This window comes from Dromaius novaehollandiae, chromosome 2 (assembly GCF_036370855.1).
Source record: "Dromaius novaehollandiae isolate bDroNov1 chromosome 2, bDroNov1.hap1, whole genome shotgun sequence".
NCBI lineage: Eukaryota > Metazoa > Chordata > Aves > Casuariiformes > Dromaiidae > Dromaius > Dromaius novaehollandiae.
Genome location: NC_088099.1, coordinates 55,033,429 through 55,177,607, shown reverse-complemented (window position 1 = coordinate 55,177,607; position 144,179 = coordinate 55,033,429). Strand labels below are relative to the sequence as shown.

The following is a 144,179-nucleotide window of genomic DNA, read 5'->3' as shown; positions in this document are numbered from 1 at the left end:
CTTTGATCACATCACAGTTTGGGGACAGAGATACTGGTTCCTGGCATCATTTTTGGAAATAGAGATTCCAAAACTTGAGGAAACTGAGGGAAAAGAAGTAAACTCCCACATTCCTTTGATGCTTTCCGAGTATGAAAAATGCATGCAGTGTTTGTTAGAGGCTGCAGTCAAATTAGCATTTAATTACATCAACATTTAACACTTAAAATGTCAAGAAAGGACTGCAAATCAGAACTCAGAAGTGAGACAGATCAGAACCAAACAACTTTAAATGTCTGATTTGGATTTCCAATGAAGAACTTTCTCTATTTTTCTCACCTTATGCCACACAGTAAACACAAATTCAGTGTGTTATATCTGAAATGCCCCAGCCACCAGCTTTCTAAAAAAGTTAAAGCTAATCAAATTCAACCACTAATTCCAATTAATTTTTTTCTCTGTAATGTTATTTGGTAATCAAAATTGCAACAGGAGTAAAACAGACCATGCTCTTCTGAGGTCTCAGGACTGTCTGACATGCTCCATTTACCCGTGGTACTTGTCTGAAGAGGAGCTTTCATCTTTTGAGGGGAGTAGATGCTCTCAGGGCTTGTATAGCAATTAATGCTGGGTCTGCGTTACAAGAAGGGACTCTAGAGAGAAGCTGTGTCTGTTCAGCACCTTGTTTCTTGAGCCACATAGCTCAAAACTTAATCTTCAGGAGACCCATGGTCTGTCAGATTGGGAAGAGACTAGACATGATCAGTGCTTCCAGCTGAGAGAATAAAGCTGTCTCTGTCTGCTCGTATACCTTTACAGTCCCTGCTAATGGAAGAAGTCCTAAGCCATCATTGTTTAATGGTGTGATTTCTCCAACCAGTCGCTATATAGAAAAACTCCACTCCTGACTGTGTCCTACATAAAAAAAGGCCAGATGGAGTCTTTTACAAGACTCCTTGTGTGGAAATTTCTTATTATCCCCTCAAATCTGAGTGGAGATCCTTACAAAGTACAGGCTGTACGGAGCACAGTCCACAAGACACCAGAAATCAATGCAGTCCCTAGAAGAGCCAGTAAAAGCCAGTATCTTCATGTTGCCTGGTGGATGCTACTCCAGGGGCATCATATTGCTGAGAACCTGGGATTTCACAGCAAAGTGAAATTGCACATAGAACAATTTTGCAAATTCATAAAAGCATTCATTTTTAATGATGTCTCTTAATTGCCTTTTGTGCAATTAAGGGGACACTAAACACTCAGGGCTTTTTCTCTTTACTTCTGTGCCCAGCCTACAGCCTCTGTAATGGGTCCCCAGGCTTTGAAAGAACTGTACTGGCACAGTACAGAGATGCTTCAGTGTCTCTCTGCTGGGGAGATTTCAGGTTTTCAGTCTCTTCATTTAAGGAATTATTTGACAATAATAGATATTAAGGAAACTGAAGTAGCTGGAAGATTTGAGCATAACTATTTTTCTGAGTAAGGCTGAGGACTGTACAGCCTTTATGAATCCTCTCGGTGTTCAGAAAGCCCTGAGGAGGACTTCCCGCAGGACGCAGCGAGCAGGAGAGCGGCTAGGGAGCTGAGCAAAATGAAGGGGGACCAATGGTCATTCTGCAAACGGCGAGAGAGGTTACTACAGCGTCACACACAGAGTGTCATCTCCTCTTCTTTCTCCTGGCAGCAAGATTTGCACCTACTACATCTCCTGTACTTCCAGAATAGGACATAGAGGGAGCAAACCCTTTGGGAAAATACCAGCGAAGGTATTTCTCTACAAAACTTCTGATGATGTTAGGTCATGCTCAGAGTTACTTACTTTGTTAAAAGGAGCTGGTCTAAGAAACAAAAGCAAACAACGTGGGATTGCAACTCATCTGTTGTGCTTTTTTCCTCCCAGTCTTCATATGTTGTCTCACTGTCGAAGCACCTCAGAAACACCACAGACATTTTTCCTCACAGCATGTTTGTTGCAGATGGAAGCGCCATTAACCCCTTTTTACAAATGAAGAACTAGAGGATAAAATGAAATGCCTGAAGTCATGGAGTCTGAAATGTCCCAGGCCTTCCCCTCACCCCTGGAACTACTCAATCACATACGCCACACACAGACCATCAAGTCAAGCCAGACAAGAGAGAATACGTGGAGATCCATTTGTTTTGAGAAACATCATCCAGACCCTGCATTTATTCTGCATCGGTCAAGCAAATATTTTCCTCCTTCCCCACCCTCTCCTGCCAGCTCCCCAATTTTACAAAGCAATATCCATAAATTGGAGTTTCTGTATGGACACGTTCATTACTTTGATTCATTACTGTAATGTAATGGCTTTTGGCATGGGCATGTATTGCATTTGAATCATGGCTCATGATGTTTTATTTCTGAACTGTGAAATCTTGGCCACCTGGCTCTTAGATTAATATATTAACAAGATAAAACTATATACTGTTAAGCTTTTTATCTACCCTTTTCATCCTTCACTATGTCAGAGTAACATCTAAGTCTTCAGCTAAAACCCCTACTCAATACTTAAACTCCAAAATAGAATAAATATTATCTTATCTGTTAAGAATTAATTTTAGATGAGGTGACATGTAACAGAATGGAGCCCAGGCCTTGAATAATAGTCTCCTGCTGTGTGATAAATGACAGAGTACAACTGAGTAACGCAGAGGCAATTAAAAAAAGGAATGCATCTCTGGAAGTTGGCACCCTATAACCCCATGACTAAGTAGCCAAGCAACCAAGTGAATGCCAACATCTTCAGCTATATTCATGTAATATGCTGTCTGCACATAACCACACTGCAGAGCATGGTAGTGAATAGTCCAAACAAGCAAAACTTTGATCTAGTTCTATGGCAGTGATTAGTTTTTGCACAACACATGGGGTCCTCCCAGCCTCCCCATGCCCCTATCCATGAAATCATTCAAGATCATGTGGTGCAGCTGAATAAATTTGAAGACTCAATCTTGAATCAAGCATCACTTTCCACACAGTAAAGTTTTCAAGCAGCTCTTTTTCTTACAGCATGTGCATAGTCCCATCAGCTTTGCTGACTTAGTGGTCCTACATGTGCACTTATTTTTTTTTTTTTGCTGAAAGTCATCCTTTCTGGAAATTTCTATGTGCCTGGCTTTAAGAGGCTGTGTGATGGGAATGTGACCTGCTGAGTTACAGGAGCTGGAACTTTCACCATTGCATTTTATGCCAAGCAAGGCATGTAAGAGTTAGTGGCATTGTCTTCTTGGAGAGATGGTCCGTGCCATGCTGCAGCCACAAAAGGCAGTGAAGTATCAGGGGACATATGGTTTAAGAGCCATGATGATAGAGCAGGAAAAATGTTACATATCCTCCTAACTTAGCCTGCAGGGTAGGAAAGACAGGAGGAACTCATGGGGAAAATCCATTTCAGAAACACATATGGATGAAGAGCTAAGATAGCCCTGACTCCTAGTTTCACATCTTAGCCAAGGTGTCATATAGTCTAGATTGTGATAGCATTTAAGTCTTCTCACCAAGGCCTTCCAATTAGTCATAACACAGAGAGTTCTAATTCATACTTCAAAGCTATTTTTGTTCACTTGGAGCTGTTTCCCCCCCCCCCTTTTTTTTTTTAAACAGGCTGCTATAATTGAACAGGTATGACAAGCCTTTATTATGATGTTATCTTCAGAGAGCTAGAGACTTTGTTTAGAGAGATGAAAGACAGGGTTTTACCAAGAAACAAGGCATGCAAAAAAATCTACCAAACCTAGGGAAGTCATGAGGCTACATTCTTCTTTCTCTGAAGCTCATATTAATCCCATCAAAGTCACTTCATTGTAAAATCAACACAGAGTAAAAGACAAGAAGTATAGTGATGCTACATGCTGGCAATTTCCCAGAATTCTGTTCTCGCCAGAAGGCATGGACAACACACAGAGAAAAAAGTGTTTCTGATCTAAATATTCACCCTTTGGCATGTTCCTGCCCTAGGCAACTGGCTTCTGCATCCACGTTCCCCCTTCACACTCTCACCTGCCCACCTGGCCATGCACAACCACACACCTTTAGAGATGTGGGATATCAGAGAAGGATGAGATGTAGTCATCCCTTTATCCTGCCGCCAAAGGAGAACATATAGAATAACCCATATAGCCATCTGTACCAAGCCAAGCAATTTCCAAAAAAGAACAAGGAATGGCCTGCATTTCATCATTTGCAGAATGCTCTAACAGTAACTTTTTCTTAGCACTTCCCACCTTGCAGACAGACTGACTGCTTGTGTTGCCCTCATGATGTAAAGCAACACTGCTCAGTCCCATTTTACCGAATGGGCAGCTCTAGCAGAGAGACTGAGAGCTCTGTGGTCATACAAGATTATAAGGTTACGAGCCCTGCTGCTCAGGGCACTGCTTAGGGCACTAGATTGTGTCTCAGCACAGTAGCACCTATGTAGACACAAGACACTCAAAACAAAGTATTTACCTCCTACTGACTTCAGTCTCATCTGCACTAAAAAGCCTTTGGAAACTTCCCAGCTTTGCTCCCAGAGGTTCTGCTCAAAAGCAGCCAACAGCTGAGCCTTAAGGACCACACTGATTAGCAATGGCCTGTACTGAGTTAGAAAACCTGGTGCTTAAAAAGCCAGCAAGGAGCTTGCATCTCATGTCATTAGGAGATGTTTTCTTAATGAGCTGGCACAGCTTTGGTTTTCAGTGGGAGTTCCTCATCTTGCTAAGATTGCTTGGTGAGCTTTTTTGAGCACAGACTACTTCTTTGTCACCATTGCTACTGTGTTTAGCCCTGACTTGGAATAGCAGAGGCTACTATAATATGAATAAGAAATAATCCCACTGTGTTGCTGACACGAGCAGAGCTCATTGCCCTGTGGTAAACAAGGTGATAATAATTCTCTCAGCCCTAATGGGGATCACTGAAATGTCACGGTTGGTAGCTGCCCTTTCCCTTCTGATGTGATAGTTAGCCCCTGGAAAGGAAATATATTGCTGAGGTGTTCTCTTTTGACAGCCATTTACCACCTCATTAGGAGTCAAAACTGTATATTCAGCATTTCCAAGTATGTTTTAAGGTAGTTTCGGTATTTAACAGTAAGCCATGAAGTCAACTCTGGTAGCATAAAACATCAGTTACTTAAGGGAAGCTTCTGCTTTCAGTGGCTGGAAATCTCAGGCAAATAATTGTTTTGTTCTCCATGCTTAGCTGTATTATTTTGGGTTATATGGTCTGTCTGTACTTATAAATAGACCCACTTTGTTTACCAATTATTCTAAGTATTTTCAGGAAAGGGAAGGAAGAAAACTCTGGAAATATTGGAACTGCCTGTCTGCCTTCATTAGCCCACTAATTATTTCACTGTAATTCAATTGTTTCCCTTCTCAGTTCAACATAAGAAGATTGCAGCAGCAATAATAGCTTAAGGAGTTCCTCTTCTCTTTCTCTTCTTTTTGCTCCTTTCTCCAAGGCTATTCATCCCTGCCTCTGCACCACTCCACCTCCTATTTATGATATACTCCTTTGAGGGAGGTGCTTGCTGTGCATTGAATCAGAGTTAAAAATACTTACTCTCCCCTTCTTTTTCATATTGTTTTTTTACCCAGGTCAGCTGACATTTTGCATGATGAGTGCATTGCGAAAGCTAAATCAGATTTATCTTATCTGATTCAAGTTAATAAAATCTGCAAACGTGGTGTGACCTATTGCTGAAAACTAAGATATTTTAATACCCAAATCTGTGAATACTCAAGACTGCATCCAAGTAAATGCCTTGAAATATGCACCAGCTTTGATGATCTTTACTATAACAATAGAAGTAGGAGGCAGCCATGTAGATCCCATGTGTACAAGTATTCCTATCAGAGGCTGAATGGCACAAAGTATCTATTCATGTAAGTCTGGAGTTTCTGAAAGAGATCAGTTTCCTTTATCTTGGGGTTTGTTACAAAATCTGTGTTCACTGGGCAAGATGAGTAGACAATCTGGGCTATTAAGCCAAAAGTAACCTGCCATCTTTGTGGCTTCACGGTGGCGAGAAGTGCAAGCAGAGTGACACCTCCAAGGAGGAAGGTGCAGATCTCCTGTTAGCATTTGGATTTACTGTGATAGTTCAGACTTCCTCCTAGCATGCACCATTAGGCCCTTCAGGCTGTGAAGATGGTCTCAGGAATACCTGCTGCTAGCTACTATGAACTTACTTGAGACAGCTCAGTGAGACAAATGCACCTTGGTGAATTGAAAACCCTTGGACTGAAGCTGTGGTTTTGCATTCATGGGCACCATTGCTGAAATGGGCTGGACCTGGCACTGTGGTGCCGATTTTAGATGCAGTGGCCGTGGCAGGATAGGACTTTCATGAGCATGCATGTACCAACAGTCACCCGTTGAACATCTGATCGAACTGGAGAACCTCTCTGGCTGTTGGCTGGAGAGTTTGCATCCTTACTGTGCAGGATCTCTGGTAAATCCATGCTAAAGCTGTATTTCCTTGGCTACCCACTGCAGCAGTTTCACTCTGGAGTTTTGCCAGAGAGAATCCATTCTGAAATGCAAGTCTCTGGATATCTTTTGAATCACTAAGTAGGAAAACCGTCATTCTTGACAGGGAGTCTTGTCCCAAACTGAGTGCAACAGGCTATTCTGCATCTCTGCAGAGCACCTGAGCGTCACTCTACACTAAAATACCAAGGCTATGTGTGTCGTGAAACTAGCCCTGGAAAAGGCAAACAAGATGAAAAGCTTTGCCAGATCCACATCCTTCAAGCCCTTCCCTGCTTCATTTTGCTGAAGAGAAATGTCACTTCCCAAAGGAAGCTCATCCCTCAGCATGGCACCATCTCTGAGATCTACAGCCTGCTGAGATGAGGCACCCTCTAACTGCAAGTCCCATCTCCAAGATGGTAAGATACCTTTTAAAACGGGTAGAGGGGATGGTTTCTACACACGTCTCCTAGGCAAAGTCTCCAATAATTCCAAGGCTTCAGCTCGGTTATGAAAACTTGATTCTTATCCATGAACCAGTATTTTTCTATCTCCCACAGTGTTGCCTTGGAAGAGAGGTGTCAGGGGGAGAGAATTTCTTTTCACTTGCTCTCACTTCAGCTTTGCTGGCAAATTGGATAATTGCCACAGGTGTCTTTCAGTGTCACCTAGTTCATCTGGTAAGGCAGATTTCTTTCACTGACAGATCCAAGAGCAGGCTTTGGTTGACAAAATGGGACTTCCTTCCACTACTAGATTTACTTGGGTAATAGTCCAGGCATGAAGGAAGCAGGGGGTCTAAATACAGCTCCACTTTTTAAAAAAAACCTGTCCCAGCTTATACAGGGTTAAAGATGCAGTTTCCTCAGCCAGGATATGTTGGACCAAACTGCATGAGAATTATATTTTAGCTTAATTTTAAAGCTAAAATGATCAGTCATTTTAAAGCTAAAGTGACCACTCCCTTCCACTGTTTGACTCAGAGCTGCATTTCAGAGCTTAAGGAGGGTCCTTACACATGGCAGAGTTGTATCTTCCCCCAGCTGCCGCCTGCTGGAGCTTATACTCCCACGTATGCCTCGTTGTGAGAACAGTGCAGACCTGCCATGCCCAAATCCCACTTTTTCAGCCAAGTGGCAGCCACACTCCTTGCTCTGCACTGAAGGCTCGTGATCAATATTCAAGCCTGTATCACCGAACAAGTTATCATTTGTAACTTAACTTCAGTAACCTTCTCTGTGCACAGCAGAGCCCAAAGCAACGGCAAGGTACTGAGATTTAACATACAAGGAATGACACGCTGTCAGCACGAGCAGACAGAAAAGCAGGATCAGTGGATTAGCTCCAAAATGGAGAAAAATCCTTCATCAAGACTAATTGCATGTAAGGAACTGCAAATTTTGCTCAAGCTGCTCAAAACTTCCACGCTTTTATCTTGTTTGTCAGTGCGGCCTTTCTCAGAGAATGGGGATGTCTTCAGACCTGTGCAAGAAGATGAAGCTTTCTGTCTGGTTTCACTAATGTATTGGGGTGTGGAATAATATGCATTTTGGTGACTGTTCTAGGTTTTCTGATTTACAAACAGCAATTTGCCTTCACTCCTATAAACACTCCAAGTCCAAAGAAGCGGAGGAAGAAGAGGAAGGAAAAGATGAGGAAAAAGTGAAAAAAGATCTCTCCAGCAGTCACAGAGTGAGTAAGTCATAGCATACTGTAATCAGTTTCAGTGCCAAATTTTTACATTACCCTCCCTCTCCCCTGAGGTTTTTTGGAGGTCTTTTAGGTTTTTGAGGTTTCTTAACTCATTTCAGTGTTACGAACTGGTAACACATGTCCTCACGAGCAATATTGCCAGCCCTACGGTGAGGATGTGGGTGAAGTGGGAAGAGTGACTGAGTGTGCAAGGCATGAGGGATGACGAATCCTGCTGAGGCTGGCTTAAGTGGGCTGGGCCACCAAGAGCAACATCCAAAAGATGATGGAAATGCCTTTTTAAGAGAGCGTTTAGAAACTACCAGGGCCATCTGAGACAGCCTCAGCCTGAACTCTGCGCAGCCTGCAGCACATTGGTGTCCAGCTCTTTCAGCCAGCATACACATCTGATTGCTGCACTGCTTCTGGCGCAGTGAAGCTCTCCTCATGGCTACGTATTTTCTTAAGGGAAGCACTAGACCTTGCTGACATACTGCAACTCCCTTTGACAACAAGTTTCCAGAAGGCGTTAATATCTAGTGTCAGAAATGGGTATGGATTATCTTGCAAAGGAAGAAGACAGGGTAAATCCTTGCTGCTGTCCTTGACTGGGTGGAGTCAGCGCTGTTCAGCGCGTTGAATTGAGTCTTGGCAGTGCTGAAGGAAATTACTCTTCATGTTCTGAGACCATGAAAGTCGACTTAGTTTGCAGATTTCTTGTCACGCTTGGTGACAAGCCCCAAGGACCTGTGAGAAGAGGAGACACTCACTGCAATGGCAGAGCCTGTGCCTTTGAAACAAGAGGAGCTGCTTGTTCCCAGCTGTCACCGGTGACTTTCTGAATGACCCTGGTGTGCAGGGGTGTGACAACCACTAGGACCTGGCTGGCCAGTTTGCTATAGTGATGTCATTTCCAGCTTTACTGCGAGGAAAGCAGAGAGGTCCAAAATGGTGCCTTTCCAAAAGAGTGACTAACATGGCCCCCCGCAACAGCTACCATCACTATTGCTGCTAATTTTCCTATGCTTTGACTGCATCCATTTAATACATCCTCAGTTCTCTTCTCAGATCTACAAATATGCATCCTCTCCAACAGTAGCCTGTAGCATTTGCAGGATATCCAGCAGGGATGTATAGCAGCAGGATTATCCTGTAGCAATGGGTGAACTTGTCTGACCTAATCTCAAATCCCCTCTGATAACTATGCACTGGAAAGTTCAGCTCAGATTCATACATTTCTTTGTGCAGAGTAAAAAAAATGTGCAGGGAAGAAAGAACACAGTGGAAAATGGTTCTCAGGGTTTGAAGTAAACAATATAAAAATGATTAGGAAATTAGAATTCAAGAGGGGAAAGAGAAACATTCTGATAAAACCATAATAATCTGTGCCTCATGAAAAACTTACATTGGCTCTCAGAAGGGAAGGGGAAGGTTATTTTACCCCGTATCATAATTTGCCCTCTAGCTAGAGAATACACTCATTCTAGATTGACGGACCACTGTAGAAACCATGAAATACAACATTTTGAAAGCTAAGCCAGTTTTTAAGCCTCTTCAGGAGGTATTTCCAGCAGTTTGCGGAGCTCTGTGTTCCTAAATATCACATTCGGTACTGGTATTTGGGGAGACTACAGCAGATGAAACCATGCTATCACTGGAGAATGCTTGCTCCTTTCTTCTATTCTTTTTTTCAGTCAATATTCCTGAGACTATCTTACCATCAACACTTGCAGTTGTAGGCCAGCCTGCTCCTCCAAGATGTCCTGGTTTATGACAGTTACAGTTGCTTACCTGCTCTGAAGTCACATTTAACTTTCATGTAGTTTTTCATTCCCATTGAGGAATGCAAAAGTCTGTGAAGTAAGTTTTGCAAGGGGAAAACTGAGTTATGGCTAGATTAAACATCTTGCCTAAAGCCACACAGCTGGTCAGTGAGAAAACTGGAAATAAAATCCAAGGCTTTTCATGTCCGGATCAGTGCTTTTTAATCTTAAATGAAAATTGTTTCAGGGAAGCTAGCCACACATATTCCTCTCCTTGAGACACTATCCAAAAATTTCCCTATATTTTATTATAAATGTGATTCTGTCCCTAGCGATGAAAGTACATGCTTGTTTTCTGCAGTATCGGTACTTTGCTGTCACTGTGTGAATGTGGATCATCTTCATTCTTCGATATAATTACAGAAAAGGTTAAAGCAATATTAAATAATTCAGAATGTTCAAATTCTAGATACCTTTAAGCGTTTTGGTATAACAGCTTCCCATTATTTGGGATCCAAGGATACCGAAAGAGAATATTAGGAGCTCAAAATTGCAAATATGTCAGGCTGCTTTAAAGGCAATATTTGTTATGTTGCACTGACTACACTAACCAGCATAGATTTCCATGTGATATACTGTTTTTCTCTTCATTTTGTTCAGAGGGCAGAATGAAATTCAACATCAGTGCAGCTGTCCAGAGAAGCAAAAACAAAAATAGGCTGTCCTACATGCAAGAGCTCTGAGGCAAAATTTTCTTTCATGTTTGAGGCTAGCAAAACCAGTTTTGGTCACTGAGGCTGAGAGACGCTTGTATTAAAATTTAGGGTTTAGACATATTACTGAGCAGAAGTAAATGGCCAGAATTAAAGTGCTAGATTTGAGGTCTGGAAGTCACATGCGGAACAAGAATAAAATCAAGTCCCAGGTAGCTTCATCCAGAGCCCAGAGCTCAGCTAACACATGGTGGTTTCAGGACTCTGCTACTCACCGGCTCCTGCCTGTGTCTGCAACAGAGGCCTGCATCTGAGAAGAAAAATTTTTGAATATTTTTACTACTGGTAGCTTCATCCTTTCACGATATCCTCCCACTAGCCCAACATATGTTTTGGAGCAACCTTCTTGCTCCATCCGGGGCTTAGCTGTCTACTCTCCCCTTCCTCAAAGCTCTTAGGAAGGAGTTAATTTGCTCTCAGCACAGTTTCCTTGTGGTTCTCCTCTCTGCTCCAGGCCAAGCTAGTTCATGTCTCTGCTTCAGTTTCCCTGTCTATAAAATGGGACTAGCAGAATTTGCTTGCTTATCTTAAGAGTTGTTGTTTGACTCGGAGGTTGCTTATAACGAACTTTGAATATTTTATCAGTTTTGGGGAAGGGCGAGATGCTGAACTTTATTTGATTTTTGAAACAGTGTCGAGCACTTTCAAGGCCAACTCCCCTTGCAGAAACGCAGTATTACGTGACAACAATTTAAGAGAGAAATAAAATTATCCTATGAGGATATAGTGTAATTGAGATATCTCTCTCAATTTTTATCGTGATTTATGGTAAGTAAGTTGATGAGATGACTTTATTAAACTCTTCATTCCTCGAACAGCTGGTGTCTTATGGTCTGGTTTACAATTATACATTTTATTGATGTAGCAATGTCAAAAGTACTATATTTTCCGTATTAGCAGTAACAATAAAGTATCGAGGAAAATGTAGCCAAAGTCCTTTTGCTAATATATGTTGTACATTTTGGGGAATGGATGTAACCTATAGACTGTAGGCCAGTAAGAACTGTACATATTAGATTGAAATTAGCTCAAACACTCATAAACCCCCAGAATATACATCACTTTACTTAAATGCTCTTTTGAAAGAAATCTGAGGTCAAAAACGAACCCTCTTGACCCTCTCTTCCCTTTGCTAGGAAAGAAACACTCGGTGAAGCAAAGACGGTTGAACAGATTTGGGGTTTCACCACTTATAATTCCTCTCTCTCACTTGACATTCCTGCATTTTACCTTCTGCCTTGCCAGGGGAGCAGCACTGCTTTCTGATTTCTAATGTTCTAATGTTTTTGGCAAATTCTGTCTCCATTTCTAATCCAATTTGAAGACAATAAAGATGATCTAGACTTGGACTCAGAGGCAGTAGGGCTTTGAAAGCCTCTTCCTCTTGCTAAGTTAAATCCTACTGCAACCCTCACTTTTATGGTTCTTCTACAATTCATATAATTTTGCAAAGTTTCCCGGACTAGTCCATGCAATCTGCCCCAGATAATTAGGTTCTTTTTAGGGGAAAGTGTGTATTTTATAGATCTCCATACCTCTATACATCTCCAGCCATTTACAGCCAGATGCAGCTATTGCTTAGGGGTAACACTAAGATGTGTTGCTCCCATCGTAGCCTCAGGAGGCATATGGTTCAGAGGTTTTTGTGTCGTAATTCCTCCATGTCCTCCTGGCCTCTGCACTTTGCTGCTCACCTCTCTGAGCAGCAAACACAAATGCCTGACACTCCGGCTGGGGAGCATCACCGAATGAGCCTGGCTCCATTTTCTTCCCAAAATGTTTCTTTGCAGTGAGGGCTAAGCAGGAGCACGGCTCCTCCCATCTGATGTGAACCCAAAGCCCAGGCAGTCTGCACAGGGATGAAAAGGGACTTCTGACCTGTTTCTCTCTCCTGAAGCCACGATTTTGCCTCAAATGGTATGGTGGTATAAAGACAATCTCATCCCCAGCACTACAATGGCAAATGCTATTTTACCCTCCTGGATAAAGTCCCCGGGTGCATACGGCACCAGCTAAGTGATGCGCAGTAGCAAGGGCCATCCTGCAGCTACTGGGCTGAGCCTGCTCTGCTCCCTGTGGGATAATGCTCAGCCCCTCTAGGCTCAGTCCCAGGGTTGGAGGAGCATCCAAGCCCAGAAGCACGACTGGAAAAAAATTGTGCTACTGTTACCATCTCTAGGACGATGCGAGGAGATTCAGCTTGGGGAAGGTGAATTTGGAAACTTGTATTTAAGGGAACCTTTAAGGCTGAACGTGGCCACACTGATGGCAGCAGCTCGGCATTTTGGCAAGGCGCCCCATGGGCACCATGCAGTGCTGGCTTCTCCATGGAGCCCTAAACAGAGGCAAGCAGCTCATTTCACTTAAAGTGCTTGAAGGCTGTTATGTCACCTGCTGCTTAGGACCCTGTTGAATTGTCCTGGCTCTCCTCTAGGCTTAGCAGCAGACAAAGCATCTTAGCAGTTCTCTGAAGCTTCTCCTCTGAGGCCTGAAGATGAAGAGAATAAAACTGCCTGTTCTGTTTAAAGATGTCCATTAAATTCCCATTTAAGAATTTCTTTGGAGGTAATTCAGCATTATCTGTAAACGTGGATTACTGACTTTGTGAATATTTTATGATTTCTATTAGTCATTTATATTTTTAGAAATGTAGGCCATGAAAAATTTAAGTCATTTTGCTTCAGTTCTGCCATGGTGCCAGAGATCTTTTTCTTTAAATTATATTTCATTAGAGCCTTGTGCAGCTGATGAAAGAAATTGGAATGAAGTTAAATAGGAGACCTGTCTGGTCTATAATGCTTCTCTGAAATATGGGTCTACCTGGGTGTGTAGCAGTGTGCATGGTTTCATTAGCCAAGTAGAAAATTCTCCACTTCGGATCTCCTCTCAGCACCGATTGTCCTAAATACCTCCCTTTTCACCCAATTAGTTTCCCCAAAGCTTATCCTTTTCCTAGATAAAACCATACCTTTTAATTTTAAACCATACGTTTGTGCTCCGGTATATTTAAAGTTATGTACTAGCTTTTCTAATGCATGTTTATTCCTACGCCAAATATTTCAGCTGCCTGGGCCACATTTCAGTGGGAGGAAAATGCACGTGTTGTTTAGGAGCCTGGAGAGCAGTGGCATTGGCATGGCAGGTGGTGCAGTACCCCAGGAGCTCAGTGCTGTCTGCAGGGCACATCCAGCTGGCCGCTGCCCTTCCCTGGGAGAAAAAGGGAGGTTTTTGGGGGCGACCCACCTTGCTCTGACAGCTGAACATATTTTCCTGCACCAGCCCATAGCCTGGTTCGTAGCCCTTAGGCTACTAGCGCTGCTTCCAGCGCCGACAGGCAATTTAGCACGGCTACGGGCTATGGCCCTATCCAAACCCAGGGCATGAGCTAAGTCTGAGCAGGGCCACGCAGCTTGGTTTAATATCCCCAGCACCAGAAACTCTCACTTCACACTAAATAAAACCCCTGCATTACACGTGGCTGGCAGCCAGTCCAGACCGACACTGCCCTCCGCTCGCTGCGTGTGTGGGGAGGAAGGAGAGCGTGGAGGCAAGAGGTAAGAGCGTCACTGCGATTAACCTGCATGTTTGCTTCCAGCCTTTGGGCAGACTGGACAGGTTCTTTTCATCATACAGACCTGACTCAAATACAATCTATCAGGTTTTAAAAGATTTTTTGTGGGGAGCTATAAAATGCAGTGCTAACTCTTTTGCAGGTGGTAATCTGCTAGGTGTGATTTTTTTTTTTTTTTCAAGAGCCATTCCTTCATAACTAGAGTTTGGCTCCTCAGAGGTTTTGGGCTCCTCATGTTGTTTGGCAACCTGACTTGCAGTGATCTCAGGTGTGGTAGGTGTCAAAAGATGAGCAGGGACCTGGCCACATCAACCTGACAGACTGACGCTCCCCCAAAATACACATCACTTCGTTTCTTGCTAGTGTTCTGTCTCCTGAGCATTTAAGGTACGGTCAGCTCAGTGGGAGCTGATAACTTGCTTTCCAAAAAGAAAAATGAAAAACAAGAACACTAAAGATGTCCTGAAATTCATTAATTGCAGGATTTGAGAATGAACTCAGCACAGAAGTGTGAAAGCTGCCAATGCTGGCAATGACGCCATTCCCCAGGCACATGGAGAACCTCCTTCTGCAGGGTGCCTAATGGATACCATTAGCGGCAAGTGGCAGTACATTGTCGATACCCGGGAATTTCCAGCTGACCCGTGGGTTACAAACAAAATTTAGGAGCTGCTGCTGAGCCCCTGCTCTTCCAAAGTGTGCTGCAGTCACAGGCAGGCTAGAACCTATTAGGTAGTTTTTTCCTTCAGAAATATTATTGTTCACAGCTGCTGAAAGCGCATATACTCTGACTTCCAAATATAGAAAGCATACGTTCTCCATATAGTTTCCACCGCGCTCCTGTTTTTCCAGTGTCCTATATATCTTCCAGACCTGCATTCTTCTTTGAGCTTTACATCAGTTTCTAAAACAGACTCAAAGACTCAGGAGGCCTATGACGGAAAGTCATCACTTTTTAAAGCCAGCATGTATAAGGTGAAGGAATATTTAAGCCACTACTGGTTGTTTCGCTGAAGTGCTCCTATCCCATTTAGGATAGGAGTCCAGTGGAAGTGGCTGGTAGGAAAAATGTTTAATACAGGAACAAAGGGAAATTAAAAAAATCATTGGATTATAAATTTTTGCTTGTTTTGCCAGATCTGGCAGAATCTCTCCTTTTTAAAACTCTTTGCAGCTTATACAGTTTTAAAGGGAACATATTCAACAAACCATGGAATTGCAGCTAATTTTAAGATTGATGTTCAGCCTATAGACCTTAACCTTATGGTGCAACATAAAGAGAACAAAAACATCACAGAGAGAGAGAGGTTGGTGAGGACTTCCATCCAACGTTTCTCCCCATGCAGAATCCGACATGTCCAAGGATCACATTCAGAGAGAGAAGCCAAAAGGTGAAAATCCTTATGCCATTGCTGTCTTTACAGTCATTTCTCTATGAAGTCACAAAAAGTAACCTCCAAAGGCAGATATTAGTCTCGTTGTCCTACGACAGCTGGACAAGAAGGGCGAAAAATAATTCCAGTCATTCGATGTCAACACTATGGATCCAACACGGTGGGGTCATCTCCATGGTCCTGGATGGGTTTTCAGTTCTGTCCCTGCTCTTCTTTGCACTTTGTCATAGGTCATAGTTACAAGAGCTACAGGATAGGAAAGCTTCTCCGAGCTTTTTTGTTTTTAATCTCCTGGGTAGTGCTTCATGTATCCACAAACTAGATTTTACAAATTCCCCTATAGCTGAAAGAAACTACACAAAAATATTCCTGCACTTAATGAGACATCTGAATGCCTCTTTCCTGTTAAGGACCTGAAAAGTATCTGCTAGTTCCCAAGTTTTCTCCCATAATTTGTGCCAAAAGCCTAGTTTCAAGCCATTGAGGTTAGCTGGTCAAAAACACAGAGTCCGTCCCTCCAGCCTCTGTCCTCGATCACTCAGTCTCTGCCAGGAAAGGTGAGTCTGATAACAAGGTTTCTTCATGTTCTTTTTTCATCATAGTTTCACTGGTGGCCTAAAACATTCATGTGTCTTCTTTGAATTAAAAAAAACAAGTGAGGAGCACTGGCAGGTCTAGCAGCCCCTTCCCTTCCCCTCCCCTGCCAAAAGCACCCCAAAGGCTCATCTGTTTGGGAAAGTTTTGCCACTTATATGTAAATAGATGAAAGGAATGCTAGACTGACTGTCTGTGGAAGCATGCTTATTCTATGTGTTTTAGAGCAGCCTGATTGTGGTTTATTTGAAACCCCTTCCAAAACAACACAAACTGGAAAAAGGCCTTCTCAATTATATATCAGACTAAGCCTATGTAAGTATACATTTAAGTACATGCATAGTTTCCCTAAGAAATGTACTAAATAACATCTAGGAAGAAATCGAAAAGCTTATGGAATATGAGTAGATGAAAAGGTTTGGATAATAAAGGGCTTGGGACAGAAGGACACAATAAATATGCATCTCAAGCCCAATTCTTTCCATATGTAAGCTGGCAAAGCTCCCCAGGAGCTGAAGCAGCAGCAGCCGTGCACACTAGAAATTTGATCCAACAAGTTGGCTGTGTATATTTTAACAATTTTTTTTTTAGGTGAAAAAAACAAGTGGTATTTCATGATTCAGCTGGCAACAGTGCATCAAGATCAACCATGTGCAGTGGAGCCTCTTCCTCCCTCCAGGGCTCAAGAGCAAAGACTTGCGTTTACGCAGAGGTCTGGTCCATCACTGCACAAGAGTGACAGGGGACAGTAGTGACCTTTCAGGTCCTCTTGGCAGAAGCATGATCCCTCACACTCTTCTGTCCCTTCGCTTGAAAGAAGAGCCAAAGACCTTTCTCATTTTCTGTATATCCAATGTTTATTAATTTTTTGACTACTGACTTAACATTCCCTGCTGGGCTTTTGGGTTAGGACTATTTTTAACTCTTCAAGGATTTTGTAAAAAGAATGCCTGTTTTCTGGTTTTACTTTTAATTAAACCGTGTAATAGCTCTATTATCACACTAGCAAACCTGAAACCTTCCCCTCAGCCATAATGTAGGAGAGTTGTCAGAGATGGCCCACCCTTGGCCAACGTAGTGCTCCTTGTCCCTGAATTGGGGAGCAAACAGATCTCACCAGAAACTTGTGTGTGACCTCCTTGAAGCAGAGACCTTTCTAAACACCTGGAGAGCAAGTTCAAGGATCAAGCTTATCATGTAGCAAACTATTGCTGTTACTAGGCCAAAATTTCCAAGCTCTTTCACGCAGAATCTGTTCATTAAAGTATTTTGGTGTATGCTGGATACTTCCTGTGCCAAAAGCCCCCGTGCACCATGGGAGAACCCCATGTCCTGCCTGGCCTACGGGTCAGGCAGGGTCAGTAAGCCGCTCAACATTTGGCTCAAGATTATATTTTCCCAAGGTAAACATGGTAACCCAGCTTTAGAGGATAAAATATCAAAAACCACCTTCTGGTCCTGATTCCCACATCTGCTCAGTGACCATAGCAAAGGCATTTCACCTTTTACTGCCTCTATGTCCAAATCTACGAAGAAAAATGGTGAAGCAGTGTATGGCATATGAATGCAGAATGCTGTATGAGACTTAAATACTGCATCAGGGAGGCACTGATAATATTCATTAGCAAATGAGGGCTGAACAGTAGATGACTGCCTCTAAAGAACAGTTAGGTTTTGCAATGCTGCTAAGCTATTTTTCTCGCCTTCCTCCTGCATCCTTTCTCCAAACTGGTTGTGTTTCTAGTGGGGAAGTTTGCAGCCCTCCCCTCCACCCAGCACCCTCTCCCTGCTTGAGTGCAAGATAAATTATAGTTCTCTGGTAGCTGCACAGAGCTGAAACATGCAAGATGCTCATATTTCGCACTGTGTGTGACCTTTAAAAATATATCCTGTCAGTGATGGGAAATAGGTAAAGGAGAAATGTTCAGCTTGAATCGCAGGTTTTCATAGCAATACAGGCTGTGCATGACATTCAGCAAAAGAGTCCTTGGGGCTGCTGCAATATGTTCATGAGTACAAACGCTCTTCTGGCAGACGTTGTGATGCCTGCGATTAACTAAACATCCAGGGGCTACTTCAGCTGGCAGCACAAGCCTTGGGAACAACCATACTGCACTCCCAAAGCTAGAGAAATACCCCTGCTCACACCCTGAAGGGACAGCTCACAAATGCCCACATCACCTTTCCTAGCACATATGTCACAGGTCAAATCTGACTTGATTTACAGCCCAGTACAAAAAAAAAGGATCAGCAAGGGTTGGAGTGGCATTAGTCAGAAATTACAGAGGACTGAATACGGAGCATTCAATCACACACTCTAAGCAGGGCTGCCCTGGAGACTTGGGTTTACAGCTAATAATATTGCCTTCTGTTAATCTCCCAGCTCTTCAGAAAAGGATTTAGCAACAGAGAAATCCACCACGTGGAGGGACTTTCAGCTGATGGCTTCTCTGCTGCCTACAACAGCAGGAGATAAAAATAAGAAGAAAGTGTGAGAGACATAATTAGCATGTTAACTGTTGCTACAATCAGTCAATTAGGATGAGCAATGATGGCTTAATTCATTTAAACAACATCTTTTAGGAAAGAGACTTAACTCGAAGCCTGAATAAGAATCAAAACCAGGAGGATAACTAGACCATAATGCTTCTGATGTATTCTAAGCCACAGACATGGAATTGCGATAAACAGCAAAGTGGTCCAGTGCGGTGCCTTGCCATGGTTACAAGGACCAGGGTTGGCCTGTGGGACTTACTCTCTTCATGGTGTGTTAAATCTGGGTGACAGGGGTGGCAAGATGGAAGAAGGAAGGGAAGACAAAACGTTGTGGCTTGTTTGCTCAAGCACTTTGGAAACTACTGGTCTTATTTGCATTAACCTTGGCATGGGCAGACGGGGAGCCCACTGCTAGTCCTAGCTCAGTGGCTTCCTACAACTCGCTATTTGCACTGCATTTTCAGAGACAGCTGGGTCAGCTGAAAAAGCACATTGGCAACTACTAAGAGCTGAAAAGCTGCTGAATTTCCCAGGGAAATCATTTCTCTCAGTATGAGTTGCATGGTTTAAGAATCCCAGCAGCCACTTTTTTGCAAGGGAGAGATCCTCAAGCCTTAAAAAAGTTGTTCTTTGACCACATGCTCTTGGTTTTTGCTTTTCACCATTGGGCGCTGCAAGAATTAATTTGGGGAAGTATCTGTCTGGCCAGTGCTCCAGCTGCAATGAATAGACACCAACACTCTATATAATTGCAATGCAGCAGGAGCAGAAGGACATTATGGAATTGATTCTATTTTGCTATGGCTCAGTACCTGCCCATTTAACCAGAAATGCCGGAGACATTTTAATCCAATGTGAATAACATTTTCAATTTACCAAAAGATCCAATTTTATACTACATGAAAAATTTTGCAAGAAACCCTAAGATGCCTTTAGTGTTTTTGCAAATTGTCTTGGGTTTTTTGATTTTGAAAGAAGCTGTTTTTAAGAAACAAGACAAGATGCTGAGTAAAAAATTCTATTCAGCCATAATTATTGAATCCAGCAACAGGATTGATAAAAAACCTTGCCAAGAGCTTGCCAAGTACGTGTATCCTAATGTATTTTCAGTTTATTGCTAGCACATTTTAGAAACGGAAAGTAAACGATTGCTACAGTTGTATTTGACAGTACTTGTGAGATGTAAGTGTAAAAAGACTGTTTGAGATCTGTGTCCTTTCTGTGCCATTTTATAATGCAATGGAATAGTTGCTTGTACAGCATTTGTAATAAAATATTAAGACGTGCCGAATGGAAAATCGACATGTCTCGTCGTTTGTTTAGACATTAGTAGGACAAGCTAATTTTCCTGGCAAATACTGCTATACTGTAGAAGTGGTCGGTAGAGGGGTCTGAAGGTTCCCCACGCAGAGGCAATTCCTGACTCGTGCGATCCATGCACCAGCTCTGCGCTGCGGTCCAGGGAGGTGAGATTCGGCCTCTCCGTTCGCATCAGCAGGCTCCAGCTCCTCACGGCGTACAGCAGAGACATAGACCTCCGCACGGACCTGTGTGGGAGCCATCCCTGCACGGCGGCGCCAAGCCGAGGGGGCTGCTGAAACATGCCAGTGGGCAAAGGATCTCATCAGCATCCCTGGGGATTTAAATGAAGCCGTAACGCCGCTGTGTCCCGTGAGCGAGAGCAGCATGCCGGGACCGGGAGCCCGACGCCTGCACATCTCCCCAGGAGATGGGTCGGCACACAGGACGCTGCTGCCCGAAATGGGGCAGGGCTCGGTCCCGTCATCAGCTGCTTTTGTTTTATTTCTCTGAAGAGATGACAAGATAGCAGAGACCTGGCCCGTCCAACACATGCAGCAAAGCCTAAATGGTTAAATAGATGCAAAAACCGCATGTAGATCGGCGTCGTTAGGAGAAGACCTGCCAAGCAGCTGCAGCTCCAGCTCCAGTGGCTGTTTGGGCCTGAGTGATGCTGACCGAAAAGTCATTTGATTGAGTTTTGCCTAGGTGGCCTTATTACCTGGCTGCATCCCAGCTTTTGACATCTTATCAGCCTTTCCTGAGCCAGAGAGGAAATGCTGACCCAGAGCCAAAAAGCAGAACATGGGGGACACGTTGTTTTGGACAAGCATTAAAAAATACATAGCTATATACCAAAAAAGAAAGCCTTAAGATGTTGACTTAAAGAGACCACAGGGCTTTCATATTTAATTGATGTGCTCCCATATTATCTCAGTGACAGCAGCAGGCTGACACTGGGTCAGGATTACCCCGTGATTTCCAGTCTAATTTCAGTGCCTCACTGCTACCTTCAGCTGATAAAGAGATTAAGGCCTCAGGTGGGTGCGTGCATGGGTGCCAGCCAGGAGCTGGGATCCTGAAGAAGTGGGTATGGGATCAGAGCCCAGGTTTGTAATAAAAAAAAGTCCTTACAACAGGGTCTTCATGAATAAAGAAAAAGATAAAACTACTGCATCGCCAGTACATGCAGTCTGTTATTGCCTGCCATTGAGGGGAAGGAGACACAAAGGCCATACAGCCACGCCATGCGCAGAGTCGTTATGCCAAGAAAAATGGTGGCAGGCTGAAAAAATGCACAAACTGGGCCTGCCTGGACTGCAGAAATGCTACGGCTCATTTCAAATGACATAAAGCAAAATTGGCTCATACTGTAGTGCAAGTCCCACTGCAGGTGATATGCCTTTACTTCCAGACTGGCTGCCAGATGTGCCAGATAAACTGTGTGTCACCAATCCCTTGCTACAACCTGCAGCGATTTTTAAAATCAGCTGTGGATACCTTCCACCTGAGAAAGCCTTTTCTGCATCTATTTGCTCCTGAAGTGATACTGTCGGATGCAACTGTCCCCTATAGATACCTTTACTGTGAAGAAACGCTACGGGGGGTTTGCAGCCCTGGGCAGGCTGCGCTGCATCACGACCAGACCCCAGGGCAGCCCAGGGCCTCGGCGCACGCTTCTCCCTGCACTGGCAAGCTTTGCAGCAGCACGTCCTCTGCTGCGAAAGCATTTCAGGAAGATTAAGAATCCAAGTCCCCTCGTTTCCATAGCCCAGAAAGTGCAAAAAATAATTGGACATGTACCATTTTAAAATATCAAAGTCCTGAGTAGGGATTTAAATGCATTTCTTCCTCCAAGCCCAAACTGCTGTCCCACCCAGGAAATTAATGTCTGCAAAAAGTCATGCAGTTTTTAATGAAATCTCCCTTTCTTCCTGACAGCCTCTGAGCTGCTCTTTCCTAATCTTATATACAGAGCCCAGTCAGTAGCGGTGACAGACTTTAACTGGATCATTCTCGTGGTAAATTCCTCTGGGCTTGCACTGGCCGCACTGTGACTGCTCCCGTATTTATAGGCACGGAGACCTAGCAGGGATAAGGCGGCTGCATAAGGGGCAAAACCGGACCTGCAGCGAGCTGCTTGTGTCCCCTCGCATCAGAGACCCTGTGCAGCAACACCCCGTTTCATACAGCGTCATACTGGTGCCTCTCTGTAGATGACATTGCATATGCAATTTATTCACCAGTTCATTTTTACCCACGTTTCTGGCCAAATACTCTCTCGGAGGTATAGGCTGTCTTTTTGTTCTGCTCGCTTAAGCCGCTGGCCAAGTTCCTACGTCCTGCATGCAGTAAGTGTAACTAGCTGTGAATACGGGAGCAGGATTCTGGTGCTGGCTTGTGAGTTTTCCAGAGTGAGGTCCTGTGGAAAGGACTCAGATCTGGAGGAATTTGCTACCCTTTGATTATAAGCAGAGCTCCGCTTTTGCACAGCGCATCCCTCCGGGCGTGCACAGCCCCGCCGCCGAGGCGGCTCCTCTCCCCCTGCAAGGATGCGCCCCAGGCAGCAGGTCCAGCCTTTTCCATTTCTTTTTGCTAAAATAACTCCTTTTCTGCAAACACCAGAATACATCTGCAGAGCGTGCGTTCAGCCTAGCCATAAGGTCGGAGCCTTTTTTTTCCTGATGATTTGAAATTTTCTAATTCCCAGGGATTTCCAGGGCCTGCTGTGCTGTCAGAGAAAAGACTTCAGTGGAAAACAAAAAAATTGTGCGTTGAGTAGTGCCTAGCTGACGTCCCAAATCAGTACTTCCTTCACAAAACATTTATTGCCATTTGAGACCTAATCTTCAGCACGTCTAGAGATAAATAGCAGTGAGAACTGAGTTTCCTTCAGCACATGCCGGAAAGGGCATCATTCATCTCTGTTCCTGTGTAATTTTCTTCTCTTACCTACATTACTTTGTTTCTCCTAATTTTTGCAAACATTATGCAGGGTCAAAACAACAGGCTAGTTAGAGAACAAGAGATGTACTGTGCCAGATTTATAAATATGTACTGACATAAGCACTGGCAAGTATTGATTTTATAAATCATCTGTTATTAGATGACAAGGATGTATATCTACGCAGTGTTTTGCTCATATCATTTATAACCTCCTAAGATACATGTTTATCTGTGCACATCTGGAGTGTATCTATATATAGTTCTCTACATACATCTGCCTGAAAGTGGAAGATCCCGCACCGTGCAGCTCTCCTTGCTCTTTTGCTGCTAATCCTGGCCCTGTATGTACTGAACGTATGTTCCCAGAAAGCCAACAAAACTGACTGGGGGAGCACAGACTTTCTAAGCCAAGCCAAAAGTGTGGTAATCCAAACAAACCCCCAAGCCCAACATCGTAAGGAAGAGGTAGGTCATTTTGATTGTTATAATTTTAAAATGTCTTCTCTGGTTTTTAATAAACCTCAGGATCAAGCTGCGTGGGTGAACTCAAAAGAAAAAAAATTTAAAAAGTCACATCTATTGCTGGCAGACAGCCTTGACTTTAACTGTGCCTCCTCCTAACGTCTCCCAAAACAGCTGCTGCGAGTGCAGAGAAGGGAGGCAGTAAAGCCGCTCTGGATGTATTTACACGTGACTCCCTTCTGCATTTCCTCACCCGCCGGCCGTGGCAGGGGCGCGCGGTGCCCCTCGGGCGCTCCTGTTCCCCCGGACGGGCTGGGGCGCAGGTATTCAAGTGGCCAAGCAGCGAGGAAAGCAGAGGCAGCTGGGGCGGAGGAGGGCAGCGTGGCTTCAGACGTCGCTTCCAACACTAAAACTTGGCAGGCTTTAAATGCAAAAGGCATTTGATGGACATACTGCAGCCAGAGGCAGCGGTGCGCTAGGACGCAGTGCTAGTACTTAACGGGACGAGACCTAGTGAGCATAACCACTTGCTCACTGCGGGGCCCGGCAGGGCAGGGTGCAGCAGCTATGGCTGCAGCCTATAATTAGCCAGTAATTCAGCGCTGCAGGATCTCTAGACCAAAGCGGCCGGTGCCCCCACGCTACAAGCGGTTCGGAGGTGTTATTTCCAGTTCCACCTCCCAGGCTGCGCTAGGCTGACTGGCACCGTTTGCGCAGAGATGAGAATCGCTACAGACTCGCAGAGCCTTAATCTGGAAATGGGAAGAAAAGAAAAAAAACAAAAGCTGGAGAATTGCATGCTATTTCACAGACCTAAGGCCTGCTTGTGACTTTTACCGGGGAAATGTCATGGCTCCCAATAGAGCTGCGCCTGACTTACCCAGGGGAGAGGTGACAAACAGACACATTCATCACACTTGTGACGTCAGCTGACCTTTGGGGGGGAGGGTCACGTGGAGGAGGCTTGGTGGGTTTTTTCTTTTTTTCTTTGTTTTTTTTTTCTTTTGCTTTTCTGCATGGAAGGATTTTAATCAGCCCTGAAATGCCATATAAGAAACAAAGCAGGCCAAACTCGTCGCAGGGGTAAGCCTCCAGGAGTTGGTGGTGTTACCCAAGGGCCAATATTATCCCTCATGCTTTTCTTAGTCATGCTATGAAATATGTACAGCAACAAATAGATGTTTTGACTGGAAATAGATTTCACCAAGGCAACATTCGACCCATTTCAGCGCCCCCTTGAGCGGGGACGAAGACAGCAGCCACGTGGCATGGCGTCAGCCGCAGACTGGAGCAAAGGCTGGGCGCATTCTTGTAGTGGTTTGCATCACTGCGGTCCCAGATGGCCACCACCATCCCTGGGTTATTAATAAGGACTATTTTGGAACAAATGATCATTTCACAAGCAGACAATCTATTTATTAGTGTTAGAGTCAGCGCCAGCTGCAAGGTGTTTTGAATCCCTCATGCATTGCTTTGCAGTGCAGATGTATCCTGACCAAGAGATGTAGTGATGGAAATGAGGGTCACGACTTCACCTCACTGTTAAGTATTCCCTCGGGAAAGCTTATGGCACCTGCCTGCCTGCATGACTCGTTACCGTAACAGCCTGCAGCAGCCCTTCTTCATTGCTATTAATGAAGGAGACAATGACGTTCAAATTATCTGGGTTAGTCCTCGCAGGTATTCCCGCTTCCCTTCTTGGTGTGCTTTCTGAAAACTCAGTTTGACAACTGACAGCAACAAAGCTGTTCCCAGCTGAGTTGGAGTTCAAGGTACATGCTGCTTTTTATAGGTGAAGCTCTTGGAAAATAATGTATTCTGCATGTTAAAGGATAAAACCAAAGTAAAGATGAGAAAGCCAGAAAGATGATTTTTTGGTTTATATGTTAATGCTTCCATTGACTTCTGATCCCACTGACCAGGAGGAAGCACATTTCCTTGCATTTAACGTGGCCTATTTACTTTGAAGTTCATGAGTGATACGTAATATCCTCCTACTATGCCCTATGCACCTGCTTTGGAGTTACCACACAAAATGAGGAGACAAGGAGCTCTGCCTGAATGGGCTGCTGCCACGGCACCATCCATGAGGGCTGGAAACACTGGCCGGTGACTGCCACGAGGAGCCTCTAGCTGCACCCGTACCCCAACGCTGCTCCATCATTTCATCTACTGGAGTAATCTGCTCTTCATCTCTGGAGTGACCAGAAACCGCATGCTGTTCAGCTCCACTGGCCAATAAATAATGAATTCCTAAACAGAGGATCATCATGCTGGATTATTGCTCTTCTTCCTCAGCTATTCTCTCACGCTGGCTGGTGCTTATTCATTTCCTGGATAATCACATGCCTTTCGCATAAGGGTCCTTGGCCTTCCTGCCTCTTCATCCTCTTCACCCACATTAGGAGCTATCAGAAACATCAGGCCAAAGTCCGAATTCCAGCTGAGCTTTCTTTTCCCCCCCACAAAGAAATAAATCACAACTCTGCACAAATAGCTAAGGATGTAATTTGGGAAAGATGAAACCCAAGGCTTGTTGCTATGACAACAGCTCTTTCTCCAGTCATCCCAAGGAGCTGCTCCACAGCAGTCGATCCCAGCAGGATCCTGCTCCAGAGGCCACCTGGACAGACCGTGCCAGAGCGCGTTTCTCCTCACAGCCAGGTACAACTCCCAGAGCGCACCCGCCAGTCCCGGCTAAACTTGATGGATCGCCCCATGTATCACCCCAATACCTCCTCCTCCTCCGACAAGGAGAGCTGGGGGCGGCAGCCTGCCCTGGGTGGGCCCTCAGTGTGATCACAGCTTCCAAAAACCATGGGTGCAGTGAAACCTGGGCACCTGATAACACCCCGAAATACAGACTGGCCAGATCAGCTCCTGATATATACATATATATATATGTATATATATATGTGTGTATATATATATATATATATATGTATATATATATATGTGTGTATCCTGATATACAACAACGCAGCAAGTCCAAGGGGAAGAGTGGAGGTGCTACGAGCCCAAAGAAAAATCAGTCATGGGCCTGATAAATCAAGCTCCAGATAAAATTAATAAAATTGTTTCTTTAATTTGTGACCAGGAGCCATGCTCGCAGAGTTAGGTATCCCTGGGAACTTGAAGACGACCTTGAAAATTTGGGACGAGCAAGCCTTTTGGCACAGGGTAGGGAGCAGAGCCTCTCTCAGGAAGCAAAGCAACCCGCGGGAGCTGCCTTCCCCACCAGCACTGCCATGCAATCTGGGGACCCCTCCTTCAACCCACTTCAAAATTTAGCTACAGAAAACAAAGCAACTGCCCCCGACACACACACACACACACACCCTGATCCTAAAGGCTACCTACCTCCTGATTCTGCAGCGTCTTTGAAGTCTTGTGTGTTTTTTTGAGAGAAGCCAAAAGCAGACCTATAATGGAAACTCAACCGCAACTTTCTGCGTAGTTTGGCAGCTCTAATCTTATGATACAACCAAAAGCACACGTGAGTCTACAAAATAGTGCAGTGGAATTTGCTATTCCTGTCTGCAGTATTTTTAGCAAACGGGGTCATTTTTAGTCATTGCTTTTTTTCTCTTTCAACATAAAAATGTTGTCAAAATACAGGCATTGCTTTCAGTGCAAGTGGCAGGCAGTCAATGCAGAGAGATGTGCCTAACATTTCAAAACAATATATGTTCAACAATCAAATTCCTGGCATGCTGCAAAATGTAAAAATCTGAAATTGTTACCTATGACAAACATTTCTTCATTGGAAGTATCACAGGCTTGCAGTGAGGAAATCACAGGAAAAGGAGGGAAGAAGTCAGAGTTTATGTTTTGCAGATAGTTTAAGAGAAAGGAATCCTAAATCTTGAGCAAACGTTTGTTTTGCATTGTGGCAAAAATGTTTATTTCCTAAACACATAGAGATTACAATGTGATCTGCATTCTTGTTTAAAAATACCTCTCCCACTGTCTGGGCTGCAGTGTAAACAGGATGCACTGAAATTTCGGTGCATCTTATTTGTTTGCCATGGCAGACACACAGGGAATTAGCACACTTGCACTCGTAAATCTAACCAGCTTCCCCAAAATAGATCTCTGTTGCTCTTACAGAGTCGCCGTCTGCTTTCAGTCTTTCAGGCATCAGGAAACACAGTGAAGAGAGACTTGACGGTCACAGTTAGTGAGGCATAAGCACAATGGCCAGATCCAAATCGGGGGGATTTTATGGTTTAGGCGCAGAGCCAAGCCTTACAGGACAGGGTCCCTCAGCTCGGAGCCTGGGTGAGCTTCCCGTGTCACCACATTAAACCCACCCCAGGCCAGTTATCAGCAGTTATAGCTACACAGTCCCCTGTGCAGAATTAGCTGACACATGGCCAATTCACTCCTTGGATGACTCTCCACCACAACTGTCACAGAGGGACTAAAAGACTTGTCTTTGGTTGCTATTCATATCTGTATGAACTTAAGAAGCTGCTAAGGACTGTCTTATTTGCTTAAATTTTCTTCATTAAAAAAATTGGAGTCATGCAAACCCCTAAGGCACAACCCCAGTCTTTTTTAGCTCCTAGGCAACAGTTAGCACATCAATGGTTTCTCAGAATAAAGTAATTCACAATTTACACAGTGAAATGCAGCTAGTTCTGGATGCAACCCTTTCTTTTCTACTTCCCTCCTTCAAAAGTTCTCCACACTTAATCTTCTGAGAAGACAGATATATGCAAGCTACCAGAAGCCTCTAGTATTATATCATCAGTATTCAACAAACTGCCTGAAACAAGGCCACCCTTCTTTAAGTGACGCCGCTTTGGTGTCTAACATTTCCTTTGCTATACTCAAGAGCTTTATACAACATGCTGTGTAAGGAACTTCCTTGTAAGACCTACTGCATCAAGCCTTTGATAATAAAAATATGCTTACTTCTGAACTTGCTCGAGTCCTGACCCAGCAAGGCACTTGAACACATGCTTAACTTTAAGGAGCCCTGAGGGGTGGCCTCCCTACCAGCTGGGGCTCTGGACATACAAAGATCCCAAAGCAAATTTCTTAGAAGTAAATGTTTCTCGCAAGACCCCAGTCTGACATTAAATACAACCTTACATTTTTTTGGCTAAAAAGACTTGGGTGAATGAACATGCTCAAGTGCTTCATCACTCCAAGACCTCATTCAGTGTATGTGTTACTTATATGCTGAATAACAAAACCCAGACCTTTTCCCATATCCCAAAGGTTTGCTGTAAATAGCAACAGGTAGCTCTGCTGAGTGTAACTTCAAACTGTATGACTCATTGTCGCACAAGCTTGTGTGTCTGCTGGGATTTTTAAGTCTGATGAACAAATGTATTGCCTCAAATGATGGTGTCCAACCAAGCTAAAACTGTAAAAATGGTTTGGGGAAGCATATTTCACTCAACTGCCATCTATTTGCAAAACAAGATTTCCAGAAAGCCAGTTGGAAGGTTATAGAGAAGCCATTTGCCAAAGATAAATACTTGGGCTGAGGAAAAGTATTTGCCAGCATATTACAACTGTACAGGCTAAGGATGAAACTAATTACTTAGAAAATGACTTCACAAAATGAAATAAAGACATTTGTTTCAGCTCAGTGGGCATAAACTGTCTCTTGAATAAACAATCTATTTTGTTTGCTTCTTTCAGGTTAATGAATGACCAAATATTTGTTTTTCAGTATGTGGCCAAGAACTCAAAACACCATGGTTCCTTGAACCAAATCTTTGCTCTCAGTATTTCAGCCCAGAGATCAGTGGGGGATGTAAAGCTACTGCTGATTCTCTTACAGGCAGCTGCAAGCCCTCTACAAAGTAGGTTTGTTATTAAGGTATTCTTGGTACCTCTCCTCTCAAAAGCTGCCTTATCCTCCAGCATGCAGTTCTACAGGCATAAGAGTATCTGCATAAAAGATCTTTTATACTTTTGCTACAGCTTAATCACGTATATAAAGGCGATGTCTGTAACATCCATGCTAAACACATCTATATGCATGCGAATCCATATGTAGGGGGAGGGTCCTCATCATCCAAAATGGTGCAGATATCTCAAGCAATGATTGGTGTTAGTCAGGTTATCCATGGGCAGCGAACAGAAGGAAATTGTAAACAGATGAAGGTGCAAATTCATTCACAAATTGCAGTGAATGGCCAGTGTCTTTCCAGTGATGGTCACCCGTGACAACAGTGACACCAGTGACAACACAATAGCCATTAAAAGATGTTTAGAGTGACCAAACCCACAGAGAAATGGCTATAACATCCACAGATCTTTAGCTGCAGGTGGGATCCAGATTGCAAAAAGGAGTTGTGACCCTCTTGACTTGCCACCCCTGGCCAGCAGGCTGGGTGATAGCAGGGAATGGGAAAGGGTGACGACAGGCACCGTTAACAGAGTTTTGCTAAGGGCATAGATTTCGCCTTTGACCTCTTTCCAAATGGAAAGTGTTATGATGATGGAAGAAATGGAATTTGCTGTCCTTGGAAATACTGAGGAAACCCTCTTCTCCTAGTGGCCAAAATGTATTTTTTTTTTTCTTAATCATTTTAAGGCCCATACAGGGGACCTGGCATCATATAGAGAGATATACATGCCCTGACATCGACAGAGAGGGATGTATTGCCTTCCCTAAGCCCCTTGCAAAGGCTGAGGAAAGCTAGCTGGGATGGCTAGGATGTTTTGAGCAGGCTGGCAGGTCAGCAAGCATGCTCGGGCTTCTGCTGATGGCATTTTGCTGAGCTGGCAGGTGCTAGAAACATAAGATGATGGCGAGAGGGCAGGCAGGAACATTTGATCAAGGATTGTATTTACCCCTTAGAGACAAAATAACAGGGGCACAGAGCCAGAATGACAGAGAAGCCAGGTCCAAACGCCACTGGAAAATCCTCATCCTTTTCTCTTTAGTTTTTGTTTAGAGCAAAGAGAAATTTTAATCACAAAATCACAGCCCGGTCAGAACTTGCTTTATCTCAAGGTGTTGCTTTGAGCAAAGAAGAGAGGCCATGGTTCCCCAGTCAACCCAGCTTGGAGGAGCTCTATACACAACTTAGGAGTTTGACTATATCGGACTTTTGGTTTGGGCTCACTGAAACCCAAGAACCCCATGGGTAACTTGGAGGGTCCAGATACCAAAGCGGCACATATTGCCTGAAATCTTCACTGCCTTCCCGAGTGATGGGCAGAGCTTGAAAATGTTCCCTCACCTCCTCTCCCCATAAAGTAAACAGAAAGAATCAAGCATTTATTATTGCTTTTTGCTCTGGAGATTAGGGTGTTTATATACCAGTCTCATGGTTTTGGGGGAAGGGTGGGCTGCCTCACAATTTTGAAAGCTTAGGAGCTGGCAAGGCTGTGAAAGCGAAGAAGCTGGCATCCAACTCTGAGAAATCAGATTGCCTTTTTTCCTTTCCCCCTCCCACTCCTTCCCTGCACCAGATGTCAACGGGGACATTTTGAAATGCCTGCTATCCTCCAAACACGCGCTGCGCGGGAAGGCTTTCGCCAGCTTCCCAGCACTGCCTGCGAGCCGGTCCTTTCCAGCAGAGTCATCCACGTGGTGCATGCTGAAAAGGCATCTGTGCTGGTACCTCTCCATCCTCCTTCTCACCCCCCTGTTTCCTTTTTCTGTTTGTTGTATATTGCACAGGTGCCACTCTGATAGAGACAGCAGATATACAAAGAGTGCATTAAAAGGGCTTAATGAAAATAAAGGCTGGGAGGAAGAGCCCCAGGGAAGCTTAACCAGCAGGGAAATACTAATCATTTCTGATTAAATAAAATCCAGTGAAACTCAGCCTCCCTTTCAGCTTCAGATAGCCAGAGTCTTGCCTCTCCTTCTTCCTGCTCTAGACTTTCTGTTGCTGGGTTGGGTTGTTTTGGTACCACCAAAATGCCACATGGAAGGCTGCCTTCAGAGCATCTCCAAGAGCCTGTTAGTTCAGAGCTGTCCTGGACCCTGCAGACAAGCCGCCCAGGCCCGAAAACCAGCTCCGCAATGATCAGCTGTCACCCAGATGAACCCATAAACCCTGCTCCAGCAATGAGTTCATGGGACCCAAAGGTCTGGCGGAGCCCACTCACGTCTCAGCACTGCTCCCCTTTGCAGCCCAGCACTGACACTTCTCTGCTTCCTGCTATTGCAGATAAGAGGCGGCTGAATGTCTTTCATGGCCCTATCGCTTCTCGTACCAGAACGGCTTGCCATGAGGACACCAGAGATGACATCTCAAATGTTTATGTTTGTAAGACTGGAAAGACTTGAATTACTTTGTGTCTGAGATTAGTCTCTGCAGCCAGAGATGCTCACAGAGAAGATGGTCTCTTGCTTTTACAGAGAAGGATTTTTTCAAAGCTGCTCAGCACTGGCCTAGCCCTGTTTCCAGGAAGGTGAACTGGAGTTTTACATCTGGCTTTACCGGGACCAGAGTTAAGCCAATGCTTTGTGCTTTCCAACTTTTTTCCTTGAGTTCAGAAACTTGCTTCCTCCGAGGACAGTGGCAGCAGACATCTTTTTTTTCCCCCCTCCTTTTACCTGAAAACACTAGAAACATTGCTGTTCCCCAGGAGATGCATGGTGCCAATGGCAGCAATAGCTGATACGGCACAGATATGGCGCTAGGCAATGGGATTTTATTCTCTCTCCACGAGGCAAAGTTAAACTGCTGAAGTCCTCCAGGACCAAAGTCTACATCAAGCCCTTTGGCTCATGAATCATCTCAGGACCAGTGACAGAAATACAAACATGAGAAAAACTGAATTTGATAGACACTGTATATGGTCTGTGGCTAAAGGACTTTAGTTTCTTTGTCCTTTTATCCTAAAGAAACAAAACAGACTTTGTGCACAGCCCTGAAAAGACAATGCAAGACTAAAATTCAAATGCACTGGTCCTCTGCCCCCAAAAAAGCCCTAAATGTCAGAGCGGGGGGAAAAAGCCTATTTCTGAGCTGACCCGAGATGGGGTTTATGCTGAGAAACCTCTCCGTATTTTATCTAGGTTTCCTGCTTGCTCAGAATTAAGTTTGAAATCTCAGCCTACATGATTGTACAGGCTGGGTAAAAACAGAGCTTCCCCACCAGATGCGAAGTAGTGACAGAATTATAAGGGAGAGCACCCAATACCTTCCCTCCAGGTATCATCACTGCTGTTTAAAACAAAGCTTTCCTAGGCTCTACAAACAATTCCAGGTGTTATCTACTGCCACACAACTAACTTCTAGTTCTGTTTTTTTAAGACTTTATGGCCACACATTTATCTATGCAACAGCATCTCTACCACCCCATACGGGAAGGAACCAAACAGCTCTGCTTTGTGCCACAGCCTCCACTGCTAGTGCTTCCCACCAGCACTTCACTGAGACCAAAAAGCTAAAGAGCCTCTCTTGAAGATACAAAGGCTGAATTTAGCCAAGGAGCCCAAATCAATGATTTTGTCATTCTTTTTTAGAAATTATTTTTAGTTATTATTATTAGAGATTATAATGCATAAAGAAGGAGAGAAGAGATCACCTAGAGCATGATTTAGAGCAGGCATCACTTTCAGGAGGAGTGTCTCCTCATCAGCTACAAAGGGACTTGGGGATGCCTGTGCCTGAAGCCGGCGTGGGAGAGCATCTCCCCCAAGCAGTCTCCCTAAAGCTCAGTGCTGCTGGCTGCAGCCTGGGCCTCAGCGCTGGCACACATATATTTTGGGACAGGCATGAGAGAAGCATGTGTTTGGGAAACATTCACGTGGGATCAACACACAAGTAGGTTCACTCGCAGATAAGGTATCAAGATCTGCCAACCACAAAGCGCTTCAGGGCCCTGTTGCATGGAAGAGACATCATACGCTCTTCCTCCTGAGATAATCCAAAACCTCTCACAAGCAAAGGAAGAGATGGAGAGGGAGAAGTCCCAGCTGGGTTTAGCCGTTCTGCTCTGAAACAGGTAACATGATCTCAGTCCTAGGATTGCTTTTTCCCCATGAGCAGGACCTCAAGGGCTTTGGAAAGGGGCTTATCCCTCTGACACAAATGCAGTTCCCATCTCGCAGGGAAACTGCAGGCAGACAAAAAGGCCCATAGTTGTACAGCTCTTACTTTTGGCAAGAAGAAGTCAGTGTAATGGTAAAGGACTGCTCTGAGCAAGAAAGTAGGATTAAACAGATTAAATCTAATGCTCTCTCCCTCCCTGCTTCATGAGGTAGCTGACAGAGAAGAGCATGAAAAAAAGGGAGCCAGCGGAGGCTCTGGAGGCAGGCTTGCATTTGGTGACCATGCCTGCTGCTAGCCACTTCTGCTAGCCACCACAGCCTGGCCTTCACTTCCAAAAGAGTTCAATGACTTAAGGTGATGCCAGTTTTGGAATGTCCAGCTTAAACACTGCAAAAAAACTCCAAGTTTCAGTGGGTGCTTAACCTTCTGAAAAAGCAAGGTCCTGTCAAGGTGCCTCCAGTTGGCTGCCCAAATGGAAAACCTGTGCATTTTCCCTTTGCTTATTTCATCTTCATTCCTGGCCCTTCAGCAAGATCAGGTGAACAGCAGATGCACAGGAAAATAAAAGTTGGTCAGGAAAACACATCTAAAAATAGCAGCAGTGATCATTTTACAGTGCAGAGAGGAAAGCTATGTAAAGAACACATTTCACTGTCAGCAAATAAACTCGGACAATTCTGTTAATTAAGAAGTATCAACACACCAACCCACTATGTTGCTCCATGCGAAATGATGGCTGCTTTTGCTTTAAAGCAGCAGCTGGCAGTGGGACCTGTCAGGCAGAGCATGGCACAGAGGCTCGAGACACATGAGTTCGGTGACTCTTAATTGCTTTCTTGGGTGCTCCAGCTTCCCCAGCTATGAAATATGGTTCTTCTTTGCAAATCCCTCTGAGCAGCACTGCCACAGAGCTACATGCTGTTAGCAACTACTGAGGATAAGAGTAGGAACAGTGATAATATAGGTGGATCCTCCTTGCAAGGGACAGGTGCATTCCTGAACTCCTGGCTTCCTAACTTGATGCTCAGACAGGGTAACATGATTTTTCTAAATAAGGACTCCTGCAACGGAAATATGCTAAACCTTTCAGTAACACTGGCACCTGGCTTCTCCCTCACAGCCTTATTCAGCTTCAAAAGGCCCTTGCTCCTCATCCCATGTTTCCAAGTGCAGTACCGTGCTGCTTTCGATGCTGTTCTTTGGGACACACGAGCTGTTCAAGCTCTTCTGAATGTGGGCAATGAAAACCCTCCTGCAGACAGAGCCTGTGACCAGGCTTTTTGGTTCTGGTTGTTCTGGTGCTACAATACTTCCTCCTCTGACTGCTGCTGTGCCCAGACTGCAGATCTGCTGTTGGAGGGGGTAACAGTAACACTGCACTGCAGTCATCAAACTTTTGGTTATACCAGTCACATGCCGTGTTCTGCAGGGCTGAACTCTCCCCGTATAAATGCTAAATAATGTTCTGTCCCATCACCAAATGGCAAGTTTATCTCCTGGACAGCTCATTCCTCACCTGCAGCTGACCATTGACTTGGTTTGAGACTGAGGGCAAGAAGCTTCCTGGGCTGTGGCAAGAATACCCATCCTCTGCAATAGCGGGTTTCATGCACAAATACATATGAGGTGGGAAGGGGAAACACATTCTCGGCAAGCCCTGGGGCTATCATGGTCTGGGCAACCCTGCCTTAGCCAGCAGTGGGAGATGTGCCCCGATACCTGAAGCGTATCATCCTGGCTGACGTGGGCTGAGAGAGAAGACAACATGAGCTGGCCCTTGCTATTGTCATGGCGTTTGTTTTTTTACTCATGTGAGTTTTCCTCTCTAGGAGGCCAGAGGCACTGAAGCAGTGTATTGGGAACCACCTTACTTTCCTTCTCCCCCAAAACAGCAAATAGCTCAGCACAGCACTAAGGCAGGCAACATGCACTGGAGCCGCCACAGGTCTGCTTATGTGGAGAGGGGTTGCAATATTTTATTGAGGAATGGCCGATTTCTCTTTCCAAAGCAGATCACAGCCTATTTCTTTGCTGTAAGATTACACATACAAAAATACGAATGACTATGTGGGACAAAGCTCAGCAGCCTGTTTCACCTACCTCGCTGCAAAAAACACGGCAAGGGAGACCGGTAGGTAAGGCATAAGTAAGAATTTGCCCTCAGCAAGGCAGGCTGGGTGGTAGTGCTGATAAATCCCACAGGAGAAAAAACAGCCTTGAACTCCTCACACATCCTGCCAATGCGTTGCCCTGTGCATCATCCCAGGTGCCCTGGCAGGACCCGGGGGGCTGCATGTGCTGACTATGTGCATGCCCTGTGTGGGGCTGGAGGTGGGCAGACGGACCTGGCTTCCTTTCTCTTTCCTTAGAAGGGTTTCTTGAAGCCCAGGGGCTGGTTTGCACTGCGGATCATGTCCCAGGGCATGAGGCTTTTGCGAAAGGGTTGGCAAGTGGGAGCAAGAGGAGGAAAGGAGATTTCTTTTCAAGGCAAAGCCAAGGCAGGACAGTATAGGCAAAGGGCTTTGTGAACTCGGGATGAGTCAATGAGAAAGGAGGGAAGAGAAGGCTTCAGATGGGGCCATAAAAGGGTATCGAAGGCACAAGGGACAAGCAAGAAGAGTAACCAGCCGGTTCCTGCCAACCTGGCCACAGACCTCAAAGCAGGATCGTGAGTCACCAGCAGGGAGGGAACAGAAACTCCAGCTTCCAGTGTGCACGAGGAAAGCACGGAAAGCACCTGCGCATGGCAGAGGCATTTTGGGCAAGCCAGAGGACTCCCATGGGCGGCCTCTGGGAAGCCGTGGGTCTGCAGGCAGGTCAGAGGCTACTGGCTGGCTGCTCACTGCAGGGAGGGATGCTCTGGGGCACAGGCTCAGCTGGGGGCTCACAAATATCTTTGGGCCCTATGCCAGGCTGGGGCCGCACTCTGAATTTGGGGGTTTCCAGTTCTGTTAGAAAAAAAAAAACTGGGACTTTTTATTGGAGGGGGTTTTGTGATATAAATGTCTTTGTTTCCTTGTTGCATCTGGATCTCAGAAAGACATACTCCAGTTAGTGTTCCCTCAGCCATCATTTTGTGTGATTTTTTGCAATGCTGAATTAAAAAGGTGGATCTTGCTGCAGGGTGCTCTTCGCGCTCCCCGCCATGACCCGAGGCTCTCGCTGCTCTCCCATGAGGGCCAGTGCCCTCCACTAGCACATCCCACTTTCCTCTTCGCCCGGCCCAGACATCTCCCGCAGGCTTTCAGAAAGCAAAGGCATTCATGCAACTTCTGCTGTATTTTAAGACATTCACAATAAAGTTGTGCCTCTGCTTTTGCACGGCGTAGAGAGAGCTCTCCACATGGGAAACCTAAGAACACACGGGGTGTAACGCTGCAGTGGGCATGCAGCCCCATCAAACAGGGTTTCGTGACCCCAAGCAGGACAGCGGAGCGGTGCCAGTTGATGTGATGGAAAGCAGAAATTTGGGCTGAGACGGAAAATAAGAGGCCTAAGTTCATATTTTACACAGCCGGGGTAGCCCTTGCTGTCACAGCTGGCAGGAGACACACACGTATGTACACATGTGAAAGCGTAGGTGTCTGAGAAAAGTTTCGTTTCCCTGTGGCGGCTGCAGCAAGACGCACGGAAGATATTTTTGGGAAGCCCAACATCCCCTTGGCATGCAAATCAGCCGAGCAGCCCGTCTATGGTCAGCGCAGCCTGTCCTACACTTTGCAACTGCAGAGCATCTCAGGCGACTTCAAGTGTAACCTCCAAGCTGGGCCTCTGCAGCAGGACTGGGCTGCGCAGGGGCTGCCAAATATCAGAGCCTTGCAGACGCAGGGCTCAAAGACCCCCGTCAGTCCAGGCCGAGCTGTCTGTCCTGCCCACCCCTCATCTGCAGCTCAACCAAGGAAACCTATGGCCATCTCACATCTCCAAACCCCTGTAGCTCCCTCAGCTCTATGAGCTCACGTAAAATGTAATTTATAAACAGCAAGAGTTTACTGCAGTGTAGTGTAGTTTTCTCCCTGCATTTCCAGTAGAGTACCTGTATATGTCACTAAGCCATTGCTGTGTTTCACGCAGAAAGGTGTCAGTGTTTTGGTGCCAGATGGCATGATTAAAAAGAAAAAAAAAGAAAAACAGAAGGGAACTTTGTATGCAATCAGTTAATGTCCAGAAGCGCTTTGACTGCAAAGGTAGATATCTGAGGTATAATTGCTGTTCCTAGTCTGAGCCAACTGATGTCCTAAATGCAAGGTAACCTTTTCTTTAAATGGCATAGTTAAGGCAGGGGGTTTTGCTCCCTCTCATGGTGAGAATGGCCTTGATTTTAAAGGTCGTCCCAGAAGCCACAAGAGATATTAGGTTCACTGACTTGTTAAGCAAACAGCGTGAAACTAAGCTCATCTCTCATCATCTGCGGTTGTCCAATGCCTGGATGGAGATGGCAGAAGAAAAGCCAATGGCCTACCCTGCTGCTGTTCTTTGCTCTGACAGGTTTGGACAAATGACCCCTCCAAGGGACATGGCTGCAAATTGCTTAAACAAATGCAAAGTTCAGACAAGTGCAAAGAGCTTATCTCACTTGCCAAAGCAGATTACAAAAGACCAGTGTTTTCTCAAAAACAAGTCAGCACAGCTCACTTGTGAGAAAGATGCAAAGATGCCAAAAGTCCGTGAATGGGGCAAATGAGGAAAGATTCTGTGGTTCTTGCCCAGACAAGTTTTTTGTTTGTTTGTTTGCTAGTTTTGCTCCTGTGAAAAAACACAAGGTCATCCAGAGCCCTGCACTTGCCACTGCAAAGGGGTCAGCAGAGATACCTCTGCAGAGCAGCCCTGCAGGGCCAGCCAGGCAGGTGAGGCAATGTTTGGTCACCTGCTCCCACAGCTGAGTCTGGGGCAGTTCATTGCATTGCCTGCTTGGTCAGGCACTGATTCACCTCAGCACAGCTGCCTTTGAAGACCCTTGTCCTCATATCAGTAGTGACTTCTCACAGGATGATCTCAAACCAGTTTTAGAAGAGGGAATAACCTGGCCAGCATCTCCCACTGAAGCGACTCTTAATATCCTACCGGTGAGAAATTGCTCAGGGCGTACATTCCTGCCCAGCTGTTGCAATGTCTTTGTTAGTTCAGACTTATTTTGGAATGCCATATGCACAGAGGTGGCCACTGGGGAGCGTGCCCTTTTCCTCCACCGAGTGGGGGAAGGCGTGTGAATATAGCCTACCGGAGCAGCATGTTTTGCCACTGTGGTATTTGAATAAGAGAAATGCTGCTCCATTTTCTGTCCTTGAAGGTTTTGCTAGAGGATCATTTTTCACTCCACACAATACCAGAAGCAGCTGTTAGTTGTTGCTATTACAAAAGCAACCTAAAACCATCACCCAAAACTGGCTTCTAGGAGTTGTACATAAACCTCGTGAATAAAAGTCTCAATAGTCAAGGGGAAACAGCCATTAATAACAACACAATTGCTTATGTCCAAAGGCCCAAACCAGACAGAGGATCTTTTGTGCTGGACCCTGCAGAAGTGCACTATGAATTATACAAATATGTCACATAATTCATTGCATGAAGACATGACTGTGCCCTCCCTGTACAATGTGTCCAGAGGAGACAAAGAGCATGGATCGACGTGCCTGCGTGGATGACTTCCAGCCTGAGAGCCTACCTACAAGGTTCAGCGATTCACTTGAGAGAGCCCAGGAGATTTGGGGCAGAACTGGAGAATAAACCTAGATTTCCTGACCACAGAAACTGAGTCTCAATTACAGCTTCCAGGAGCTAACGTGCCTCAAATTAAAAAGATCTGTCTGCTCACAGCCGCACAAACAAGAAAGCAAGCAGAGGAGCAGGCATTTGGGCTCTGCTGGGATACCAAAGCAGCCCGCTGGGCTCAGGCCAGCAGAGGAGTACACTCCTCACCTAGTGCCTTGGGGCTACATGTGTTTTTTGTTCATTTTGTTTTCAAAGGGACAGCCAAGGCTATGGTGTCAGAAAGACGGGACAACCTACAAGGAACAGTTTTCAGTGGCCTGGCAGACGCAAGACCCTCCACACCCAGCAGCTTAGCAGCTCCTTGCACACAGTGCACCTATGGCAACATCCAGAGAAAACTGTTTTCTTCGCAATTAGAGGTCAAGCACAGAGACTTGTCACCCACCCTTTGCCACTCATATTGCTATGCTGGAAGCTGCTCTTGTACTGTTTAATAACAGAAAGGAAAGAAAAAAACCAAAAATCCACCTATCAAGTGGACAGGTTTTCCACTGTGCAGGGGAAGTCTTCATGGCTACACAAACCAGTTAGATAAAGTCATTTGAGCAGAGGGACTAGTGGTTTTGAGTTCATCTGCACAGAAATATGCATCTAGGTATGCAACTTCTCACACACTTCTTAGCCAGGAGTGCTGCCAAACTCTCTTCAAACAGTTTTGAAGCCAAACCACGTTCCTAAGAGTGGTTTGGCACATGAAGAAACCTCCCATCCGTCCCCAAAGGCTGTTTTCTGAACAATTGCTTTCTGCTCCTCCTACAGTCAGAAAATTGTTACTCTCTGCATCTATCTGAAGTGGTTTTCCAGAGAGCCATAAAGCACCTTGCCACATCACTCCCCCAACACCTGCCCAGTACAACCTCTTTTGCTCCATCCCAGGGGATGGGAGCAGAGCTGCACGCCAGCCACCCCCACCGACACAAAGCCTGGTAGTACAGGGGGAGCATGCAGCTCAGATCCCCCCAGACAGGGGCATTTAAGAGCTTAGACCTTACTTTCTCATTTCATCACCAGCTCATTCTGCAGTTTTAAGAATATAACCTGTTTGTGCCTTGGTTTCCACTTCAGGGGTAATGACTTCTCCAGGAGTCAATGTTTTACCTCCAGGAGGTAAAACAGGTTGCATGAGGGGTTCTGACATGACAGCTTATACCTAAAATCTTATACAGAGAAGTGTCTTAAGCCGTAACTTTAGGCTCTGAAGTTCTACTTTTTCATCTTTAAGAAATAACCATGACAGATCTAAAAAATTCCATCTTCCCTCACCTATCCCCCACTTGCTGCAGGGTAACTTACTTGCTACCCACAAGCTCTCACACATCAGAAATATCCCATCTGAGGTCACCAACTCAACAGCACACCAGGTAGACAAGACACACACTCACAACATTACAACACTCCCCAACTCACCACTTACTTGGGAGATGGCCTACAGGTCCCTGTATCACCTGAACCCACAGCAGGCAGGTGCTGGGGATTAACCCACAGCATTCAGGTCCCAGCTGATGGGTGCAAACATAATTAACAATTAACACCTGAGGAGGGTGCTGGGTCCCCACCTCTGTCTGGAGGACACCCTAGCACTGGCGAGGAGGTGGCCATGCCAAGGGAACGGATGGGGTTTCTCTCAGTGGCTGCTCAGCCAGTTCCTCTGCAGTGCCCAGAGCAAAGCCTGGGAAAGGGCTGGCTGTGGAGCTGCCTTGTCCAGGGCCAGCAGGAGGCAAGACAGGCCCGTGTCACCCAATTGGTAAAATCAGGTAGATCCCATAGGAGAAAAGCTACAGCTTCTGCCCCCCAAGGTAGATTGCAGAGATAAATCCTATAGACTGGTACCAGCCCTGAAAGACCTGCCTGGCGCTGTCTAGGGAGATTTGTGTTACGCATGGCAGCAGCATTTTGAAACACCATCCAGCCATCTCCTACTACTGAGCAAGAGGGCTAATTAGGCATGCTTTGCCATTCAACAGTAATGAAGCTGCACTGGCTGGAACAGCATGATAGCCTCAAAGCAGGGCCCAACACATCAAGAAATCATGAGCGCTTTTCCACATGTGTATGGAGGGAATATATCTTCGCAAAAGTGTCCCTTGCTGGTGACTGAGCACCCAGACATGAGGCGCTCCTGTGCCCAACCCTGACCTGGGCATTGCTTGAGGTTGACACCGTCCTGGGCCATCACACGTTTCCTTTCGCTGGCTCTCATGGGCAGATGTGGATGATGATTTGGAGATGTTTACAATTTTGGATGGCTGATTTGAAGTCTTTGCAAGGCCTGATTTGAAGATGTGTGGGCACATAAAAAACTTACGCATCCCACATCACTAACCACTTCAGATGTCCCCATCCCAGGTCTTGCCATGACAAGGAAAAAAGCTTATTCATTGCTTTTCATCTGCTTGCGGGTCATGCTGACTAAAGCCATAACATCACCCAGAAGGAAATCAACAGGAAAAAGTAGGAAGAAGAGAAATTCCCGTAAATACCACTGGCTACTGCTAAAATTAGATTGGAAGGGTGCCGTTTCCTAATTTATGATTCCTTCCTGTGATTTTACATCTCCTGGCTCACGCGTGTGCATTGGAGAGGAGCTCTTTGGGATGGTTTTCAGCAGTAGTTATTCCCAGTGATCAGCAAGCTGACACTACATGGCATATATATATCTTAAAAGTTACCTGGATTCTTTTGTCCTTGCATGTTAGTTAAGACAAATCAGGTTAGTGCTGCTAAAAAACACCTTGTGTTGAAGTGCGAAGTGAAACTGGGGCCTCAGCTCACCCACAGGCATCCTGCAGGACAGAGTTTCTCCTCTCCCTCGGTTAGGAATGGGCTCACCCAGCATCTGAGCAGGGCTGGGATCCAGTTTTGGAGTCAGGCTGAGACTTCCAAGGCCTGAAGGGACTGAGATACTCAAATCCCACTGGATTTCAGCAGCAAAAAATAGCGCCTAGTTTTTTTGGGCAGATTTTCTCTATAATGCTCCCAAAAGCCAATGCAGCCCTAGGCAAGGGTGTATGTGTGGCCCTCGGCAATGCTTACCAGGGGTTCCTCTCACAGCTGACCAATGGAGGGAGATACAGAAAACAAAAGTCCTGTTAGGACTTGGGTATTGCCTTCCAGGCAGCTATACGATGTGTGATGCACTGATGCAGCTGCCGTGCGGTCTCTTTCTTCCACTTATTACTGGTATTTCAGCAGCCCTGGCTGAGAGAAGAGACATTTGCCCTGCATGACACCGGCTGTAACCCAGGAGAGCACAATGAGGTGATGCAGGTGGATGAGCAGCACCACGACAGGGAGCCGAGTATTCCACAGAAGGTAATAGCCCCAGCTTGCCACCTGGTTGCAGGAGTCCACCTGAAACAGAAAAAAATATTTTTCTTTTTATGAGCCTCCTGCTCTGGAGCCACTGTGCGGAAGGGGAGCTTCACATGCACTTCGTGAGTTTCAGTTGTGGAAAGCAAACCTATTACTAAACCTAAAGGCAGGTAACCCAAGATATTACTTGCTTTGCCTGATGATTATCTGGTGTCTGAATTTCAAATGCATTTTGCACAAGCTGATGCCTCCCTAAGGTAGTAATTCAAAATCCTGGGTTGCCAAGAACACAAAGTTCATCCTGTTGTTTTCTTGGCTTCAGCCCTGCTACCTTCCCCAGCTTGGAAAGGGGCCAACCTATTTTTTGAGAAGGTTAACAAGAAGTTCAGTGCTAATAAATCAGCCTCGCAGTGCTTCTTACGAGTTGTTTCTTGTTCTTTGGTGGGACTAAAAAAGCAGCCATAAAAAATTTATGCAGACACACACACACGCTGGCGCAACTGGTGGTTTCTGACAATAACTGCATTCATGAAAGATACCACCACCCACTGAAGGCCAAAGGAGAAGCCACTGAGGTTTGGCAAGGCAACCTGTTGCTGCCTTTATCTTTCGTATACCAATAATAATGACATAAAACAGACTACTCACCCCAGCATGTCTTCTTCATCCAAATTGCCTGGTCACTTGGGTCAAACTGCAACAGCCAACACTGGAATCCACGGTCTCAGTTACAGGGATTTAATGAAAACAATGGAAGGCACAACCTGTTTAATGCAGTGCTTCTCCAGCAAGGGCTGGCTGGAAATGGAGGTTATTTGAGGAAAATGTGGAGAGCTGATGCTGCTGAACTGAAACCTTCCTCCTTGCAAGGGGCCAGCTGAGTGAATGTAGCTGTCTGGCACTGCACCCTACCTGGGATGCAGCATCACAGTTGGAGGCGGAAAAGACGCTTTCCCCTGTGGAAATGGCCATCGTTTCTTTCCCCAGCCACAGCAGCTCTCTTGAAAGGCTGACACTGAGCTTACAGTCCTCCCACGTGTGTAGGCTGCCTTCCTGCAATGGCCAAGTTTGTAAGCTCTACCGAAGAGAGAGACTCCAGAGCACCAGATAACTGTGATCTAGAGGGGGAGCAAAGAGGCAAGTTGTGCAGGAGTTCTTCCAAACAGCTTTCTTTTTTTGCATCAAAATCTCCTGTTGACTCCAAAATTTTTCAGGTTTCATGAATCAATACATAAGACGTTTCCTACAGTGTGATACCTTGGCAGATCCCAAACCAAGACCCCAAGGTTATTGCCTAGGGCCGTTTGCCTATACACGGGCCCTGCTATCTGCAATTACTCTCACACACACCTGAAAAGAAGATGCATCGGCTGAGCCTGCTGCATTTCAAAAGGCTGCCTTTGGGCTGAAAATCTGCTGGAGACGTACAAGCTAAACTCAGCTAGGGCAGTTCACACAAAAATGATGGCGGGTCAGAGTTTCCGAGCCGTCCGGTCCAGGGTCCTAAGCATTGAGTAACTAGCACATAAGTTTGCGTCGTGGCCAGAAAACCGTCCATTATCGGGCTCTGAGCAGCTGCCAAAAGAATTTACAGGAAGCCAGGGTTAGGTAAAGCCAAGGCCACCTGGAGGTTTCTGCTCTATTTACAGGACTCATCCTACTTAACACAAACCAGCCTGGCCCCTCTGACATGCCCCAGCTCCAACCCGAAATGCCAACATCAAAGCAAACGGCCGGAGCAGCCGCTCTTTGCCAAGCTCCCGCATCGAAATGCAGCCCAGGACATGCTGGGCCTCGGGGGCAAGACCTGTGCCGCCAGCTTTCCCTCAGCCAGGGGTGATCCTATCATTGTCTCCGTGGATAGTCGATCATTTGAGGTGCCCAAACCACCCCCAATGGCAGGGGAGGAGGACAACGTGTTGGAAATAGGAGCTGCGGGAACACAACCCAGTGTGCTGCTGCCTTTTATTTACGAATCCTCCTGCGAGCTGCTGTCATTAAAATCGGTGGAAAGCTTTGGAAGCAAATTTGCCCACTGCTGAGGGGGAATCCATCTCCCTCTGTCCCCCAGGAGGACATAAGGTTAAAATTAATTGCATGTCATTTAGTGTCTCCATTTTCATCAGCTGAAAGGGGCCTGCCTGTGCTCCTCTCCCACTTTTTCAATGAGGAATATTTTTGTTGTTTCTTCCTCAGTGATTGGAAACATTAAAGTCCATCACCTTTCAAGAAAATATCTAATGAACCTGATGCTTTCTGAGGGGTGGAACAATATCAGGTCCCTTTTTTAATGCAAGAGAAGTGGTGTGGTGTGCTGTGGAGAGGCATGCAACACCCACCCCTCCTTGTTGCTCCACAGTGTTGCTCCAAACATTGTTTTGAGCTTTCTGGAGATGGCCTCTTTGGCTACACCAGCTCTTGCAATTAATCAGAGTCAGATTATGCAAATTTTTCTGCATGCTTTCTGGATGGTTTTCCTTCACTTGCCATGTTCTAGGCAGATTTCATTGTTAAAAATTACTTACAACAGAAATGAAGATTGGTGATGCTCATGATTTATGAAGGACTATTTACACAAAGGGAAAGAAATCCCACAACATCCTGGGTTTCCTGTACAAAAGATTTTCTGAACATCTACCATGGGATTTGTCTGCAACATATATAGCACCGCTCATTTTTGGCTTTGGGGGAGTTTGGAGGAATATGCGGAAGCTACCCTGAAGAAGTACAGCCTCTGCCTTGACCTGCTGGGGACAAGAAGGTCACAGTCTCGTCTCAGACATTTCTGAGGTGGAGCCCAAAACGGACATGCCGTTTCAGGACGGTGTGGAGCACTCGTGCTCTGCTGGATCCCTTCCTGCTGCTGCATTGCAAGATGCAGCCCCAAAACAGAAACACCTCCCCTGGTCTGGCCCTTTTTATATAGGCTGCAGCTCATCAGCAAAGGAGCAGCGTAGGGAACCTGCCGCTTATTCAGCACTGTTTTTCTGTCCTTTTGCTCAGGTCCTGGGACTGGAGTGGGAAGCTCAGAGCAGAGCTTCGATTTCAGGTCATTTAACCAGGCCAGCAGCCAGGACTATGAAAAGAGCACTAAAAAAGACTTGTTGCTCTTAAGTGTTTGCATGCACGCAGGCATGCGAGTGCAGTCATGGTTGGAGGGGGGTTACCCAAACTTTTCCTGCCTTGAGAGAAGTTCGTTTTCAGTGAGGGAGACTAAAGGAGGTCAGTGCGTAGTTCTGTCCTGCAGGGATGAGAGAGGAGATCATAAACATGAGGTTTTTCTGACATTTCTGCCCCTTGGAGAGGGAATGGCCAGGGCCTGTCTGCTGTCACTCTGCAGCTCTGGGAGAGCAGAGACCTCCCAAACCTTCCACACATGGGAAAAAAGCTGCTTTTTCCGTACTATATATTTTCCTTGGACATCTCCTTCGGTTACATGTGGGGTGAGTCTGTTCAGACCCTTTCTGACCATGAAACCTCTCCTCCTTGTAAAAAACAGCAGAGTCCTCCAGAGCAGGTTTGCCACCATCCTCCCAAATCCCACGGCCTCAACACCAGCCTCCGGACACCTGCTGGTGGGTTTTTACACCCCAGATCTGCATCACGTGAAGGAGGATGTGTTGTTGGGGTGGGCTAGCGCTGCTCAGCTCTTCTGGAGGAGATCACCCTCCTCCACCCCAGCATGTGGGCACACAGCCCTTCCTCTCCCTCCTCCCCAGAAAAGATGAAATGCCGCAAAAGAAAGCATTTCTGCTGGCTCCACGAGCTGTCAGCAAAGCCCTTGGGGCAAGGAGCATTACAAGCTCACACTCAGAGTGTCTAAAGAAATATTTAAGTATGGATCCCTTGAGATGGTGCTCCTTTGAAGCCAACCTTGTGGTTGTGGGGGACCTGGCTCCCGCTTTCAGGACGCCCCTCTTGGCCACTGGGGTTTCCTGGAGCAGCAGGCAGGATGTGTTAAGGCAGGAACAAAGCTGGAAAAAGTCACGTCTCCTTGAGCAATTTCCAGCATGCGAGCACAGCTCAGCATTGCTTTCCTCCGAGCCCTAACCCCGACGCGGGCGTTTTGCTGCAAAGCCGAGCGGAAGTTCCCAGGATGGGGCGAAGCGCAGTCCTGGACGCTGCCGCCCAGAAACTCGAACCACGCAAAAACATCATGCCCTTTTTAGCATCTTTCATCCAGGAATCTCACAGGCATGTGACCACAGGGGTATTTTTACCTTCCTCCCTCGGCGTTTCGGACAGGATAGCTGGCGCCTCCGCAGCGTCAGCAGATCACTTGCGGACGCTGCGAGCCAGCAGCAGGAGCCAGGCCAGCGGCCAGGATTTCTGGTTTCGAGCTCCCGAACACCGTGGGAGCACCCGGCTGACCCAACTGTGACATTTCTCTGCGTGGTTTATTTTTGGGGGTTAGGGCTACAGCTCGGTACTTGAAATTGCCTAGTGTTCCTGTAAACAAAAGCAGATGATAAGATTAGGAAGGGCAGCAAAAGTAGACTGAGGAGGAAAAAAATGAAAAATCATGATTTTTTTCAGATAAACAGTACAGGAAGGCTATCCACGGTTCTCCTTTTTTCTGGAGCCCTTTGCTACATGTGCCTGCACACTGGGCCAGGCTGATTGCTCTCTCAAGGACCCAGCCAGATGCAGAGCTGGCTGCAAACCAGTAAGAGACTGGGGTGACGGGCCTCAGGCAGTGCCCAGCCCCAGGCCAGACCCCCAAACCAGCCCCCGGCCCCACACCGCTGCCCCAATTCCCCAGGGAAGAAAAAAATGCCCGTTGGGTTGCTGCTGTGGGACTGGTCCCCTCCCAGGCACTTCTCTGAGCTGCAAGGACTTACAGGGAAGTTGCAAGAGTAAGAAAAAATTCAGTAAGCTGCAGTCATATAAGAGCCTTTTGTGCCTGTGACAGGCGACCCGGGCTGCGGTAGCCCTCACTCATCACTTGCTTATTCATAGAGTTCTTGAGATCATTAAGTAGCCCCGATACAACCTTCCCTCCGCGTATCTATTTAAAGAGCAGTGTTGTATAGTCCAGCTTGGCCAGCCACCAGTTAATTCTGATGGATGTGCCGGGGAATGCATGGGAAGACCTGGAGGACATAAGTCATTGGCTTTCTTAAGAAGCATAAAAATAGATCCAAGGTGCATGAAATCCCCTGTGGTTTCAATGAACTCAAACTCTGCTTTTACAGAGCGATGGTCCCTGGAGAGAAAGGATACAACTTCCCGACTCGTCTGTAGACAAAGCCAAACCCAGATGAGGCCGGGGTAGGAAGAATGGCGCTTCATACATTGATTCACTTTTTCCCTCGCTCTCCGAAGGGAAAGGCAGGGAAGAACATATTTTATGGGAGAACAAAGACCTCCTCAGCCTTCTGGATGTATTTATAAGGATATCTCTATTTTTAAGACATCAGTGAGAGCCACTAGAAAAACTCAGCTTGAACAAGCAGGGATTTAATACCCCTGACAAAAATCCCCCGTCTCCAAGAGCAACCCTCAATTAAAGCCCAGCACGCGGTCCCGTAGCAGCATGCAGCAAATGAGCCTGTCCCCTGGAGCACAGCAGGGCGCAGGAGCACCGCTCGCGCCCACCACTGGGATGCCGCCGGGCGCACACCTTCCCAGCAGTGAGTATCAGACCCTGCCATCCCGAATTAGGTCAGTGGAGCTGTAGCATCTGGCAATGTTGCTGTCTTTCGGGGGAATTAGGCACAAAGGCTGCTCAGATGCTTTTAGGTAAATACTCCGAGATGCCGCTTGTGGATGTTGGTGGATCTGAATATCTGCGCTGTGATCCCAGCTTAAGGAGCACATGCTGTAATTCCTCACTTCGTACTCACTTTTGTCGCTGTCATCGGAGACCGTTATGCCAAGCAGGACTTGGGTTTTAAATGCTGTTTTTAAACACACACGGCAGTATACAGAATAGAAGTGGAAGTACAAAATGCATCGCTAGCTCTGACTGCTATAGATGCGCTGCGGTGCCCCCGCATTGTGGATGGATGAGGTGCTGGGCACCAGCTCCTGCCCCGTCCCACTCGCCTGTGTCCCCCCAGGTCTCCGGCTGCCCCCTGGCATGGATGGGGCTTTTGGCGCCTTTTGGCACTCCTCCAGCCATTTCCCAGCCCTCTCCCACAGCGCATTGCCCTTCCGAAGGATTCAAGTGGCTGAATCAATAAGGCATTGCAATGGCTTGGGAGAAATTATAGCAAAGACAAAAAGCAAACTTTCTCCAGGAAAACCAGGAGAAACTGCTATTTATGAACTAATTATCTAAAATGGCTGAGACTTACCCCGGGACCTCAGAGCACCTGGCACAGCAAGGGATGACAGCAAGGGATGAGTCCCCGACCAGCAGGAGCATTAAGTAGCAAAACATGCTCCCAGCACACAACCTTTCTGCTCTAAAATAGCATCTGCCTCACTCACAGCGTGAAACCAGTGCCAGCTTTTTGTACCCCATGTACAACACATAGCATCCCTACATAAGCACACATATATGAAGACATACAGAGCAACTTGCTATTTTGCAGGTGCTAATAATTATGCTTAAGTGCATATTCAGATCAGCACTTCCAGCATCATTAAAAATCTTTGTTTTTTCCATGTGAAACCTGGCAGTAGAGCACTGTCTGCCATGCCTGCTCACAGGGATACCACGTCCACACAGCTGGAGAGGGCGAGCTGGGCTTCATCCTTCCCCATCCCTCGGCCTCCTGCCCCCCAAAAGGTACTAAGTGTAACATGAATGCTGCACAGTGTCTGTGTGTCTTTCAGATTAGGCAGCCACAAAATAACCACATTATTTTGGCATGTCCCTGGTGTGCCATAGCCTGGGAGCACTTTTTCGGTGGAAAAGGCAGGCAAAGTCCTAGCCCAAGAGAGGCAGATTTCAGACAATGAATTTAGTTCTGGGTTTCTCTTCTCCAATGCCACTGGAGCAGCTTGTAGGATCACAGAATAATTCAGGTTGGAAAGGACTTGGGAGGTCCTGAGTCCAACCTCCTGCTCAAAGCAGGCTCAGCTATGAGCTCAGACCAGGTTGCTCAGGGTTTTCCCAGACAGGTCTGGAAAAGCTCCAAGGATGGAGCCTGTACAACCCCCTTGCTCCAGTGCCTGACTTTTGTCATGGGGAAAAGGCTTTTCCCTATACTCAGCCTGAAACTCTGACATTTCAATTCATGCCAGTGTCCTTAATTAATGCCTGCTGTCAGCCCCCCCCCCCCCCCAAGCTGCAGCACCCCCAGGCCAAACAAGCCCAGTCCCACAGCCTCTCCTCACGGGCTGAGGTCTCCAGCATTACCACTGTGGGGGCCTCCTCTGAGTTTGCTCACGTGTTTTTGTGTCCTTCATGTGCTGAGAGGCCCAAAACTGGATGCAGTATCTGCATGTGGTCTAACGAGCACCATGTAAGGGGGGATAATCCCATCCTGTGACCTACTGGCTGTGCTGGTCATATAGCCCCGGGTGCTGTTGGCCTGCAGCACTGCCAGGGCACGCTGCCGCTCGTGCTCACCACCTGCCAGGACCCCCAGGGCCTTTTCTGCAGAGCTGCTCCCCGGCCAGTCCCTTCCTAGCACTACTGTAACGGGTTAATCCTTTGCATATTTGCAAAGCACTTTGCATTTGCCCTTGCAGAATTCCATAAGGCTCTTGTTGGCCCATTTCTCCAGCCGATCCAGGTCCCTCCAGTTGGCAGCCCTGACCTTGAGCATAACGACTGTGACGTGCAAACCTGATGAGTATGCACTTCATCACCTCCTCCAGGTCACTGATAAAGGTGTTGAACAGCTAGGTCCCAGGAAAGACCCCTACAATACCCTGCTTGTTGTCAGCCTCTGGGTAGAGTATGACCACTAACCACTGCCCTCTGAGCTCAAGTCTCCAACCAACTTTCTACCCATGTAGTTGTCCATCCATCCAGACAGTAACTTAGATACAAGAATATCGTGGGAAACTGGAATCAAAAAGCCTCGTTAAGTTCAAGGTAAAAGGCATCCACTACTGTCCTTCCATCCACAGATCCCTTCACTGTCACAGAAGACAGTCAGGTTGGTCAGGTATGACTTACACTTGGTAAATTCATGCTGATTGTTCCCAGTCACCTTCTTTTCCTTCATGTGCCCAGAAGTATGTCACAAGAGGACTTTCACCATGGTTTTCCCAGGGGCTAAACTGAGGCTGACTGGCTCGTAGTTTCCAGGGTTAGCCTTTTGGCCGTTTTTGAAGATGGGTGTGACATGTGCCTTTCTGCAGTCACTGAGACTTCCCTGACCTCCACGACCTTTCAAAGGTGATAGAGAGCATCCTTGCACAGACATCAGCCAGCTTTCTCAGCACGCTTGGATCAGCCCATCTGGCCATGCAGACTTGCATGGGTCAGGTTCTCTCAAGTAATCCCAGTCCTGATCCACATCCACTGCTGGTCTTGCTCCTTCTCCCTGAACCCTTTTACTAAGCACAGAGGACTGGGAGACCTTGCTGGTGGAGACAGAATACCTCAGCCTTGTCTGTGCCCACTGTCACTAAATCACCTGCCACACTCGGCAGCACGTTTTCCTTATTGAGCCTTTTGTTACTATTTTAGTGGCAGAAGTTCTTCTCGTTGCTCTTGACATCCCTTTAAAGTCTTGACTCCATTTGAGCACTGGCTTTCCTGACACCATCCCTACATGTTTGGGCTGTATTTCTAAATTACTCCTTTGTGGCCCATCCTTGCTTCCACCTTCTGCCTTTTTCCTTCAGACTGCAGCTCAGTCATGAGTTTCCTGCTTAGCCAAAAGCCAGTCTCCTGATACATCTATTTGTTTTCCTGAGTACTGGGATGGACAATTCTTGTGCTTAGAAGAGTTTGTCCTTAAAGACTTGTCAGCTTTCCTGAGACAGCTCTCCTTTGCCTTTCTGAGCTGCCTCCTGTGGGGTCCCACCTACCAGTTTCCTGAAGTCTGCTCTCCTAAAGACCAGGAGTGCATATTCTCACACTCTCCCTCCTCACTCCCCTCAGGATCTTGAACTCTGCTATTTCATGGTCACTCCAGCCAAGGCTGCTGTTGATTCCCACATTCCCCATCAATTCTTCCTTCTTAATGAAAAAACAACAAATCCAGGTCTTCTGGACTCCCACAAAAAGGGACTACCACATCACTCCAGACTGGACTGTGATACTGCTAGGACTATTGATTATGCATTCCGGTGCAGGAAGAGCATGTGAAAGAGGAACTGAAATCATCAAGTAGAAAGGAGCAGGTGTTAAGCACGTGTCTTTCCTTGTTGTGGAAAATTAAATTTCTAAGTAAATGGGACCATTTGTTTGCATACTTTCTCCATGCAATCATATTTCCATAGCTTTAAATGGCTGGGGATTGTCCTTGCAGATCAAAAGACAGGAAGACATATAAACCTGACATTTAGGAAAAACAATGTTAATGGTAAGAGTATGTTTTAAAAGGAAGAGTTTGAGGCAAATGGAAAACTAATCAAAGAGTAATATGAATCATATCCCAGAACTATGACCATTACAAGAGCACAAAATTAAATAAAAAGTAGAAGCATTTCTGTTTCTGCTGCCTGTACTGAACTCTACTACTTATAATCACTTTTTGACTTATTAAACTAGCCTCTTCACCTATATCAAATGAAATCTATAGGCTTTCAGGTGTCTGTTGACTCTCCATCTTTTTAGGAAGAGGTATATTGGTATCTTTTAAATCAGTGCTTGATGAATCTCTTCTGTAATTTCCAGGAATTTGTGGGCTAGCATGTATTGTTTGCACAGCTACAGAGAAGATCTGTTGCTGTACCAAAATCTTGTAACCTAACTTCATTTTCTAGCTGCTTCTTTCTCCCTAATAGGCTCACTTACTTTGTTAGTTCCTCTTTGTTTGAAACAAGATGTGTTCTCACCTCAAGAGTATCTGTCATTGCCCCAACGAGATTACTTTTGCAGATTATTTTTCAAGAGCATTATTTCTCATCTTTTTTAGAGTTCAACCTCACTATATAGGTTTTGCACCACTCTGCTCAGAACTCATCTTCTTCACCATAAGCTGGTACCAACGGATTTGAAATCTAAAAATGCTACACCATTACACTAAATTCAGATAGGAATGTTTTTTCTGTTGGTCTTTTTTAAAAAATCACCACATTTTTGGATGTCACCAGATTCCTTGTCCTTCATACTCACAAACATTCTGTTTTTCCTAGCCAGAGTCATGGAAGAGCTGGACAATAGAAACTGAGTATGCCCCAGAAAAACAACAGATGTAATGTGAAGGTAGCACAAGGGAGAATTTAACTGGTGTTCTCTTCTATTAATTAGAAACGACACTATTAAACCACTTTATCTGGATGTTGAACTCTTTGCCTGTATCCTTCTTTGCCAGGAGTGCCATAATTCTGGGTGTCTTCAAACAGCTCCCATATAAAAATTAATAAGTAGCCTTTTCCTTTTTGGGTGTAGGCCTAAATGTTCTTCCCAATCACACCAATCCAAAGCTGAGTAATGTCCACAGAAGAAGATTTCTGCCACCTATGGCGGATAAAGCATGTGTAAACAAACAATGAGATGGCTCTGCTGGTATTCAGCAACTTTTCCAGATAAAGGAGTTAAATCATACTTGAATTTTCAACTCGGGATTAATTATGAGTTTATTGTCCCAAGGATGGTGATGAAAGATAAGCGTGACACAGCCAACCCTGGTGAAGTCACTGTATCAATGGTCTAGCCACTGTCAACATGGTGACAGGCTACTTCAATTAAGTTGTTGAATTCCCGTTTTAAGTGAATTGCTTGTGATTCACTAAGGTCCGTACTTCAGCAGGAAGCTGCATTTTAGTGGCGGGAGCTAGGAAGAAGAACAGTAATAGGTACACCATTGAAACAAGAAACTCTACTGATACACTAATAGAGGCAATACAAGAAAGGCACAGTGTCATATTTTTAAAATTCATTGAAGATGAATGTCTAGCCTGTAATCGGATCCATCCCAAACCCAGGCTACGACGCTTCTGTTTCACCTCACCTCAGCACTAGGGAACACCATCTGGTAGGGCAGAGTCAGCCTGGTGCCTAACCACTGAAAAAACACATGGAGAATTGAACCACATGAGAAATAGCCCTGGACACAAACGCACTAGGGCACACCACCACTCACCCAGCACATGCCATTACCGATGGCTTTGCCTCCTTATCCTCTCCTGTATTGGAGCAACGGGGAGCTAAATTTAAGGAGCTTTTGCAGGCAGCGTTCCCTGCGTGGGAACATCACGCTCCCCAGCTTGCTGCGCTCTGGGTTGTCGACCGTGGAGAAGAGACATCTGCTGCCAGCCACCGGCTGCAAAACCTCACTGCTTACTGATGGGGAAGCACTCATCCCGAATTTTCCTCATTTTCACATTGATTTGCAGGGAGTAGGTCAAACTGTGAAACATGCTGTGGGGGGGGGTGGAGGGGAGATGGGGAAGGAATGGTTTCTTGGGGGCTCCTGCCTCAGCTGGCCCCGATCCGGGCTGGCGCCCATGCTTGGCATGCCTCTGAGCGCGCTGGAGGAGATGAGGGCCAGGCCTGGAGAGCCCAGCCCAGTAGAGAAAACAGACCCTACCTGTCCTCACACCAATGATGCATTTAAGCTTGTGCTCAGCGAAACTCATGTGCCCCCCAGAACAAAACACCTTCTCTAAGCAGGAGCTGTAGTTCTAGTCCGAGATCCTTCCCCACTGCCTTTTCGCAGAGTTTCCTTTGGAGTCTGCAACAAGGAGCTCCTGAGAAATGCAGAGGTTGCAAATAGAGCCTGAAGTTTCTTCTGCTCAAGGAGAAGATAAATAAACCCATCATGAATGTGCAAGCAGAATTTCACAAGGCAGAGGATGTTGCCACCTGCTGTTTAAAAACAGACAGACATTAGTGCCACTGGGCTTTGGGGATGTGGGTCATTTCTGGGTTTTTTTTGAGCTGTTTTGCAGACCAGTAAGCCTGGTTGATGGGAGTAGGATGAGGCAAGGAGGGGGAAGGGAAGCACTTCACACCCCGGTAACTAACTTCCGATTTTCTGCACTTGTAACTCAGCTCCTGTCAGCGACTTCTCTTCCACTGAATTGCTAGCAAAAGCAGCAGTCCACAAAACGTTGCTTCTCTGCAGAGTACTGCCACTGTAACTAGGACTGCAATTCAGGGCGGCTACTGCAGCAAGCAAATGTCATCCGCAAAGCTAATGTCACCAGCAAAGCCTTCAGAAGAGCCCAGCTACCTGCTCAGTGTCGATTCTTCCCCAGCACCTGTTAGTTCAAGGTGCAAGTCTCCTGGGAAAATAAAGATGCAGGCAGGCCAGATCTTGGGTGTTCTGTGCCTGGAGCTGTTCCTGGGGATGTAAAAGCAAATTCAAGATTTTTTTTTTTTTTAAGAGCCATGAAAAGTAAGTACATAACCTAAACACACAATAGGAGCAGGTGTTGAATTGCTGCCCTTATTTGCAATTCAAAGAACTAGGTCATAGTATGGAGGATTAGAGCACACACACTTTGTACAGGATTAAAGAAAAAAGGCCAACATTTCTGTGAGTCTGGGGATCTGGCACATAGAGAAAAAAAGAAAAGAAAAAAGAAAGCAAAATCTCCCCATGTTGTTCTGCAGGCAGAACTAATAAAACCTACAGTGCTGAATTACTCTCCCTAGGGAAATATCTTTGAGGAAAGATTATGAATTTTAACCATCCTGAAAAAGCCTACACTTCCTCTCCTTTGGGAACGCAGCTGCTGCTGTGCAGCCAGGGAGAGGACAGGAGAAGAGGCCTGGGTGCCCTCGGCCGTGGGCAGCCGGAGCAGCCCCCACTTTCTGGTTACTTTTGGTTAGATCTCAGGGCAGGATGAGATTACACAGCTACTCACTTTGTTTCCTGGTTAGGTTTCTGAGAGCTTAATCAGCTCCATGCAGGGTCCAAGCCCACCAAAGCAGCAGGCAGCAGTGAAGGAAAGGAGCCAGCAGCTACATTAGCTCCCACGCACGGGGGACAGGACCCTCCACCGCTGATGGTGGCCAAACCTGGCCGCTCCATCACTTTTGCTGTCTAGTATTCATGCTCCTACTTTCATCCACTGTGAGAAAGATTTAACACATATGAAGCTAACTTTCATTCTCCAGGTGAGCTTTTGAGATCCTAATCTAAGCTAAGTTTGAGGTTTACTGTATTCTACACTCTCTTGAAGCAAGCAAGTAGAAAAAAAAGGAAGAAGGAAAAAACAAACTCAAATCTTTGCCTACCCAAGGCTTTTCTTCAGTGAAACAACCAAAGAGCACTTCAGCAAACCCCTTTGCAGCCAGGCACAGGCACAGCAGATCTTTGCAGGGGCCTCCAGACAGCTCAGACATTTCACGTGGCCTAGAAGTAACCTCTGCAGAAGCCAAATGTAAGAAAAACATGTTATATGTATATTATACATACACACACGTAATACTGCCTATTTAATTTCACAGTGGAAATCAGCAGGACTGCGGAGTAAGCCCCTTTATCATGATATCTTTGCTCTATATCTTTAATATGATTCTGTATGGAGACAGGAATTTCTGGTTCTCTTTTCCAGATGGAAAGCTGAAGAAAATTACAATTTAGGTGAGGTACTCGGAGGCCTCTAGTGGCAAAGTGAAGACCTGAACACTGTCAGTACAATTTGCAGACGTCATTTAAGAAGCGTAGCCATCCTATCAGCAACGGATCAATGATACGCTGTTATTCTGACACTGATCTAATCCTGGTATGCTGGTATTTTAATCTTCTTGGCTGATTTTTGATAAAGCCCAGAGGACAACTTCAGGCAGAAGCAAGGCATGCGTGGTGTGCGTAGCGGTTGAAACTGTCACGAAGCAGGGAACAGGCTGCAGCCCTGTGCTACAGTGGGGCAAGAGGGTGACTGAAGTAGGGCAGCTCTCACTTTTAAATGCAACACTCAGTGTGAAACCCCCCCAGTGCTGCCCTGGGAAGGAAAGTTTATATCCCACAAAACAAAGCATCATCAAGAGGTTTCTACAAAACCTAAAGCTACAGCGATGGCATTGGGTGAGATTCTTTACAATTTCTCCTACCTGCTGCTTGCCTCATGTGAAAATTTAGTAAGAGCTGTAGGGATGAATCAGCCCAGGAAGAAGTGATTCAACAGCTTCCAAGACAAAAGAGCAAACTATTTTCAAGGTATTTTAATGAAAAACTCAAGAGCAGAAATCAGATTCCTCCTGATATAGTTTATCAGTGAACTTGATAAACCATAAAAATCTGCCTTTGCCATTGCTACTCAGCTGTTTTTTCCATTTCACTGGTGTCATGAAGATTATTGCTAACAGACCAGAGGTGGGGGGGTGAAATGAGAGAAGCCATAGGAACCATATTCTCTTAAAGCAAAACCTCAAATTTTGTCTTGGCTTATGTGATCTAGCTACCCCAGCACAGGCTGAAAGATAATTGCCTTCATTAAAAAATTGCTCTGGCTGCAGCAAAAGCAGCATCTTGGCTGCCTCAGAGACCTCTCTGGATGACAGCACGGAGATGATACTTTACGCGAAGGTAACAGAACTAGAGTTGCATTCCTCGTCATGAAGGCTATGCTGATTAATCTTTCTACTTGTTTTCCTGTGGTTGTCAGCGGAGTTTGTTCTCATGATATTTCTTGATAATCCGTACCCTCAGCCATCTTCTTTTAAAAGCCCATTAGGAGAAACCATGGTACAACACAGAGAGATTAGCACTTGAATTAAAAAAAGCTCACCAGGGCAGCCCTACTGGAGCAAGCGCCCTGCAGCCTCCTTGGCAGGGCTGGCTAGCATCCCAGCCTGGCTGCGGGTCACACAATGCAGCTGCCAAGCCCCAACCATGGCCACAGCTCGCTTAGACCCACGCCTGCTCATGTGGGAATCCAGCTGTGGATACCTGACCAACTCATCCAACTCTGATCTCACAGCCATACATCCCAAGGGCAAAGAAAAAGAAAGACCTACTGTTTATGTGATTCTCTGTTGTCCGTAACTCTGCTAAAGAATACCAATAGCCTATATGGATAAAATAAAATGATGGGAACCACGACGGGAACCTCTGCCATTTTCACTGGAATATAGTCCACATTTCTTAGAAAGGAACATTTGTGACTACTTAGAAGCATCAGAGAAAGCTGCCATGAGCATCAGCTGAGTTTTTCCTCAGAGAAATAACTATGTGACAATAGGAAGGCAGGGGGCAGGAAAAACTGCAGCACAACAGCACAAGGCAAAATTTCAGAACCACTCAATTCCTAAAGGTGTTAGTATGAACAGCTCATTCAATAGTAACATAGCAGATCCTGGTGTCAGTAGCAGGTATTACTGACCACCAAACCTACCAGCCACTTGGTAGAAACAAGATACTCAAGAGAACAGGACAGGTGATGAAGCATGCACACATTTTGGAGAAGAGAATAATTGTCTCTGCTGAACTTTAGCAGCATAAAGTCAAGAAATAGAGATGTTAGCAATGGAGAAATGTAAAGTGCATTAAGAGATGCTTGAATGCATTAAGGATAAGCTTGCAAGAAACCTAACAACGCCTACAGAAACACCCTCAGTAGCTATCTTCAGGGAAAAGATTATCCTCATTCAGGCATGTGACACAGCCTGCCCTTGAAAACAAATGAAGCGGGCCAATATTGCATGAACTAGGAAGATGAACCCTTAATATAGGTTCAGCTAATAGTTCTGTTTATTTCCTAAACATAAACAGTTAATCCAGTCCAATTCTTCATTTCCATATTGATACAGTATATATATCTCAAAGCATCAATGCTTTCAAAGGTTTCAAGTCATTTGTACTTGAATCAAGAAGCACCTCTATCTGTTGATTTAACACAGACAAAAACAACCATTTTCTCAAACAAATAAGGATCTCTCCTTCATGCTTACTCTGGAAAGTATGAAGTGAAATACACATGGCCTCACTGCCTCGGATGTCAAATTGAAGAATATTTTTGGTATTGCTTGAGCAGCATGACCATGAGCAGTACTCAGGTGATAGGGGATCACTTAAGAGGTCCAATATCTGGTCCTCTGAGAAATCAAAAGTGAATCAGCTGGTCAGTGACAACTGACTGGGATAGGAAAAATAGAACCACAAAACCTCTCTATCAAAACTTGATGCCAGTATTTCATGTTGAAAACGGGAATATTAACTTCCAGACACTTTGGATGCTGAACCAGAACCTTGGGCAGCCAGAAAAGCAACTCAGACATGGGAATCCATTTCACATTGGAAGAAAGTCTTAAATTTGCAGTCTTTATTCTTTTATATATGCATATATATGTGCATATGTACATACACACATATATAAATAAAATATACCTCCCCATAAATGTAGTTACTAGTGTAAGGGCTGGTGTAGTTACACATGGCACTGCGAACAGTCCTGCAGAATGTATGATGTGACCTGCAATTATTTTCCCTTCCTCACTCCCTGATTGAACAGAACACACTAACTGAAAAGCATTTGGTAGAAATGAAAATCTGGATTTTCATTTCTAAAAAACATTGAGCAGCAACATCTCCAACCTCATGACTGCCTGAAGACTGTATTTCTCTGTAACAGTTATTGTTACTAAGAAAAATGTAGGTGATGTACCGAGTTGCTCTTCAGTACCTCTTCTTTTGTGCCTCAGTACGGTGGGTAAAGTTTAAGAACATACCAATGAGAGAAATGAGAGATAAGTCTAATATTATCCAGTGATATCTGTGTGCAACAGGTTTCTAACTGGTATATATCAAACCACAAAACCTCTGCTGTTCTGAGTTGTGACATAAGTATGTGTAAACTGAAGAGGCTACTAACAAGTAAAATTACTTTGAATTTATGGAATAAAACTTAAGTTAGGATGTATTAAGTGAAAGAAAACAAACCCTTAGGCTGTTTCTTAGTACCTCTTCAGCTTACTGACTTTCTATGACTACATGAAGAAACCTCATATGCATTCCTGAACATGGGAAAAATTCTGAAGCATACGTAGCTACTATTTCAAGTTGCATGGGTTCAAGCCTCCTACTCTCATCTCTGGCATGATTAGAGATTGCTTCTGTAAAAGCAGTCTGATTTTCGGCAAAAAACAGTCTTTTGGGGCAGCCAAAACTTACCTTTGGAATTAAACCAAAGAGCTTGAGTAAAAATGTGATGAAAGTCTTCTTAAAGGGACAATATTCCATTTTGGAAAGGAACCAAAAGCTCTTCATTTCTGTATGCTCAAAATTTTTCAATTTCAAACACAAAAACTATGTTATAGAATATCTATGTCTTCTCATATAAAAGACCTAACCGGAACATATCCTAGTCTTCTATTTCCCCAAGCGTAGAGGGGTAGGAGAAAAAATAGGAATGGGCAGAAAGGGGATGAGGCTGATTAAAGGAGTTTCTTGAAAAAACAGAATTCCTATTTCAGAGCAAATGGAAACACTAAAACACTGGCATTTTCCACAGAAAGCATATCCTGAGTTTTGACCAGCCCTAAAAGCAATTCAGAATCTGGAGCTTCTATTCCAGCACATAACTTGTTCTTTAGATTATTCCATTTCTTGAATTAAACTGAAAGCTGTGTCAGAAGAGCAGGCCACTAGGTGCACATTCTGTGATGTTTTATAAGATCAGAGATTTTGAAATTCCTTTTACCTGAAAATGTCCATTTGTTGATGATCAGCATCTTCTCTGAAAAGAGACACACAGTCCATCTTAAATGAGCCTTAAATGGTCTACTATATGGACTACTGAAGCCTTCCTCAAGGGGAAGCTCTCTGCATAAGTGACATTGCCAATAAGCAGAACTCATTTAAAATAGTAAACGAACAGAAACATAATGATAGCACAGGTAGCAGACGTGACCGCAAAAGCCAAGCCAGTCTTCATGGTTTCACAGAGATCCAAAAAGTCCCCATCAGATTTGTACCAAGTTACAGACTGCTCTTTCACCCTCAAGGTCCTGACTACTACCTTTATTATAAGCAACTGACTCAACTCAAAAAAGAACCCTCCCCCCCTCCAAAAAAACCAAACAAAAAACTCCCCACACACCTTAACAGGGAGCTTAATAGCAGTACCTGAAGTGGTGGTAAACATGCTAGGCAGCAGCCTCTCTAGATGCACACAAACATCTCCAAAGGGACAAAAGCCACCCTGCGAGAGGGACCCGCTGCCCCGAGCCATGCTGACACAAGGGAGCGCGTGGAGAGTTGGTGCCCTCTGCTGGGCAAGACACGGTCTTGTTGGGCAATTCAGAGCACAGCTCAGGGCACCAGCTCTCAGCCACGCAAAGTCACTTTCTCTCCCTCAAACTAATTCCCAGGCAAATCAAAGATGTAGGTTAATCAAGTCCAGGTGGATGGAAAACCTCAAATATTTCCCGAATAAGTACTTGGCTACAGAGCTCCTTTAAAATTTCTCACACAGCAGCATGTTACATCACAACATTGTTTATTATGTGACTTTTTACAATACAAACAAAAATACAGAAATGCAGTATATGAATACAGCTAAATGCGAAATGGTGATGTTTTTCTTGAGGCCATATTCCCATTTCTAGTAAAATAAAGAGACTGCACACAGGTAGAAACAGGTTGGTAGTTAACTCCACAATTTTGCCTAGAAATGACCTATAAATGCATTTTCCTGCTACTTACCATAAAATGTAAAAAGGGAGTTAAAGGAAAGTTTTACTCACTGGTTCCTACCATATGAAAGAAACTATATTCTATTTAGAAGGGCCAATATATGGAAAAATATCTAAATTAAATGTTATTACAAAAATGAAGCAGTAATGAGATCCTTCTGGCTAAAGAAGTTACTAAATGAGAATAGCATATATTTAAAGAATCCAAAACATAAAAGGGTTGTTATAAAAAGCTTAGGTGCACTGTAAGCCTACAAGTTTTGTTTTTCCATGTGTACTTTTAAACAATGGAAGTGTCAAAAATAGGGTCAACTGTGTTAGACTAAATTACATTATTGTATATGCTGCACTGAATGGAATTTTTGTATTATAGTAATAGAGAAGCATTGTTTGCATCATATTATGGCAATTTATCCTCACTAAAAACTGTCTAGAGTCCTTGCATTCTTGAATATCCTGTAAACTGTCAAACCACCAGAACATGATTGTACAACAGTAATATGTTTCCTTTTGCATTAAAATGACATCTGTTTAAAAAAATGAAAAAAAGTACTTAGAGCTGTTATTTTTCCAAGTACACAACACCCTAGACAATTCAAGGCATCTCATTCTCCATCAAAATTAACAAAAATTTGTCATGCTGTTAAATCCATTGCTATGGATACAACTGGTGCAAAATTGGTCAAACGGATCCAACAAACACTGATGTCCAGGCTGGCATATTGGCAACTAATACATAACTGGTGGTCAAAATGATGCATTTAAAATATCTTCCCTTTCTTCTTATTCTTTTCCAAGGTTCTAAAATGACATAAAAAAGTTTTGTTAAATAATAAATAAATACACGTTCTGATTTTAAAAAAAATCGCCTATGTACATCATCTAAATATTTATAAAGTCTTACTGTTTGCAATACAATGTATAAAAACTTACTATGTATACACTATTAGTATGTAGAGTCAATCAATGCTTTTACTGCTATGCTCCTTTTTAAGAACTGGGAGACTTAAAGGCTTTCATTTTGGAATCTTTAACACTTGTCCTTCAGAATCTAATGCTATCTAGCTTTCAAATTCAAACACAGTTTTTCTAGATAGATCTTGCTGTGTGTGGATACAAGGTTCTCCAGAATAAAGCTTCCTTAAGAAGCTGATAACATGTCCAATATTTCTGATTTATGCTCATCTGTAACTTAAAGCAGTTCAAGATTTTTCTTAGTTTTAAATTAGACTTCTAAAATGGCCAGACACTATTGATGGCTATTATCACAGAAATTTCCCTTTAACAGAAAGCTACAGATCATTATCAATAACTGCACAGCAAGAATTCAATTTACCTGGAAGAATTCTGTTGTTCCAAAATACGTTGTTGAGCTTCCCAGTTTGCTTTTTCATCCTCAAACTGGCGACGCTTTTCCTCTAATTCTTTGTGTTGTGCCTCCAAATTCTTTTTCATTTGCTCATGGCGTCGCTGCAGCTATAGAAAGTTACCAATAGAGTTTGTAAGTGCACAAAACATAGCAACTTCAGGAACTGCAATAACAAACAGCTCACCAGCAACTTTACCAGTATGAGAGAGCTAGTTAGACCAGAAGCTCTAAGGTTACAGGTATTTTTATTTAACAGAAACAAAAAGCTTATTAATCCCATAATCCCACTTTAGAGTTAGTAAAAAACATCCAAAATGCAGCTTGGGTTACAAAGAGAAGCTGTAAGTAGCTACATGTGGCATACAAAAGGGAATTCAAGAATAGTTTGACATTTGATGCAAATGTTAAGCAAATTGAAAAAAATGTGGGTATCAGTAATACATAAATTGGCAACATCTTTGAATGAGAAAGAAACCCCACAGATTTCAGCCTATTATATTAAAAATTTGTTTAGGAAAACATTATTATTAAATGGATTAATTTATTCACTTATTAAAAGAATTAGTATTATTGGAATAAATTGCCTACATTAACAGAACAGTATAAGAAGCCTCTCTTGCAAGCTTTTGTTGATGCGACAGACTGAAAGACAATCAAAATGTGTTGGATATGGGAACGGAGACATTGTCAGGAAAATTGATTTCATTTGTGCTATGTAACAGGTTTTTTAAAATCTGAGTTAGAAAACTTTTTCCAAGTCCCTGTCTTAAGAAATTCCTTCAAAACATATATCCCTTTACAGATTTTTTAATGTGTTATATTCAGCACTGCCATCTACTTTTCTGCAATTGGGGAAATACAACAAAAGTTTATGAAGTCATGAATGGTGAAAGAAAAAACAAAATAGAATAAAAGACAGAACGAATTGCATGAACAATTGAAAACTGAATTAGCAGAATGCACTCAATGAAATAATCATGAGATAGCACATGTAAAACAAGAAGGAAGGCTTTTGTTTGTTTTCATATAACCACTTAACTACAGACTTATTGCCACAGGGCATTGTGGAGGCCAGAAGTATAAATACGTTCAAAAAGGTATGAGACAGAAATACAGAAAGGATAAACCCATCCCTGACTAATTAAACGTTATTATCCAGATACAACTTCTAGCTTAAAAGTTACCCAACATTACTGACTGGAAGACCTAGCATTTATATCCTTTTCCACGTCTATTATTGACTACTTTGAAAGAGAAAATTAGGTTGATGTATTTTCTCCTCTAACGTAGTTCATCAGTTCTCCTTTGTTACCTGCTCCTTGGCTCCTCATAACGCCTAGACTGGCAAGCATGTCAACTGCCTTTCCAAGTCTGCCCACTTTCTCTCAAAATTGGAGCCAAAATGTCTTTAGGAATTTTGACAGTTTTGAACTTCTTCATTAGGCTTCCTGAGAGAAGTTGCCTTTTTAAAACTTAAAATTCATTTTCCTACTTAAATATAATTTAATACTAGTCTGTTAAAAGGAAGACTTCAAGAGCTGCTCTAAGCCCATAAAAAAAAGTTTCACTGTGAGCTTAATCTGACAGCAAGAAATGACAGAAATTAAATGTCCATAAAATGTCCATTCGCATGACACCAAAACACTGCCAGCAACACAATCCTGCTTCTTCCTTAGTCTAGTAATTCTTACTTGGATGGTTTCTTATAGTCAGTGTATCAGAAGTTCTTGAACTGGTTCTTCAGTAAGTTATTATTATTAAATTCGCTTATGTAAAGCATTAAAGTCTCAAGAAATTTTTAAAGCATGTGGAATACAAAAAGGAATGAAATATTCCAAGGAAGCAGGGGGAAAAGATGATGATTAAGAAAGTTAAGGAGTATTTTAACTTACTGTGATTGATGGGGGTTAAAAAAAAAAAAAAAAGAAAAGAAAAGAAAAGAATTCATGTGAACATGAGAATTACATTTTAAGTTTGTTTTTACATAATTTCAAAGACAGCAAGTTGGGAAAGGGTAACTGTGAGTTTTCTTTAAAACTAAGATCTGACTATGGAAGCAATTTCGAGACAGATGTTATATTGTGAAATCCTGGAAAAACAGCCATCTCTACACTGGTTCAGTATCAACCATATTGACATCTGAGACATTTTGATCACCTCAGCTTCAGAGTCCTTCAGTTTCTGAACTTTTTCTTTGACTTTCATCTCAAACACCTGTTCCATTTCCATTTCCATTTTTTTCATTTTGGCTACATGCTCTCTCCTTTCCTCCTCCATCTGTGCCAATGGGCTCCTGCCATAAATCCAGAAGAAAAAGTTAGCTAACAAGGATTTTTCTCTTTTTGTTACATTAGGACATCTGGAGAAAACAGGATAAAAGCGCTTAAACATTGAAACGAATAATATAGCTGCATGTACTGCTAGCTTGAATTCAATTTGTATTACTTCATTAACAGCTTAGGTTAAGCATTCTACAAAAAGACATTCCATACAATATCTTCCCCCCCCACCACCACATTTGATTTATATTATAACTAGGTTATAATAGAAACTCTTGACTTCCTATATTTAGTAGAACCTGGTCATGAGAAGAGAGGAAATCAAAGTTACAAGTAACTAAAAAACATATATATGTAATAAAAAAAAAAAAAAATCAGTATCTTCCAAATGATCTTCAGGTATCGTTTTCCTTCCTGTACAAACACATACAAAACCTACCAGACAGAACCTTTATCTAGAACTGATTAATCAAAGTGTTGCAGGCAAAAGTCCCACTTTCTCTCTAAATCTTCATGGTTCAAGATGATGCTCAGTATAAATTAACATTACAAGTCTGTTGAATACAGTGGTCATTCTTCTGAACAGATAATTTTGGAAAAAAAATTGTGGGCAGCTGAACATCAGTCATTCATGAAAGCATTAGTTGGAAGATTTAGCTTTAGAAAAGTATTAATAACTTAATTTTTTAAAAATCTACATGATTATTATTTCCATATACTTTAACTAATTTGCTAAATTCTACTGAATTTGGAAAATTCTATAAGCCTGCTATCCACATTAAAGTGATCTTGGTTTTAAATAGCAAGTTTCACATTAAATACCCAACAAAACAGGATGATTTGAATCTAGTGATGATTTCTGCACACAGTCTACCATAAGATTTCTCTGCTGTTCAAAGAGCAATCAAAAACTACTGTCCTCTTGTTTCAGTGTGAATATGTACAGTTTTTAGAAATGACTAAGATTCAACTACCTTATTGGTAAAAATGAAAAAAAGAACTGAATATATGGAAAGCCCTAAAAAATCAACAAGCAGAGAATATTACTGTAATGTATCCAAAATTCAACCAGACCTAATTACAAATTAGAGGTGGCAAGTCTAAGTCCAGTCAAAAATATCTTTTTATTCCTTAGAAAATAAGCAAACTCTTCTGGTTAAATTCATGCAGAAAAAGCATTCTAGAAGGAGAATGAATTGACTAAATTTCAGAGAAGATTAAAACATCATAGTAATCAAAAATGTCCATTTTGATTCAGGGAATCAACTCATTCTTGAGGGAATGGAGTTCACACATCAAACATAGTTAAGAACTGTTTTGACCATTAATAGCTCGGTTTTATCCTCTTGCTTGTCCATTACAAGAGTTTATCAAACAGTGAAAGTAAACAAAGTTGTATGAACTCAAGGCCACGTGAACAATTTTTCAAGTACCAGTATTTTAAAATGTGCTTTAAAGGTGACAATTGGGGGTGGTGGGAGAAGAGGATGGCATTTCCACACACACAGAAAAAATTAATCTGAAATAACAGTTGCAAAGCTTAGATTAGCTGGTAAAATTCCTATTGAACTGAAACTGCTCATTGGCCTAATGTTTAAGTATTGAAAAGGCCAGCTGCTAGCAACATTCAAGGAAAAATAAAATTGGTTGAGGATAAACCAAGTACATACACAACCAATTCATGTAAGAAACAAAATAAGAGGATTTGAGTAGTAGTATTTGTGTAAGCAAACCATCTGTCAAAACCTGTTTTTTTCATTACCAATGTACCTTTTAGAGGTGCAAAGTTCTCAAATGTCTCTTCAAAAACTAGGGAGTAGATCTGAATACTGATGAATCATTGCTACAATTTCTGCAGACTTCCAAGGGCAGCAGAATGGTCCTTCTGGGGATGATCTAATAACTATTGTCATGCAAGTCATCTTTGAGAAAGTGGCAAAATCAGTTTGCCTGGAAGGTCTGATAAGCTGACAAGTGAACATCTACAGGTGAGTTCTTTACAACACAGGTCAGGACTGATACCATTAGCAAGGTCTTGAGTATTTGACCCTGGTAAGTAAACATCATCCTTTATTCCAGGATAAGATACTACAAGGGACTTCAACAAAACAAAAAGCTCAAGAAAAAACACTAAATAAAACTAAAACATTTATCTGATTTAATAGCATGTATGTTAAAACAGCCCTCTAAGACCTGCAAAAGTTAAAAATTATTCTAGATATGCACAAAGTGGAACCTCTGCAAGCCAATAATAAGATAAAACCTTGGCCAGAAAAGATTAAAATAACTAGTTTTCTAATGCAATGGTTTTAAATTTACAGATAAGTATAATTCCACTAATTTTTAAGCACCTATATAAATAGCATAGAACTACTGAGAGGCTGCAGATCCAAACTGGGGGAATTTCATAATTTATACACTGAACCAGTCTTCTCATTGCTGAAATTTGACCAAATTTGTCTTGAGGCTTGACCAAAATGTTTTTTTGGGGGGGTGGGGGGGTGTTACAAAGATATTTGTCACGGAAAATATTTGCAACTTTTTAAAGTTTATGTCAGCACAGCTTTAGGAAAAAAAACACTAGGGGAAAAAAAACAATGCCAAGAGCTGGATAACAGGAAACTGTTTTAAATTTGAAACATTAAACAGTAAACCCCTTTCTGTGTTTAAAGAATTTTTGTCTTAAGTTTTTGGAAAAATTTAAATGACCACTTACATGCCTTCAACTGTGTCAAATCTAAAAAACAAAAAATACAGAGGCTTAGCTTAGCATGCTTAAATAAAACCACAAAACTAAAAAGCAATAATTAAAAAAGCAAATTCATTATAAATAGATTCCTAAAGCTAATTATATGCTCCCAAAAGCAAAATTTTCACAGTAGAATGACAGACTGTTAGTTAAAGCTAGTTATATTTATTTCAAATCCAGTTAGTAAATCACTACACCATGTAAATATTAATGTAGATTTGATGTGCAAATATATTTCCAGGAACAGTTTATCTACAGTGTACTTAAAATATGTCTGCTTTTAAAGTGATTTTAGGTATTTTAGTGACACAAACAACCACTTGCTCTAAACTGTTCTTCAGAAACAAGTTTTCTGAAACCAAAGCCATCTCTACACTTATCTGCTCATTTAAAAAAAAAATTGTCACCTAATAAAGGACATTATATTCAAAAGCTACGAGCATTCCTGTGCTGCAAATGGAGCACTTTCTTTCACTGGCCAGCAGAGGTCTCACAGGAGGCTGCGCTCAGCTCTGAGGGAGGCTTCCCAGCAGCTGTTTACCCCAGAGCACGACGCTTTAATCTGAGCGTATCTTGTATGAGCACTTCACTAATAACATAGGAGGGGAAAAAGTCCGATAACAAGATTCTGATATTAAACCTCACGATAGAGCATGAAGGGCTTAATGCCCTTGGAGCCGTTGCACCTGAGTCCCCTTTCTGGTGAAAAGCAAGCGGAGAATCTCGGCTTTGGGATAAAGCTATTGAAATACTAAGAATACAGTCAAGAGGAGTTAGAAACAGTCTAAGCTTAGCAGTTAAAAAGGACCTACACATCGTGTATACCATTACCCTGTGTGATAGTTTATTGAACATATCGACAGACAGATAAGGCTCACATTTACCATGTTCAAGAGATAAAATTTTTATTAAAAGTTTTATTTTTAAACTCACTAAAAAGATCAATTTCAAATGGCAAAATTTGAGAAATCTAGTTTTCATTTAAGAATTTTAAATTTCAGAGCAAATGCCAGTTTTAGCACATGCCACACTGTGCTCATGTACAATTATACTTACTGCATAGTGTGAACAGACAAATTATCCATACAATTGAAAGTTACTCTTTGATTTTAAGTTTAATTTTATTTTATTTTTAAAAAGGGACGATTTGGAGAACTCAGACATTAAACCTAAAATACAAAAGGCTACATAATCATGGAAAACGTGTTGTATTTCTCATAGGCCAACTTGTTATCTGTTGAATAACTGATTACAGTTTCACCAAAGCAAGGGAGAAATCACAGGAAATTTATCACTGAACAGAAGGAATTGCTTCAATTCATCTGCACAGTATTATTAAAAATTGTGGCACATATTTCTATGTTTTCATCCTTGTTTTTTGTTCAAAGAAACAAGCTAACAGCTGCATGAAAAATAAAGACCTTTTAAGATCAAAAATATAGCTGTTTTAGAGGTACAACAGGTCAATCCAGTCTCCAACAGCATCTAGCATGATGCACTTTTCCAAAAGTGCAAGAACCACAGCACATACATCTCCTCTTGGTATATCCTCCCGGCTTATAAACACCCAGCAGCTTAGGAGCCTTCAGAGCCAGAGGTTGTATCTGTGTTTAACAATATGCTTGTAATACCACCAGAGAGCATCAGAGCACATCTCTCTCCTCTCATGAGCATTTAAGATCTGCTTCCCACTAAAGAATCCGATCTCCAGAGGTCAGCTCAAATACTGCACCATTCTGAGACAGCGGTAAGCAGGCAAGCATAAAATTCCCAAGGGGATGCACAGATAAAGCGTTAATATTTATTCTCCCCTGTCTTCCAACTAATTTTTACAAAGATATGCATGGTTATTAGGAAAATTTTCTCTATGCTGTTTCAAATATGCTAGATTCAAAACTATAAGAACATATTAAAGTAAAAAAGCAAAAGAAGCACACTGAAGTTTAAATAAAATGCTGCAAGTCAACATATAGATAAGGTAAAAAGAGAAGAATAGCATCAGCTGCTTCATAACCAATACACTCATTCAAGATTGATTATTTTAAGTCACGAAGATAGAAGGAACAAACTCTAAAGAAAGGCTCAAGATACCCCTTACAAGTTTGCAGACTTCCCTATCTTTCAAAAGGCTGAATCATGAGTTGTGATAGTTCATTTCTTCTCTTAGAGAAAACTGACAGCTAAGCATTCCAGTTGTATTTGTTCACCTCCGAGATTCAGTACTACAGTGTCCTGAATGACAGATTTCAGATGGAGCAAATTGTTCCAAAAGATACTTTTAACTTTAAATATTCAGGTGGGACAGAGGAATGACCCGAGATAGCAGGAGGCAAAGCAAGTAAGCATGCTTCTAAAAGCAGAGTAATCCTAGACACTCGGAGCACAGGTTTTGCTGAAAAAGTAAATCTCAGCAATGATAACAGCAGCAACTGATGGGGGGCAGGGGCGGCACACAGTTTTGGCACCTTCTGATATAGGTATTTACACAGAAATATCTCATCATGTTCGCAATATGAGAATTAAAAAAAAAAAAAGCAGTGGTTTTTTTTATAGTATACACTCCTCAGATTACGTAACAGACTAAGCTTGTAGGTGCAGACCAACACAAATCTAAGCAGGCACAGAACACGTAATTGTGAAAATCTTATCACCAAAAGCATGATTTTTTCCAAATCTAAGCAAAACATAATAGGATTTTGGAAAGGAAGAAAAATTGTTATTAAACACCACAAAACAAAAACAACACAACTTCCTCTGATATCCAAAGTTGTGACAAAAAGTTTCATTTTTATGAGAACAGCGAGAGCAAGTTACATGAATCCTGGAGATTCCTCTGTCAGATGAATCCTACGTTTTTGTCTTTCATCTGCCCACCTGCTCCCATTTTCCAAACTATTTTTTTCTCAAATCTTACATATTCCCCCCCCGCCCCCCCCTCCCCCCAATTTCTACCTCATGTAGTGATTTCAGTTCTCAAAACTCCTCCCTTCTCAAGCAAGTGTGCTGTACTGTTATGAGGGTAAGTGTAGCTAAAGAAATACTTCTAACATACTTGCTATATGCATTCAGGAACATGTAGGGGAAGGATAACGTGATGGCAAGAAACATGACAGTGAGAAGAAGAAACCACTGCATTAGGGAGACACACATTTCAGGACTGTTCTCTCTAGGGCTTGACCTCACTACAAGACTTAACCTAAATCTGAGTGCCTGTTTGAAGAGTTGATTGAACTGACATACACTATTATATTTTTTGTCAATGCTGAGCGGGGAAGCCTCACATAGTCTCATGCTAGCTGAAACTAAATCATGCCCATTTAAATCATTCTGTCACAGGCACTTTCAAAGCAATAAGATACTGTAGAACAGACACTTGCTTTGTGAAAAAATAGCTTTGTAGCTCTCAAACAGGAATAGCAATTACTTCTAATTTCAGAGATATTTCTGGAAAAACAGCTGTGATTTGGCATATCACTAACTATCCAAAAACCATCCTATGTTTTGGTTGAGAAAATTTTATTTACATGTACCATTAGTACGATTTTATTTAGATATAGTATTTTCAAACATCACTGTACAATGGAGAATACAGTGGAGCCTACTTTTAAATTCTCCAATAATTTCATCAAGTTAGCAAACAACTTGCTGTCAAAGGTAACCAAAACATCATATTAAGCTTAAAAGAACCCTGCATTGCAACCTTCCTCTCTCCAAAGACAGAGGTGGAAAGGCGATCATATTTTACAATCATTTCCCTGACATGAGAAGCAGCTTTAAAAGTTGTCAGGGCAGCCTTTCAATGATGACAATAGCGTATCAGGATTTTTATTTTTGAAGTTTCTAAACAAATAGGTACCTATCCTCCTTCTCAAAGACGTCCCCAATGTGGAGAATTGAGAATTCATACCAAAGGAGACAATAACGTCAAGAGTAACACATATACGAAAATAGAAAAGCTAACACAGAAAAATTTTCCCAAAAGTACCACTGAAACAAAACTTATAAACGGAAACAGGAAACTTACAGGTTCTCTTCAGAATTAAGTCTAATGAAAACCAACTATTTAACCTATTCAGTTAAGCTAGTGCAAAGCTTAGTTAAAAAACAAAACAAAACAAAACACACACACAGGCCAAACAAATCATAATTAAACCAGACACAGTATTAACACCAGGACTCAGGCAATGGACCAAGAAGGAGGAGAAGGAAATGGGGGTGGAGGGAACAAAAAGACAAAAAAACCCACCAAAACCAAAAAAACCCAAACCACCCACACCCACAACACCACACACCTAACGCACCAAGACATCAAACCCCCAAAACAACCAAAAAGCCCCCAAGCAACCAAAACAACAACAAAAAAAATTGAGAGCAATACAACCTCAACGAGAACTTACTTTGTTAGCTGCCCTTTATTTTTGTTGTTGTCAACACCGTTGTACGTAACAGCTGCCAATTTTCTGCTTCTGTAGTTCTCATAATGTACGTTGTTAGTGACATCCTTCAGGTCCTGCATGTGAGTTCTGCCAATAAGTGCAATTTATAAGCTTAGTGCATGGATATGAAATACCATCTGAAAAAATTAGCCCGTGTTCATTTTGCAGATTTACTTAATTATATCTCTCCATTCATGTTCCATTCCCCACAAAGTTGTCATTCGCCCATTTAAATTTGAGTTGTCAAGAGACAACAGGAATAGTTCACTTCCAAAAAAAATCAGTTATTTCAAGTGTGCAGTACTCCTAACATTAATTTATAGGATCAACATTCAGAAAATCTCTGAGTTTTGTGGATAAATTTGTAAATATTTGGAGAAAAGATAAAAGCCGTATATTATACTGTAGCAGATGCACTTAAATTTGTCAGGCAAGAAACAACACACATCAGCCAAAACTTCCTAGGTTCTGTGTTTTAAGTCTGCCAAAAGTAAATGTAAAGTTCAAGATTAACATGCAAACGTTAGCTTTCTCCAGTAATCTTTCACTATCAGCTTGAAGAAAAGCAAAAAGTCGAACTGTGGCAGCAGATACAACTTACTAAACTGCCATGAACACAGAAAGAACCATCTCTGAGCACCTAATGCAGCAAAGCACATGCAGTCTTCCTTGAACAAAGTGCTGGCACTGAAAATTAGAGCATGCCTACAACTAAGTACATACAGCACTAATAGACAACTCAGGTTCCTATGCTTTTCACAATTCTAAAGAACAAATAATCATAAAGAGCAGAGAACTATTACAAAATCATCACCACCGCCATTACTTCCTAGATACGTGCTTAAAGAAGATTTTATCGTAAGGAGTATGATATTGTTTACAATTAAAAATATGGTGATTAATATGAACTTACTAGTCAAGTCCCATTTCCTCGAATACAAGACCTTCCAACCTGTTAGTCATACTAGCAAGCCCAACGTTACCTGTAAGCTACTTACCTTATCAACATGTTCCTCAGAATCGTGAAGTCACAGTGCTCACCATTTTCGACTGCAAAAGGAGACAAATTTATGTTGAGACACCAATGAAAATACGTGTCTTACACAAAAGGTAAGGCTTTTAAACATCATCCATCTACTACATTCATTCCAACAGCAGACTCTTTCCGATCTTTATGCAGAGTCTGTGCATCTACAGTAGAAAAGTATTAACGATATAACTGTATCAGTGCATCTTACCAGCAGTGTTCTTAAGCTTCCACAAGCCATATTAGCAAACTGCACTCTGAGCCAGTATAGCAGAGTAAGTTGCAGCAACAGAAACAGTTTTGTCAGTTGAACTAGGTACTCCTTGGGAGGTCCTGCCAGCAGTTGTGTAATTAAGGTTCAGACACTAATTGAAGAACTCAGTCTAGATCCAGCTATGTCCAAGACCTTTAGAAGACACTCATGTTTGTTCCAGCCTATCTCCCATCCCCTCAATAAAAGTTAAAAGTCCTTATTTTAGCACAGATTCAATTATTCATTAACTAAACAAAGGAAGGCTTTATATTCAACTTTGTGCAGTTGTCTGCAGATCAGAAGGGATGGCTGGCAGTTGCCCTAAGATTTCCACCTATTTCAGCTGTGCCCATCATCCCATTATTGTCTTAGAAGCTGGTGCTGCGAATGGTATTTCGCTGATGGATAATGAAAGAACACTAAAGGAAAATGCATGCCGCACTGAACCCTCTGGTGTGCAGACAGACGAGGGCAAGCACAAAGCTCCCAGCACACAAATGGAAGGCACGAGGGAGATTCCAAAGTGCCCCTGGAAGGGGGACAGGCATTTGCGGGGGGGGGGGGGGGGGGACATCAGGGGGAAGAAAGAGAATAAAAAGGAATGAAAAGTAAGCTCAATGAACCCTACCAAAAAAAAAAAAAAAAAAAAAAAAGCACATAACACGTATGCGTTCGTGCTGTATCTACACTCCTGAAGTTATCTTATTCCACAATTTTACAGAAACTGGGTAAGTTCCACTCACATAGCATATGAAGTCATACCCCAGAAAAGTATTATTTCCGAGTCCTCTATATTTCTCTATCCACAGGTGACAAACTCACAAAGCAATTTAAGAGGTTCCTTTTAGTTAGGCTGTAGTTCTTCCCTTCTAAAAGTTATACAATCACAGGAGTGTGAAACATTTGTAAGGTTTGTTTTAAAATAAAGAACAGCACCATTTTGTACATTTCAAAATGCTAACGCAACCACCTTAAATAAAGCTTGATCTTCTAGCGCAGCTGGTTTTTACTTTGTGCCAAACCTCATTTCCTGCCAGACATGCACTTCAAAGAACTACAGCATTTCTCTTTAAAGTATTTATCCATACTGTGCTCCTCGCTGCCGCCACCCCCCCCCCCCACTCCATTTTGCACTGTATCAAACTTATAGACAGTTGCTCTTGGTAGGGAAAAGTAGGCAAAAAATCTTCTCTTTATTCTATATACACACAATACAGGGGAAAAAAGGAGAATCATCATGAAAAAAACAATGCGAGTTTATAGTGATTGTTTCAATATATGGTATGGTGCAAGCTTTATTTTTCACGTGGCATTTGTAATAGATGAAGAGTGTTAAAGCATAAACAATGGTTGCCAGAAGAATATCCAATTACCTTCAAATCTCTACAGCAGGAGAAAATAAGTTTTAAATAAACACAAAAAGGGAACAATCAAAAGTATTCAATTCAATACAAGGTACCTTCCTGTTGTTACACCCCAGCAATTAAGACCAGTATGTTCTGGGAAAAAATAAATTCTTCCAGAAACTTTGAATTGATTTATGCTAGTCAAGCTGATCAAATTAACATTCCTAATGTGAATACCCTGGAAACAAGAATTTAAGAAATGAATACTTTCTATACAAAGGAAATTAAAATAAGAACACTAGCAAACAGTTGTGATTTAAGCCTCATTTTTTTATGTAACAATTGTGGTAAGTTACTACAGGTTTTACAATTCCTCAGTGAAGTTTCAACAGGAATCTGCATGTAAAATTACATGTTGCTGAAACTTTTACTTTGTTCCAAGACTGTCAGAACAACAAAAATGTTACATGTAATAAATTTCCAGACCAAAGTACACTCAAACTAAGCATTTTAAACATTTGAAATAAAGACTAATGCCCTAATACATTTAAAATGGATACAAATGACGAGAAAGCCTTACCTTCTGCAACACCCCATGGGTACTGCCTTCCTCTAACTCGCTTGCCATTGACTTCAATGATCGTATTACTACCTACCACAGCAAGAGGCAAACGGTCCTACAAGATAAAGTATTACTTTAAAAATCAAACATTTCTACTGCCAAAGGATAATGAAACCATGCCCAAGTATAAACTTGACCTAGGACAGCTAGGTGCTATAACACCACAGTCAGCTTGTCCAAAGTGCAAGAACAGATACATATTTACTGATATTTAAATAGCTTTTTATATATAGATATATATATGCATGTATGTATACACACAGCCCTTTTAAAATCCCTACACTCTGATGTATTCTGTAAATCTGATTAAGAAATAGACATTTTTGCTACTTAGTAAACTAAACAGGCAAACCCTTTCCTATTTAATGAACTTGCACAGCAATGAATTATCAATTCATATTCCAATTGGCTATAAGGATTATTACTTTGACAGGATCTTGTACTCAAGTTCTCAAGGATTTGCCAAAGAACTACTGTAAGTTCTTGTTTTCAGCTGAAGCAACAGAGTAGCCAGGAACATCTTTAAATAGCTGAAAGGAACAGCTTACAAAGCTAAGTATTTTGCACTTTTGCCCTTGCTTTTATTCGGCTCCTCTCCTTTAGACTAGCAAGCCTTAGCCCCAGAATATCTTCCATTTGTGCTATGTGTATGTTATCTATCCTAGGTGATTCCCACAGAAACAAAAACGTAAAAGCTTTTACAGGCTGTTAGAACTACTGGGCTGAAAGAAGAAAGGCTCAAGAAAAGCATGCAAAAGAATAAACCAAAAACAAGACTAAACAAAGAAAGTGTTTCAATAGCCTGACAGCCCATTTCGTTTTCTTTAGTCATTCCTGTTTCAGTGTATCTATTAGCCAGACAGCACTTCTATTAAATCTAATGCATGTATTTTGTGCCATTACACCCCTCTGTCTGAAAGACAACCCTAGCCTCCTTCAAAGTTCACAATCTAAATGTGGTAGGTAGTTAAAAGTAAAATAGGGATGGAATAAAAAGACAGGAGTAAGTGATCATTTCAGAGTTTATTAATGGGATCTAGTGCTTTCATGCTGTATTTTAGCCATTAATGGACTTAAGTAAACTGTCTGAGAAGACATTCATTCCCTCAGCTGAAAAACAGTGATTCTTAGAACGGCCTTACATCTGATTTGATCTTCAAAAATTTTGGTGGACTCTTCAATAAAGGCAATGCTTTTCACTTCCCCTCTGCCCTAAGTCAAAGGGAAATTGTCCTGGAACGAGCAGCTTTTCAAGATAAAATTCTTTACCTTTATCTTTTTAACAATCTTATTTTCTTCTTCATCATCTGTTTCTGGAAATTCATATATTTTAATTTTGTGTTCTTGGATTTCTTTCATTATCTAAAAACAAAAACATATTATTCAATTGTTTGAGGAATTCATACTTTAGTAATTCGATTTATTTTTTGCTGCAATCTGATACTACTTCTGTTTCACTTGTAAACTCTGCATTTTAAGGTGACTAAGTTGTATCACAGAACTTGCTCACAGGGTTAACACCATCTGGCTATTTCAAGGGATTATTAGCATGACCATCACTCCTTAGCCAGCACAACAGGATCAGAGCCAGGCACCTCACAGCTAACAGAATACTTCAAGCTGATCTGCACTTAAAGGACTACCCACCTATAAAAGGCAGCAAAAACAAAAAATTTTTCTATGGCTAGGTGAGCAGGGAGATTTACACTCATGCTGTATTCATACACTCATGCTACATTTGAATGTACACCTGCACATTCAAAAATAATACAAGAAAAAAGTATTCAATTGCTAGACCAGTTTGGAGATCTAAGTTGTAAGAAAAGAAAAGAAAAGAAAAAAGGATTTGAATACGTAACTGCAGGCATACTTCAGCTCTTCGAATTCCTGCAATAGCTACTGCTGTCACTCCTGTTCTTCTCTGTTTCTGGCTCACCTGAGCATCAGTCGCTTGAAGCAGGATCACCTGCCTATTTCAGTAGAGCTTGTGACAGATGAACTGACTCTAGCTACAAGTTTTTTTGAAAAATATTTACGAACACCAATAAAAATTTAAGAATAACTGACAGTGTCATCAAAAATAAGCCTGTTACTGTTTTCGTTTCTGACTTGTCTAAAAGTTATTTTTAAAACAAGTCTGATTAGTTTTCCAGAATTTTAGAATGGAAAAAAAAAATGAGACGATTTAGCTGACAGCTACACTGCAGTGCCTTGGGGATTATTTTTGGTTCATCAGTTTGCAAACTTGGAAAGAAGGTAAGTTGGCAATTCATGCAATGACTTATTTTAAAAGTTTGATTTGAGAAAGCCTGCCCTACATAATGCCAACTTGTTGATAAAGCTGCATACGTATTAATAAATATTCTGCCTTCTGTCTTCTTTTTCCTCCATATTAAATTACATCAAAAACCATGGAATGCAAACAGTGGGGACTTCAGGTCTAGAGCATCTTGCCTAAATTTCTCCAAGGTAGAAAATACCATGTCATTTTCAGTCTTAAACCAACAGCTTTGCACACAGCGTCTCCTAATGCCAAGTTCTTTTCAGAATCTCTCTGCTTTTAAACTAGGACTGGACACAGTTCAATAAAGCGAACTTCATGTCTTGTCTTGTCCTGCTGCGTGTACTCCTTCGCCCCATCCTAAAATACAGGAAAGAACTAAGCGTTCCACTCTGACCATGTAGCCGAAATAAAACATAAACCACTTGGAAAAAAATCAGTACCAAGTTTATTCTACAAATACAGAGAATAAACCATTTCGGTTCCATCAATGTTACAAATTCCCTCACTATCTTTAAAATGCATTGCAAGAGTTGTTTTACAGCACAATACCAAATGGCAGGTATACTGTTACTTATCTGGTGCTTGACGCATCTTTAATAAATGTAGCATACCGACATGAAAGTGAATGCCTTAATACAATGAATGAACAGTAATGTTACATATTTTTTTTTACCACTTTTGTTATGCACCTAAATGTTGAATGTTCCCTTCTCCCTTACCGATTTTTATCTTTAGCAATGAAATACTTCAATTGCCAAGAATCATACTACACTTAAAACCTCTTCCCCCAAGGAAAAGGAGCAAGATTATTTCACTAAGAAATGTAATTAAATCTAACGATATAAATTACTTAGCTTTGCTGTCTCAAGTTGTTGCTTCAGGGTTTAAACTTTGCATATGAGAAGTTGAATCTCACCATTTCCATAGGGACCAACTTACTGAACTAGCCCATGTTGTAAATACTAATCTTTTAACTCACCTGTTTTTTAAACTGTTGGCATTCCTCAGGTGTAAGTGTGTCTGCTTTGGCAATAAGTGGAATGATATTCACTTTTTCATGTAGGCGCTTCATAAACTCTATATCCAAAGGCTTAAGTCTGAAAGACAGTATTAAAGCCTTGCAATTTATATTAATTAATCAAGAACATACAAACAAGTCAAGGTTTGTCTTGACAACTAGTCTTAAGACACTGACTTATGAGTGATAAATGGTTGAATGAAACCCAAAAGACTACCTGTAACTGGTAGAGGAAATCCTGAAGCACCATATAATATTAGAGTAATAAGTTAAAGTTGCTAGAGATTTCTACTAGCTGAAATTATACTCATTTAAGCAAGTGATAAGGTTACTACCTTCGTAGGAGAGCTCTTACGTCACCAACTGGAAGACGTTCTCATTTAAAACCTACTGGTAAGAGTTTACAATTGTGAATCATGCTCTGTTCATGTATATGGGTTTCACTTTTTGAAAGTCATGTTTATTTGCATGCTCTTTTCTGAAAGTGAGCTGCAAGGTGTTTTTTTTTTTATACATTAAACTGTTGAAGATAGTTAACTGTGGCAAAAAGTGTACAAAAAGCATCATTTGTGTACAAAAAAGCATCTGTGTACAAAAGCATCACTTCATCTCTAAGTTACTGTGCACAACAAAAAGACCATTAGAAAAGTGGATGACAAAAGTCAAACATATTACTAAAAAAAAAAAAAAAAAAAAAAAAGAAGCCACCTTATGGGTACACAAACACCACTAATGTGTGTCAAGTGGTTGACTTCCCCTGTTTGTTAAAGAAAAGCCATAGGTTTTTATACATTAATGCTCTAGAATTATAGCATGTCTGCTGGCCCTAAAGGATTCACTTAAGAATTTAAGTAGGATTATCTCCCAGGGGAAAAAAAAGAAAAAAAAAAAAAAAAAGGATTGAAAACTAATCAAACAAGTTAATGGTACATGGAACATTAACAGATTCATTTATTACTCAAACTTAGCTTCTCCTCCTAAACATAGACCCATACAATATGTGACTGCAAATAGCATTAGGGAGATGCTGCAAAGTAGTAGTGCTTCTAAACGAAATATTTTTCAAGATGAGACAATCCTCTTAGAACATGTTCCATAGTAGTATTAGTGTCACTAAAAAGTGACACTCCTCATTTTCTTACGGTATTTTTCAGGCTCCTATCAGAAAACAAACAAATCGCCTCCAACTCTTGTACTGTAGAAGAAAAATCTATCGAAAATAGTTTTAGGCAGACTATTTCAGAGAATCTCTGGCCATGGGGTGGATATGCTGGCAGTGGCAATGCAGGCTTCCACGTTCCATCAAAATAAATCCAGCTGATTCCAACACATTCAGCTTTCACGCTAAGGTTTTTAAAGACTAATGAAGCAAGACTGGCAGTCACACAAATAGCTCCTCCAAGACCAAATTTTTGGAATTTACTTCACACCTAAGTAACAAGCTTGATTCTTACATGAGAAAGATTACACGTTCCAAGTCACCTTGTAATCTTTGTCTGTGAAAAGCAGTTGTGTCTTCCGACAAACAAATACCAAGTTTTCCAGTGCTATGAAATCCAGATGTGCTAATGATGACTACAGCATTCTGAAGTCCTAGCAGGAGCTGGAACTTCCCAAAGATTTATAAATACACAAAAAGCCTAACTTCTCTTTCCTGTTAAGGAAAATGTATTTAGCTGCACTTTAACATTTTCTACTGGCCACTGAATTTTTCAGCTTCACAAAACATTTCTATCAAATTGCTAACACTAATGCACATCTAGTTTAAAAGTGTTGGGTTGGCTATCCATTTACCTTAACATGCTTTCTCTGTCCTCACTTCAAAAGCAACCTACGTCAGCATCAGTTTGCGAGGCAAGTGCCACAGCAGCACAGTTCAGAACTGCAGCAGCGCTCGAGCCAAGCGCCAAGGTTTGATGTGGAGAGACTGAAGCAGGAAACTTTTAGGTAAGATCCTGGGATTGCAGGAAGAACTAGCAATTTGTACCATCCCATTTACTCACCTAGAAGGCTTTCCCCCTCCTTTCTTCTTCTTCTAACACCCTCCCTCCACCCCAAAAAAAGCCACACACCTAACCCATTAGACCATTCAGACCTCTGTGAGGCTGCCAAGTAAAAACAGTAAGATACTTTCAGGTGGAAGAACCTAACTTGCAACTTTCATTCCATACAAACTGTAACAAGCTGTTTTTCACATATATATTGAGTCATATAGGCAAACAAAAGCAAGCTCACAGTGAACCAAATCATGCCCTATTAAAAGGGAAGGGTAATCTACTCAAGGGGTTACAGGGGCCGCTGTCTGCACAGGAAACATGCTGGGAAACAGCACCGCCACAAAACCCAGGTAGGAAGTGAGTAAAGTTCTTTCAGAGAAGACAATATGCAAAAGAGGAAATGAATACAAACAGAAGCATCAATTTTCTCGGTGCTCATTTGGTTTCCTCAATTAGATGACAATTCCAATCATTTACTCCAGTAATTGAAAGACATTATTCAAAACTCTCTCAGCTTTACACTTTTTTTCCAAGAATAATATGAAATACCATTGAAAAGAGTATACCTGTCTAGCTTTTAAACTCACAGACATAGTGGCCAAAATCTGATCTGTTTATCTGAAGCATTACTTTTATTTTTCCTTTTAAATAATCTGCATTTCCCACTGGTTAAAAAGTTTTAACAGGTAAAATAAGGAGGAAAAAAAATGATGACAAATGTTTTGTGAAAAATCCGAAAGCTATACTACAAAAAAATTGAGAGTAACAAGAAATGCATCTTTTCCCCTTTACTTAAACAATATTATAATTTGGCACAAGTAATAAAACAGTATCTACCTAGAATTCAAATGTTTGCCTTTAAATCTATCCTATAAACTATAAGCTGTCTATAAGTTATACAGTCTATAAGTTATACAAGCTGTGAGTTGTCTATAAGCTGATAAAAAATAAAAAAATAAAATTACTATTTATTATGACAGAAATGTCAAATAATTAAGACAAGTTCACATAAGAAAAAGTTTTCTCTGTCACCCTCAAAAAGCTGATTTCTTTCCAAATTTTATAAGTCACTGGCTAGTGCAGAATTATTAGAAGCATTTTCCACTGCCTGAGGAATATTCCTTAGAATTCCTTCATTATTTCCTTCAAGTAGTCTGCTGTTTTTGATATACAGGATAGAAGAGTTTGTACAAGGCTACTTATCCTCTTTCTGGTTATCAAAGTATACATAAAAGTGTTTCTGACAAATTGAATTAATTATAATGCCATAATAAAATGCTAAGCAACCAAATTCAGATATAATACAACCTGCATCTAATATGTACTGGAAATGCAGTTCTCTCACTCTACCACTAGATAGAAGTCTGATCAAGTTAAAAAAAGAGAAGTGGGTAGAAGATTGCATAATAGCTGGAAAAAAACGCAGAACATCCATACTGGAATTTTCAATTCTCTAGACAAAGGATTAAGCACCAGGTGAATTAAAGCATGCTTTAATACCAAAGATGCATGAAACCTTCCATCTTCAATTTATTGTTAAACTCAGAGAGAGGGAGAGACGATCAACAGGAAAAATCCCATTGCTCGAACTGTGAACCAGCTTCCGCAGTTGAATTCTAAACATGAGTATTTGAACAAAAGAAAAATACATCATACAAATAGTACTGGAGCAGTTAAAAATACACAAGCGTTCACAAGCGCCAGGACCATTTTTCTTGCTATGTAATTTATGTGTGATCATGTTCTCTGGTATTCTAACTTATTACTAGCCTGGTTTGCTTATGTTTGACAAGCCAAAGTAAGCTCCTCTTCAAAATTAAACATGGTCTGCAAGCCATTAAGAAAATCCTATCTGGAACTTTGTGTAATTAAGAATGCCAAAGTTTGGATGTTCATCTGAGATAAAGACAGAGAAAGGAAACATTAAACACACTAATACTAACCCATGTCCTGATGGAGCAATGAAGTATAAACAACACTGCACTCTATTATCTGGCATCTGACGTCTGTTCACTCGAGATTCTGCATTCAGGTAGTCCTCAAATTTACTGTCAATGTAGTCAATAACAGGCTGCCAACTGCAGAGGTTACATGAATAAAAATGTGTATGTTATATCACTTCTGTAAAAAAGTCTGACTTTGCTAAGAAATAGATGCACACTATTTCCCCATGACATTTTTTTTAAATTGAGAGAATTCAACGAGGTATATTTTAAGTGACCGGCTCCTCAACATACAATTAAGTTACATAGCTCTGAGATACTATCTATGAGTTCACTGAAAAAAACCTTTCAAACACAATTACTTTCATTGTAATAGCATTACATAGAACACTTAAGAACAGTAACCAGAGGAATACGCGTTACTGGTCAAATCTTGTGAAGCATGTAAGTAGGCTCAGTATATTGGGAGCACTGATAACAAAGAGCTAAATATTCTGTTCACTTTAAAAGTAGCTAGAGAGAAGCCGATTGCTATTATAATTTGATTAAAATCTGATCAGAACTACAGTGTTCATTTTAAGCTAACAGAAAAACACAAGTTTAAAGGCATCAAGACAAACTGAAGATCAAAGTGTGCATTTAAAAGATATCACAAGGTGTTAAATCAAAAAAAATACAATTCAAAATATTTTTGAGAAAACATACAAAACGATTTCTTACCAATTACTATTATCCACAGCATCGCCAAACCCTGGTGTGTCAACTATTGTAAGTAATAACTGCACACCACCTTCTTTGATTAAAACTTTAGACTGCTCAACCTGTAAAATGAATAAGATTAAGTGTTTAGCAATTTAGTCACTTATTTTTAACACTGGGAAAAGCGATCAATGAATAAGAAATCTTACACAGAACAGCTAAGCCTTCTGCTTCACAGCGGTTCTGGTTGCTTCCTTCGCATATGATACCCCAATTATTCTGATATTAATTTTTTATATTACAAAATGGGTCATTCTTTAAAAGTCAGTGATAAAAGAACCTGTCTAGGTATATAATGTGCCTTAATATTTTAACTCTTGTTGAAACAGGAAATCCTAATCAACAAAATTGATGCTCATATAAAAACAAGTATTCTGAAATATCCAGATATTCTGATAGCCCAGGCATAATACTTGCAAAAATTATTATTTTGTCACTTTAAATAAAAAGATCCTTTTTAAACACCACCACCACTTTAAGCACTACATTTCTAGTCTTAATACATTCTTAAAAAAAAAAATTATTTGTCCTCAGTTAGTATAATGCTTGGGAAAGGGAATCCTAGAAAATGATGCCTTCCTGTTACAAACACATTAAGGTTGGAAGGTAATACAATATCACTGCAATCTGCTCCGAAACAACGCAGTTCTCCCTGCCACTCACTCCTCCCTTTTGTGCTAGAGCTAGATCTCCTGCTACCAGGCCAGATTGGTTTTCTGTTAGCACCAGTCCCTGATGGAAAACTGACTCGCAAGGCAACTGCACCAGCCCAAGGTACACTGCAGGATCCGGCTGTGGGAATGGCATGCCTTGAGCTGTGACCACCCATCTGCATTACAGCTCAGAGTCAGTTTGCATTAAGCATATCACGAAACAGATCCTACAAATTTAGGATAAACAGCAAGTGGCCTGCTTTCCCTTCTTTCTCCTGAACGGGGTACTAATATCTCAATAATTACGAATAATGCTAAAGGCAGGTGTATCTATCTGAGAAAGTACCACTCTCAGTCCAAAACAAAAACACACACACACAACTATAACCACAGTGTTATCAGCCAGTCTGATCCACAACCGTAGGAAATGACAAATTCAAATCAGCATTTTGACTCTTTCCAAATTGCTCACACATTTAATCATAGTTTTTCTGATACTAAGACAATTTCTATTAAATTACTAGTGATGCTTTTCTAGATATGTATTCAAGAAACACTGCCAAAAATTAAGAGGCTGTGAATACCAGTATCAACCAGGCAAGTCGCACAAAAATGAGTATGTGGACATTTATGCCAAATTGCCAATCGCCAATCTTAAGCCTCCTGATCCACAGCTAGGGAGAGAAAAGAAATTCAAATATAACTTTGAGTGAACATCTGCAATAACATTCAGTAATGAACGTTCTGAGAGAGTAGAAACTTGGACAGTAAGTCCTATCTGGATGGTTCTTTGACCAGCTCTTACAGGCGTCACAGAGATTGTGCCAATGCTGCTCAGCTGCTTGCACATACCTAATTATATAGCTGAAACAGACCATCTCACAACCACACCTGAAAATATGTTGCAAACACATTGCAATCACTGGTTATACAATGCAACTTAAATCTAAAGTCGAATGAATGCCATGTCGAAAGTTTAATTAAACACCTCCTGCACAAGTAAAACACTGATTATAATTCAAAAGAGGATACACAGAAAATAGAAATCACTACTGAGAAAGCTCCCTATTTAACCTCTGAATATGTAAAATCAATCTGCTATTTTTTCCTACTCATCAGTAGGGATCCTACTGTCCCTATATGCCAAGCCAAATCAATCCATTTTGCTCCTGGACCTCAACAAATCAATTCAGCAACTCCATGGCTGCCTACAGCATGCAATCTTCATGAGCTGGTTCTTCAGCCAACAAAAAGGTAAGAAAACATCAGTAAAACATCTTGATCAAAATAAGAGTCTCCAACATTGGGCTATCGAGATGATAATCACAGTGGAAGAGACTTCGAGGACAGCTAGTCTAACCTCCTACTCAAGCAGGCCTAACTGCAAAGTTAAAAAGCCCTTTTTTTAAGCCGAGAGGCTAAGACAACACCAAGTTACCCTTCCACTAACTGTGCAACATCTGACCTTCTACAAATGTCCAGCCCAAAGCAGTGAGAACCTGGGAATGCATGAAATATTTTTTAAACTTTAGTTGTCATTGTTTAGTGAATGTTTTTTTTTCCCCTCAGAAGTTCTATGGAAAAATTTTATTGTACACAGTTGATGCCAGAACTCAAGACAGTAATCCCCAGCCACACAGGCAACTCAGCCAAGAGTTTACTACTCACAAGCTTTAGCATGAAGGAGATTAACTTCTGATTCCTTGAATTCTTTTTGCTATCTTGTATACAGTAAACACACAACCCTCAATATAACCAAATTCTCTTAGAGTATAAGAAGCCATAACACTTTCAAAATACTACAGATAATGTTAAAATTATTTCTGCTTTTGCCAAGTGCTACAAGGTATCAGCCTTATTCGCCAGCACAAAAATTCCCCCCAAGAACCATTAAATAACTAGGCACTCACAGTGGAATGCTTTTACAAAAGAATAAATTAAAGTTTATCTTGAATGCATATTTACAACAAAGACAAAGGAAGGTCAGGAGATTCTTAGAAATGCCACACCAAACATTTTTCCTGATTCTGTATGCTTGTAAAATTTAAGTGTGACTAAATTTGTGAAGACAACTTCTGACAAACGGGCTACAGGAACTGTATCTCTACAGACAGTACTAATACCTTACTCAGTGCATCTAGGTGAGGATTATGTATTTTTTTCCCCCACAAAAATAAAATGCCCTATATCTGGGTTGTGGATAGTCAGACCATATCCACTATATACTGTAAGAGAGAGAGAGACAGCTGATAAAAAACATTAGATGAAGAACCTGCCACAAGGCCTCTGTAAAGTTATTTTTCTGTTGTGACATAAAAGAATATGTCCATACATGGTCAAAGATGCAGAAAGCAGCAACATCTGGAAAAGATCCAGAAAAATCACTGTAAACTAGTGTCACTCATACTTAAGACTCCAACTGCATCCTATCATCTGGTTTTACAAGTATTCCCAAGGGATTCATGGAAAACATTAGTTCAAGTCTTGGAATTTAAAACTTTTATTAAAAAAAATCTATTCCAAATGGCCATTTTCCCATGCACTCCAGTTAACTGGGTCACACTGGCCTATTCTGCAGTACTACACAGAATTCTGTGAAGTTACATATGCTGTAGCTTGACCACTTTTAATGGATTAAACAATCCTTTACCATATTCCATTTCAGATAGTTAAATAATGATCAGAGAAAACATATTTCATACCTTATCATTTCTGAAGACGTTTCCTTTGAATTCATCTGACATCAAGTCATTTACTATCAACTGTTTTTCTATTTTTCCATGTAATGAATACAAAGGATTATAAAACAACATTAAACTTTTGTTGTTTTCAAGCATTGTCCAAACCACGGTTTGTAATTATCCAAGTGGGATGGACGTATTTATCCGTCTTTATTACACAATTACTGACCAATAAATGGTTCTCATTATATTAAGAGCAGGGAATTATTACCACCAAGATTTTAGGATGCTCTGGTGGTCTGTCTCATTTGTGTCCTACAAAAGAACAGGTCACCGTTGCATCTTTTAGTATCACTGTAGTTTAACCAAAATTCTGCTAGAATATAGGTCACTGATAGCACACCAAAAATTTGTTCTCTTCTCTCAAGGATTGTTCCAATCCATATAAACAATGAACAACTTAGGTACATAACAGCTAAGGATATATAACTGTAGAAAAACCTCAATGTCCTGAATTTCAACTTAGAAAAGTTCACACTAGCACAGAGTACAGATCTTACAGAGCCAAACAGTGGCTCCCACTGTTAATTCTTTGATTTAATATTTGACTGGAATCACATGCACATCAGCCACAGTTGGTAGCACATGCAATTTTCAAGGTTGTGGTAGGAAACAGTTTTATCCTTACTTAGACATTGACACTGAAAGACAGTTTTAATTTCCAATATAGAATGCTATGCTTACTGATTTTTCAGTTATCACAAGAAGTAGCTGAAAGTAAAGCAAAGCAAAGTTGCACAAATTTATTTGAACAAAAAAAAAGAAATAGACTTGTTAGATAAAGTAAGCAACGGTCCCTAAGGGAGGAGTGGCCTTGAAATATACTTTATTCCAGTCGCATTATTTGCTAAATCATAACAGACCCTAATTCGCTACCGAAAACAATTTCAGCTAACTCTCCACGACCCTCCAGGCTTTCATCCACATGGGGAAGGGGAGAAAAATTTAAAGGCTTTTCAGTGATGTCCCTGTTCAAGTTCCTATTTTTGTTTCAGCTTTAAATGCCTAAAAATCAAATGAAGCTTCCTAAAAAGTGTGCAGCTCCCCTTGACTCTGCTTCAACCAGTAAACTAATAAAGCAAAAAGCAAAAACAAAATGAAACAAAAAACTCATCTTCTCTGAAGAACTCAAAAGTTCAGGATGGTTAGATCATCTAATCTTGCTACCTACCAGATGAAAGAACTTAACTCAGATTCCAAAACCAACACATACACAATTTTAGTTTAGTTTTCCTCTCACCAAACCATGTGCAGCCAGGGATGGATGGAATGCGGTTATCTTTAAAAGGTGTCCTGTAACTTTTTTGTTAGTTTTTATTCAATTTCTTCCTATGATTTTTCCCAACTAAAAATCTTCCAATGACAGGGAATCCAACACACACTTAAGTAACTTAAACCAGAGTTTAGGCAAGTGAACATAACCTGAACTGGTTTAGCTTCAACTACCAGTGTTTAATCAACAATAATTAGGTCACAGTAAACCTCTCTTCCACTAAAAAAGAACAAGTTACTCTTTTGCAAAGTTCTTCCAGCATCTATAGAGCTTCACTGCCTTGCATTAGAAAGTCTTAGACCACAGCTTAACTATTTGCATACCTTTTTCATCCCACTTCACATCTCTTTGAAAAAGGTACATAAATGTAATGCTCTTGATTCAGATAAGTCAAAAATTCATTAACAGAAGCATTAAAGTCCTTTTTATAGTGGCTTTCTATCAAACTGACAAACTAGCCTAACACATATGATTAAACCTTAGAGAAATTTAAATATATTGTCAAATCAGGATTTCCAAAAGTTTTCTTCAAAATAAAAACCTTGCATGTTCTGCAACAAACACATTTTGTATTACAATTCTCAAGACTGTTGTTGAACTAACTGACAAGCAATTTAATTTAACCATCTTAAACAACAGGATAACTAAATTCTTGGCTCTTTGGTAATTACCCAAGGTAAGGATTGCATAAAAAGTACTCCCCCCTCCCCCTCCACTGAAGTCAGTAGATCGTAGCACTGCAGCACAGTTATTTGATTCTATTGAATAAAAAAAGCATCAAGTTTTAAAGCTACTGCTTAGCGTCCAGAGAACTTATTGACTCAAACCTAATGCTGCTTAATCACTTCATAACAACTTTATACGGACACAATTACATCCGACAGTTGAGGTTATCTGAGACTCTGCCACGTTCCACAGTAGGAGGAACTCTGCAGGACAAGGGCAGCAGTTGTGAGCACCCCCTGGTCCGCATCAGTATAAAATTAGATTATCACAGGCTACCTTCAGCAAGAGCTTAAAGAAAAGTGTCAGACTCATATCAAGAGAGATGAACAGAGCTCACATTATCTTGTTCAGTTGCTCAACTGTGGAGGCAGAAAAATACCCCACTAAAAAGCAGCAATTTCCTATACTATCCACAACCCTAAGAGGATATTTAAGTAATTTTTGGTAATACAAAAAGCATGCTACTTTTCTTGAGAAAATAAAATTGATCAGTAGCAAAATATTACACAAATTAATAGACCACATTAATTTTTTCAGGCTTTGACTTTAATATTACAGTTTGTCATGCACTCATGGTAACATTTTCTTTGCCTATGTAAGTTTAGCACTTAAAGTCAGCCAGTTTCACCCCAGTCCCAGATAAGTTTCAGAATGACAATCTGTAATAGGTAAAAATGGAGCCAGGTTGCAGAAAGTTGTCATATACCTTTATACAATAGGTCTTTGCACTTGTGTCAATTCCTTTAAAAGGAAACTTTCTAAAAGCCTGCCTTAAACAGTCAGAGTTTTTAGTGCACATTTAACTATTTCTACAGAAATTCTCAACAGTTTAACTGATTTTAAAACATCCCATTTTCTAACAGGACCACATCCATGTGATTTTTGTAGAATACAGGCAGCAAAGTACCTTACTGCAGGGATCCCACACTTCAACAGGCTACAAGCTCCACCACACTAAAGTTTTGCATAGTTTAGGTACACTGAATGACACTTACCGAATACTTCTTAGTTTCAAACCATAGCTGAACTTATTTAAACAAGTGTACTTGTGTTGCCACTGTATTGCCTATGTTAGTAAATTGCAAGTTACGTTATTAAAGCTGCAGTTCCCTTCCCCCCCATACCTGTACAGTCTTTTTAATTCTGTGTGAAGGACCTGGATACTCCGGGGAATACAATTCTGTTAAGAATAATGAGTTGATTAATGTTGATTTTCCCAGTCCGGATTCACCTAGAAGAAAACAAAATAGTTTCAGTAAAACCAGAAGTATCACACATAGTATAAGTATTCTAAATCTATATTTCAGATAGTCTTAAAATGTAGCACCTAAACATTCTCTACCTTCCAAGGTTTCCAGAACCTATAATCTTTTTCAATTTCATGAAAAAAATGAATATTTTATACAGAAAAATCTGTTGCTGACGGATTCTACAGACATTCATTTTTCAGATCAGAATTTAGGAAGCTGTTAAGTATTGAATGTATTTAGTGTTTCTCCTCCTCCCCCTCCAAGATACACCAAGAAGATATTACCCACATGAAACTTTATAAGCTAGTTACTTTCCTAATACTACTTTCTATCACAACTCTCTCCTTTACTTCAGGTATTATTTGAGGGTCTTACTGTAAGTGGTGGAGGGGGAAAAAGATCCAATTATTTTGGTCCAATTACTAAACACACAGGAGCTAAAATGAAGTTCCAAAACTACACGGTTTACATGGAAATTATTTTTTTTGTTAGGGCAGTGGAAGGGGTTGGATTTTTTATTTGTTTTTTTGGTAATTTGTTCATAAGCAACAATAAGGCAGCCTTGCTGAAAGATCTGGAGACGTTATTTCCATGACAATCCAAACGAATACAGTTATGAATCCCATAGCAAAAATTATCCTCCATTTATAGCTCTACAGAGACAGCAACAAGAAGAATTTCAGATTAACTACTTATTGCAATACTTAAAAAGCCAAATCTTTTAGCTGGTTTTCTATTGCAAAGAAACTACTTCAACATGACAATTCACATTGGCAGAGGAAAGAAACCAAAAAAGGTATATAATAATCACGTTTCCTGGTTTTAAGGTGCTATTAGACCTAAACAGAGACAGCGTTGGGAGAAATCTGCTCATAAGCAAGTGAATTTGGCTGCAAACTACTGTTGAGAAACTTTTTCTAAGGGAGGAGAGCAAGCTACACTGCCTGCCCCTGTTCCTTTAAGAAAAAAACATTGCTTCTCCCATCCTTAAGCAGCTACTGGTTAATTTAAAAGCTAAACTAAAAAAGCTCCAAGATATGTCTGGAGACTAATGCGCTGCGGAAACACGAGTAAGCAAGAGTTACGAAACAAAAAGCCCGTATTAGTGCTTGTAGCTACGAACCTTAGCGGACAAGACCTTATCTGCACTGTAATAGTGGGCTCAATTTCACATGTGGGCTAGTTTACGCGCACCAGCCATCTCGATTACAATTGTGGAGCTCAAAGCCTCCGCAGCACTGAACGGCGCAATCTGATTAGCCGTCCTGTAAATGGATTAGCAGCCGATGAAATGCTGCAGCCAGAGCTCTTGCCAGCTGCCCGCATGGTTAGCAGCGCTTCCAACCCCACCCTGCGACAGGCACACGCTGGCTATGGTGGGGGACAGGCCACGTCAGCCCAGGGAACAAGGGGACTTGACTTGAATTATAAGCTTAAACTAGCACAGCTGGCAACACCAACCCCAAAAGGACAGCTATACGTGAGCCAGTAGGGACAGGTCTGCTGATAAGCATTTCATCACTACCATTACAGATGTTGCCTTTTTCTGCGGTCAGATGTGTTGCGCATTTCAGAGCTATTTGGTAAATGCAGTGCCTGCAAGCATGGGGTTGTAAAAGATTCATGTATTCTCGAGCCTCTTAACTTGCAAGGTCTTTAGGGCAGGCTCAGCTGCAGTTCAAATGCTTCCCTACTAAATCTGCAACAGAAAGAAGCTCCTGAAAAGCTCAGATTTCTGAATTCATAGCTGCAGCCACTTTGAATCTAAATCTTCCACTCAACTCTGCTGGAGCTACACGCATCATTCAAGTTCAACCCAAGAGTTATTTAGCCCACCCTACCAACGCCCCCAACTTTGCAATGTACAGTTCATATTCTTTCAGGGAAGATTACTTTTTTTACTTGACTGTAACATCTCAGAAGGTTTCCTACTGCATTACTAAAGAAAAGATTTATGGGCTGCAGCAAAATATTTGTGTATCAGATTCTGGAAGTACTTCAAAATACAAAGAGTTGGCCCTTCTCCTCCTCCTCCCAGCTATTGCGCTTATGCCGGTCACGACACTTCACAAACTTTAAAGTGGAACACACACAGAACAACCTCTTTTCCCAGAGACTGCACTGCTTGCCAAGCTGCCATTGAAATTCAACATACAGACATAAGATTTTGAAATTTCAAAAGCACCTGATGAAAAAAAATCAACAGCTCAGCCTAGCTGGTGACTGCAGCTGTAGCCTTCCATACAGATATGCTCCCGAATTACTGAAGCAGTAAAGCCCTGGCATATCTGGTATTTTTTCCCTCCCTTACTACAGTAAGGATGAGAAGGCAGTTTTGAGCTGATGCCACTGAAAAGTCAAGTGTGCTAACTTCATTCACATACAACCTCATTCTCAAAGGCACCCAGCCTCTGAGACAGACATGCCCACACTAACTTTAATCAGCCTGTACAGATTGTAACAGTCTAGACTGCTTAACTGCTACCAGTTGAAGTATCACTTAAAAGCCAATCCAGGCTACAGTTGTGCCTTAGATAACATTTTAGATGACACCTATGATGACATCAAAAGGCTATAGCTAGAATATCAAATAAAACTGTTATACTGAAACCACAAGAAAAAGAAAACGTAACTGAAACTTTCAATACTGCACAAGAAGTCACTCTGCTTCCACTGTAATCAAAGCAGAATTTCCTCTGCTTGCTGAAGCAGAATTAGAGAAACTAAGTGTATTTGACCAAACCTAGCCACCTTTTTGCACATAAAATATTTAAAATATTGTGATCTTAGAAGAAATATGTTAGGAAAAACAGTATTTTGTTCGTTCTTTATGCAGAGGCTTGCTCAACCCAAATTCTCCCTACCGGAAAAGCTTGTAATGCAGCTTCACAAGATTGCCTGGGCTATGAATTCTACAACACAGCATAGGAAAACAGGGAAATAAATTGAATTTACTTTGCCTTAACATGACAAAAAGCTAGATACACAATAAAGTGCATCCTGCCACTATTAGCAACCATTTCTGATGGGATTTTGCACCTTCATCATTATATGAGATGGCATAAGACTACAAGATGATAAAACCACTTATGCAGTAGTAGCTTGCAATCAGACGTGTGCACCCTAAGGCACAGTTAGGCCTAGTTCACAGTGAGTGATTTTCAGAGATATCCTGAGTTTTCTGGTTTTAGCATAAAATGTGGATTTTTTTGGCGGGGCGGGTAAACGACACAGACATAGTTTCATTTTGCAAGGCAATTCTGAATCCAAGAACGATTATTATTTGTGGTGCCTGACTACTGTTGACTGCCTTTACTACGTCCTCACTCTCCCACTGTTTCATGTATTGTTCTCCCAAACAAAGAGAAGGTTCTTTTTCTTCGTTACCTTGTGTCACATCTAACAGCAAATTAATGTTTCAAAATTTCAACATTTTAAGCTATTTTTCTCTGTAGTCATGTCCAAATACACAGTCAGCCGCACTTGTTGGTAGAAATAAGCACGTGCTTTTATTAATATGCTCCTGTTAGTTTCACAAAAGATAGGCTCTTTTGTCAGGGTGCAACAACTAACATTGGAATCAAAAGCTCCACCTCTTCGAGACTATGAATTTCTAAAGGGCTGCACAAACACTGGAGCCTTTCCTCAGACTTTGGTTAACAATTATCCGTTGACAAATAACATTTATACACAGATGGCGCACTGCACATCACTTAAGTTTAACCTTGGATAGCTAAATTTCTTCTCCTTCAGTGAAGGAAACGCTGATCAAGTAGTTCCCTTTTCCTAAGGAAAAAGGAGACTAGTTGTAAACATGACTTACATTCTTAGATTTATGACCTCATATGAGAGTTCCTTAAACATGTCATGATATAGATGATGAATAAGTATTTGGCCATCTCCATGCACTATCTGCAAGTTATTAGCATTTTCTACCTCTTCATTAATAATTACCCTTGCTGATCTCACCAGAAGTTTATTTGCAGACTCTTCACTTACTTCAATTACTTGGCTGTCCATCAGTCGAATAGTATTCAATGTTCATGCCCTGTGACAATTACACAGTTGAGAATGTGACCACATATGCTGTTTGTACTTAAGAATTTAAAGTTACTTTTCCAAGCTCCAAATGAGACTAAGAAAATGCCTAGAAACCACCCACCTGCAAGGAAAAGACTTTTGCCAATCACAGCATTGTAAACTAAGATTTCAGTTAAACTGCTCTAAGTATGCTTCATGTATTGTCACCAAGAACATGACCCCATCCTAGTCACTGTATCTAATATAGAATGGTCTGAAGTTTAGATTCAGAAGATGAGTTAACTGCTAACAGCTGTCGTGGCCGAGAATAAAACTGATCCTGCTGTGGCTAGTAGCTAACTAGAGACAAGTCACCAAAATCCAACATGCAAAAGTAAACATATTTCCTGCAAACTGCACTATTTTTTTCAAAGTTTCCATTGAAGAACAGAAGCCAGTATTTAGAGCTACTTAAAATATTATTAGCCAAAACACAACCTCAAGATGCTTTACTGCTTTATCATAAGGAAGATATCCAACACCACACTTCTTTTCAGACTCAAGAAGACAGAGACTTTTAGTACATTTGATAACCCCCTATACAAACATATCATGGCAAAGTTACTACGAAGAGATCAAATCCAAAATAAAACTGGTATTTTTCCTCTATAGCTTGAATAGATTTTGATGTAAACATTCTGCATATGTATTTTATTTCTAGCAGGTGAGCTAGTTTTGGGGTGGATTTTCCCCCCATTTTGTAAGTTCTAATTATATTGACAGTTTTTGCTTAATATAATCCCATCAGTTTCATAACAGTGTTTTAAAGTGGAGGAGGGGGAAGCTTGTCAGAAGGCATAAAAATAATGCATTTCATCTTCTTTCATCCTGTACAATTCATAGTACATGTTCACACCAGCACCTGCAGCTTTATGCAAATGTCCAATGGCTTTGATGCCACTGTAGCATGCAGTAGTTCGTTTTTTACAGAAGTGAAGCTACATGAATAATCAAAGTTGCACATGAGACCATGGATTAACACAAATGCTGACAGCAAATAAGAAAAAACAAGAGAAATACACAGAACACTGAAATATAATGGATGGTGAGATGGAACAGTGCTCTCAAAGCGGCAGAGATGCTCTGCCACGTCATTATACATGATGACCACAAAACAGACACTACAAGATGCTTTCAAGTCTCATTTTAGAACCTTTCATAAAGGCTAGTTCTCACCTTCAGCACTCTGCAAAATATGAACTCTCATTTTGATAAATGTACAAGGATGTACAGTAAAAACTAATGGACTGAGGAATGGGAACAGCACCAAGTTCCATAGCTCCTCCCACACATCCACAGTCCGACGCAGGACAGCATTGCATGACATATTGCAACACGTTTAACTTGTGTTTTATAATGTTCATAAAGGGAAGAAAGCTGAAGCTCCACTATTTCATAATTTCTGCTCCAAGTTCAAGTTATGGAAGTAACATCTGTTAGATCCTCAAAGTTGATCCTAATGGAACACAAAAGTAAGGAAGTATACTGGAGATAAATTCGCTTTTGCCTATCAGCAACTGCATCAACAACAACAAAATTTGGACATGCAGTACATGGTAACACAGTTTCATCAATTTTCCTTGAGCACAATTTAAAATATAAGTGCATCAACTGGAGACAGACTGCTGGCATATTATTCTGGTCACAGATGTAGTGAATTAAGTAATTCAGAAAATCCATTAAAATAAGGGAAGCGAAGGACTGCAGAAGAATATTCTAACAGATTCAAGGTCACTTGTCAAGACACTGGTCCTAAAAGCAGCTTTATTTTTGATCAAAGCAGAAGTGATTCTAGCTTTCTGTGACAGAGAGATTAAAACAGCCATGAAACAGCAGTTTAACAGGTTAGGATTTGGCAACTGTCACACAAAACAGTTGCCTACTCCCAACCCACTACTTGCACCAGGATCCGTAATGCAATGTGGTGAGGCAAGAAGTGATCCAGCTAACTAGGGCATTAAGGGTTTAAGGGTGGGATAAGGAGGGAAAGTCTACACCAGACAGATGAGGTAAGTCAAATCTACAGGCTTCCGAAGAAAGGAGAGGCTAAACGTAAAATCTACATGTAAAACCAGACCTCTTTTCTGCAACAGAACAAGCACTGACAATTCATAGTCAGAAAGTCTGTGGCACTTCACTAAGAGTCACTTTTGCTCCAATGCCTATATAAGCTTCGATCCTGATAAACAGCATGCCTGCGAAGTAGACATTTAACTAAGATAAGATATTTAATTGAACATGAGGCAAAGGAAGCAAGTTCTCAGCACAGAGAAGTTTCTAGTGTACCAAAATCAAGGAAGTAAAATCACAATTTTCTCTTCACTGAGTTCTTCAACATGACTGCAGATAACTCCCACACACCCCCCTTTGGTCCACCCAAATATAGTACCAGCAATAGCTAAGATGGGACAACCTGGGCTTCAGTTTCCAAGATCACATGATATTGCAGGCCCACAACTAGTGTTTGCAGTCCAGGCCTGCCAGATCTTACCTGGCTTTGTTTTCTATGCTAGTTGAAGGAAAACTAATTCCTATGGCTAAGCAAGCCATAGTCGCAGTGCAATGCAGTTGCAAAGATACTGCAAACAACAAAAAGTTATCAAAACTGACCTACGTGGAAAACCCAAACACACAACTGATTTGTGAAACAACTGGGCTGAGGTATTCAACTGAAAATGCAGAGCTCCAGGATGACAGTCTTCTCTGGATAAACCCCATAGCCAGCATGCACCTTGGATTTCCACAGACTTTAAAGAAGGCAAAATAAAAGTCTTCTTTCTTTCTTTCTCTCTCTGTTACACACACACACACACACACACACACACACACACACACAAAAGGTCTAAAATGAAAAAAACAGGGGCGAGGGGGGAGATGTGAAAGACACTAAAGGAGGATTGCTTTGTTTAAGGCTAAGAAAGCATACATCTGAGAACATTCTTTCTTAGGTTGGAAGAACCATGCATCTAGAGATAAAGCTGCAGAGTTAGACTTGTTCTCTGGAAAGATATACAGCAATGAGTACAATCAATTAAATCCCACAATAATATGAAGTCAGAAAAAAAAAAAAGATGAGGGGGACATGAAATTATCATCTCTACAGTACTACTGATGACTAATCATATAGACTAGAAATGCTTTCCAGTAATTTCTAACATCTGCTAACTCAAAAACTACAGGTATATTAGTCCACAGATCACAGATTAGAGTAACATTAAGATCTTTCATTACTTGGGGGAAAAAAATGCAACTGTCTAACTGCTGCTGAGAAAACACTAACAAATTATTGCAAGCGCTTCCTCTCTGGAGACTGAATACCACCCTGCTTAATATGCTTCATGCTTTCCTCCTTTGCCTGGGTTGCTTTATAATACTTTTTTTAAGCAGAATGCACATGATACTTATTACACCTTCTTTAACATGCTGATCCTGTATCTATACTGTTTTTCTCAGTCTCCAGAGATGAAGTGCTTGCAATAACTTTTTTGTTTTGCTTAAAAAAAACACTGATACAACCAAGCAACAGTTTATAGCTTGTGGTATCAAAGGAAACTTCAAGAGGACAAGAAGGAAACAGATTTTATCTACACAAAAAAAACTAAAGCCTTCTATGTAATTCTACACAGAGCACCTAGACTGACTTGCTCAACATTGTGTTATCTGCTTCCCTTGTAAATTATGCACAAACATAATCAAAGTCACTGGAAATAAGTACTGAAAGCTCTGGAAATATCCCAGATGGAATGTTTTGCTATTAAATCAACGCACAAAGTCTGTTAGAGGACTGGACTTGGAAGATTTCTAGTGCCGGTCAAAATCCTTTCAGCATCTTAAGACTTGTCTCTCAATGCCTTCTCTCCTAACTGGCTTCGTAAGCATCTCATACTGCAGGCAGCACAGAGAAGGCTATGTTAGGACAAGACACTCGACAAGCACAAGGAGCAACAGAAGATACAAACAGCTTCCTTTACAGGATTCTGCAAATTTACTCCATGAATATTATTTTGGGCCAGTAAGGATTGAAAAGTTAGGGTAATGCCACCTGCAGGTTAGGATAAGAGGGGGAGCGGGAATTTTAATGGTACTGCTCAATATTTAGTTTGGTCTTACTAAAACAATGATCGAAATGATCAGAGATGTGTTCTGGTGGAAAGGATGCCACCACCTCTAAGCAATCTGGGCAGAATACACAAATTTGATACATAAATACTTGGGGCAGTTATATGCTTTTGTTTCCATAAGCAAGCTAGTCCATAAAATAAGTTATTCTTCTCTAATGAAGGTGTAAGCAAGCTGAAATAGGTTGGTATAAAGTTCTGTCGCCAAGATTACGTCTTTTTTAATATGGTGTGAAAAATTTATTTTGCTTAAATGCTAAGTCATTGCTTCCAGCTGGCCTCCACCACTGTTTAGTTTTCTACTACATATTTAGAGGAAAACTGAGCCATTTTGTAGCCAACAACAGGAGCATACATTTAGAAAGCTGAAAGGAAAGTGAATAGGTCTCACAATAAGGTGATACCCTCAGATCCGTCTAGTGTGCTGGTTATGTTTTGCAATGGATGAGTGTGAAAGACAGATCTGGGAAGCAGACCAGCATTCCTCTTGGAATTCCTGACAGCGAGGGAGGAAACGGCCGAGAGCCAAGAAAGCAGAATCAGAGAAGTCCATGGGCTTATACTTCGCCACAGGTGAGGATGTAATACAACAAGTTTAGACAAATGGAAAATAAAAACACATTTTTAAAGTGTGTTCTCATGTAAATTCTTGCATCATTTAGTCAAATGCGAAGTAAAAAAAAATACTGACTTGACAAGTTAGTGAAAAGTTTGATATCTTCTCTCAATGTCTGAGTGATCAGCTATTGGTTTCTGCTACGCCTGGCACTGATGTGACACAAAAGCAGTGCGTAAATACTTGCCAATAGTCAGTTTCCTCTAAATTAGCAACTTTGGAAATGATCCACATTTTTGTCAGCAATGTATGTCTCCAAGACCTAAAAAAAGAAAAAATCTTGCTATTTCTCCCCCACTACAGTGTAACAGCATCCCTTAAAGTTTCTTTTCATAATATAAAATGTAACAAAAATCTCGATGAATCTCCTATTTCAATGTTTATACTATTCTAAGGCCCTGGGTTTCACTGGGGATTTTGAAGCAGTTTGCTTTTGTACGGCTAGGAGTACAAAAAATATTCCAGTAATCTCTATATTCTAGCAGCCAGAACATTAGGATACTGCCTTTGCAGTAGCATAGATTTTCAATTCATTTGAACTGCAAAATCCAAGTTGAAAGTTGAAGTCTTATCTTGTTCTTCCATACCAAAAAGCTTCCCATTCCCCATGTGCCACCTTTAGAAACTTGCCTTTGATTATTAAGTCTTCCCCCGCCACCACCCAAAAAAATAAAAATAATAGAAAAAACAAAATCAAGCTTTAGTGATGTGTGGCAAGTCCAAAGAAAGACAGATTTTATTAATACAGTTATTTACAATATAAAATATGTGAAAGTTCTCCACTTAATGAAGACCTGGAGAGTCACTTGAAAATACATACAAGTAAGATTTCCATACCCAAAGAATGTCTCCAGTTTGAAATGCACATCCTAAACAACGGATTTAAACCCAAGACTGTGTCTATGCCAAATAACATGTTATTTATAAAATTGATAGTTATAAAACAAGGAACTAAGACCAGTCTTCATCCTACACTAGACTAGGCAACTGCTCCGATCAATGCTTCAACTGGAAGTGTCATCTCACAGAATAGTTGGGGCTGAAAGGAACCTCTAGATATCATCTGGTCCAACCCCCTTTGCTCAAGCAGGGTCACCCACAGCAGGTGTTCAGCTGGATTCTGAGCATCTCCAAGGATAGAGACTCCACCACCTCTCTGAGTGACCTGTTTCAGTGGAGAAGTGTTTTCTTGTATTCAAATGGACCTTCCTGTGTTTCAGTCTGTGCCCAGTGCCTCCTATCCTGTCACTGGGCACCACTGAGAAGAGTCTGGCCTCATTGTCTTGACACCCGCTCATCACATATTTATACACATTGATAAGATTCCCCTGAGCCTTCTCTCCCCCAGGCTGAACACTCCCAACTGTCTCTTAGCACTGTCTCATGTGAAAGGTGCTCCAGTCCCTTAATCATCTTTGTGCCCCTTTGCTGGATTTGCTCCGGCAGGTCCACGTCTTTCATGTACTGGGAGCCTAGACCTGGACATTGCTCTCCAGATGTTGCCTCACCAGTGCCGAGTAGAGGGGAAGGGTCACCTCCCGAGACCTGCTGGCAATGCTCTTCGTAATGTAGCGCAGGACATTATTGACCTTCTTTGCCACAAGGGCACATTGCTGGCGCATGTTCACCTTGTTGTCCACCAGGACCCCAGGTCCTTCTCTGAAAAGCTGCTCTTGAGCTGGCTGGCCCCCAGCCTGTACTGGTACATGGCGTTATTCCTCCCCAGGTGCAGGCCTTTGTATCTCCTTTTGTTGAACTTCATGAGGTTAACCTCAAAGGCATGTTACCTAAATATAAGAGTTATGCATTCATTAGCAGCGACTAATCTGATGCATGACTTAAGCTGGACAGTGCTAGTTTGTCCTCCTCCCTTGAGCTCTCAAAAATTTCAGGCAGCTAGCTACTGAGTCTGCAAAATACAATTTTTAAACATCTACCTAGGAATATTTTTTAGTGACATCCTACAGAACCAACTTATGCATAGCTTTATTTAATATTTTTAATATGAAGTTTTCCATAGGATAAGCTGCTCTTCCAATTACAGAGGGCTTAAAGTCCTATAAGGAAAAAAGTATCTCAAAAATAAAAATATACTCTTCATTACAACCACTGTAATATAGTTGCTAACTCACATGCAAAAGATTTTTAGCCAAAACCATGCATGTAAATCCAATAAAACTGAAGTTCATTCTGACAAGTTTCTGCAACAACTGACCAAAAATCTAAGTCATATCAGCCAATACTGCCACTAAAAAAATGAAATCTCAGCTTCCATGCCACCCTTCCTCTGTGTTGACACAACTTTTTTCTTCTGTCATACTGCAACGTGACTGAAGACTGACTTTTCTTGTTGCTCCCAAAACACTCTCCAGCTGGATTCATTCAGTAAGCCAATTTGTGCCTAGCACCATTAGTTCTTTCAGAACAGCATAGATAGCAGGTTAAAGTCTGAGCTACAGCCTAAGGGAACAGTTTCTATTGTTAGATCACATTTTTTCTTCCCTAATTAAACCACAGCAACACTTCATAAATGCCTCTGATGCCAATTCGCCTCTTTAAATACTTTAAGATTATGGATAATGATTTCTGTAGTCTTATTTATGCAACTGACACCCTCTGAGTCAACTGAGCTTTCTCATCCAAGCATCTTCAAAAGGTTGCCCACTATACTAAGAAACAATGTGAAAGACAATTCCAGTATCTGTAAATAAAAATGAATCAGTGAAAAAAGCTCTATAGAGATACCAAAAGATAACCACATATGGAATGCATAATTTAATTTTTCCCCTTCACTTTATTTGTTTTTCATTAAAAAAAACCTCTTCATAGTTTTTGCAATGAAAAGTACTCAAGCCTCATTGTCCTGAAAGTCATAGTAACTCGCTTTGGAAAAACGGTGATAAGTGCATAGTACCAACATGAAAATGTTCATTTAAATTTTACAGTTTTTGAAGATGTGTAATTACTGAAGGGCTAGAAAAAAACAAAACCAGAAAGCTTTGAATAAACAAGCCTAATCCTGACTGTAATACCACACTAAGAAGTAGTCTTCTATACAGTGTTTCATCCATTAAGGCTGGCAACGCTAACTGCCCTTGCCATGTTCTGATGCAAAAATCTCTCAAATGAACCAGTGATCTTGGAGACAGCGGCTCTAGTTATTTTCCAGTGGACTTCATGCTAGTCACATTACAGACCTACCAGCATTAAAATGCTCAAAGAAGGACTAGAAAGAGACAGTTTGCCACATTAGATTGGTTAGTGAAAGAAGAGCCATGTCCAAAAAATCCACTAGTATCAATATGAAAAAATATGAAAAAAGCAACCAGATGAGGTAAGGAACTGCAATTCTAAAAAATCTGAAAACAAAGATGCAATTCTGGATTCTTCCTAGCTATATTTAAATATTATGGCTAAAACAAATCATTGTAGTCAACATCCTTGTATAATGAAGACTTTTACAATTTTAGTAAAGTGAGTTATTGTTCTAACTTACCACAATGAAAAAAATTAAGGCAAATTTTTGTATCTGAATATCTGTACTGTTACCTGGAACTCAGTTCTCAAAAGTACCAAAGGCAAGATAACAGCCAAGTCAAGATCACCAAAATGAAGGCCCCAGTGAAGTAAGATAAGAGAAAGGGAATGAAAAGAAAGAAACCAGAGTCAGCAGTCATGCTGCACTGTAAGATGTCTTAAATGTGAATACTCAAAAGGTAAATCAGCATGCAGGCATATACCAGAATTGACAAAAAATAACTGTGTTTGGGGCTGGGGGTAGGGGAGAGGATTGAGAGAAAGGACAGTTGAAACAGCTTCTAAAAAAGTACAAGGAAGTTTGAAGGAAAAAAAAATTGGCTGTATCCGGAAATAACAGATATATGTGGGACAGCCCCAATCTATACTGCTTCTGAATGGAACATCTCAGCACTGAAAACACAAACAGACCAGTACGAGGGAAAACAAGGACAAGTGAACAGAGTTTAAACTGGATATCATACAGGGAAAGCAGTACTAGTCACCTCAGCATGTAATTATATCGAACTTAAATAGTCCCACAGAAAAACATCAATCAGAATGCTGTGGAAAATGGCTTCAGGCAAGATTCAGATTTCAGCAAAAAATATTTGTCTCCCAGCTGCACTGAGCTGCATTATAAAAATACATCAACAAGCCCCCTACCCTCCCTAGAATATTCCTCGCAAAAATAAACTCACCATAAACAATTGTAACATACATCCTCTTTACATTACGTATTTCAGGCTAAACTATTTTTAAGACTTTGATCCAAACTCACTTATACTGGAAAATAAGATCAAAGTTATCTCTATCACTCTCCAAAACATCATCCCTTCCAAATTTCTATGAAAGTTAAAAAAACAAACAAAAATAACAAAAAATAAATAAAACCTCATCCTAATAATATTTAATTTAAATTATGGGCCTAAATTGCACCAGAGTGTTCAGGTACTGAGATGGTAACAGATTTGATCATAATTGGAAATATCTTGCCACTTTTCCTATCCAAGTTATACTCCACAATATCCTATTTTCTCTCAGTCTGCTAGGCAGCACTGCAATCTCTACCAGAGTGCTGTTCTTTTTCTTCTGACTACATAGAAAAGTTCGGCGGGATCCTTCTCCTTTAGCTAATGTTCTGGTTATCGGAAAAGGAGGAACCTCCTGCCTGAAGAGTAGAAGATACATTCTCTCATCTCTTCTTAGATTTGATGGCTTCCCCTTCCCCCCATCGTGATACTAAACTGTGTCATTTCCACTGCTTAATACACACCTGAAAGCCTAAACAAAGTTGACACATTTCTGGGTCAAAACATTTCCTAAAATGTGCCCATCTAAACTCCTGTAAGGGAATGCATTTAAAGAGTAGTCACTTAAAGATTTGAGTTAAAACACCTCTTTAAAAATAACCAATTTTAACCTGTCACTCCTGAAGTCCTCATACCAGTTCTACTTGGTAAAGAGCAAATAAAGAAAAAATCTCCCACTAAAAGCTCTGTGTTTGTTTTAATTTGAAAACTTTACTGCAACAATTTTTAAAAAGGGCTGGTTACCATGAAACTGCCTACAAGTGAGAAAGAGACTACACAGAGTGACCTGGATGGCTTCTTCCAGTCCCAAAGTAAAGGGGGTTTTTTGTTTTGTTTTTTTAACTGAAATTTTACCTGGAAACATTCAGAAATATAAATAGTCCATAAAGAGCTACATTCAGATCTTTAAGGCAGTGAGACAACAGTAATAGCTGCAGCACAGGAAGAAATACAAAGGACCTTTTCAGCTACAGTGCCTCCGATAACAGATGCACGATACTCCATCATTAAATTTGGTATTTCGGATCAGGTCGAAGGTGTTCAAAGCCACATCGGTATCACAGGATTTGTGCAGAAGCACAAAACACATGGTCACAGCTTTCTTACTGACCAGATTTTAAAGAGATCTTCACCCTTTAAGAAAAGACCCTAATAGAAAAATGTAAAGATCACTACAACTGTCTCTCTGTCTAATGGCCTTTACTCAGTATGCATTTTGAATAATTGCAAGTCTACTACAGATATACCATACCTTCCTGCATATATATTCCTTTATATATATAAATATATATATTTAATGCTTAACTGGCTATCTTCAAGTGTCATGAACAGGAACCATCAGGGAAGAAAATCATTAAAAATCCACAATCCATGAGAGAGAAGAAAGAATTACTTGCCAACTTCTTCATTAGGAAAAGCAAACCTAGCCCTTGGGGATCTGCTGAAGGCTTGTTATCTTTCTATGCTAAACATCAAGGCTACACGTTTACAGCATTAAGATCAGCAAGTTTGAAGCTCTTACCAGTGCCAAGTTTGCATCAGCTGACAAAGCAACCTAGCAGAACTATTCGGGCTAGTTCAATTTAGTGAGCTTATGCAAAATTACACGAAATGATGGGAGACAGCCTACTCAGGCTACTGAGCATTTTTTCCTTCAGCTAATTTCACTGGGCGGGGAGAGGCCCCAAACCACTAAACCCCAAACAGCCCCCCCCCCCCCCCAACCTGCAACCATACCACCTTTTACTGCCCTGTCTTCAGCACTCAACATTAAGTTGCATCAAGCCAGGTCTGCTATAGACCTAAATGCTCCAGAAGAGCATCAACTGACAATACTCTCTGAAAGAGCAGTGAACCAATAACACTTATCTTCATGCCAATGGTACAGAGAGGCTCAAAGAGCCAATTACAATATAGTAGATTAAAAAAAACTATCCAGAATAACTTCTTAAGAATGCTTCCTTATGCCTCTAATTCGCCTCCTCTCCACCCCGCACACTCCTGTTTCAGAAAAAGAAGAGTAAGACATTAACATTATGGAATAATACTAAAATGTATTTTATTTGAAATGGTTAAATTAGAGCTTACAGCCGGCATGTCAAATCAGCAATGTGCTTCTGTGGATTTTCAGAGTTTCTACACAAAACACACAGGCTTCTAAAATTTCCTGGTAGAAACCTACTTCTTTTTCTCTTTTTAAAGAATTCATCATCGTTTAACAGAAAACGAACTGCTTCCTAAGAAAAGCCAAACACTGCAAAATTTGAATAAAAATTTGTACTACAGGAACCAAACACAATCAGACACCACTCAAGGTCAAGTTGATGCTTTTACTGGAACAATGGCTATGCTCAGGAATTTGTCTTCATTGGTAAAGAGTTACTATGGGCTTTACTGCAACTATATACTTATAAAAACGTTTAGAAGTTTTGCACATTGTTACTGTACCATTTGTTCCACAACCAGCAGAACCAAGTCTGGTTTTCTAGATAGCATCTGTCGCTTCCTCCCAGGCAATTACCTCAGTTCCTCTTTCATCCATCTTGCCTCACTCTTCTCTTCCTCAAAAAATGGTCTTCTATGTGAGCTTCAAACCAGATGGACTGAATGCCCATTGGCAGTTGGAATCTACTAGGTGCATTCACAGACAGCATCTTCTGGTTTAGTTTTATCTGAAAGAAATCTGCTTCACATGCTGCAAGACTTCTCTATGATGTGAGTGAAAGCACAGTAAACAGGAACAATATGGAGATTCACTTCAAAAACGAAGTTAAGATCTGAACTAAAACTCCACTTTAGATGTAACAGATGCATGTAACATGCAATTTGGCCAGGCCAGAACCACAAGTGTCACTTGGCAGCCAGTAACACTTGTGCTAACTAATCAGCCAAATGACACCAACTGTAAAATGTAAAAGCTTTTTTGTTCCCAGTGAGAGAAAGTCAAATAATCCTATTGAAGTTCTGTAAAAACAGTGTCGGGATAATTACGTGAGATTTCTAATCTTTGGCATCACTTGAAATTGGTCAAGAGGTCTCAAAAGGTGATTGACAACAGGCAGCATGATCACGTTCTTCCTCCTTATGGGTGGAAGACTAAGTTTTCTGATGCCAGACAAAAGGTACAGGACAAAACAGCACCGATACTTTACAGACATCTGTAATTGAGTTAAGATACGAAAGCACTAATTTTACAGTCTGAACATGAAATACTTCTCCACTCTCTCTTTTGCATGATCACCCCTGGCCTTAGTTATCTGAAAGATTTTTCCTAGATAGAAGATCCAACCATACAGGTACACCTTTGTTTCCTTTGTGGATTGAACCATAAATTCCCCTTCTCCTCAAAACATAAGAGTCTCTCTTCCCACACCACCCAGGGATGGGAGTGAAGGAAGCTTTTGAATTAGTAATCACTAATCCAACCAAGAGAGGAACACAACCATAACAGCTGTTTTTTTTCCTTATGTCATATTTCATATGCATTTGTATTAATTGCTTCTGGACTCCAATTTCCTTACACAGAGCCTCTCCGTTGGTCTGTTTACTCCTCCCTTCAAGCACAGCAGCGCTGTTCCAGCTACAGCAGAGCAGTGCTTCCCGGTCCTTAATCCCCTCAGCTAACCGAGGCAGCCCTCATGAGCTGAGAGCCACCCCAGCAAAACCAGGTGGCAGTCAGCCAGCGAAGGCAGCAAGACTCGCACAGAAGAGCAGAGATGCGGAAATATTCCAATGATGACGGTGCCTTTTAAGTTGAAAAAAAATTATCAGGAGCAACCATTTGAGTCCACTATCAAACAGGGACAAGAAATTTGTTCTCTTAAGCTTCTCTTCATGAACCCTGCCCAAGAAAACAAACCCGAAACAGCCTATGTAAAACTATGCAATTCTGTAACCATACTCCTACTCTCAAATCTCAGAGATATGATAATCCACTGAATACATTTTATTTATAATTCTAATATTAATCCATTAAACCAGACAGCAACAAGCTGCAGAAAATGGCAAGACTATTCTGAGTACTACTTTGCAAGACATACATTTATACTTGCCAAGAAAATGCATTTAGCACTTTTGGATCATAGGGGAGGAAACTTCCTGCTGTCTCCGCCCTCGCACCTCTGAACAGGAAGGATGGCCCAGTGAGCAGCAAACACACTCACATCTGCCACATATTATTTTGCACCACAAGATCCCATATTATAAGACTTCATAAGAAGTCAACATATTTGAGAATCTTTTTGTATACAAGTTTTATGTAAAGTTATAAATAAATCAGTAGTATTAAAAAGTCACTAACGTGGCTTAAAAGCTGTCCTTACTTTTTTCTTTTACTTGCTTCTTTCTAAAATCATTATTCAACCCAAGGCAGAGGCCAATTACTGTTTTAGATCCAGTGAATTTAACAGAGCAGTATCAGTGTTAAACAAACACTACATTTCATAAATCCTCAAGCAAAAAGTGCCAAGAAAAATATTCATGTAGCAAGTCAGAAGGCTCTACTAATCCATACTATTCACAGCATACACAGCTAATATTTAGTTCTGATTTATGACCAATGCTAACTACTAATTAGCAGGCTTAGAACGGAGATATTAAGAAGTCTGTTCTGAAGGGCAAGCCAGAATAGTTTCAACAAGTTTGAGCAGTTAAGTCACAGTTACAATGAGTAAAATCACATACTGCCAAAAGAGAATACAAGGACAGTAAAAAACAACCACCAACCCCCACCCCCAAAACCCTCAAAAAACCACAACCTTTCAAAAGCAGCATAATGCAACAAAACTTAAATGCATGTAAAAAAGGTAATATTTTACTGCGTTTTAGTGAACTTTGTACTTTGTTGGGAACTTTTTAAGTATTCCAAGCCTCCTTGCTACTTTGCAAGATACTTACAAAAATTGCCAAAATACACAACCACAATTTCCATATCCACGTTTTGTTTATGAAAAAGTATAATCTCCATTTTCATATACTGAAGGCCTCTATAACTCTAGAGTGACATTAAGTCTCTCAAAGTAGCAGAACAAGGCAAAGAGCTTGGGAATCACTTCAGTATCACATCCCAGTATTCTTCTCGGCAATACTGGGCTCTGAAAAGAAAACCAGTATGTTCTGCCCTTCCGGACATGGCTGATATACTGTGATCCATCATTTTAAAGAGACTTCAGATTTATCTGTTATGTCAAACACCCTTTTTTTCAAGTCAGAAAACTGTCCCAGCTTCTCAACAAGCCACAAGGTAAAAACAAGAAAAACCCTCAGAATGACAATATCCATGGCGTGATTTAGAGTGGATGGAGTATCATGCCTCTGCAAGTACTAATTTTGTACTTACCCTTTCAGGTGCCAGTCTTTGTTAGATATGAGTCACATAAGACAAGTGAGAAAAAAAAGATCTACCCAGAAGATTACAGAATTTATATAGCAATACTTTGACTACAGAAAGGGTGGAACCAAAAAAAACATTTAAGCCTTCAAGAGGAAACACCCAGTGAGCGAACATGTTGGACAGAAAAGAAGAAACCTCTAATCAAAGAATTAAGGACAAGCATATAGGCTTGTAAAAAGGCATCCATGATACAATTTTCAGATCAATTTCAAAAGCTTAGGTAGAACATCAGCAACTGAATTTATCCTCAAGGAGACATTTATGCACAACATCCCAGGCACAGCACTTACAGACTCAGGACAGTCAGACATTCTCCCATAACAGATCTGCTTTGTCTGTCAAGCATCAAACGATTTATCCTGATCTTCTAAGGAAATACTGTATACCACCACCACTCCACTCAACTGCATGATTCCAGCATCTCTTGTCCCTGATTTGCAAGGACTTCAGTCCACTCAAAGAAAGGTCACAAACAGCTTTCATACTCAGGAAATTTGAAAGTACAGAAGCCCTGGCGGTAAGTGGGGTGCTGTCTGAGAAGCTCTTGTGGCAGATTGCAAGAGACTGAACAGAAATTGTTCTTCATTAGCAGATCTGACTAAGAGAGTTTCTTCCCCAGGAGCCACAGCTCCTTGCTGTCCCGTTTTACCATGTCACCAGCCAGCCAAAGGCTTCCACCTCCTCAGCTGCGCTTAGCACTAAATCAACCAAGTCGTGCGATTCTAACCGAGAGGGCAACACATGGCAGGAATACCTGTTCCAGTCAATTCTTTTTTAAAAAACTTCTTATCCATGTGAAGCCAATTACTAACTATTTTTACAAATGCAAATTGATTATATCATTTCAAAACTAAGTAGTATAACAAAGTTACCTTTGTCTTCTGGTTTGTCTTCCCTTCCAGTATATTCTCACCTTAACACCAAGCATACTAGGTTCTTATTTTCACCCAGAATGGCTTCAAGACCTTTAGCCTTTGCTCGCTTCTAGAGGCACATAAATGTGAAGCTATACATATGTTCTGACATACACAGTCACTTTGTTAAAACACGTGGAAAGAGCTAAAGGTGTTTCTGAACAGTGAATAACAGAAAGCCTTCCGGAAAGGGTCCAAAGCATATCAACACAAAAGACAGAGACATCAGAAACAAGATCTCTACAATTTACAGGGCAAGAAACGATGCTAAATATACTCAATACTAGTGCTATGACACAGCACCTTGAACAAAACAGGCAGAAACGCATGTGAGGATAGGGCCCTCACACTTCCGTTCTCAGGGGCATTATAACATAATCAAGGCATAAGCTAAGAAAAAACAACATACATAAACATCTACAGAAACAAAGACAGTTCTTCTAGCTACAGTACTATTTCTGGACACTAAAAACATTTCACAATTGCTTATTTATGCTCTGTTTCAAGCAATCTCATTTAAGAGCTTCATACTATATGAAGAAAAGCCAGCTGAATTTTTGAAATCCTTTTGTTCTGTAGATAGCAGACTAACATAAAGCTTCAGCCATGACAATATGTGGACTCTTATAAAAAGCCAAAAGAAAAAAAAAATCTTATACAGAAAATTGAGGCTGCAGTTCATTGGAAGGAAGAGAAGCTGTGTATTCAAGCATCTTCATAACAAATAAGAAAGAATAAATTGGTAACACTTATTGAAGCATTTAGGCCATATGAACAGTGCTGTAAGTGCTAGCAAATACACCAAAAATAGCTCACATGGAAGAACATGTTTTCAAATGTTTTCATTTCATTGCAAAATTCACAGAAGAGAAAATATATAGCAATCGCGGCTGATTAATCTAAATTTAGTGTATACATCCAACCCTATAAAAGACAGTCTGCAGTATCTCTAACTGCGTCAGAGTTAATTTTCTGTCTTTTCTGTAGAGTTTAAAGTGCGGGAGGCTCTCAAGCTCTTAACATTTCGTAAGAGGTAGTCTCAAATGTGATCAAAAGCAGGTTGATGGTTGGTGTTGTGCATATGTCTATATGAAGGAAACTAAAAAGAGCATTTTAGAATATGTAACACATTCCTTGGAAACTACAGGCTCAGTTCTAGTATACCTGCAAAGGTCTAGCCATCAATAGCAGACAGTTAGCAAGCTGCTTTCTCTTTCTTAAAAAAAAAAAAGAAATGAAATGTCTACAAAAAACAAGAAAAAATTGAAACCACACTTACTGATTGGACAGTGAAGGTGGTTCTGGAGAACTGAAGTTTTACAGCCAAGGATATGGATGAGAAATGCAACTTAAGTCTTTAATGACTTCCCTGGAAAGACGAATGGATTTCTTCAGAGGGAACATTGCATGAAGCACAGAGAGTGAACAGCACATAGAGCAAAGCATGAAATCCCCTCCCCAAAAAGGCTAAGATTGGAAGATAATGTAACAAGGGAATGCAAAAACTGTAGTCAGTAAAGATACATTACTTAAAGGTTACAGCTCTAGTCTTGGTGCTTATTTTTCAAGTCAGCAAGTTAAGGACCATCTAACCATAACCAAATTAGATCACTTACAAACAAGCAGTCAAGGAAAGAACAGCACTACCACATCTTTAGCAAAGCGGTTTTTTTTTAAATTTCATTGTAATAAACTATTCTTTTTAAATACGAATCCTATTCAACATTTATGAAAGTGTTTTTTTTTTTTAAAGCAGACAGCAGCAGCCATTTAAGGAGACTATTAAATAAGCAGTGTTGACAAACATAACATTATTTGAATACAGGGAAAGGTTTCCCTATATCTACCATCAGCTCATTTTACTTACTGGTTATGAGGAAACCTTTCTTGCCGTGCTTTCCAATGGCATAAAAACAGATTCAATAACATATCAGTTCAAAAATGCTAAAGGAATGAGTAAAATTGTTGATTATCTTGTTAACTATAAGATCTTTTCTTTAACAGTGCATTAAAAAAGACACACATTGACAAAGTTCTGATTTAACATATCCAAATTAGTGCCATTGAAATAAGAACTGCCATTAGATGCAATTTAATTGAACTCTTGTTTCCATCTGAAACAATCCTATTTAATCTTTAGTTAAAAAAAAAATTCAAGTAAAATGATTAATGAGAAGCTGAACCAAAGAACTGCAACCAGTAAAAATCAATCTCTAAAAAAATGGCCTAACATCACCTGATTAGCTACCTCAAAGCATGTAGGAACACAAATTTAGTCAGAGAAAAACTCTAAAAGATTTTAGATTCATAAAGATTTCAGAGTTTTTTCAACTCATGAACAACTTCTGCCATCTCCCTGAAATCTACTTTTGGTTCAAATAGTATAAAAGCATTTTTTAGTTCATTATTTTTTGAGACAATATAAAAAAGCCTAAATGGAAAAATGTAAAAGCTGGATGGTAACGACTCCTATGCAGCCTCTTATGCATATGATGAATACCTAGGTTATATCTGTCTGCCTCTGGAACTGGTTGGACTACAATGGGAAGTTAAGCCCACAAACGCTCTATCCAAAAACATCACTTTGGTTACAAGATTAACTTATTCATTCAAAAAATTGTTAGCATTTCCTGATACAACAAGCAGGAGTAACATTTTCAGCCAATAGCAAAACACAAACTATTTTCAACTCGTATACAATACATTCATCCGTACAAAAACTAACTTCTGACTCCTGAATGTTTATTGCTAAAAAATGGGTAAGACAGACCCTGAAATTTGGCAAAATGTAATCAAAAGAAACAACACCTCTAGAGTACGGAGAGAAACAGAACTATTAAAGTGCACAGAACTGGTTAGGAATAAATCAACACAACTTTGAATCTCTCTCCAGACCGGAGGCAAAGGAGGCCCCAGGAGCAGTCCAGCAGTAAGCTAGCACCTGATCATGCAGGCTAAGGAATGACAGATGGCAGAAGCGATACTAACTGCGTGACTTCCTTGCTTGTCATTACTTACAAGATGGACAACATTAGGTCACACCATACCAACGCACCACCAAAGCCAAGGACAACCCATTGACCTTTTGGGGGTAGAATCAAACAACTGTCCACCAACTGATAACCAAGGTAAGAAGCAAACATACCGATTAAGTAGCTCCCTTAAGATGTGTTTAAGCTTATATATTAAACACCATTATATCTCAGTATCTGCAATGTCATGACTAGAACATCAGTGGTGAACTATTCTTACTCTACCCTGAAAAAAGCAATTTTGTTTCAGTTAAATTGTTATCTACAAACTTGTAACCAACAGGAAAAGACCAGATTCAACTTCTGATGACTGCAATCAACAAAAATAAAGATATGAAATACCAAGAGAGTAACTGTGCACACGTGTGTCTGTGTGTGAAACATGGAAGCACAATTTTTCTTAGAATTAAAATGAAAAACTGGCAAGCTGGCCTAAGAAAAACAGGTTAGAGAAAGACAGTTACGTGGAAACATGGTATAAGTTACAGCTGGCATGAAGATGGCTAATACCATTCAAGGGTTAATTATACACACAAATATTGCAAAATTCCAAAATGCTTAGAAAAAGACATTGAAGATGACACCTACGCAATGCAGGGTATTAATATCTCCTTAGATGTTTTTCTTGAAATTCTCTTAATCCAGGGATCCACTAGAAACAGAGTTTTAAATACAGATAGATGTGAAGCAATTCATACCATTTGTCATGAGACTGACAAGGAAATGACCAAAGTGGACAGGAGAAAATGTTTCTAACAGAATCATCACTTGCTGAAGGAAACAAAAACCAAAAAGGTTATAAGAAGCTTTTTGCCAACTTATGAGTTCATATGCACACAGTTAGGTAGAAGTCTCTCCATCAAAACCATTGCTAGGAAACAAAAAAATTAAAAATAGAAATCATACTTTAACTGAAATGCTGCCACTTCAGGTTAATTATACCCACTAAAGCTTTTAAAACCTTAACTCCTTCCTTAATTCTCAAAACAATATTTTTTATATACTAATATTTTGTACTTCAAGTTGGTTGTCGGAACCCAAATTCTATACAGCTGCCTATTTTATGCCTGGAAGCAAAGTACTGAATGTACCTACCTTTAAGTGAGGTATCAGGAAGAGACACCATGCTGAAGTTTCGCTTCATATAATCTACTCAATAAGCCTGGCATCCAAACAATTGATAAAGAAAGAAAGGAAGAAAAAAGAAAAAAAAAGGCTATTTGAAAGCTGCTCAGTGAGCACTGCAGGCCCACCTACTGCTGTAAATTGCTAACAATGAAAAACAGAATTAAAGAGCAATCATTTCAATACCAGTGTAAATTGATTTTGACATTTTCTCTTTGGTATTAGAGTCTCTAATCATCCTTAGGTGTAAATTTGAGCTACAATACAGTGAGCAAGGGAAATGCTTAAAAGGAGTTTACAAAAATAAGATGGAAAAAACATTTTTTCCATCTTAAGTGACTAAAAATCTCTAAGCTAGAAGCAACTTGAGAGAACATTCAAAGAGCTATAGTTTCTAGATAAACTTGAACAGTAAATTGACTGTCTTTCAGTGATACTAAGCTTCAGCTGTAACATATGTAAAAAGGTTTCTCTTCCTCCATCACCTTTTGGACTTTGTGCAGTTTTTTTCCCATAAAACTAGGAAATGTCAAAGGAAAATACCACAAAGGAGGCAAGAAGAGCAGGTATGCCGCAAACCTCTGGGTTTCACTGCATTAAAAAGAAAAAAAAAAGGGGGGGGGGCTTTCTATTTAATGAGCCTATACTGCAAAATTTCACCTAAAAGTAACTCAGTGAAAAAGCATGCAATACCAGCTAGTAGCTCACCATTTAGACTGATTTTTCAAATCTTGAAGGGGTATTCAACTTTTCCACAGGTAGATCTTTAGAGTTCGTCTATTTTGCCTTTTCAAAAAACCTTAATCAATATCCTTCCATGAACAGGAGTGCTTTGCGACTGATCAGAAGTTACTCCCTCAACAAGGATCCTTCCAGGGGAAGGTTTCATCTCTGTGAATACTCTGGTGCCATTTTGAGTTCCACCAAATTTCTGTCTTTTTTTTTTTTTAAATGTCTGCCAATTCTCCTGCATTCAACATATTTTTGCCTCTGCATCTTATACAGAAGTTGATACTTATCAAGCTATCAATCGTAACGTTCTGTAGAGATTGTCACCAGAACACGCTGTATCCATAGAACCAGTACCTAAAGGGTAATTTTATTTTTTTTAGGTCACAAAATTCTTCAAAGAACCTTTATTTTGGTACTTTGCTGACACCTCGTAATCCTGTGAACAGAATATTTGTAAGTTAAAATCTTATTTTTTTTATCCAGTTTCCCAAGGGAGCCATCATGTCTGCAAGTTTCTATAGCTACCATTAAAAAAAATAAAAATAAAAATAAAGTGGTGTCTGTACAACACGTGAACCCAAACAAGTACTCTCCTTTTCAGAAAAGACACCCTGGGAGCTGAAAAGCTGCGGTCTGACCTAGCATGAGCCAACTGGCACAGCAGTGCTGGACAGTCAGTCAGCTATCATGCAAGTAGCTCAAAATGAGCTACAGCCAAAGTGATGGAGGAAAAAGTGACAGTTTTTAGAGTATGTGAAGAAATTACAGGAATTGAGGTACTCTGAGGAAGTGAAGTTACAGGGAAAAGGAGAGCAGAGAGACAGGATAGAGGCAAGAAAAACTAGGCTTTGCTAGTTCCTCTCCTTAGGAAGCTTTTTGTTTCCAAGTTATGAATGCCAGTGTAAACCCCTGACTGCAAGGAAAAGCTCAATACCTAAATAACGAAATAATGTAGCCTAGAGAAGCTAAGAATTGACTGTAAAGGTCAGAATTCACTTTTTTCTCCACCAAGTTTAAAGTGTGTTTTAATTGAAGCTTTATTTGTACTGCAGCAGAGCCTAGAGGCCTTGAAGATAAGGGCTGAGTTAGGCACTGACTATTCAGCAGGGGTTTCTCCACTACTCCTAATAAGCCAAAAATAAAGGACATACCAAAGGACAAACATACACTCGGACACCATGATAGTAGGGGCAATAGAGAAACCTTAAGAGGAGCACTGACTTTTCAAACCACAGCAGGTCAGCAAGGACTGGGAACATCTCAAAATGCTGTCCACTAATTGCACTGCCTGTCTACAAGTTATTTTACACATAATTATAACCCTATCCTGCCTCTCATGCGTAATGTTTTTGTTCCTGCCTTTAAAATGCAGCTGTATGGGCAAACCCCCCACCATTATACTAGCAAAAAAATAAAAATAAAAAAAAAGTAAATATGAACATCCAAGACTGGAAATACACTTGTTGGCTAGTTAAATAAACTAAACCAGAAAGTGAACAAATCAAGAGGGTAGTTCTAATCAGAACATAATCAATTACCGGAAGATATTAACATCAAACCAATCTAAACTTTCTTCTGTGACCAATAAAGCCATTTTAAAACCAGTGTGTTATTTTTTTTAAAGTAGCTTTCACTCTAAGTCTTACAAAACACAACCCTTTCCTCTGTGTCCAGGCCAGAAAGTCACGCTTAAAACAAAGCATTTTAGTGTGTGCATATAATTACAAATGAAACACAGTATCACGATTCCATAGGACATTTTCCTTTAAGCTGTAATCTATAGGTGACCTACAGGCTAAAGCAGTACTTAGAAAACAAAACAGACAATTTACTACAGCAGAGGTTTCAAAACAGCTTTCAGAGTCAGAGTGAGCTACCAAGCAGTTGTACAAGAAACTAGAACCACACAGAAAGGACCTCTGGAAAGTCACTTGACTGTAAGGATGCTACACTTCAAGTCAGAAGATTTAAGAAAACAGTCCAACTTCTTATAAGGTTCATGAAAGCTATAAGCATCTCAAAGCATACAGCTCTATGCAAGCCTACCCCAAATAACTATTCTTAAGCAGGTAGAGTCTACAGAGGAAAAGAATCAGGAGTTATGACTTTGTATCTATTTTGGCTTTTGTTCAAATCAAATGTTACCAATACTAATTTCAATACAACAAGAACAGAAGAGGGATTTCCTGATTCAGCCTTTAGAAAAACAACTCAGTGAAGAGTAACTGCATTCTTTCCATGTCTCATTACATTAAAACAAAAAGGAGAAAAACCACACCTACTACTTATATCAATGTAACCATATTAATAAACAGACATAGCTACCATTTCATAATTAGAGTTTCCTCTAACCATGAGCTACTGACAGCATTACTTTCAGAAGTTTGGTTTTCTTAAGAGTTAGACTTAGGCAGGCACTTACCTCCAAAAAAACTATACAGCAGAGAAATATGGAGACTTTGATTTTGATTTTAAACAGACCAAATATTTACACTGGATTCTCAAGTGTTTTAACAAGTGTCTTATACTTGAAGAAATTACACAAGATTATGAAGAAAACGGCTGGCAGAGACAAAGTTGACTTTTTCCCCCACTGGTATTGCACCATTGCATTTGAGAGGCAGAATTAGCTGCTTTAGAACACAATTTAAAGCTCTTCTTTTGAAAGCATCAAGAATCAAACTCATCTTAAGGCTGAGGCTACTGTGATTTATATCTTATCCCCAGAGGAGCCACTTGCTAGCTTTTATTCTACAAAACCAAGTAATATTCAAAAGCAGTGTAATTTAATTTTAACTACTGATTAGCCTTTCAGAATAGGACTAATGTTGAACTTATGGTCCCATGAAGATTTAAACACCAAGCAACATCCAAATTACAGCTGATCAAGTAGGAAAACAAAGGGCTTCTCGGTCTTCATTTTCTTAAGAAAAGTTTAAAAATACTACAAAAGGAAACAATACAATTTAGAAAAAAAATGCAAGTACAAATAGTTAATGAGTGTTTGAAACGTTTACTATGGCCAATTATATAGGAATCCCAGCTTCTGCCGAGATTAACTTTTTAATGATTCATAAAACATTAAATATGAAAAAGATATTTTAACATCAACCATTTATGTTTTTACATATATTTTACAAACACTTCACCCTTCACTTAGAATTAATGTAAACACCAGAACACTTAGCAATTAGTGACTGTATTTACCAAAAAGGTTTCATTACCAATATAAGCCTTGAATAAACTAATCTTACTGGGTCTATGACCCAAAGATCAAATTACAGGACCGTGTACCCACATGGCTGAAATACAGCCATTTCCAAAGCTACACCCCCAACCAACTTAGATCAGATCCAACAAAGGGCACCTAGATCCCGAATCTGGTCCCAGAAACCATACTCCAGGCTACTCAAGAATTACTAGGCCTTATGGACAGCCAGTTTTGAAAGCACTCTCCAACTTCTCTTGCACAATATAAGTGCAGGAAGCCAGGCAATTTCACTGCATACTGCTATAGACAGTCCCATCTTCTGCAGGACGATAACAGTAACTTGGCAGCTTGAGGAACATGCATCTTAGGGAACACATTCATGTTTTGCACATAGCAAAACTTTAGATAAGTCTGTAAAACTGATTTCCATCTAAAAATTCTTATCAGAAAAAGATTTTTAGATTTTGTTGGATGCTGTACTTACTACTTACTTAGTGACAAAAGGTGAAATACCATACAAAGTTACACTGAAAAATGAATTGTTTCTACAAGTCAGTACCATTGCACAACTACACTGGCAAGTCACCCAAAACACTGATTCAGTGACTTATAAACATTTTAAGACAGAGAAGCCAGTTATCTTAGTATACAAATCCATTAAAGTTTAAATGATAATTCCAGACTAACTGAATAACTGGAAAATAATTTTAAAAGAAATACATTAGCTGCAATGTCAAGCCTCACAAACATCTGAAAACACTTAGACACAGAAATCATAGAATCCTGAATACGATCTGCTTTCTTCCTTGTATCTGTTTAGCAATCACATGCATTTCTTCTCATTTTTCATTTCAGAACAAATGGATAACACAGTGACATTGAAGTATCTATAAATAAAGCACAGACAGCAGACCAGCAATTGTGCAGTCTACAGTAAAAAGGAAGCAATGCAAACATGATTTTCAGTAGTTGAAAGAGAAGAATATTTTAGATTATTTTAGGATGATACATACAGTATTCTTATTCAGCCAGCAGAGACCATATGCAGGTTAGCACTACATTCTAATACTTTTAATTCTTAATTGGTAGATTGTAGATAATTCCCTTTATTACAGAACCATATTGTAGCATCAGCTAAGGACCTCAACTCAAGTCAAAATACGCTACCACAAAGCATGAATGCAGCAACTGATAAGTACATTCCTAAAAATCTAATTGCGTATTACAGTTCAATGTTCAGTAATAGTGTTCAGTAATATACAAACTATTTTATCTCCATATTTAAAATAGATCTCTCTTATCAGGGCATACTACTGACAGATGCATCACTTTGAAATCCTGGAACAAAATTATTTTTTCCACAAGATGTTAACTTTCGCTGACTTTCAAGCACTGTGAAAAGGTGTATTGTTTTCTATTGACTCAGCTAAAACAAAATAGAAAAAAAGTGAATAATGCACTGAGCCATATGAGCATGTATCCTGTAACTGTCAGAACTGATTTTTATACCTAGAAGTGTTTGCACTGTCAAAGACAAATACCTGACATCTCTACGCTTCCCAAGAAAGGAGTGGGTGAATTCATTTTTAATTTAGAAAGCTGTTTTCTATAGAACACATTACTGACAATTCCCTCTGTAAACTTCCTGACAAGGGCACAAATATGCTCACAAATAGAATAAAGTCTTAGCAGCAAGTAGAAAAAGAGGTACTAAAAATAGGACTAGTACCAAAGTTTTCTGATCAACATCTTATTTTCCATCTAACTTTAGACCAGTTTTTCCTCTTAAGGGCCACTATTTTCTACAGTTCACCTAAGTAGAATTGCATTAGACTATTACAGATGAGTAAGAACACTATGGTACCTTTACACACTTCCTACAGTTCTAATATATACACTGCATCTACTCTTTGTGCCTTAACTTGTCACGAGAATGGAACTTAAAAGTGCAAATTATACCTCATTCTAGTACAATACTTAACCTGTTTTCATCTTTTTCAGTTATGAAATTATAAAGACAGTTCCCTCCCTCCCTCATCCCCTTTTTCACCTCTGTGGATAGCAGAAATCAAAACATTATTGTTAAGACTAAACAGAGTTTTGCAACAAATAATGAATTATGTAGTTGAATGCTTGAATATAAAGGAACTTCCAGAAAACCCTCAAACTTTATCATTTTTCTTTGATTGCAAAGCAAGTTAGTATTTTAATGATCTATTAAGAGTTTTTACCATTTTGAACCTAGATTTTTAACTCCAACAGTACTATTGTGTAACCTATCACATGGACATAATGCGTTGATGTTTTATCATCAATAGCATTGATGTTCTGTGCAGTTATTATCAATCTATCCAAACTACATACACACTGGTACAGTAATTTGTACTTTTATTATTTTAAATTCATTATCCACAAAGTTTAAGATGCTTTAACTGTTTGACATCACATCACATATGCATATCACAAAAGTACTCAAGAGAAGAGAAAAAGTGAAATCTGATGCCCAAGCAGGACAGATAACAAACTGGGAATATGAAGCACACATAACGAAGTGTTATGAGCAGCATTATTCATCCATACTAGTTGTAGTTTCAAATTCTCTGTAGTCCATATGAAACTCAATGTTTACATTTGGTTTTCTTTGCAACCATACAAACTAGAAAGGTTTGTTTAAATTAAAGCTTTGACTTTGTAGCACGGTTTTGTGGCCACAGAAGTGCAGGATATGCAGGATCACGATGACTGGTGAAGTGCAAGGAAAGACTAACTTTACTTTTGGGTCCTGGACTACCATGTTGTGCTCACAATAGTAAAAGTAATTCAGTTGTTATTTTAATGAAAATCTGAATTCAAATTACTTCTATTATATCATACTAGCAGTCACTTTAATTTAGACTAGATCTACACCAATCGTTTTTTTCCTTAGGCTATACGAGCTATACAGTTATTATTCTCCTCCTTCTCTTTGTCCACTTGCAGAACAGATGACACACTATTTTTAAATATTCAGGACTTAAAGTTCTAGAAAATATGGGTCTTTCTCTGCTAATAAGATCATGCAAAGCAAATATTTACAACGTCATTGTAAATTCTAAAAACGATTTCAAAATACTTCCAACGATCACTATTCAAAATTGAAAGAAGAAAGTAACTTACCTACTACCATGAGTGTGAATTCAAACCCTCTCTTCACAGACTTCCTGTACACTTGATTTGGAAGATTTGCAAACCCCACATATCCTTCAAGGTTCTTCTGTTGCTAAATCAGAAAAACATTCAGAAAAAAAATTAAAAGAAAAGCTGGTAACTTTTTCCTTTACTTGTATTCATTTTTGGTTTAGTTATTTAAGTGTTAACTTCATTCTTACATTTACAGAAAGATGCTATTTGACACACTCTTCCTCCTGGGTCACACAATTGGAGGCCTTTAGTAAGCCCTTCATGGTAAATCTATATCTAGACCTACAGTAATGCAGCATGCATTTCAACAAACTGTTCACAAAGACAACACTTCAGTTACTTTGTAGCAGTTATTCAAAAATTTCCTGTTGTGGAAAGAGCTGAGAAGTTTGGATATTAGCCCTAGTTACCACATTCCATTTCTCCTCCTCCTCACATTAACAAAGATGTTGACAGTGTTTAAAATGCCTCTCCCTCTCTGTACCACATCTTGCAGTCCTCCAGAGATCAGTCATGCTACTTCTTAACTATTCCTCTAGTAGAATATGCTAGAAATGCATTTGATGTCACAGCAGGTCTGAGGATCTCCCTGTGAAATAAGGCAGTTTAGTTCTGTCTTTCACAGCAGCTGAAAACACTTTTGAGACAAGTGATTGTATACTGAAATCAGCACAAGGCACTATTCCACACAGACCAGTGACTTCAGCCTATAAAACAGTAGGTTTCACATCCATCCAAAGTTGAGAGGGTGTTTTTCAATACTACCTCAATTTCAGAGCTAAGCAAGTTACGTTTTTCCACAGAGCTGAAGCATAAAGTTTGAACTCCCCTCCCTAAGATTATCTTCAAGAGGACAGTGGGATTTTGGGGCGTGGAGGAGAATTGTTCAGCTGGGATTGGTTAACAGGTGAAAACATACTGGGCTACTCCTGATCATTCAAAAAACACAAGAAGTTCCTCTTCAGTGCTGGCAATGTTGAGAGCTATTAATGTGTCTGCAGGACTGAGGAGAATTCCAGTTTAGAGATTTAAAAGGGAATAATCTCTCAACATTTTTTCAGTTAGTGATCTTCATTTCTGGATCCAACTCGTTTCAGAAAAAGGGAAACAGATTTGTTCCTGTCAAGTTATACTACAAGCACTATCGCCTCAGAATTTCTGTGTATAGTATAGAGCATGACCAATTTAAATTTGGTATGTGACTGATATGCTTCTATTTGGATTTTTTTTTCTAAATACTGAATCAACAGAATAAACTTATTACAGTAATGACTCTTACAGTTTTAAGAGATCTTTTTTCTTAAAAATTTAAGATTTGAAGCAAACAATCCTTGTAAGGATATAAAAATATTATCCCTTTTAAAGTATTGAATACAAGAGCAGCTAGCTTCTTTGCCATCCCAATCAATTGACTCTGTCCTCTAATTCACACAACCGATTTCTCCATTTAGCAAATGAGCCATTATTTTCAAGCAAGGCTACCCCACCAAAAGTGTGTTAAACTGGTGTCATCACTGGATTTAAAGAAATCTGAACATTCCAAATTTAACAGGACTACTTTCAAAAGAAAGATTTAATCCTACTGCAAGTTTAGCTTTCATTTAATGATAATACACTGCATTAATTCTCCTTCAAGTTTTAAAAAAAAAGACGGTATCACTTAATTCATTAACTCATATAGAGACTGAAAGGGAAACATCTAGTGATAGCCAGCTAAAGCTATGCACAACAGAACAAATGTTAATCCTTTTCCAGAAGTACGAATGCTTGCCTTGCATCATCAAGGAATTCTCATTCTAAGATGCTTTTTGTTTCAGTTCAGGCTTAGGTATAGCAATAGTCTTATCTGAAAGGCTTCAAAAGATTTAGAAAGTCAGGTAGGAATCTAGAAGTCTAAAAAGTTTGTTTCACTTTTCCAATCTATTACTACAACTATGTGCAAGAAATACAATGTGTCACATTCTAAAACCCTAAACAGGAGCCAATGCTTCAGGCAGGTTACCTGACACGCAAGTGGGTGCTCCTTAAGATATTAAACAGTTCCTCAACAGGGCAAGTCCTTCACACATATTAAGAATATGCAATTGCTATTCATTTTACCAGGTATAAAATAGCTAATCATATTCAGACACTCCTTATAATTCTACTTGTCAACCAGATGCATCTTTTAATACCTACATGCCTTTTAAAGCATGTCATGTTTACCAGAAACAGCTCACCCCCCTCATTAGTTGCCTAAAAGATTGTTTTGAAATGTAATTGTTGTTTTAAGTTATTGGTCTTTCTCTTCCACTCCCCTTTACACATACCTCACATTTAGTATAGTTTACTACTAAGAACTTCAAAAAATATTGACAATGAAATGTTAAATAATAGATTATTTTTCTTTGTTAAGCAGGTCTACAACATATTTACACCTGTAATTTGATTTTAGTTAATAAACTATAAGTGTTACTAATCAGAAAGATGTATAAAGTGCCATACCTGGCATCAATGCTGTATTTAGCATTAGCAATTATGCCCTTTAAAAAACTGAAATCGGTTACTAGATGCAGATTTCTGATATGCCAATACTGATCGAAATTGAAACTTCCAATGTACTGATTTTTAAAAGGTCGAATTTTTTCACAAATTTCTACTTCTAAATAGACTGATGTGAATTAGGAATTAAGTTCCTTAAAATCCTACAACAGCCTTTAAAAGTTACTTGTTACTTTTTCTTTTGAAGTATTGACTTCTACTCTGCAGATCATGGCGCCAGGTGAGATATCATGTTTCTAATACTTAACAATAGCTTCTCCTCGAGTTTTACCCCGTCTGATTTTCACCTGGCTGCTACCTAAGCTCAGTTGCAGTTCAGCTACCAAAACCTTTCTTTTAATCCCACAGTAATTGTAGCACGGCTATAAGGAAATAATACTTACAGCTACTTTGTAAACAACATATTTCCATCATTTCCAGTGTTAAATACATGGATAGAATATATCCAAAAGTAGTCCAGTAAAGACGATGAGTTTGAACCATTGCAGCAATGAATCCACGCAGGTACAGCAGCAATCCAGAAAGAAAAAAGGGGTGGCCATGAGGAGAGAAAGAGAGGGAAAGGAAAAGTTACTTACATTGATCAACAAAGTTGCCCACAATATTTTTAATCTAGCAGGCTTAGTATACAGTGTTTAATGCAACATTGATTTATTCTGTCTTGTACATGACAGCTTCATTTCATGATGACACACTATATGACCTTTATGCCATTTAATGACCAATACAAATAGTTATTCAATGTGTTCACCAGAGGTGTTCACCAGACCATGTAATCTCATTCCACCATGCTACTGCACATTATTCTTATTTTACAGTGGAAAAGGCACAAAAATGAAAGATCTCATCACTGTAAGTCTTCCAGAGGATTTTATATTTCTGTGTCACTTTATACATTCAATGAACAGTCATTTCATTTGCAAAATTGAGAATTAAAGTGCTGCTGCAAATTTTGGTACAGCTGTCTCAGCTGAACAATCAAAAAGTAAAGAACAAATTAAGGGGCACAAGGTAAGTGTCTGTTCAGCATCACCTAAGTTTGTGGATGACAAGGGACCCACAACTAGTTCTCCAACATGGCACTTACATACTTTAACCACAAAGCCATATCAAAGACTCTTTAAACTTGTTTCTCACTACAAATCATCCAACACAAGGATTTTGCTATACTGATACAAAGCAAACAAACAAAAAACACACACAAAAAACCCTCAACACCAAGTTCTAAGCCAGCAATCAGTGGTGCTCCTAAGCCCTCATATCAGATCTTTCAATAAGTCCCATACTCCCAGAGCCTTAAAAAAAAAAAAAAAAGAAAGAAAGAAAATTTACACTGTGATGGAAGACTACAGTTCAAAGTGGCAATGAAATCCTTTTCTCCTTTACTAACTAGTAGGATATAAGACTTCTCTTCGCACAGCCCCTTATTTTGTAGTAGTACCCAGAGCTATAACAATTCAGCACATTTGGTATTTTGCTGCTGCACTCCTCTGAGGAGATGAAAAAGTAAAGCACTGCAGATCAGTTCCAGTCCCCTACTCTCTGCCCTGCTGAAACAAGGAGGCAGCACAAAATGCTCCATATAGCTGTGGGAAGGAGGCCAAATGCATATGCAGCAGAACTGGGGCAAGCTCTACAGGCTGGGATACAAACTACTACTGCAGATACCATAGCAGTATGAATGCCTAAAGATGTTGTACCTTATGCATTACGATATTACTGTCATTTAGCACATTGCTAAATCACTACTTTCAGCTTCGCAGGAACAAGGTAGTGTTGTCAAGCAAAGAAAACTTCTGCATCAGTTCACCTCATAGGGAGGAGGGCCTGCATCCCCAATGGAAACCAGCAACTGAACAACCATCACCCGGTAAGAACAGCCACATGCATCAGATCAGAGCTCCTGCCTTCAACAGGGGTCAAAAGCATGTCTGAGGGAGCATATAAAATTGAGTAAACAGAGAGTAGTACTCTACAAGCCACCAAAAATTGACCTTCCCAGCATCTCCTATGATGGGAGTATTTTTGCACTTAAACAGTGTTTGATTAATTCCTCTTCCATGAACTTGTACACTCTCTCCTTAGCACCATGTAAATTCAGTATCCACAAAAAGCCTTTGGCAAGGACTCCCTCTGATTACCTACACATTATTAAATGGAAGAGTTTCGCATTTCAAAATCACTATCTGTCAGCTTAATTGGTGCATGGTATGACCTGTGTTGGAAAAGAGGCTTAAGAGTATGGCATACTTCATTGCCAAGAAGCCGTTCCATGCCTCTGATCACCCTTTTCGCTCTTTTGTAAATCTCCTCTAGTCCTATAATCTGGAGATGCAAGGATAAGAACTATACACAGTATCCAAGAGGCAAACAAGTCATGGGTCTATATAGTAGCATCATGTTGTTATTTCTTCTCCTCAGCTCCTTTCTTAGTAAATCCCAAAATACAATTTGTTTTTCTGACCACTACTGAGTTCGGATGGAACCATATCACAGGCCCAAGATCTTGTTCCTGAGCTGTAACAGAATTTCACAGCTTATTAGTGTACAGAATTAGAGCAGCCCCTTACACTACCATGCATGTATCACTTTACATTCACCTACACTGCATTTGAATTATCATTTTGCATCAGTCTTCTAATATTTTTCTATAAGTCCTCACAGGTGTCCATCATCTCTACTACTCTGAATAACTTGGCACAAATAACTGGAAGTCACACAAGCAATTACAATTTTGGCATCGGCTGACTTCTTTTGCATCTACTTGGTTCACTCAATGCTATTTTAATAAAGGTATCCCCCAAGCAAAATGCCAAATCCCACATAAACCAGCAGCAGAGCTGGTACTTTAGATCAATCATCTGAACTGATGTTTAAAAGCCAACAGCAAGCTGTTATACCTACGCAGATGAGTGAAAGAAAGGAGGCGCTATCAATGGCTTTCCAAGAAGTTTTTAGGAAGAATACTGACGTTCAGAAATCCTCATTTCCTAGTGTTCCATCAAGTCTGCTCGCCACTTCTGCTGCTGTCCAGTCATTGTAATTTACAGCTCTCTTATTCATCTACACCAACTGTGTCCAGAAACAATAAATCTAAATCAAATCTAACCCTAAATCATCTGGGCCAAAAGATGACTGTTTCTGGCATTGGGTCCACTACCTGAGAAAACAGCAGACACTATCCCCTTAACAACAGGAGATGCAACTCCAAGACAGTCTCCCAGCAGCAAACCCTAAAACCATTTTATAGCTCTCCTGCATGCAACCTGAGAGCTCAGCTCACAGCCTACATGGCAAAGTGCACCTTTTGTGTGCTGGTAGTAACCGGCAGTTTGTTACAAGATGTTATGGAAACTTTTAAAGGATTTACGACTTAGGCAAATTAGTGACAAAATTCATGAAGACCACTGGAGAGAAAAAAAGACAAAACAAAAAAACACCCCTTTGACATTGGGTGAGTCACTGTCCATTGCAAACAAAGCTTCTCCTTTAAACAGAGGTTTTGGAGCTTCCTAGTCAAATTTATTCTAAAAATAAGGAATGCAATACATTTTTCCCTAGTCTCATTCTAGGTTCCATTATTTTAAAAATTCTCAAAAAGCTTCAGAGATTAACTAAGACTGTTGACAAGTGCTCACACTATGAACGATATAAAACAGTCTTAGAAACAACACAGTTATTCTCTCTATTAGGCATACGACAGCAATGGTACCTGTCATCAACAACGCAAACAAAAGCTCATCATTTTAACTTATCTTGCACACGTTTGGGAACAGGGAGCACATTCTGAACATGATGCTTTTTCCAAAGTTTACATTGCCACACAGTCAATTTGTTCTAGTAAGATATCTAGATATAGGGCAAGCTTCCTTTATACACAGTTTACTTTGAAAAGATCTCAGAGCTTCCAAAACATAAGATTTTGCACCTGCTGTAACACTGCTTTCAATAAAGCTCCTAGCAGCTTCTTTTTAGAACTTCTGATTTCTGCATACTCTTTAGCCACATTCTATTCAATTTCCTACCATCACACCATGAATAAGATAATTTTGTATAAAATTAGAAGTTTTACTAAAAGACTGCTTTATAAACACAAAGTACTTGTATTTCCTTAAAAGAAGGAAATTTTTTTTAAATAGTGTTAGTTGTTTAAAGGCTCCACAACAGTTCCTAGGAGGCTCTGAAACCTGCTGGAAGGCCTGGGACTTGCCTTACCAACATCTTCAAAATCTCTACAAGCTTTCCAAGGTCGACAAAGTTTGCATATTTTCTAGTTTTCAATATGAAGGCAATATATAAAACATACAGCCAATACATATCCCCATCTTGTCCTGCCACACCCCAGAAGCAGACAGCAACTGCACGTTTTGCAACTGATAGTTTTTGTTATTATGTTCTTAAAATGGGAGCCTTATATAGCCCCCCTATTCAGTCTAATAATGCTGCTACAAGCCCCGAGATCTTTCTAATGTACCTCAATCTTATTTTTACAAACACTGATATACTCCATCCACATTAAAAAGAAGTGTGGAAATAATAGTACAAAAGGGAAACCCATGAGTTCTAGCCTTTACAATTAAACTTATGCCAAACATCTACAAACATGTTTTTCATTGCACTATGCAAAGTTAAGTAAAAACATCTGCTAAGTGAATAAGGTCCATTTTAATCTGCACGGCAGAAGTCTAGTACTGCTGGAAAGGAAATCAACACTTATTCTCACAAACAGACGTCAACTGCAGACAGTAGAAGCCCATTAGAAGTCTTCCTTTATAGCAAAATAACTTGCAAGTGATAACTTAAGGTCTTGCTTACATTTGAAAAAATTAAAGCAATTCTCAGAAATGATTCCCCCCCCCAACAAAATCCTTTCAATATGCAAGCACTATTAAGAAATCAGAATCTCTTGTAGTCTCTAGGAGTAAGCTGATTAAGTAAATAATCAATAACCTTGATCCAATGAACACACTTTCAACCCTACTCTTCATCAAAATCTCACTGGGTATGGTGACTGAATAGCTATTAGTCTAGAGATAGCTTTAAGTGCTCTCTCCCTCTCTTTTCCTGTGCCAGAGACTATCATCTACAGTTTATTAGCAGATAGTGCTGAAACACCTGTAATTTCTAAGAGTAAAAGGATTCTGCCAGAAGGATTTGGCACCGCAAAAGATCAGAAAGAGCAGACAGCATAACCTAGCTGTATGAGCTATGTCTATAAGGAAAATAGAAAAGTCTGAAAAAAAAACCTAAGGGAATGTAACAGGCACATCAGTAAACTAAAGTCTGCCTGTTAAAACAAACAAAAAACCCTACCCTGTCAACCTTAGGAGCCCGTGTACAATATGTAAGTGTATTCATGAGCAAACTATAAACAGATTGCAGTAGCTAGAGCAAATACAGACAGTGCTGCAACTCTTGGGATTGCCAAACAAGTGCAAGAAAGCAGACAGCTACAGAAAAATGAAGTCATCTATCTAGAAAAACAAAACTAATTATAGATTGGTGAAAAAAAGAATGTTACCAAAGCACACAAAACCAGCCTGTAAAACAACACAAAATTAAAATAAGTTCTTCTACACCTGGTGATTCTACAAAATATTCCAGCCAGCCACCCATATTGACAGTTTTCATGCAGTACTTAATCCTTCATTAGAATTAGCTAGACAGAATTATTTGCTTAAAGAAAAAATAAGCTTTTCCTGGGCATGTTTTCAGTAATACTTTGCTACCACCATTACCTATTTAACTTAAGAATCTAAAATTATTAAAAAACTGTCAAACTCAAAGACATTTGTCTACTAGTTAGCAGATACTGTAAAATATTCATGCTTATATCAATAATTTTTCAATGCTCCAGTGCGCAACAGATTTAGATACTACACAGATGTCAGTACAGTTTTAAGCTTCTTGCTCTTGATGTGCATTTTTCTACTTTTTCCTGCAAGCAGACTAAGGTCTTTTTTAAAAAAAAAACAGAATATTGATGCACAAAACACCACAGACTAGCAACCTGCATCTAGAATTAAGAATAACTAAAATGACAATTCTAAATTAAATTTGACAATAAAGTGACTGATTATCTTCTGCTCCATAAAGCGGGGTAGTCAAAAAGAACACAGTAAGAAAAGGACACAGGGAAGCCTACAGAAAAGGACCATCAAAAGGGGAACCCAGGGAGCCAGCAGGAATAACAGTGGCAGACCAAGCATCAAATCACATGTCACATGGTATATCCATCACCACTATTTTATCCTTGCTTCCTCCTCCTCAGCTGTGCTATCACTGAATAGTTATTCTGATGCAAACACTGATCCAATGGTTGAAGAAGAAAGACGCAAAGGAAAAATACTTTGGAACAAAGATCTATGAATGATTCTTCTGCATAAAAACACCATTAAAAAAAAGAAAATCTGTATTCAGCTTCACATTTGACATTTCCGTTGTGTATTTAGTTTGTGCAAGTTTCTCAAAGAAGAGCGGTAAATAAAAATTTTTTAAAAAAATTCAAAAAACCAGTGGGAACTTTTAGGCAATTTTACCTCACACTACTTTCAACGCCTCAAACCCGTAATTTAGTTGATTTCATAGAAGAACCCTTTTTAAGAAAACAGAAATTCTCCCCAAAGTTAGTATATCAGCTTGAAGACCATTTCAAAAGTCTCGTCTGGCTGTGGAAACACAGGGGAAAGATGTAACAAACCATAACAACATTACCCTTAAGAAATACATTGTGATACCATAATGTATATAAAATTGTATCAGTTCTGTTCCTTCACCGTTTACTTTTAATGTAAGTCACCACTGAACATTTTCCATTTCCTCAGGTTCACGTATGCCAAGTAATACCACATTTACTTCCAAATTTGCATACACGTTGATCAGCTAACAAAGACTCAGCAGATGGTGGTAAGTTTGGTTTATAGGTTTAGACTAAAAAAAAAAAAAATATATATATATATATATCAATTCCCTCCCTCTTCCACCCCAGATCTCTGGGTAGAGTAGCAGCAACAGCAAGGATGTGTTACAGCTGCCTAAACACAGGAGTGAATTTTTCAAGAGCAACAGATTCTTGCAATCCAACTGCTAGTATCTGGAGTGAGGTATTTAGAAAAAGGCATTTGCAGACGTGCACTCGGTGCTCACTTCTGTTCTAAGCCCTGTATACACACAGAAGTAAACTGACTAGTAGTGTACCCCATTCTCCTAACCGAGAAGCTATAAAGTTGACACACAATATAAAAAACAGTAGTGTTGCATTCTTTACTCTAATTGACTACTATCAGATCTATTACAAGTTCTTGGACATGTAGCTGCAGAAAAGCTACTGACAGTTCAAAAGTACTCCACTACCTTCAAAATACTCTCTGAAGTGTGTCCGCTTAAAACTAGGAGAAGAAGTTAAAATAGCTCACCTCTGGTGTTTCTGTTAACATGAAAAATTCTCACTTAAAATAGCTTGGAAGAGCAGGTTTCACATACACATATAAAAATCTACTTTACATTTCTGAATGGGGGGATACAACTTGTTCCCATATGGAATCCATCTGTTTTTCAGTATTTTCTCTGATTTTCCTGTAATAGTTTCTATACTGAATACTTCAAGTTCTGACTTACAGAAGCCCTCAGCACTTCAGGTTTCACCAAGGAAGACCTTTTGAGCTAAAACTTTCTTAGAAACACGTGTCTGTGTCACTTTTCCTTTCAGGTTTATTACATTTTTGCACTGTGGCAAAGTAGCACCTCAGAAAAGTGAAAACCTGATTTTTTTTGTGAAAGCATTGATCCTTTAGTCTCAGACAAGCAATTTCTCTGGCAATCAAACATATGCCACAAGAATATCTTATTATTAACAAGATGTTACCAGCCAATCATTCAAAAAAACTTTTTTCCGAGAAGGGCATAGTAATAACAGTCTGTAATTCAAAGTTAAATTACTGTCTTTTTAATCACTTGAACCAGATTAAACATTTTTCAAAAGCATTAGCTTCTCCCCACAAGAGCGCACTTTAATGACACTAAAGGACAGAAGTCACACTTATAAACTCAATTTTCAGAATACTCTCAAATCATGTTTATGCTTCAATACTACTTCTACAAGGGGCATCAAGCTCTGAGAAAAAGTACTTAAGGATATTATTAAATTAATAATATTTAGATGATTTTACTTATATTACAACAATAAGGTGAAAAGACTTTCCTGTAACTACTTCCACACTGTCTGAGGAGGTCTATATTTACAATATAAAAAACAATAAAGAGAGCAGAAGGATGAAAAAAGTGACTCAACTGCTACTTTAAAGAATGATGCCAATTAATAAAAACCCTCAATGTGTTAAACTTAGATGCTACTAAGTTCTGAAGCACAGCTGGTTTTCTGCATTGTTTTTAGACTGTCCTTATTTTTAAGCTGAGGAGATACCACAGAAAGATAGTTCCTGTTATAATTACTGTGTAGGAAAGACAGTAAGTAAAACGTAGTTGCCATCAAGATCTCATACCATTGTAACCATACGGGAAACAATCTTATACAAAAGAACGGTCCATGCCAATAAAATTTATCATCCAGGTTTAATATCAGACAATTGCAATATATGATTGGTATAATTACCATTCATCTGTAAGATAAATTGACAGCTAGAAACCTTAAGTTTTTACATCATTTATTCTGTGTGCAAGAATTCATTTTTAAGTTGGCAATTCCTGCACACATTTTTTTCAAGGAGGAAGACAATCCATTTGACCGCATACAAAATGCCAGCAGTCTGGTTGCTTTAGATGGCAAAGCTGAAGATTGTGAGAACTAAAGCCACAACTCTAAAAGGAACCATTCTGGTGATCCAAAGTACCAAATTTGTACATTTGCCAACTTTCTTCCCCCTCCACACACTTTCCAAGTACTTTTATTTCTGGCATTAAGAACAAAGCTGGCTGTGAAAAGCAGGCTGAAAAGGCAAGATCTAACGTCAAATCTCAGTCTTTGGAGGCTGGGCTGCATTATATGGTCAAATACGTATACCAGCGTATCAGCTGCTCTTCATGGTTAACCATGCCAAATGATTTTGAGTTGGCTTGCCTTTGGCTGACATACAGAAGTACTTGATGGCCAAGATTCACAAGTAGGAACACAGTAAGTAGAAAACCAGGACCATCCTTGTTACCACAAAGAACTGAACATACTACTGAAAAAGAGAGTCACCATTACCTAAGGGAATATTGGACATCTTGCAGGCATACTGCGGGCCAAGAAGCCAGAGACGCAAAGCTAGGGCCAAGTGAAATTCATTCAGCATCCAGGTTTGCAGTCACTCACTAGACATTTCTTTGGAGAAGCTGGACCTTAGTCACTTTCAAAGTCTTCTCCAAAATCAACTCTTGCCATACGCGTGGACAAACAAGATGCCAGTGTCCTTTCATTACTAAGATACTAGGACTCAAACAACTTGGTCTGTGTAGATTACTTCATGTTATTTATTATAATTTTGAATTTGCTTGCTGAAAATTTAAACTGTTAAAAGAATTCAAAACACAACAAATCTAACAGGACATCTATGAAAGGGCTTTAAAACGCCTACAAAGGAACAGACACAAACCAGCTCAAAAATTATGTTAAATTTAAAAAAATACTAGTAAGGAACAACTCCTTGCTGAAATTCCCAGTTTACCTTTCCAAATCTTTATAAGATGGAGGCTTACCATCCCCATCTTTTCCTCCTTCAGGGCATCTAGTCATCAGTATTGCCTTAAAATGTTACAAGTTCAAAACATTTTTTCTTTAAATGATTAAAAAGGAGATTCCTATGTGTTCTCCCACACTTCACAACATGGGTAAAGAGGACTGAACAACCATTTCCTCCGTTTTTTGCCCTCGTCCCTTTAAAGTCTTGTTCCCCATTGCCTCTGTCTGTTACTTACAAACTGCAGGTTCCTCTCTCACTGCTCTGAAAACTCGCAGGTTTGCAGATGCCCACAGAATCCCAAATAGCTACCCTGAAGGTTAATACTTGGCACAGCTGAACTGTAGATGTCCGCAAAACTTCAGTAAACAGCACAGCAGCAGTTCACAGACTATTCTCCTTTGGAAGTTCTCCCTCAACTAAGTGCTAAAAAATCAAAAACACTAAACAAGGCAACAGTTTGTCTCCCTTTTACTTGTGACCAAGAGATTTCTCAGACTTTGATTTCACACCATCTGGCAAACTCCCCAAATAGGAAACTAATTTAATCTTGAATCCCTTGGTTTGGTGGTGTACCTTTAGTAACTCCAATTAGGAAATGCCATTTGTTTGTTTTTTGGGGGGGATAAATAAATAAATAAGGTGGATTTTCTTGGCCTTGTTCTACTTCAGAAATTTTTAATGTCCCAAACTTAAAACCATGAAGTTACATTTCAGCCAGCATCTGGAACTCAAATCTTTGAGCATTATATTCCAGGTTTTACATTCTTGTTTTTAAAAGCTACAATGAGTATTGGAAAGACTGCACCTCCAGAAAAAAAAAATCTTTGCTGTCAGAAAGCTTCCAGAAGAATTATAGTTTTTGTAGCAGCAGCCGTTTAACACTTCAGAATTGCTTTGTTTTTCCACAAGAAGTCAGCTAATATCTTAATTTAGTTCATCAGAATTAAAATCTGGTCTTGACTGTAAGGCCCTCTGCACAGCGAGATTTCTGCAGCCATCATTTGCCAGAGCTTTAGTTTTGCACCTCCCTCAAGAAAGCCCTAATACTACTATCAGTACTACAACAAGTCTGTTAGGTAATGATGGACCAACAGAGAATAAGCAGCAAGTCACCTCAACCATTCAGTGTCTGAGGATCAAATGATACTGTACCCAAAACAAAAGCTGGTAAGATTTGCTCTCACCTGTTTTCCCTCAATACTGAATTGGTGACATAGCTGAGGATAGACTCTTAACCACAAGCATCAATTCCTCCAGCTGGAGAGGGTTTTCCTCTTTCCCTATCTTAACCTCTGGTGGAGTGGAAATGAACAAGTTGTGCGACCAGATTAACTACCACATATTTCTGCCGCCCCGGGCACACTTCCACAGCTCTCAGCCTATGCTAGGATTCAGCAGGGAAAAACAGGGGAAAGTGTGAGGGCGGGAACAAAGTTAAGCTAGCTTCTCTTAGCAGCAGTGCTAGCCTACACCACCCTCAAACAGGCGCTAAACTAAGGGTGTACTTAGCTGTCTACTGCAAGATGGCTTTCTTGTCCATATTCCCTTTCTTCCCTACAGTACACTTCCCTTAAGCCAACACTTCCATGACTCCACAATAAGAAAGGCTCAGGGAGCTCAAATGATAGGGGGAAAACAAACAAACAATCTGGAAAACCAAACAGGTAACTCCTGCCAGTTGAGCTCCATGAGCTGGCACACTGTGGGGTCACAGAGGCACCGCTGCAAGGGCAGGGGAAGCAGCAGAACTGCCTCTTTGCAAGCAGCTGGTTAAGAGAGCTGCACAGCAAAGTGGTAACAAGAAACTGTGCCACAGGGTAAGCTTGGGTTTCCCTCATGTCGGTTCTGGTGACCACACAGCCAGGGAAAAAGCCAGATTAGCTCACAGATCCAACTGAAAATACCCTACCCCAACTTACTGGAAGAGCAAACTCATCCAATTCATTCCAGGTACATGAACACTAGAGGTATCCAACCAGGACAGTATTTTTCATCTGCAGTCCACAGTTACACTAGTGTAAGCTGCGAAATAACATAAAGATGCTGAAGAAAGGGGAAAAGATTTAAAAAGCACAGGATCCTATTTGAAAGCATTAGTGGGTACACTAAAACTTCCTGTAAACTGAGAGAATTATTCCACGTAGAAGAACCAACCTAACATGTGCCAATCAACCAACCTTGGAAAAGATTTAAACTCTATTTTAACATTACCTTAAATATGTTTGACAATTCTGGTCATCTCACTAGGTTTTTTTTTTTTTTTTTTTTTTTTTTTAAGTTTAACTTCAAGCATTATATAAGTATCATTTTAATGCACAAAATATAAAAAGAGGTAATATTTAATACATTTATCTTCTAATAAACTGCTTGTCCATAATCTAGTGACAACCACTGGCACCAATACCAACACTCATGCTAGCTTAAATTTTTCTCAGTGTCAACTGCAGAGACCTGCAATGCTTCTTCAAACAAATGTCACAGCAGAAATTCTGCCATCAGTAATTTAATCTTTCTGAAAGCTCTGTTGCAATTATATTACTGTATGACAGACTGATTTCTACATACAATAAGGCTATCTTGATTGGAATTCGATAAACTACTGCCTTGCAGCTCAACACTGGCAATCACCAACACTGTTAAAGAGCGTGCATTACAGCTAGTTTGCATTTGTCTTTTCTGGTCACTGTTCTTGTCAAGCTTCAACCAAAAACACTGAAAAAAGCTTAGCATGTGATATTTTCTTTCTCAAGAACATGCTTCTAGACCACTATTGCCCCCCAGAATTTTTCTTTTTCTTTTTTTTTCCCCCTTCTTCCCCCTTCTTCAAATAAATGACAGAAGAACCTGAAGTCAGATTCCATTCCCCCCACCCCTTTTCACATCTCACATCTCTTGTGATTATGATGCCATCTTTCCATTTACAAGCTCCAAAAATGCTGACACTAAAATTAGGTGCTGCATCTTAATATCGATCCTCCTAAAGTTGTGGGGGTCAGGGAAGGCAGAAGTCTCCCTCATGCATTAATCTTTCCTCCCCCTGCTTATAAGTCCTCGTACTTCATTACCTATTCATCTATGTTATGCGGGTTTAAAAAAAATTAGTGTAAAATGGAAAGTGAATTAAAATATCTATATCTTGAAATATGATTCTCAGTGTTGACAAAAAAATAGTCTTTTTTTAAAAAAATCTTCTACGCTACTGAGAAACAATTCTGTTTTGGTTGCTTAAAATTATTAGCATCTGAACATAAAATACATCTGCTAACATCCACGGTCTTACTGTTCTGTAAATACTGTTTCCAAAATTATTGGCAAACACATTCTGAACTAACATTGCTTTAAACCCTGGTTATCTGGCATAAAAATGGCAATATATAGAGCAATTTGCAAGTACGATACAGCATTAGAGCCAGTGAAGAACAGCTTCTCCTTAGACGGCTTTTAAAAATGGCTACAATGCAATGTACTGATCTGTGCAACAGCTCTGGCCTGGGATCTGGATACTGAAATCAGCTCAAGAGCCATGGATTTTTGGAAGAAGCGTGGAGAAGTGCTGATGCACAAAAAGTAGAAGTAAGATTAAGTAGCTTTTTTGGAAAGGAAGTCTAGGACACACATCAGAGAAAGGTTTAGTCAGACACACATTTCACATACCTCTAGCTCAAACTGTGTCAAGAGGAAAGTGGTTATGTGTTGTTTTCTAACATGCTTACAAGCCTACTCATTACTTTTCTATTTTTAATGTAACACAAAGTGTCATAGCTTACAGTAGCCCCACAGCCATGCTCTCTCAACGCAACAAACACCGGGGTAGCTGCATTAAACTAAAGCAGAAGGTAAAACTACAAGTTACAGAGATAACTAATGAGTTGCTTCTTTCTAAATGAAAATAATTTAAAAAACACTTTACCTATAAAAAGCTACTTGATAGATGACATAACAGTTATCTTGACACGATGGGGCTGGAAAAAAATCTAGCTAGACTCACCCCTGATACCTGTGAAATTCTCTCTCACAAGGTGAGCAGGAATTAACTGGTTTCTGGGAACTGAGCTTCTAGCCCTTGCAATTGAGAAATATATTTACCTCACTTATGCCACCATCCACACCTCTATAATATATCTGTTCTGTAAACATTAGCTCCAAGACTCTCAAACCCTCTTTAAGAATAGTTAGTGATCGCCTACAATTTAACACTACCAGAATTTGAATTACTAATTTAAACAAGACTTAACTAAACCACTTAAATGGTGACTAAATGCCATTCTAATTACAGAGAACACATTTGCAATTAACTAGCTTATTTCAGGAGCTAGAGAACCAAGTCACAGAAAACAGAACATCGCTCATACATACACATCTCTGGTCTAGATGGGTTAAGTGAATAGTCTGGCAATAAATTAAAGCTAAAAATATACATCAGAATTTAGTTCCGAGTAGAACACTCTCCTACACGCTTCTCCCAGGGAAATTTTCCTTCATTGACTTAGTTAGAAAATGCAATGGCTACAGATTCAAAACCTCATTTTAAACACAATTTGCTGTCTTAATGTATACTTTAAGATATTAAAAAAAAAAAAGAACAGATTAAACAAAGTACCACCAGCTTGACTGTTAGTTACAAAAAAATTGCTTGTCTGTGCATAGTCAAGACATATTTCACGTGTACAAGAAAAGCAAGATCTACTGAATTTTGGCTTACAAAGATCACAAATCCGATCCTTTATTTCTGATTAAGATAATCAATTAAGTTTTAATACATATATATGCACACACAGACATACAAACAGGTTTGCTTGTCATACTGAGTATATATTTAATGCACCATTTTAACTGAGAGCGGTTACTTGTCCTTGTGGGTAAACTGAAGGAAATGCTGTGAGGTGTTATCAGAGCACAGCCCGATATGCATGGTTCTGGGTATATTTGCTTCAATTTCAAAATGACTAAGTAGCAACCCTTTTTTCCACAGTAGCAAATGCAGAACAGGTGATGTTCTTCCATTTCAATCCAGATTTTAGCAAGGACAAGGCATCAAATGACCTTTAAAACAAGTCTTTTTGAAACCTGCTTTCCTAAGCTGAATTTATATTTATTGGGTTTTGCTGTTCACATGTCAGCTAAAAAAAAAAACACAGTCATCTAAAGCCAGAAGGAAATAATGCTCTTACACTCAAAAGTCACCAGTCAAAGATGCTAGTAATCTCATAGAAACAAACTATACAAAACATTATAAACTAAGCGGGTATGGAGTTAAACATGTTTAACACTACACAGAAATACATTTTTTCCCCACTTTTCCTAATGTTTGGGCAGGTAAGAACTTCAAGATACATGTAGACAGAATTTATAAAGAAGAAATATTTTACAACAATACTAGTTCGATATGTCAATGAAAGTTGCAATCAGCAAATAAGTTAGCACCTAGCACTGAAGAGTCACCACTACAACAATCTCACGCAAAAGATACGGTCCACCTTTTAGTTGAGATATACAGAAGCGGCCCATCTAACTTTCAAAGGAGCTGAGCCTGCACATACACATAGGCTGACATATTTTTGGTTTCAGTATTAATATGGATCTAAGTACTTCTACATATGGAAGCATTTCTTTCATTGAACTTAACCTAAAACCAGCGTCAATCAGAGGGAGATTTTAATGGCCAAGAAAGAAATGTTCACAGAACGGATACTTCTGACAGCCTGCTGCTCGCTGCTCCTTCATCGGCAGGAAGCAGAACACAAACTGCATGCAGAAGATTCTTGAATGATGCATTTTACAGAAATCACATTTGTATGTAGCTGGCTTAGTGTAATCTCAACCTCATAGCGAGATAACTTTTAACAGCTTTTCCTAAAGTTGTCGGCTAAAATTTTCCTCATGTGGGCGTACCTTTTCTCAGCCCGAAATATTAAACAGCCTTCCCATTTCTTTTTTCTTTGGGGGGGAGATTTGCTAAATGAGGGAGGTATGTAGAAATTCTTTATAAAGCATTTAAGAAAGATTTCCGGGGTGGGGGGGGGTGGGGGAACACATGCACTATGAGCCTTTTCTTTCTTTCTTTCCGAGCGGGGGGGGGAGGGAGAGGGGGTTGCGCGGGCGCGGCCCTGGCGCCGCTCCCCACCCGCCGCGCAAACCCCCGGCCGCGCCGCAACGCTAACGCAAAAAAGATAAGAATAAAATAACATAATAAAATATAAATGAGGGGCTTCGCGGCTCGCAGGCGGAGGGAAAACCCGCTGCCGTTTCTTCGGTCACCTCACGCCGCCAAACGCGCATCCATCCCCACACACACGCACACAGCCGCCCCCTTCCCCCTTCCCCTCCCAGCGCTGTGATTTCAGTCCCACCCGCCCCTCGCCCGCATATTTTAAGGCTGCTTTAATTCCTGCAGCAAATTCCTCCCTCCCAAATTTGGGCGCAAAATGAGAAAAGGGGAGGAGGGATGGAGGGGTGGTGGTGGGAAGAGGAGGAAAAAAAAAGAGAAGGGAGAAGAAATATCTCCGGCGTTTTCGCTTTCTCTCTGCCCAACTAAATTAATACATTATACAATTTCGGCGAGGCAGGAAGTGGGGGGGGGGGGGGGGAGAGGAGCCGCGGACGGCGGCGACTGGGGCCCCAGCCCGCTCCGCGGAGGAGGAAGGCGGCGATGCGGCATTGGGGCTGGGGGCCCCGCGGCGGGGCCGCGCCTCCGCCCGGCAGCCGGGTCCCGGCAGCCGCCGCCGAGGTGGCTCCGGGCCGCGGTCCCCCCCCCCGGGGCGGCGCCGCCTCCGCGCCCATCATGGAGACCCCGTGCCGCGGCCGGCGGAGCCGCCGCCGCCTCCATCTGTCACAACCGCCGCTGGTCGGCCCTGGGCTGGAGACTCACCCATGGCGCCGGCGCTGCTGTGGCGGCCGCCGCTCCGCTCCGTCTCGCTGCCCTGCCTCAGCCGCGGCGGCCCGGCCCGGCCCGCGCTGCCCCTTCGGCGCCTCCCGCCGCCGCCTCTCCAACGCCCTCCGCGCGATCCCGCCCAGCGGCCGCCGGCCTCTCCCGCAGCGCCTACGCGCGCCCGCGCCGCCGCACGGACTCAGCGGCTCCGCTCCGCCACCGCCTCCCGCGCCGCACACGCCCGCGCGGCCCTGCCCGCCTCCCCAGCGCGCAGCGGCTTCCGGCTCGGCCCCCGCGCCCGGCGCGGCGCTCGCAGGCCGCCCGCTGCCTTTCCCACGTCTCTCCCCCTCCCCCGCCGCTCCACGAGCGGGCTGCGGTACTGGCCCCTCCCTCCGTGCCTCCTCCGCCCCGCGCCGCGTCGGAGAGAAAGAGGCCGCTCAGCGGCCATCTTGGGACCGGGCACGCTCGACAATGGGAAAGCCCCCCGCCGTCGCGGGGCTTGCCCGAATCAAAGATGGCCGCCGGAGTTGAAGGGCTGAACGAGGCGGTTACAACCCCTCCTTCCTCGGGCTATTCTCATAGCGTTGTTAGTCTGTGCGCGGCTTGCAGAGCCCAATGAGCGCCGCGGTGCCGCCCGCCCGCTTACGCAGTTGGCGTAGAGGAATCCGCGGCACAGCGGCTGGAAAGTGAGGCGGCGCGGAGCCGCTGGGGCAGGGAGAGAGGGGTGAGGGGTCGGCCGCGGCTCTGCTGCCCCGTTTGGGTTAGAAGCGCTGGGATGCGGGCCCGCCGGCCGCCCCTTGTTCCCCGGGGAGAGGACTGTGGCGGGAGCGGTGAGGCGGGAAGCCGAGCGTCCGTTTCGCGCTGGTCGCTCACAGCGCCCCGCCATCCGTCTGCACCGCCTGGGGGAGGCTGGGCGCCACGGCGGGTTTGGGGTGTCTGTCTTGATACGGGACGCGTGTCGCAGGCTGCAGCCTCGCCTCGAACGAGGCGTTTCGGGCCCATTCATAACCTCCGCCCCACGGGGGGAGCCGCTGCCGCCCCCGCAGCTGGGGCCCGGCCGCGGCGGGACAAACACGCCTGCCCGCCCCCGTGCGGCCCAGTGCAGGGGCCTTCCGTGGGCCTGGGCCGCCCGGGCGTGCCGGGGCGAGCAGAAGCGGGAGGGAAACGCAATTGGCCTTTTTTTCTCCGAGGACGCTTGGGCAGACCGAGTGGGAGGTGTCACCAGGCCCGGAGTTACTACTGAACTATTTCCTTTTTTTGTTTTTTCGTCAAAATGGTGGGGTTTTTTAACAGGGCAGGAGCTCTTTTGAACTCTAACTGCACGCTTATGCTGAAGCGTCACAAGCAGCTAATGAGTGAAGACTTGGGCTCTTAGGTCATTCACTTTCCACTGCCAGACCCCATACGTGGGTCTAAAGATGAGCCTCGCGTGCCATCAGCAAGTGATAATTTGGTGCATATGTCCCCACAGTTAATGAAAATTTACTTAAAAAACCAGAATGCTGTTTGAATGCAGCTGTTTGCAGATGGTAGACAAAATCTTTCTAGGAGACCAAAGGGGTGATCGTATCCCCGGAGAATCGTTTCGATAAGACCTACCATTTGGCTTCCCCTAGCACATTCCTGAGACTATAAATTGCTTCCTCAGAAGTAGTTATGAGTTAGGTATACCTTATTTCTGGTGAGGAAGCGATATTTGAAAAGGATGAACACTGTGAGAGACAGGAAAACTACTTTTGCCTTTCTTATTCAAACACAGAGCTCAATATTTTATTTATTTGTTGTATTTGGGACAGATTATTTTTGGAGCCTTTTAAACTGTTGGATTTTTTATGCCCAAGCTGAAATACTGGATATCTGTATTTATGATGTGTGATTTGAAACCTAACATTCTTTCTTTTGTGTTAGGGATTTCACAGAGTAGGGTCTGTTCCTTGCCTTTCCTTTTACACAAGGCCCAGTACATTTCTTTAATGGGGAAGGGGATTTGGCAAAAAGGAAAAAATGTATGAGCTTATAGTATTTATATATAGTGTGTGTCTGCGGTTATTAAGAATACACTTTTAGAGGATGACCTGGTACTAGAAGGATGTAAAGAGCAAGTTTTATTCCAGTGACAAAAGTGAAGCTTTTAGTAATGTGCTATTTCTGTAGGTTGAATTGAGCAACAATGAAGACGCTAAGATTGTCCTTGTTTCTTTCCAATTCTGAATAAAAATATGTCCTACTTTCCTTTTTCTTGTACATTTGATAAGCAAATACTTTTTGTGACAACAACAATGAAAATGCATCTTTTCAGAAAGGTATGCAGCACTGCACAATGTGGTTTGGAGCTGTTTACAAATTGCAAGTGTTACAATCTACTGTGGTTCTCAGATGCCCAAGGGAAAGAGCTTTTTATTATCTTTGGTCACAGAACTGACAAATGTTATCTCATAAATCTGTGTCTTTCACAATGGATGAGGTAAGAAATAACCTTTTCTCATTCTGGTTGTTTTAGGTGGTAATGTCCATGGCAATGAGGTATAGCTACATTGCTTTTGTGGTTATTTGAATACCAAAAAAAAAAAAAGACATTTTATACCACAGGAGTTGTTCACTGAATACGAAATGTGCTCCCAACAGTTGTCTCATAAAAATACTTTGTAGGAAAACAAACAGTACAAAAAATACTTGTTTTCTGTCTTGTATTAGGGCCTTCAAATTGTCCAGAAACATTTTTCTTGGTCTTTGGATATGTTATGTTGAGAAAATAGCCAAAATATTTAACTGATGGGGATATCTTGAAAAGGGAGGTGATGGTTTTTAAGTAATTTTCTTTTAAGTAAGACATTACTTCAGAGATCGATCAATGAAAAAAACAAAAGTGAGTTTGCACCTTTGAAATCCATTGCAAAACCAGCACAGACTTAATGAGGAAGTAAGATGCAAGCCAGCGGGTTTTATGTGAGGTTAATGTCCCATTTTTCTGTGTTGTGAATAGCAGGGGGTTTTCTCCTTTCATATGGTAATTTATGGGGTTAGGAAGATTCTGCAAAATTGTGTGTATTTTGAGAAGAAATAAAGCAAATGCAGATGGGTCCCTGAAGTTTAAAGAATACTGTGTTCTGTGTAAATTATAATAAATCCAGCCTTTTCCATCTCTGTAGCAATCTGATGTACTTTCAGAAAGAAAGGACTTCACTAAGTCTATCACAAAGGAAGAATTAACCAGTAAATTTCAAACCTCTCTAGATTCTACTTAAATTGATTAATTTGAAAGAAAACAAGATGCAATTTTTGACTACTTTTTGTGAAATTAATAAAACACTTTGCAAAGTTAAATATAGAATACCACTTGCCATAACTTAGAACCTATTAGTGTCCTTGTCTTCAGATATAGAAATAAAACCCACTCACCTTATTTACAACGTTTACTAAGTAGGGTTGCCATCAGGTTGGTTTCCAGCCAGCCTAGCCAGTTTTGGTATCTTCTTGCTAGTGAGACATATGAACACTGTTTTGAATTTTTTTTTTTTTTAAATGTGAGCAGACATGACTCACTAGGCGAATTTGCACATAGCATTAACTCCAGCATGGGGTATGTTGGAATGACTGTGCTTGTACCTTGCTGACTGCATTGCAACTTCCGTACTTCCTGGATTTGCAGGGCATGTGGTTCATCTCCAGACCGATTGAAATGATTGAAATCAATCATTTGCCAAGATGACCAGTTTCATTATGCCAACTGAGTGAAATATTGAACTCTGCTCCCATAAACAATTTAGTTTTTGCAAGACATAAGGCTGAGGATCCTCAACAGTAAATAATAATAAGTACAGTATCCTCCTTCAAATCCATCCTTAAATCTCAGCTTTGCAGTAAAACCTAGGAATATATTGACCACTCTTTGATCAGTGCTTGACATGCTGCCCAATAGTCTGTCCTTTGCTGCCTCTGTGACCATCTTTTGCCCTTTACCTTGGATGATCTGTGTATAAAAACTGCCATTTTGCTTTGTACATTCCCTAACACAGGAAACAGCCTGACACAATGGTAATACAAACACTAACTATAGTATGATGCACCTTTTGTGACATCTGATTGGCTTCTGATGTCTTTCTTGTCCATCAACCCTTTCCTATTTCCTATTCCAAGTCGATAGGACCACTTGTTTGAATACAGGTTTCCAGAATCAGGCCTGTATTTGCATAGCTTTTCTGTGTTGACAAAAGCTATTCTTTTATGCTGCAATGTTGATAGGGCCGCCACGAACTAGAAAACCCTTGCAAACTCACAAGCAGCACAACAACTAGCTATTCTAAACTATTGTCGCTGCCATCGCTGTCAGCTGTTTTTTTAGGATGCTACCTATAACATTAGGAATATGCAAATGAAACAAAATGTATACCTTTTGGGACCTGTTTTAAATCTTACCATCTGTTGTTTAAAAAATGCTTTGTAACAATAAAAAAGAGCCATA

The 144,179-nt window shown here is 40.9% G+C and overlaps 1 protein-coding gene across 2 annotated transcripts; it reads right to left on the bottom strand.

Moving 5' to 3' along the window:
* Nucleotides 1-60,962: 60,962 nt before the first annotated feature.
* SEPTIN7 (septin 7) lies at nt 60,963-140,095 on the bottom strand. Of its 2 annotated transcripts, XM_064506550.1 has the most exons (14): nt 139,718-140,093; nt 120,605-120,707; nt 89,775-89,881; nt 83,219-83,319; nt 82,499-82,633; nt 78,520-78,637; nt 76,526-76,618; nt 75,215-75,311; nt 73,007-73,058; nt 71,970-72,095; nt 67,540-67,560; nt 64,702-64,837; nt 62,512-62,651; nt 60,963-61,976 (listed from the first exon to the last, which is right to left on the bottom strand). In XM_064506550.1, the coding sequence occupies exons 2-14, from the start codon at nt 120,612-120,614 to the stop codon at nt 61,937-61,939; spliced, it is 1,176 nt and encodes a 391-aa protein (XP_064362620.1). In that variant the 5' UTR covers nt 120,615-120,707; nt 139,718-140,093; the 3' UTR covers nt 60,963-61,936. The 2 variants fall into 2 exon arrangements, with proteins under 2 accessions (XP_064362620.1, XP_064362621.1); XM_064506551.1 differs by lacking the exon at nt 67,540-67,560 and having other exon boundaries at nt 139,718-140,095.
* Between the last annotated feature and the right edge of the window lie 4,084 nt (nt 140,096-144,179).

Excerpts from the sequence above, each read along its gene's own strand:
- SEPTIN7 (XM_064506550.1), bottom strand. Across the intron at positions 83,320-89,774 it reads GAATTAAAAAGACTGTACAG|GTTGAGCAGTCTAAAGTTTT; the intron begins GTATGGGGGGGA and ends TTCATTTTACAG. Across the intron at positions 73,059-75,214 it reads CCCATGGGGTGTTGCAGAAG|TCGAAAATGGTGAGCACTGT; the intron begins GTAAGGCTTTCT and ends CTCCTTTTGCAG.